The 107,583-nt window shown below is 51.0% G+C and overlaps 1 protein-coding gene across 1 annotated transcript; it reads right to left on the bottom strand.

Annotated features, from left to right (window-relative positions):
- Positions 1 to 35,091: 35,091 nt before the first annotated feature.
- Positions 35,092 to 107,314, bottom strand: LOC102576391 (serine/threonine-protein phosphatase 6 regulatory ankyrin repeat subunit B). The gene is made up of 27 exons (XM_019481813.2): positions 107,218 to 107,314; positions 95,608 to 95,706; positions 84,622 to 84,735; positions 83,859 to 83,963; positions 82,783 to 82,881; positions 79,492 to 79,593; positions 78,558 to 78,659; positions 77,307 to 77,405; positions 76,433 to 76,633; positions 74,437 to 74,538; positions 74,245 to 74,343; positions 69,784 to 69,912; positions 68,854 to 68,982; positions 66,670 to 66,786; positions 64,966 to 65,064; positions 64,118 to 64,318; positions 61,690 to 61,788; positions 58,317 to 58,523; positions 56,324 to 56,425; positions 55,261 to 55,359; positions 53,557 to 53,703; positions 51,685 to 51,792; positions 51,033 to 51,230; positions 48,704 to 48,910; positions 44,961 to 46,311; positions 39,426 to 39,578; positions 35,092 to 35,374 (listed from the first exon to the last, which is right to left on the bottom strand). Exons 1-27 carry the CDS (start codon positions 107,296 to 107,298, stop codon positions 35,223 to 35,225), a joined length of 4,701 nt encoding a protein of 1,566 aa, XP_019337358.2. The 5' UTR covers positions 107,299 to 107,314; the 3' UTR covers positions 35,092 to 35,222.
- Positions 107,315 to 107,583: the final 269 nt, after the last annotated feature.

The raw sequence follows: 107,583 nt of genomic DNA, 5'->3' as shown, positions 1-107,583 counted from the left end.
TTCTTCCTTGTGAATTCCTCTGCATTGATCAATATGTTTCAAGGACTCAAGTGTATAACCACCAGGTGCTGTGAAAAACGATAGGTTCCTCCTACATCTGGACCCTGAGTCCAGGCATACACATTCACTCGGGGGTGTTGGTTGTAGCCATGTTGGTCTAAGGATGTGAAGGGTGTTTGTACCCAAAAGCTTGCAAAGAACAATTTTTTTCCAACTATTTAGTTGGTCTAATAAAAGATATCACACTTACCCGAAGAACCTTGTCTACATGTTCACTCGCACTCCTGCAAACCTGTGAAGTCCCTGGGGTTAGAGGCTGTTATAAAGGCTGCAGGGGAGCCCCCCACACCTCTCTCAATGCAGTCACTATGGCTGTGTGTGTCTCCAGACTGTCTTGCTGTTACGTGGTTCTACATAGCCAAGCAAAATAGGGTCTGGACCATCCATGCAGCCTCTATGTGTTGTCACAATGCAAAATAGCAACACCCAGAAGCAGCACCAGTTGCATGCCAGTCCCTGCTCCGGTGATACTTTCAGGGCAGGAGCTACAGTTGTAGTGGGGACCCTGAGTGTTGCACATACATGCTACCACGGGTGACTTGTGAAGTCCATGCTGAGAGCAAATCCAGCAGCAAATGTTCATAGCATCAGGCAATGCCATTTGCTGGAAGCTCTTTGAGGACGCACCAGGGTTAAGTCTCTACCTATCAATTATTTAAAACCCATCTAGGATCTGTCTATACTGAGTCTTTGGCTACTGTGGGCATGTCCTGCCCCACTGCTCTTGTTTGCAGGTACCAAACTAGGAAAGGTAGGGGTTAGGGTTAGGTGCCAGTCCAGTGTCGTAAAATCCGGAGCACGTGGCTTTCTCCCCCACCTCATTATACACGACCGTACATTGCTCGCTGCTGGGGGAAGGCAGGGGGCTTACAAAGAGAGCCCCTCTAGGAGACCGTGCCCAGTCTTTGAAGTGCGGCTAAGCCATTATGCGCTCGTTTTTGGGAGTCTTGAATGCGGAGCCCGTGAAGAAAGAAAGCGCTTTTTTTTCCAGACCTGACAAAATCCAGCCAAAGGTTGCTCCCAAACAGGAATAAAACTGTCTTTGAAATCTCAAGCTGCCATAATAGCTTTTTTGGCAGTGACTGATAAACTGGAATATTTGAGGTTTTCGTGGCCAAACACAAAGGGATGGAATTCATCACGAAAAGGTTAAAACCCGAAGGAAAGGATTAAGCTCAGCAATTTTTTTCATCTGTTCCAGGGCTGACCCCACAATGCCCCGCTCCGCGAGCTTGGACAGGATTTATAGGTTTGTAACACAAATGGAGCCTGGAACAATGGCTGGTGGGAAGGAGACGCTGAAGACAGAGCAGCAACAGCAGAAAACATTACAACAGAGTTATGCCCTATAAAAAATGTTTGGAGCCAAAGCAATAACCCGTGGCTCCTGGGCAGGGAGCCCAGCCAAGAGGTGACTCCTTGGGGTAAGCAGCCTGAAGCTGCCGTTAACCCTCCAGCTCCCCAGCGAGAATCCAGGGTCTCTTTAGGGATGTCGACAGCTTTTGAGGGCTCAAAGCCAAGTCCTGGCACATCTATGAATCTAAACCCGAAGCTATGAAAGGTCTAAGGTGCCAGGCCACTGTAGTGACGTCCACCGTCTTGAGTTTGCACTAAGTGTCCAGGCTCCTGGTACCAGCCACGGGGAAGGTGCGGCCCCGTCAGGAAGGGGTGCACAAAAAAGAGTCACCTGTGCTAACCAAGAGGGAATGCCAAGGACAGGGACACGTCTTAAACCTTGCCCTGCGTAGATCCTCACTCAGAGGTGCATTTCCCTCTGTTCGCTCATCATAGTCTTGGTCCATCTCCCTCAGTTAAGCTCCTGAGCCCTTTCTTTCAACCGCCAAGAAGGGGGTTCATTCCTTCTTTCAAGCCAAGGCCTAGACCAATGCAGAGAAGCAGCAAGAGTGAATAGGTCTAATGACCGGGGAGAAGTGGCTCCCGCTCCCTGCTCCGCTCATGACTAAGTGTATTTATCCAGCAATGGTTTAATGTAAAATCAAGGGCATAAACATTCATCAGAGTAGGGGCTGGAAGCTGGCTATCCTCCAACCCCTGCCCCAGCAAAGGGGCTCCAGGACTAAGGGAGTCGTGCTTTCTCTGACCCAATGCATCTTTAATCATTTCTCAATAAAGCTTATAGCTTGGTGGTTGGGAGGTGGGTACGTGGACGCGTAGGTTGTGGTGCGAGGTAGGCACTGGGATGCCAGCACTCCTGAGACTGCAGTGCTTCTGGGCACATCCAGAACCAGCCCTGTAGTCACCTAGGGAATTATTGCTAACAAAACTAAGGTGCCTACCTTAGTTTTGTCATTCCAACTAGCCGGGATGATGTAGTTGGGGCTGGTCCTGCTTGGAGCATGGGGTTGGACTAGATGTGACCCCCCGAGGTCCAACTCGAATTTTCTAGGAGTCTATCTGTTTTGGGACTCTGTAGGGTTGGATTAGGGGTGGGCAAAATATGGCCTGTGGCTGGAGGGATTTGTCCAGCCTGCAGTGGGTCCCTCAGTCCTGCCAGCCCATGGCATGTCCTGCCACTCCCAGGTGTGAAGAGGGGCTGGGGCGGCTCCACGGCTGGACTCCGGCCCTGGCCCCATAGGCACTGTCAGGGACCTGTGTGCACAACCCTGGCCCAGCCTGCCCCATGCCTGCTCTGGATCTGTCCCGACCAGACCTGTGCACACAGCTCTGGCCCCTGCCCACTCCACACCCATCCACCCAAGATGAGCGGTGGCGGTGGCTGGGCCGAAGCTGCTGCTGGACGCAGGGGAAAAGCAGCCACCTCCCCCTTGCTGCTGCCAGGCCCTTCTTGCTGCAGCCGCCTGGAGCCTGTGCCCAGGCTGCCCTGTGGCTCCTCACCACCACCATCACCACCCAGTGGTGGCAGTGGAGAGGAGCCACAGGGCAGCCCGGGCGTGGGCTCCAGGTGGCTGCAGCAAGAAGGGCCCAGTAGCAGTGAGGGGGAGGCAGCCGCTTTTCCTCCATGCTGAGCAGCCACCTGCCCAGCTGTCACCACTGCTGCCGGTGCTAATCATGGGCAGGCTGGTCCAGAGCAGGCCGCGGTCGGGGCTGTGCATGTGGGTCCTGGCTGCTCCAGAGCTGGGCTGCTCCAGCTGGGGTAGGCAGCTGGGAGTAGCTGGCATGCAGAAGCTGTGTTTTTCCCCCCACTCCTTGAGGTGTTTCCTCTGAGGGTGGGGAGCTGAGGTGGGGAAGCATTGGCGCGTGGGCTTCTGCATGGGGGTTCTTGTCAAGCAAAGAGCATTTTGAGGTAATGGGAAATTTGGCTGCCTTGCATGGCCAGAGCAGCGAAGGCTTGCATGGAGTGAGGGCAGAGGGCGAAAGCTGGTCATAAATCCTGCACGCTCCCTGCTCAGAGAGAGCTGTTATCCCTGCTACAGTCTCTATAACCAGCAGCAGAATGGGCGTGCAGGCTGCGCCAGTGCTGCCTGGGGGGATAACGAAGCAACCGGGGACAAATCTGAAGTCACCACGAGAGGAGAGGAGAGGAGAACAGAGCAGATCCCTCCAGGAGCCTCGGTCCATCCTCATCCAAAGCCCCTCCCAGGGAACAAATCAGCCACATCATGCGCTTGGTGAAAACCAAACCCAAGCACTGAGTTTCATGGGGGGGAGAGGGGGAAGAGTTGCACTCTCCCTTGGGATGAAGTCTGCTGGAGTGTGATGTGTATCTGGGAACATGGAAGGCATCATCTTTTGTGCCCCAATTTTCATTCACTTCTTCCAGCTGGTAACAGCAGATGTTTTCCTCTCTTGGAGGTTTGCTTTTATTGTCATCAGGCACCAAGAACCAGTGTGATGGGGGACCTAGAGGGAGACAGAGGGAGGAAAAATAATTTAGGTCTATCTAGCCGTGGAGCCATAGTACTATAGTATTTGAGCCCCATGGTGCATTTATCTCCAGCCCACTTCTGGGCGTGAGGGAAGTCCACGCTCAATGCTTTATGGATGGGGAATGGAGGTATGAAGAGGCTGAAACACAGATCTCCAAAGGGGTTTGATTTCAGGGGGAGTTTAACACCCAAGTCTTTTTGGTCCAGGTCACAGAGAGGCTGTGGGTAGTAGAGAACTGACCCCATGTCTTCCAAGTCTGAAACTGGCTCCTAAATGATGACTGGCTGTCCTGTCTATTGAACCCCTGTGTGCTTTCTTTACATTGAAAAGTAGAGAAGTGGCTTGTCTCATAGATACAATAAGAGTGTGTGGGTGTGACAGAGAGTGTGTGCACTAGGTCTTTAGCCATAGCGATCCCCAAAATATTTGGCATTCAGGGGAAAAGCAGCAACAAGTTTAAAAATGTACAAGATAGCAAGCAGATTAGTTCAGAAAGACATTTTGACACCCTCTATCTGGCCGTCCAAGGAAAATAGCAGAGCATTCCTGTCGTGCAATTACTATAGATTGCTTTAATTTCTTCATTTTCTAATCTTCTCTATTTAAAAGCGACTCCTTGACTATCGGAGTTTGGCCTATCAATCAGGCAAGCAATGGTTTGGAAATGCCCCAAGGGCTGGAAATTAAGTGTAAGGAGTTTTGGCCTTGACAAGTTGTCCAGGGACTATCCTTGGCTCCAGTTTATTCATACTTGAGGCTCATGCTATGTTTGGAGAATTTGCATGGCTTTCCCTAGTCCGCCGACAGGACCGGGACTCTGCTACTCCACCTCTTATGCAGTCAGTCCTGTATGCCGGGAGCACAGGGTGGGTGAAAACTCTGCTGAGTTTCATCTTAAACTGGCATTAGCATTGGGTATCCAGCGTGCATGGATGTCAGTGGCAATAGATGGGGCCGAGGCCATAGAAAATGGTGTCCTACCACTTCTCTCAACTCAGCGAGTGAATGCCGGCAGGCGTCTTGAATGTTTTCTCTACAGATAGCCAATGCAGTAGTTTGTTGCTGACCTTCTCCTCCTGCTTTCTGTTGTTTATAGCCAAAACAAGGAACTAATTAAGGACTGGTTCAAAGTTCACTGAAGTCCGTGGAAATCTTTCCAGGGATTTTGACGGGCTTTGGGCTTACATCTAACAATGCATCTTGACTACCTGCACATTTACTCATAGGATTGCAACATCCACACATCCTCGCATAGGTCCTGTGCTGGGTTTATGTCCAGTAGGGCCTGGGGTATCTCTGCATAGTCCTTCTTTCTCTTTTCTTTGCTTGTCTTGATAAACAGAAGCCCGAGAAAGTAGCTCACTAGCACCAATAAAAATTCTGATTTTTTGTTTTTCCCAGAAACCCATTTAGGAACTATTTCTGGGAGCTCCATGCTATAAAATCCCGTGCCCATTTTGAATGTTACTGCTGGATTTCTTCCATCTGTTCACCTCTTGCATGCCAGTGAAATTAAAAACCCAGAACCTGGTGCATAATGTTTCAGACAAGCTGGCAAACAAAATCATTGTGGTGTTCAACCCAGCCGCCTTGTTGCCTCTGAGCTGCCCTTGCTCAAAAGGAAGTCATTTCACAGTATGACATAGTGGCTAAACCCATGGTTCATTTAAGTATATGAGTAACCCATTTGAAGTCAATGGGATTTAAGTGCTATGCTGAAATGGGGCCCCAATGAAAAAGGAGGATCGAGTTGTAGCTTCCTACTAGCTTCAGCTTCAGTATCAGCCTCTTGCTCCTTCTCTTGCACAACTTTCTGCTGAGATGCGCTGTCCTTCCTTGACTCGCTCCCTCTTTCTTTGATCCGAAGTGGGAACTAGTAGTACTCACAGCCCGCTACAGTAGTGAAGCGTTGGAAAGCACAGCCCCACGCATTTCCATCAACTTAAGTTCAAGGCCTCTCCAACTTTGCACTCATAAAAAAGCTTTCTGGATGTCACTGGCTCAACCAGCTCTCAGGGCGAGATGGACAAGACACGTTGCAGCTGGAAGTGGATGTGTTGTTTGAAAGGAAAACAGTGTGCTCGTTTTATGTGGAGCAGTGCAAGTCCGTGGAGGAGTCGCCAGGGCTTGACTGGGTCAAAACATGCCCAGTGTTTCACGGCAATGTAAATCTCACCTTCCTGAGGGGCAGGGATGTGAACGCTGAGCGCAGGAATGTTGCAGTTAGAGATGTTAATATTCTGGGTCTAATCCCATGCCTGTTGAAGTCAGTGTGAATTTTGCCATTGACTGCCATTGCTGATAGATAACTCCTTTGCTGTGAATTATAATTGCGCATGGTGGTCTTGCATCTTGATGTGCATTTATAGAGGATGGAATGGCTTTTCCTTGGCCTCTTTGGATAAAATAGTTTCCTAAAACCAGAACCCAAACTGTTTCGATGACTTCTACCACATCACCATGAATAACAGACTCATGATAAGCATATTTCCTGTTCCTCATCGTCTCCCTTTATCCTGACTGCATTTGTGGCCTTTGCTTGAAAATTGGCCACTGCGGGGAAGATCTGACCAAGTCAAACCGAACGCCACAGACTTGGGGCCCTTGCACACGTGCAGGGGGGCTGCTCCGACGTGCTGTTAATTGAGTCAGTTGGAGCATGGAGACGAACGTGCTCCAGCAGCCTCCAGCGTCATGTGTCTCAGCATCCTTGTGCTGAAAAATGGTGGCGGGGTGCTTTGGACTACAGCTTGTCAACCGAGCTTTACTTCAGAGCACCCCGCTGCCATTTTTCCAGTGCGGGGATGCTGATACACGTGATGCGTGGGCACTTTTAATAGGCGGGGGTCGCTAATTAAAGTGCATCCCCACTGCTCCTGGAGCACTTTGATAAACGCTCCTTAATGAGAATCACCAGTTCCACCTGTGACGGCAGGTGCTTTTGTCTTCATCGCACCAGCAGATGCAAGGAAAGAAGCTGCACTGGATGAGGGTCCTCTGATACTCAAAATGGACAATGGGTGAAACCATCAGCCCTCTCTTTAGAGAAACCAAAGTATCTTCTGTGTAGTTCAAATGTCTCCAGGACTGTCTACATACAAAAGAGATGGTGTCAGCAGTGAGTCCCCTTGACCACAGCTGTGGGCTAGTTTAGCTGCTAGCATAGGCAGAGCCAACCTATTCTGAACCCCTGCTACAGGAAGGGTGATGTATACCACATGCATGCTTGCCCAGGGCCTGATTCCCAGTTTCAACTAAACCCACACAGGCCAGGTGTCAAAGGGCCTCTGAGTGGGTGCAATTAAAATGCATGTTTCCTTGAAGGCCTTTGCACACTGCCAAAATAGGATCTGAGACCCAGCTCACTTCTCCATTGCAGTGGACGCTGCTGGCACCTACCAGCCACCCCTGCCACGTGCTGACCAGAGTGTGCGCAGACCTGTGTGTGTCTGTGTGGCGCCGCTCTAGCATCTGAGCACATGCAGAGAGGCTCTTGGTGGCCGATGGCGTGGGAGTGTCTACCCTCCCCTCCAGACACCACAGAGGGGCTGTGAGCGTGAACACAGTCACCAATTCTCCCGGCCAAACTTTACAGAGTCAATGGGACTTGTCGCTCTTGGTGTTTCCCCACTCGTGGGCAGTGGTCACAAGGGACATTATGATCCTCCACGCTCCTTACACAGCCCAGCTGGGGCAGGGCAGGAGCAGGTCTGGAACAAGCCAGAGACAGCAGCTGTGGTAGGCAAGGGCAGTGCCCTGTGCTGACCTGCACTGAGTCACCTGGACCAAGTCCAGAGGGGCTGACGGAGACTTCGTCCCCTGTGGTAGGCAAGGGGTGGAGTGGAAAGGAGAAATGAGGGCAGAGGCATGGACAGAAAGGCGGGGGGAGAAACTCTTACCCAATTTGGGGACTTAAAAAAGTGCCCGGCTGCTGCTCCCATGGAGCACTCTGAAAGCGGGGTGTGACCGTGCCACTGCACCCTCTCTGCATCTGCCCCAGCTGCAGATAAAGGGAGTTTATCTTCAGGTCTGAAGCTTGTGTGTATGGGAGGATAGGAGGCTGGGATGCGTGACAGCTGGATAGATGGACCCATCTCTTGGCTTGCTTTCCAACATGCCAGCCATCACCTGAGCTCCCCCAAGGACACAGGGCAAGACATTTCCCTCTGTTTACGTTCCCAGTGGGAAAGAGTCGGAGAAAAAAATGCAGATGACGAGTGCAGATAAACTGAGGCCCCTCAGCCCTTTCCTGTAAATAAAAACTGCATGCGTTATTTTTACACTGATTGTTAAAGAAAGCTGGAGCTGCAGCTGCTGCGTTTTTGTGTGCCTGAGAGGGTGAGAGATTGAGAGCAGAGATGAGGAAGGGGATAAAAGTCAGGGATGGGGAGAGGAGAGACTGGCAGATGGGGAAAGCGTTCTTCTCTGTAACGCTGGACGAAGTCTCTGTCGGCCCCTCTGGACTTGGTCCAGGTGACTCAGTGCAGGTCAGCACAGGGCACTGCGCTGAATCGGCTCCAGGACAATTAGCTGCTGTTTTTCCTCCTGCCTGGGAGGGGGGTAGATTTCCATAGGGGGTGGGGGGAGGACACTCAGTGGCAGCTGGGGACAGGGCCTGGGTTATGCTGGGTGATGCGGATGTAGGGTTTTGCAAAGGGACACGTGAAAGCATTAATCTGCACGGTAGGGGTGGCTGCACCTCCACTCCCACCTTCCCACCTCTCCCCCACACTGGGGTGGGTGGACCACGCCTCCAAAGCAGTAGCCAGGGACCAGTCCCCGAATCAGGTAAGACCCTCACCACGCTCTCGGCACCCCTGCCCCTCTATGCTCAGGGGCTAGTCCCCTCTTCTCCCCTCCCTTCACTCCTTGCCCAGCCGCCTGCCGCTGCTGTCCCTGGCTTCCCCACGGGGAGCTCCAGAGCCTCTCCTGCCCCACTCAAGCCAGGCTGCTCTGGTAGCCAGGCTCAGCCAGGACAGTGGCATGGGCAGCAGTAGGCAGGGTCCTCTTCCTCTGCTCTCAGGCTGGTGAGCAACACCTGGAGGGTTTGGGCAAGGAGGAGTTACCCGTGGGGTGTCCTCAGCTGTGCGAGGCTAACCGCACAGCCCGCTGGGGCAGGGCAGGAGCAGCTCTGGAGCAAGCCAGAGACAGCAGCCGCGGCAGGCAAGGGGTGGAGTGGAAAGGAGAAAGGAGGGCAGGGGCATGGACAGAAAGGAGGGGGGAGGAACTCTTACCCAATTTGGGGACTTAAAAAAGTGCCCGGCTGCTGCTCTCATGGAGCAGTCTGAAAGCTGGGTGTGACCGTGCCACTGCACCCTCTCTGCATCTGCCCCAGCTGCAGGCAGTGGGTTGCTACGTGGCACCCACGGTCGGCTCTGAGCAGGTAAAGTACCTGCAGCATGTGCCCAGGAACGATGCTCCTGAAATGCAACCAAGGACTGATGCAGCCAGGGCTCCAGGATCCTTGGCGGGTTATGGATGTGACTAAGCCCCCATGGACCATCCCACTGAGAGCAGGGCCTTGGGGATGCAGGGGAGAGGAGCCCGCAGGGTGGAGGCAGGGCCTGCCCTTCCCAACCAGGTGCTGGAGCAGACCTCAGGGCCAGCAGCAGGTGATGGCTGATGGGGAGCCCTGCCCCTGCTGCCTGAAGGATGTTGATACGACTTCCATGAAACCATAAAGCTTGCAGAATCCCCCGCTAAGAGCTTCCTTGAGACAGCATGTGGCAGACAGCTGGCTGGAAATAGCTTGGGTTTCTTTTAAACCAAAAAATGCCATTTTTGGAGAAATTGAAATATTTCAGAGCCGCCCCCCCCAATCAAGTTTGGATGAAATGATGTTTACAAAATTAAAAAAAAAAATTAAAAATGAAACATTTGGAAAAGTTCCAGCTTTTCGTTTGGAAAAGGAATGTTTCCAAACCAAATTCATTTGATTTCAATGTAACCCTTTCTTTAGCAGGTCAGCGCTGTAATGAACTACCGAGATGTTATGACAATGCTGTGCTTCGAGCAGCTCCAAATGAACTGTCTGATATTGCCATTTATGGGGCATCTTTTCTTTTTGAGCCACTTCAGAACAGAAACACTGTCAGAATCCCAGGATTTCCTGCTAAAAAATTGGGTTCTTGCCCAGCCCTGCTCTATGCATGGCATGGCATCGCCTGGTTTGCAGCCTGCAGGGAGGCACGCACTAAAGACAGGGTGGCCACGATGGAGGAAAGCACATCAGTGTATAGCAATAGCAATGCAGCGATGGGAAAATGGCCTGGGCACAGCAAGCTTCGTGCAGTGTCCAGATCTGGGCACTGCCCCTACGAGCACAGCCTGGCATGCTGGGATTCAAGGACAGCTGCTTCCAACCCGTGCAACTGCAGCTTCCTGCCATGCACTCTCCTGGTCTCAGTATTGCCATCCGGTGCTCCTTGGACGTGGATACTTTTGCTGACAGGCCCAGGCGCTAGCTCGCCTTTGGCCGGGGCTGGAACGCTACTGACCGAGAGCTTGATTTGAGCTGCTGACAAAGCGATGGGAACACTTCAGAGCAGTGGTAAGCGGCAGGAAAGAGCCTGAGCTGAACGGGACAGAGCTCTGGCAGGGTGAGGAAGAGATGGTCAGTGCACGTGGCTGGAGCTTGGCCATTGCTGGGGCCCTGATGCACAACGCCTGCAGGGGCGGCAGGCCACAGCTTGCTGCAAAAAAGCACCACTTGCTGTTTCACTGATTTTAAACACTCGTGCCCCTTTCCCTGGGACACTTGTGTCACTGCATTCCCCTGTTCAACACCAAATACCTTTGATGTCACCCCAGACCACACAGTGGAGGGAGGCTGCAGCTCATCTGGGGATGGGAGACCTGGGTTGCATTTTTCTGCTCCACTCCTGTCCGATCCCTTGACTGCAACACGGAGCGACAGCCCTTCTGGGCCTCGCGGGGTCTTACAGGTACACATTGAGCACTGGGTCGTGCATGCTTACAGAAGCAGGTGGATCAGCATCGTCTCCCTGTTATAGATGTGTGGGGCAGCCGGCTTGCCCAAGGTGCTGAGCTGGGGTGGCAGCTCTGCCCCCTTCCCCAGGACTCTGCTGGCCGTCAGTGCTGCCCCAGCATCTGGAGACCCTGGTGTTATGTGGTGGGAATGGGAGCGAGGGGCTTATCCAGGCACCACCAGCAAAAACCCTGGGCAGCTCCTTGACAATTAGAGTTTGGCCTATCAATCAGGCAAGCAATGGACTGGAAATATCCCAAGGGCTGGAAATTAAGTGTAAGAAGTTATGGCCTTGATGAGTTGTCCTGGGACTATTCAGTTCTCTGTCAGCCAGCGGAGCCTTGTCCTGTTGCTGGAAGGAGTGCAACAGGCCCTGGGCATCAAGGGCACTCCAGAAATGCCCTCTTGCCCGGGCCGTGTTCTCAGTCTGATTACAAAACTGGCTCTGCCCTTCGCCTGACCACAATAGCGCTCACGGGAGCATCCCCACAGCAATCTCGGGTGGATGAGGGTCCTCTCTGCTGCATTTTCAGAGGATGAATGAGCTAAAAAGCAAGCTTTGTGGCATCATGGCCCTGGCCCAGCGCTGCTGATATGACGAGTCAAATTCATTATTCTTCACCCAATGCTTTAAGCGTGCATGCTGCTTTACAGACACTTGAAACGACAAGGTCACCGCTGCCCCAAAGGAAACGATTATTTCCCGGCTTGGAAGGCTCTTTGGAACGATCCACATAAAAGGAAGTCCATTAATGGATGATGGATGGGAAGTCACTGACTCCATCCAGCCATCACTCATTACCCTGAAGCATGAAGATGGATAACCCTCCAGGATGGAAAATGGACCGAGAGTCGGTTTCCACTAAAGGGAACATCTGAATCGCTTCATATGAGTCAGGTTTGGATGGATTCCCTGCCTGGCTCCCCTCCGCACAGCCCTGTAAGAAAGGATTAACCAGCTACAGGCTATTGCAGCCAGCTTTCCTGAAAAGCTCCTGGCTGCAGCAACGATGAGCTAAGGCCGTTTTAAACAGGAAGCATCCGAGGGGTGGCATTTGCCTCCCGCCTGTGTGGAATACCCACGGCACCACATAAGAAACTGCATGCGAACACGTCGAGGGGTTTGATTTAATAGATGGGGTGCCAGATACCTGAGGGAAGGGATTGAGGCCAGGACTGGCCCTGCCAAAAGCAGCCCTCCTTCCCTGAGCTTTGAATGAGCAACTCGAGTCGTTTGTCTTTGGCGGCCGTGACATCCGTGTTGAGGTATCTTCTTGCAAAATTGTAAATTAAAGGAACTGCCTATGCAAACCAGAAGCCGCGGTCTCTGCCCGGGGAAGGGAAATAACTCAGAAGACACAACGGGCACGTGAAAGCACCCCTCCAAGCACGCTGGAGCTGCATCGTAATTCAAGCCTGCATCAGAAAGACGCCAGGGTGTTTTAATGGGGCAGAAAACCCCGTACCTGAAACCCGTGGAGGTGGTATCTGACGTCCAACCTTCCTCTGATGTACCCTCCTTTTGCCTGCATCTTCCTTCCTCGTCACCTACCCGCGTGTTCAGTACAACTGAATTCTGCTACTTACCCCCGACTCCAGCCAAAGTCAGCGAGGGTTGTTTTGCATTTGACTTGAGCACAAGGAAGATCAAGGCAGAAAAATGAGGCACCGCTTAGGGATGTTCTGGAATCACTTTCATTAGAGGTTTGCAAGAAGCGGTCGGATCCGCACGGGGCAGGGATGATCTAAGAGCAGCAAGGTTTGGCATAGACTAGGAAGAGCAACAGTTGGGGCCCAGGAGCCTGCACCCCTACACACATCACTTGGAGATCACAAGAAGACCCTGTGGCCCAGGGCGGCTGGAAACTGGAGAGGACTGTGCTCAGCAGCAGGAAAATGAAGCAGAGCGCTGCAACCAGTGTGGTTGTAAAAGACGATTAAAGGGGTTGGGATAAGTTTATGGAGGGGAAAGGATGATGGAAAGGGGAGTTCTGGCTCTCTCGTTAAGGCATATCATGTGCAGTACCGTGTTTGCAGACCCCGGTTGCAGAGCAGAGTGGAGGATGCCTGGTTTCTCCCAGGCCTCTGGGCTTTGCTCAGTGCCACGTGGGGCTAGGGAGGATTTTTTCCCCTTCCTATTGCTATAGGTGACAGAGTTTTATTCACCGGTCTCTGAACCATTGGGTGTTGGTTGTCCCCAAGGTTGCGGATTTGGACTAGAAGGGTGCCAGCTTCTGCTGGGACTCAAACCTCAGAGATTCCTGTTTGGAGGGTCTTTGCCAGACAAATCACCCCATTTGGGATCAGGCAGGATTTTTGCCCCACCAGGTGTCTGGGAGTATGGGGAACTGGAGCTGCCAGCACATCTTCCAGCTCCAGGCTGGCGGAGCAGCTGTGGTATGGAGCAAGGTGAGGTGCCGGGAGCTGGCGGGGTTGCAGCTACCCTTGCAGCACCAGTGGTATCTGCCACACCAGAATCAAAAACCTCTCCACAGGCCAATCCTATTCCACCCCAATGATGTAGCTCTCCCATTTCTGCAAGGAGAAGCCCTACACAAGCCCAGAGGTTCACCCAGAGCACACAAGCCTCCGAGCCAGTACTGGATGCAGGCAGTCTGGAGACACAGGCACTGCCTTGTGCTGCATCCGTGAGCCTGAGACCCACTCGGGAGCCCCTCACGTGCTGGGACCCTCACTACGGTCCTCTCACAAGTAGCTCTGAGAAGGTGAAGGGAGCTGCTACTCCAGACAGTGCTAGGACACCCGCTCAATATGCCAAGGTGACTGTCAAGGACTCACAGGGACAGTCCTACCCTATCTGGAAGGCCCCAGCACCCACTTCACAGCACTTCTGTAGCCAGGGTGATGGATCAGCACATAGTCACACAATCATAGAAAATGAGGGTGTGAAGGAACCTTAGGAGGTCACATCTAGTCCAACCCCCTGCTCAAAGCAGGATCAGCCCCAACTACATCATCCCAGACAAAGCTTTGTTGAGTTGGGCCTTAAAAACCACCAAGGATGGAGATATCACAACCTTTCTGGGTAACCTATCCCAGTGCTTCACCACCCTCCAAGTGAGAAAGTTTGTCCTAATATCCAACCTCGGCTTTCCTTGCTGCAACTTGGGACCATTGCTCCTTGTCTTGTCATCTGCCAACACTGAGAACAGCCCAGCTCCGTCCTCTTTGGACCTCTCTGTAAGGAGGTGAAGGCTGCTATTAAATCCCTGCGTAGTCTTCTCTTTTCCAGACTAAATAAGCCCAGTTCCCTCAGCCTTATGTCCCCCAGCCCCCCAACCATTTTTGTTGCCCTCCACTGGACTCTCTCCAATTTGTCCACATCCTTTCTGTCGTGGGGAGCCCAAAACTGGACACAGGACTCCAGATGTGGCCTCATCAGTGCAGAATAGAGGGGAAGACTCACTGCCCTTGATCTGCCAGCAATGCTCCTACGAATGCAGCCCAGGATGCCATTGGCTTTCTTCACAACAAGGGCACACTGCTGGCTCATATTCATTTATTGTCCACTGCTGGTTCATGTTCATTTATTGTCCACATATTCATTTATTGTCCATTTATTGCATGCCGCAGTAGAAGAGCCGCTGGACTCAGCAGGAAGGTGCGTTTGCTCCCCTGGCTGCAGGACCGGCAGGGCAGCTATTCAAGGAGGAGGAGGCTTTGCTGAGGACAGTTGTGGCTGCTCTGGCTCCACGCTTGGCTCTCCAGCTTGGCTCACTTTCTTCCTGTCTGTTGTCACACCCCAGACAGCGTCAAAAATGCCCTGTACGTCCATGCCCATGGCTGACCCTGGCTCTCCGCCCTGGAGCTGTTCAAGAGAAGAGTCTCCCCGTGTCACCTCGGACAATGGACCGGCCTTCTCCAGGGGGTGGGTGTTGCAGGATCCTTGATTAGACGAATGCCTGGTCCTGATAGGACACCTTTGCTCCAGATGACGTACCCAGAGAGTCACAGAGGTGACCAAGAGCCCTGGGCATGAGACAGTATTGCTGACTGCAGATCCACAGGCCCTGGACACTTATCTTGCTGGGATCCTTTGACCCCAGCTGACTTCCTGCCCATGGGGCAAGGGGCTGGACTCGATGATCTTCCGAAGTCCCTTCCAGCCCTAATGTCGATGACATCCAAGCCCACTTGGGATCTCCGTGGCTAGGAGGGTGTATCAGCACAGAGCCAGGCACACACAGAGCCCATAAGTAGCTTGTCCATGTATCATTACAGGCTAAGATGCAGAGACCCCTCACAATTTGCTGCACACCAAGCAATTCAGGGCCTCAGGGTGGCTTAGAAAGGTGCTAAAGGATGTCACCTACACCAATGAGAAGTGCAGCAGGATTTGGTTCTTTGCATCTCGTGCCCACGCAGTCACATAGAGACTTACTGGTTCAACAAGACTTAATATTTCTCGTGCAAAGCCCAGGCAGGACAGAGGTTGCCTTCATCGAACCCAAAGCAGCAAGGAAAAGCCACGAGCCTACATACTTGTTTCCCTTCGGCAGGTCACCTTTAACCCTGCTGGGAAACCCCGTGGCCCGTTCTCGAGCAGTGCATGACAGACCCATACGCACCCACCCACGGCTCTGAAGGGAGACTGCAAGGGAGATGGGCAAAGCACATTCCTCATGGCCCAAGATAGCTTTTTCCCATAACTCCCAGGCAGTGGGAACAGTGCTGCTGCATCTAAAGTAAGAATAACAGGAGGGACAGGGCGGGGAGATTCAACAGGATTAGCGTATTCAGGGCCTCTTCCTTCAAACTAAATGAGGGGGGAAAGCAAAAATAAGTCCAGCTTGGTGCGCTTCCAGAGTGCTTAAATGAACCACTTTGATACTGCTTTGGTCTCATAGCGTTTGACAGGAATAAAGTGTTCGCCTGATTCCAACTTATAAATACAATTGGACCCGGCGCTTTGTTTTCATTAGCAGAGATTAGCAGGGCCTGCGGGGTTTTTTCTGTTGTTCCCAAAAGTCCAAACAGCAGATTCCTCTTGCAGTTCGGGTTGTCGGGTCCCTCCCGCCCCTGCAAAAACAATATTGATACGAAGTCTGACGCTCTGAAATCACATGGGCCAAGTCCCGGTTCACAGTTTGGAGCCCCCTCACTCGCTCCCTGCTTGTCTGTTTTCCCCGCAGGCTTAAAAGCCATGGAAAATTGCAGCTGCTTTCAACCTATAAATCTCCATCGACAATGTTAGTGTCTCTCACGAGAAAATAAGTAGAGGGATGCTCGAAGGGTGCTGTGGCGTCGAAGGTGCCACTCTTTGATGCGTTCCCAACCAAGCCCATGCGGACCGCAGGAAGAGGGGAATGTCTGTCCCCCCCGCCCAACTTTACATCTCGAAAAACAGGGCTGTGAGCCAGCATGGCTAATTTTGGGTAAAAGAGTTGCGCTGCTATTCCCCCGAGCTCAGAAATAGACTTCTCATGTAGGGCGAGGTAGAAAAGTGCCTTCAGCAGAGACGCGGGATCTAATTGAGGATGAGTGCCAGGCAAACCTCGGCCGTGTTGGTGACACAGCTGGAAGTGGATGAAGAGTCTGGAAAGCTGGCCCAATTTTATCCTGACTTATCCCCGTGGCTTCCACTTGGAAAGAAAGCCGGGAGCTTTTGTGAAATTGGCCGTGAAATTTCCACTTCAGCATTTCCCAGATGATGTCGACCTCCCGGGTGCTATTGGAAGAAGCTTCTTCTGCGTGAAGGAAGCCTGGTCAAGAGGCATGCGGTCAAATGCTATGAGACCACAGCAACATCCAAGTGGCTCCGTGACTGGCTGGGAGTGCTATGTTGGCTGGGCATGGGGCCAGCAGGACAAGCTACCCCATGCTCTCATACCACGGTGCTTGGGTCCTGCCTGCAAGGACCCCTCCCCGACCGAGAGAGGAACTGAGTCAGGGTAGTCCATGCAGAGCTTAGCCTCACGGCCGAGCCCACCTGCAAATAAACTGGGCCCTGCTCCACCAGTTAGATACTGAAGTGGGTGTAGGCCCCTAAGTGCAATCCTATTGTACATTGCTAGAGCCACCAGAAAGCCGTTAATGAGCGTGCTTTTGGAAGAAGCCATCCGTCAGCATTTAAACTAAGTCACAGAAAACAGAGGAGGAAGAAAAGGACCTTCCATCCTTCGTATTATTTGCTTTTTATCCTGGGAGCAGGATGGAATAGGAACACACTTAGGCACCTAAGTCCACTTGGTGTCTAAACGGTGAAGTAGGATCTAGAAAGCGGGGGCTACCAGGCTTATTTCACACAGGCCACTCAGTAGCCACGTGGCAACACATTGCACTCCCTTCCTCCCTTGGCTGGAGTTGAATTGGTAGCCCTGGGGCAAAAGACACAATTCTCTGTGGGACCCAGGCTCTTTTTGAAGGGTTACCTAAATTTGAAAAGAAATCCAGGTTATTTTGAATGATAAATCTGCCCCAGGTAGAAGCTGCTGCACTGTTTTCTACCGGTGAAACGCTGGTTTTCCCTATGCAGGGGACCACGAGCACTTTCTGAAGAAGTGAAGGGTGCTTTTAAGAGTCTGAAATAAATACCACATGTGAATATGTTGCTGCTAAAATGTGAAGACCAGAAAAGGCATTGGATCCTCATAGTTATCTGTATTGCACCCTCTTGGCCAATAATAGAAACATAGAAAATGCGGGCTGGAAGAGACCTCAGGAGGTCACATCTAGTCCAGCCCCCTGCTCAAAGCAGGAATGACCCCAACTAGATCATCCCAGACAAGACTTTGTCTGGCTGGGTCTTAAAAACCTTCATCTTTCAAGTCTCTTTTTGGTGACTTGGAGGATGAAGAGCATCAATGCACCATGAGAAACCTGGGCACTTAGCAGGTCCCAGAGCTAAAGGCAATGGATTGTATCTCAACATATTTCATCTATGCACCTATCTCCTCATCCTGTTCAGAAATGTTTGCTTGAAAGGGGAAGAGTATGATGTGGCTGCTTCTGCACATTCAGACCTCCCTTTCCATGAACACACAGAGTTGGGGTATGTCCAGAGGGAGGGGACAGGGATCAGGGTGACTCAGGGCATGAAATGGGTAACCCATTGCCGCATGAGAAGTCAAGTCCAAATCCTATGTCACCTCTTAGGCCTCAAAGCTCTGACAAAAGTGAAACATGTCTACTTTTCATAGAATCACAGAATCATAGAAAATGAAGGTTGGAAGAAACTCAGGAGGTCACATCTAGTCCAACCCCCTGCTCCAAGCAGGACCAGCCCCAACTACATCATCCCAGCCAAGGCTTTGTCTACCTGGATCTTAAAAACCTCCAAGGATGGTAACTCCACAAGCTCTCTGGGTCACCTGTTCCAGTGTTTTACTGCCCTCCTAGTGAGAAAGTTCTTCCTAATATCTAACCTAAATGTCCCTTCTGCCCCTTGAGCCCATTGCTCCTTGTTCTGCCAACAGTCCAACTCCATCCTTTTTGCAACCACCCTACAGGTAGTTGAAGGCTGCTATTAAATCCCCCCTCCAACTTCTCTCCCCCAGACTTTTGTAACATGCCTTGAGTTTTAGCTCAAAAAATGGTGAGGAAGAAGAGGACCCATCCACTATTTGCATTAATGAGACTTAAGCAGAGCGGAGAGGTTTGCTCTTGGACATTTGGGTACCTAATGACCACTTAAATGCTGAATCCGGCTCAGACCACCTAGCCAGAGCCCCAGAGGATATGATTGAAAGGATGTGTTTGCCCTCAGCTTAGTCCCGAAAACAGCATTGTCTATTCCCCTGCTGATACGGCCTGTTCTTTCTCTTTTTGACTTTCAGCAGAATCTGCTCGCGACTCATCACAGGTCTGACGCTGTGACAGGCCACGTGCCCTCTCCTGGCTCGAGTGGAAAATGGGGGGTGCGCAGTCCTTGCCGGGATAGGGTCCATAATTCCCCAAATGTATCCTGCTGAGCAACAAACACAGTGTTGAGTTGCACCTAATCCCGCTTCCTGCTTACACTGAATGTCACACAGACACAGACCAGAAAGGGGAAGGCGTTCAGGTCTTCAGGGTGAGACAGAGCATGAATTACTGGTGTGGCCGCCCCCGCAAATGAGACAAGTGGGATGGTCACACTGCCTTGTGGGGGTGGGGAGGGAAAGTTTTACCTGGAACAGCTGCGGGGGTGGTTTAAAGGGATTTTCTCTTTCCCTAACCGCTGCCCTCCCTTACGATCTGTCTGGAGACCTCAGCGATGGGCGTCCCGGCCAAAGGTCACATAGTGAATTTAGTGTGGGTACCGGCTCCATTGCTCACGGGGGGCTGGCTTGCTGGACGTCCATCACTGTGTTTTGGAAAGGGCGGTTTTCCTGTTTCCTCTTCCTGACTTGATGGCCAACACGACTTGTTCCCACATGTGTGTTTCTCTCCCCGCTCTGCTTTTTCATTCTGGGGAATGTAAATTGCTTTGGGCAATCTGGAAAGCGTGGCCCGCGTCGAGCAACTTCCCGGATGCGTCAGCTCAGGAGAATGATGGTTCGTACCTTGGTGAAAGTCTAACCATTGCGCTCCCACGCCCGCTCCTCTGCCTCTTCTCCGCCTCGTGGTACAGTCAGCACCTGGAGAGTTCGGGCTCTTCCCCTTGCGTGGAAGGAAGGTCTTGGGGTTACAATACAGGGCTCACAAACAGGAGATCTGTGTTGCCTTCCTAGTTCTCCAAGGCCTCCTCTCGGGGGGTGCAGGAATCATAGCCACATATGCCCCAGCTATCCCATCTGTAAAATGGGGATTGCAACCAGCTTGCAGCTGTTGTTAGCATTAATTCATTTGTGTCTATAAAGTACTCTTGAGAAGCTTTCATGCAGGGGTGCCCGATCTGCAGCATGACTGCCACAAGGGGCATGGGCAACCTCTGTGTGTGGCAGATCAGGGAGGGGGCAGGCAGCAGTGGCAGATAGGGAAGGGAGCAGAAAGCAGAGCAGCAGGTCGGAGGGGGCTCGGAGTGGCACTTGGGGAGGTTGTGGGGATAATTTACGACACGTCTGTCAAAAACGTTGGCCCTCACCGCTTTAATGGAAAGTGCTAGGGGGAAGGTATAGCCCCGGCCCTGCTCAGGGTGGTTGGAGGCTGATCCTACACTTCCTCTGCTTTCTTTGCTTCTAAATTTAAAATAAATTTTATTTTTTCCCCTGAACTTGTGTGTGTGTGTGTGTGTGTGTGTGTGCGCATGTGCATGTGTGTGGGGGGTGGGGATTCTTCCATGCACCAGGCCATCAGACTACTCCCACATCCCACGGCACATCCAGAAAGGACAGCATACGTTCACCACGGCGTTACAGCACAGGTCCTCATCTGTATGAACAACTGCAGGGGGTGAATGATCAGGACCGGGGAGAACAAGGAAGAGTGAATGGAGCCAGCACACGTTTGGAAAGAAGAGGGGGTGCCTGGCAGGCAGAGGAAGACGGGAACGTTATGTTGGACTTGTAATGGCAGGTGCTGCAAAGGAAAAGACTCACTGCTACACTGGGCTGTGGGGACAGGCCAAGGAGAAGCTGGTGGAGTCTCTCCAGAAGCAGCCACCTGCCCTGAGATGACTTGGGAAGGACGGGGCAGTAGGGAGAAGCTGGGGCTGGCCGTGAGATACAGCACTGGGGGCTCCAGGGCAAGGCAACACCGTGTCTGCCTGACAGTTCCTGACCATTGACCGGTCCTTTGAAGACTGAGGTTCTGGACCAGGGTCGGCACAGAACAGGGGCATGGATTCCCTTTTAATTAAGCAGATTCTTATTCAGAGACCCTGGGCATTTAATCACCATCATCACTGTCATGGTCATCGGCAACTACTATTGACCTAAAGTCCAGCTGTCTTTTCAAATCATGTCACTGTCCTTTGATCAAGGTGTTGGTGGTGCCACCAGGACTGGAGAAGCTGGGATCTGGGAACCCCTGTGACACAATCTCCCAGGACGAGTTAGAAAGCAGACAAACTCCAGAGACTCCCAGAGACGGGGATGGTTCATCATACTGAGAGTGGAGAGAAGCTGTCACCCACATATTGGTGGGATTACTGCCATTTGGGTGGGATTTTAATGTGCTTCATATTAGTCGCGTTCTCCCTTCCCACTGAAACCAGTTCCTATTGACCTGAATGGGAAGAGCTAATCCACAACAGGATATTTGAAAACTGCCCCAGTGGTTGGGTTAAATCACCTAGGTACACTTCCACTGAGGATAATGGTTGCCTCTCCCTAACCCTAACCCAGCTTCTTATCTTACCCTTGATGAATGCTGTCATCGGTCTGTTTGCCAGGAACAAGGGACACGAAGAAAGCTGGGTGTTAGCTAATGCTGGAAAGGAAAGACAAGGCTGAACCCTCCAGATGGCTTTCATCATACAAAGGTATCTTCTAGGGAAATAGAGAGACACACAAATGACAAGACTGGCCACGAAGCCAAGGGGGAGAAACCAAAGCTGCTTCTGCAGCACGTTATAAACTATTTACACGTGACTTTTTAGCATTGGCTTTTTGTGTCTCTTGTTGTGTGTTGTGGGAATGGGGCATTTTTGCATGCAAGAGACAGAGCATGTGTCCCTGCATGTGTAGGAGGTTGAGCGTGTTTGGAAACAGGAGTACAAAGACAGGGCCCTGGGGTGGGCGACAGCTTGTGTGCGTGTCTGGGTCTGCAACTGTGCTGGTGAGGACACGGGCGTGAGCGTGCGAAGGTATGCATTCGGCCGAACTATGGAAGGAGTGCAGGTGTGCCTGCCTGCAGTTGTGTGACCAGGCACAGCATGGACAGACTGACTCAGCTAGAGGTTTAGGCACATTAAAAGCTGCCGTTATGATTTTGCTTTTCCCAGCACAGGAAATCTCAGGAAATCAAAGGTTCCCATATATGGAAGAGCACGCGAGGAGCAGTGAATCATGGCAGTGCAGCCGGAGTCAGCTGGGTACTGGGCGCTCGTCCCAGAGACTCAGGGGCTGGGGGGGAGCTCAGCTGCTCTGAGCTCAGCACCTGGATGTCCATCCGAGAGGATCCCTGAGATGCCCATTTAGTTTCCTCTGCCCCAAAAGCAGGAGCAAAACAAACTCAATGCTTACAATGAGGGAGGGCTGTCATGCTTCAGTGGTTCTACCTGGTAGCAGTGTTGTGATCGCTGCTGTGATGACGCCGGCAGGGATAGCATCTTGGGAGCAGGTATCACTCCTCTCCATGCTCTCCCCATCCAGGGGAGAGATCAGAGGCTCCCAGGACTGCCAACTGAAGCCTGTATTTCAACAAAGAAATAGCAAAGTAATCAACCCCCATTTCTACCTGCATCCTTGGAGCCATACCTTCCCCATACCTTCCCCCTTCAGAGCAGGCATGTGCTCCCCATGACAGCAGAAGCCTTTTGTACCCAAACTTGAAGAGGGAAATAGCTGTGCAAGGTACAAGGTCGTCATACTTTATCATACATCCCTGCAACTTTGGGTGAGTTCTTTGCCCATGCAAATCTGAGGGGCACTCTTGGCTGGTACTAACTCTTATCGACCAGGTTTCCATTTCCTGGAGGGTGCTCTTCATCTGTTAAGCATTGTGGTAGTTGTGAACGACATTACACCATTAATACATATGTAAAATATAGAAGTATGCTTACTAATAACATCTTGCATCCAGATCTGCTGGCAGGAAAGCTGTCTTCCGTATAGACATGAGCAACTGTCATGAGTACAGCATCTGAGCAAGTGGCTTTTTGCAGATTATGGTGGGGGTTATAATGAGGGACTGAATAAATTGGTTTCAAAGGGCCAGATCCAAAATCTCATTGGAGGTCTCTTCTTTACAATAGCTTCAGTGGGTAGTTGGTGGGCACTTGGTGGTACCCTGTGCCCAGTGTACAGGTTAATGCTGGGGCAGTTCATATGGTGCACTATGTACCACGGTGGGTTTTGCAATGGATGCCGGCTCACTGCCAGTCCATGTCTTCTTTATCTCTGTTCTTCCTGAATGAAATCCCTTTGGTATTCCAGCCTGCCATGCCCCTGACCTCTCGCCATTCAAATCCTTTCTGATGACACACACGCTCCATGACGCACACCAGGAGTGAAGCAATGGCATTATTTATGGCCCGCTTCAAGGGAGACCTCAAGATGAACACAAGTTGCAGCAAGGGAGGTTTAGGTTGGATATCAGGAAAAACTTTCTCACTAGGAGGGTGGTGAAGCACTGGAACAAGTTACCTAGAGAGATGGTGGGATTTCCATCCTTGGAAGTTTTCAAGACCTGGGTAGACAAAGCCTTGGTAGGGATGACCAAGTGAAGGATGGTCCTGCTTTGAGCAGGAGGTTGGACTAGATGTGACCTCCTGAGGTCCTTTCGAACCCTAATTTTCAATGATGCTATGGCACAGTCATATCTAAGCAAGAAATCCTACGATCTCTTTGGGACACTTCTCTTCTCTCACCTTGCGCTCCCTTCATTGTTTGTTCTCACATGTTCCTTCTGATGTAAAACTCAATTGGGATTAAATTCTGGTTTGACACAAGTCACTGGCAAACTCCACTGATGTAGTGGATTGAGTATTTCACTCGTCTCCTTTCTTTGTACTGTAAAGCACCTAAAAAATCTTTTTAGATGCCACGAAAATTGGAATATGATCAAAGGTCTGCAATCATCAGTCATCAAACGTGGACCTGTTTGTGCTCATAGCTATAGTCCATGAGAGCCAGGAAAGCACAAGGACAATGAAGCCAATGGAAGAATGGGCTATATAGGTTTAGTAAATGGTCAGATTCTTCACAGCTTTCTCTTTTGGGGCACATATCTCTGAACATACATCACCCCTGGAAGGGAGATGCTAGATATCAATTTGAGCGTAGGGAGCATGATGAGTGGTTGCTGAGATGGTATTTATTAACCTTTCTTTCCCAAGCTCCTCTGCTCCTTTGCACAGCTGCCTGGAAAACCACACTCATCACTTTGGGGGAAAGAGACTGAGAGAGAGAAAAACAGACACCGCCAGCTCCGTTTGACAGTGATGAAATGTGTGCGAGACCATCCAGAAGCTCAAATGAGCATAGAAAGCCCTTGTCTACGCAGACTGCATTTGATGCAAGATGGGTCCAGTCCTGACTGCATGATGCTCCCCTTGAAGTCACCCGGACTCCCCAGGATAACCGCTGCACTCTCTCGCTACACTGAGGCACCAGACCTGATCTGCACCTCTGCAAAGCAGGCCTAAAACCACACCTGGTCTGACTTGGTAGCACTTTACATCTACTGGGCAAAAGCAATGCACATTGCAAGGCAGTGAGGGATCAGACCCACAGAGGGGAGCAATTCTCAGAGCAAACGTGGTCATGCTGGAATACAACATTCAGGAAGGATGCTCATGGACGATTTGGCTGCCCTACACGGACTTACAAAACCATGCTCAGCGCCACAGTAGTTAACCCATCTCCTGCACATGTGGTAGCAGCATCTCATTTCCTAGCAAAGGTGTGCCCGTGGATTGTGTATGTCAGCCACCACCTGGTTTACTGGTTAGGAGGATGGTTTGGATAGATATGATCCTGGGTCAGGCAGTGGGTTGGACTAGATGGCCTCTGGAGGTCCCTTCCCGCCTGACTTCCCTATGATCGCTATATGTGCACAAAGCTGATGGAGGGGAGCTAGACATGGGCGCGAGCCCCTTTGCAATGCACAATTCCATAGGTGCCACAAACGCTTTACAGGTACTGATTAATTAAGCCCAGGAGGGGGCATATCATCATCATCACTGATTTACAAAGCTCTTAAGGCCTACACTTGCAAACTTGGAAGCCCAGAGTTCATCCCTCTCTAGCTTATGACCACGCCAATCTGGTCAACCTCCCATGCCTGGCAGCGGTGCTGCACATGTAGCAGAAAGCCCCCTTTCTACATTTCCCTTCTGGGCATGGATATAACAGCAGCCCCTTCTTGCCTGCACACCTGCCCCCCCCCCCCCCATTTTGTGCATTTCTTTTCCTTATAAGTATTGGCAGAGACCTAGCACACTCAATGCATGGGGGTGGCAAGCCAGAAAGCTGAAGTGGCTTTCTGTAGGAGAAACCTAGACACTACATCTACATATCAATTAAGCTCGGTGTCACTAAAGAAAACAAAAGAACTAAAATATCCACTGCAAAGACTGTAAATATATCCTGGTGCTAACTCACTTACTGTCTCCTGTAGCCTTTGATCCTCACTACCTCACATTGCATTTTTTATATATTTCTCACGGTGCATTTTTATATTTCATCTGTCTCATCTTTACCATGGCATTTTGTATTTTATATTTTATACTTTTAAACCCTTAAAGAATGTTCTCCCTGTAGAATGAAGCTACACCCTGGACCATTGTTAAAACTGCATTGAAATTGTAATTGTAAAGTGATAACATTTGCTATATTGGGCTGGTCCCCCTTGAGTGCATGCGAGTGTATGGTGATCAGGAGGTAATTAAATGACAATAGCAAGCCATGCCCTCGCACGGCCGGTCCGTGCAGTGGGGAGCACAGCCTGGCCCCCTTGGCCCCCACCATTGCCTGTCCGTCTGTCTGTCCTAAGGCTCAAGGCCGTGCATGCAGTTGGCCCGGAGCATTACGGACAGACAGACGGACATGGTAAGGCTTTTATGAGATTAGAATTGGTAACTTCATATCCCGTACAATACATTACAATGTATTATGATCCTCTGAGTTGGTCCTTTGTCATGTTAATGGCTACACAAATTCACTTCCCAAACAGCCTGAAGTGTAAAGCCAGCATGGCTTAAAGCAGTGGGCTGGGGCTTTCAAGCTGTGCCGAGATCTCCTCTATTGTAAGATCAGCACCCGATTAAACCTTGTGACTGCAGCCCCTACCCCCTGGGAATACGGCTGGGATTGCATTGCCTTTTTTTCTTCGGCAGAAGCTGCCACGGAGGGACACGGCCAAGAAAAAACCCACCTGGCTCTTTCTGATTGCGATGGCTTTCAGAGCTTGCACGCTCACCATAAATGGCGACCCCAGAGCAATAGAGGAGATCTAGGCACTGCTTAAAAGCCCCCAGCTCTCAGGCTTTGGAACGATCCCTGGAGACGATGCTGAAAGCTTACTCGGCACCCACTCCTTTCAAAACAGTCCTAAGCCCCAGCCCCCTGCTTTAAGCCACGCTGGCTTCACACTTCAAGCTGTTCGGGGAGAGAATTTGTGCAGCCATTAACATTATTTAAACAGTTGAACCACAGAATTACCCAGGGCTGGGATCCAGCGGCCAGCAGCTTTTCATTCAGATCAGACAAAACTCAGCCAAAGTGTGTGCACTTCAGAGCATGCCAAGGTTACGGACGATTCAGTGAATGGAGCTGGCCCAAGAGCCAGGTTTCTGGCTAAGAGGAGATTGCATTTCTTTTCCCCTCTTACAATCTGGCTTCAGCCCAGATCCGTCCGAGCCCAACATTTCTGAAATTTTCAGCAAGCTGGAAGCTGCCTGGATGTTGTAGCTGCTCCATCAAATTGATGTTGTCAGTTTTGCAGAGATCGGCCCCAGTGAAACGGTGGATGGTATCAATTTCCTGGACTTTCCAGGGGCTCCTGGCAGCCCCCATTGAGAGGCAGACCAAAAAATGGCTTTGGACTCTGCCTCTACTCTTTTCTCTGTGAAAGCCCATCACACCAGGATGTTCAAGTGGAAGGATGTGGGCTAAAAGCACTGGCATTTCCTGATGAACCGCAGTGGACTGGCATTTTGTCAGCAAATCTCCCACCCGCTGGTCCCACAATAAGGCGAATGGTGTCTTAATATTTGTATGACCCCAGTTTCTAGAAGCACCTTCTGAAACCAGGGGGGCTCACACGCTATGCATTGCATATATCTGCAATGAGAGAGAGTGTCTGTCCTGAAAAGACTGCCGCTGATGTAGGCAGGACAGAAAATGGCAAGAGGGAGGGGATGCCAGGAGAGGAGCCAAGACACAAAAAAGAGGGAGCAGTTCCCAAGGGTCAAGGGGGATTTTCCAGGGGAGGCCAAAATGAACCCAGACCTTCCCTGAGGCTTTTGGTGTGTGCTGAAATCTGCTCCTGCGGCGCTTGCATGACAGCAATGTTAGTTGGGAGAGCCGATTCAGTCCGAGCTGCAGCTTGTTCTTTTCTGTGGTCACCTTCTTCCTCTCGATCCACCATTGAGGGCTTGGGGTGGCCCATGGCTTGTCTGGGACCTCTCCTCAAGCCCGTTCACCACAGATGACCTTGCCAGGAGTGTGAGACATAGCTTTGAGGATCACTGGGGCATGCAAACTTCTCCGCCACTACGAGGTCTTGGTCCACAGAGAGGACAATGCTGCAGCTGCACCCCTGCCCTTCAAATACAGCAGTGTGCACGCTGGAAGCTCCCTCTGCCACCACTCACAAGGTCTCCAGGGACAGCTCTGGATGGCAGTGGGGTACCCCAGCGTATACTCGCCATCACCTCCATTCCCAGGCTGTAGCATGCGGAGTAATAGCAAGTGCCCTGTGGCTTATTTTCCAGTAGCAGCTTTGAGACCAGCACAGCCCAAGCGCGGATCACCCGAAGATCTCCTGCACGTGCTCAGATGAAAGCGTATCCCCATCTCCTTGATACGAGTATTCGTTTTCTTTAAAGTGCACGGCCTCGAGAGGCTCATCCGCTGCCTTCATTAAAGAGCGCGCACACAAACCCCCAGCCCTGTGCAGCTGGGAAAAGCAACTGGGGATTGGTAGTGTTTTATATTTAGGCTAAGTGTTAAAAGCAGGCACAGAGATGCATGAGTTTGCTGTTGGCAGGGACTGGGCCATCAGCACCTTTTCCTGACTTGCCAGGGGCAGATGTGCCTTGCCAAACCAACTCAAGCTAGGGGGAAAAATAATCATTGGGGCTGGCACACAGCTCAGAGCTGCAGACAATGCAGAGGGCCAGCTGGATTAGTCATCACTGCTGGAAACAATGCCAGTGCTAATGGTTTCAGGCCATGAGCAGAGCCCTGAGCTGGGCGGGGTTTCATTAACTATTTAACGAGGTTAAATAAAAGACTGCCCAGCAAATTGTGCAGGCTTCGAGGTGCCGATGCCCTACATGTGTCTTCCAAAACAGAAGCACCCCATGCGGAGCTGCGGTTGGGCAGAGTCCAACGCAGAAGTAGGCTGCATAGGGGCTGCGGCCACTCAGCTCCTAAAGGCACGTGGTGGGTTATAACTTATAATGCTCCCCTGTACTCAGATGGGCTCTCAGGCCATGGAGGGGGTCTTGTGGGGCAGAGCAGGGCCATAAAGGGAAGAGTAGCACTCACCTCTTGGGATCTGGCAGCCTGGGTGAGCGGTTTGGGGCTAGACAGCCCCTGGAGAAGAGCCCATGGGGCTGGAGATAGAAGCGGAGACAGCTGCTTTCGGGCGATGGGGCAGGGGTGTCATCGGGCCTGGGGGCAGACTGTACTGTCCTTTGTACAGGCAAATACCTGTGTTGTCCAGGGAAGGCTGCAGCTGTGTAGCACTGATTTCTTCCCCAGCAGGGAAACAACTGGCTGCCATGCACTGGAGTCGCACTTTCCTAATCCCTGCATTCAAATAGCATCTGAAAGCAGGGCCAGGACTTGCTCCCGTTTGGGGAGTGCAGCAGCACTGGCTGAATAAATGCTAAGGAAACACTCTTGGACATTATACAGCACACAGAGGAGATGTGTCTTACCCATAGGTAGCTTTCCCAGCACGTCGTGGGTTGGGACAGGGTGCCCCTCCATTCTCACGTTGGGATGCTGCGGTCATAACCTGAGTCACAGTAATAAGCAGTGGAGAGGCAGGAGGGGAAAGGAAGTGATGAAGGACAGGTGCACTCAATGCTCAGAGGTGCAATTAAAGACATTTTTTTGCAAAAATCTAGTTGGTCTAATAAAAGATATCACCTCTACCACGAGTCCTGGTTCCTTCAGTGCTCAGAGGCAGCGATCAGAAGTCAGACCATGAGTGCAGCCTAGTCCAGCGTGGACTGTAATAGAGCACACTACCCGAGTCCTTGTGGAGCGACCTAGACCTTGGCCAAGAGGTTCTTGTTTAATTCAGGGAAGCATCATTCAGCCCAACCTGAGACCCACTCTGATTGCTGCTGGGGAGGAATGTCCTGTCCTCACGCTCTTTTTGCTAAGGCCACAAATAATCTAGACAAAACTTTGAGTACCTTTGGCTGTACCTCCTCTGCGACTGGGCTTGGGGTAGACCATGGGTGTCAAATGTAAGACCTACAGCCTGAATCCATCTGATGAAGTCCTGCCATGTGGTCCCTGGTGCTGCCCCTGGGTCTGAGCAGATCCACATGAGACACGGTGCCCTCTGGGCCAGTGGGCGCCGGATCCAGTATGCTGGGGGACAGGGGAGGGGAGGAGGTCTGTGGGCCCAATTTGGCCCTATGCCACCCATCTGGCCCCTAGGGCTGGATGAGTTTGACACCCCTGACACAGACAAAAATTTGAAAAACCTCTCTTTCGTTTTCTTTTGAAGAAACTTGGGGAGGCATTGTACAATGTAATTGCACTTTGATTACCCATTTAAAGGTAACAGACCAGCCCCAGTCAATCCATTTACTACCCTGACCCCTGTCCCAGGGACAGGGAGAGGTCTGGACTAAAATAAAGTTATGCAGGGACAATCTCAGTTCCATCAAATTAATGGTATTACACGATTGTACAGCTGCCGAGTGATGGCAACAGGATTATTACAGACACACACCTCCCAAAATATCATTTGGCAACAATGAGCCCACCTTCACAAAGAGCCAGAGTGGGGGGAATCTCAATGCTGTTTTAAGCATTATAAAAAATATATAGTTTGCTTGAACTCACTTTCTAAGGAACACTTCTGTTAGCTGAGCCTGACCCACCTTGATTTCACTGTAGGCAAAAATGCTTCTCAATGTGTGCAAGGGTAGCCAAATCTCTTCTGGTCTGGACTCACACACACTGCATGACACATCAAAGAAATGTTTATCTGCTCATCCCATTAGCAGCAATGTTGGCTTAAAATAGGATGTTAAGACTGAGGCTAGATAACATTTTTCACTAGACCAGTCTGCACAAAAAAAGCCCTCCCTTGAACAGCCGGCAGTTTTCAGAGTCCTGTTTATACAAGAGTTCAGTGCATAAAAGCTAGAGACTTAATGGGGCACAAACACTTCTCAACACCACAGCTGAAAAGGAGATTAGCTAGTCAAATGGCTGATGGGTTTCTGGTGCATCAGTTTTTCTCCTTCTTTCAACCCAAAACATTTTTGTGGGAAGAAAGTTTTTAGCACCGTGAATAAAAAAAGACATTTGAAATGGAAACATCACCTCAGTATTGTTTTATGTTGTCCTAAAATATGCTGGATGTTGGTTATTATCATGTACTACTCTTCCAAGTCAAGTTGTAGCTGAGCCAAAATAGGCCGATCCTCCATTTAATATGTATGCAAATTAAGTACATATCAGACAAGCACACAATCATAACGTGACCCTGGTCCCAACGTTTGTCTACTGCTTACAGAGGAACAAACAGCAATTATCTGCATACTCATTGAACGTATCAACCGCCTAAGTTTCTGCTGTGTAATGTAATTAGATTCCCTTTAATTGCATAATTGGTTAAACTGATTAAGAGCCATAGATTGAGGAGACAGTGTCTGGCTCCTAATCAATACACTGTCACTGTATATTGACCTGACATTGACTACATCCTGTCAATTTCGAGATCAGTGTAAGAGGCATAAGGCACCAGGAGAAAGAAGGTGGCAAGCCTTAATGAGGTGCAGATTGCTTTGTGTTTGTGGAGTTAGCGGGCATTGTTTACACCAAAATCAGGTGCATGCACAGCTTTTTCCAGTTCCCAAGCTGTGCATTTAAATACTGCTTGAATTATGATAGCACCAGGGGATACCAGGTGCGGTACAGATGCAGCAGAAGAGGCAATCGCTGACCCAGAGAACTAATAGTCTAAGTAGATATGTCAGAGGGAAGAAGAATAATTTCCCCGAGGCTAAAGATGGAGAATGTGGGGAGTGTGTATTTTACCCAGAATTGCATAGAAATGAAATCCCAGTCTGCCAGTCACTCTGTGGTTATCCTGGCTTTTCTGTCATCATTGCAGCTAGTTCACAAAGTTCCCACCCAACATCCTTTCAGGGGAATCTGCATCTCCTAAGCTCCATGGTTTGGGGGCACCTGGTCTAGTGGACAACCCAAGGACCATGGCTCCGTTTCCTGGACAATTCTGATCATTCTTGTTTCACTCAAAATTGGAATGGGAAAAGGAAAAGGAAAGCATGTCACTCTTTCCAGTCCTGGTAATCACCCACGCAGCAAAAATATACAATGTTGTCCAACTGCAGGAAGTATAGATGACCTCAGGTGGCCCCAGTATATAGAAAATGAGGGTTGAAGGGACCTCAGGAGGTCACATCTGGACCAACCCAATGCTCAAAGAGGACCAGCCCCAACTACATCATAGCAGCCAAGGCTTCGTCTACCCCAGTTTAAAAAACCTCCAAGGATGGAGATTCCACCGTCTCTCTGGATCGCTTGTTCCAGTGCTTCATCTCTCTCTTAGTGAGAGAGTTTTTCCAAATATCCAACCTAAACCTCCCTTGCTGCAACTTGAGACCATTGCTCCTTGTCCTGTCATTTGTCACCACTGAGAAAAGTCCAGCTCCAACCTCTCTGTGACCTCCCTGCAGGGAGTTGAAGGCTGCTATTCATTCACCTCCCTCAATCTTCTCTTCTCCAGACTAAATCATCCCAGTTCCCTCACCCTTTCCTCACAAGTCATGTACCCCAGCCTCCTAACCATTTTCATTACCCTCCAATGGACTCTTTCCAACTTGTCTGCATCCTTTCTATAGTGGGGGGCCCAGAACTGGACACAGTACTCCAGATGTGGCCTCACTAGTGCACAATAAAGTGGAATAATCACTTCCCTTGATCTGCTGGCAACATTCCTACCAACGCAGCCCAGGATGCCATTAGCCTTCTTGGTTACAAAGGTGCACTGCCAACTCATATCCACCTTATTGTCCCCTGTCCCCCCAGGTCCTTTTCTGCAGAGCTGCTGCGCAGCCCGTCACCCCCAGCCTGCACCAGTGCATAGGATTGCTCCATACAGCCAAGAGCATGAGTGAATCATAGCAATAGCTGTTATAGGGGGGGCATGGGATTGCTCCATACTAAGTGCAGGACTTTGCACTTGTCCTTGTTGAAGCTGATGAGATTGCTTTTGGTCCAATCCTCCAATTTGGCTCAGTTACTCTAAATCCTAGCCCTACCCTCCAGTATATTTACTACTCCCCACAGCTTTGTGTCATCTGTGAATTTTCTGAGGCTGCACTCTATCCTAATCTTCCAGATCATTAATGAAGATGTTGAACAAAACTGGCCTCAGGACCAAACCCCTGGGGCACTCCACTTGATACTGGCTGCCAGCAAGACATTGAGCCATTGATCACTACCTATTGAGCCTGACAATTCAGCCAGCTTTCTATCCACCTCACAGTCCATTCATCCAACCCGAACTTCCTCAGCTTGCTTGCAAGAATGCTGTGGGAGATGGTATCAAAAGCCTTGCTAAAGTCAAAGTTTACTACATCCACTGCTTTCCCTGCATCTGCAGAGCCAGTTATCTCATCATAGAAGGCAATCAGGTTGGTCAGGCATGACTTGCCCTTGGTGAATCCATGCTGACTGCTCCTAATCATTTTCTCCTCAGAAATGGATTAGTTGAGGACCTGCTTCATGATTTTTTCAGGGACTGAGGTGACGCTGACAAGTGTGTAGTTCCCTGGATCCCCCTTCTTCCCTTTCTTAAAGATGGGCACTTTATTTGCCCTTTTCTAATCATCCAGGACCTTCCCTGATCTGCAGTCACATCAGTCAACTCCCTCAGCACCCTTGGATGCATTGGATCCGGCCCCACGGGCTTGTACACATCCAGCTTTTCTAAAGAGTCCCTAACCTGTTCTTTCGCCACAGAGGGCTGCTCACCTCTTCCCCAAACTGTGCTGCCTGGTGCAGTAGTCTAGGAGCTGACCTTGCCTGTGACAACTGAGGTTAAAAAGGCATTAAGCACTTCAGCCTTTTCCTCATCCTCTGTCACTAGGTTGCCTCTCCCATTCAGTAAGGAACCCACACTTTCCCTGACCTTCCTCTTGTTGCTGACATACTTGTAGAAACCCTTCTTGTTATCCTTCACATCCCTTGCCAGCTGCAACTCCAATTGGGCTTTGGCCATCCTGACTTGATCCCTGCATGCCCGAGCAATGCTCTTATACTCCTCCCAAGGTGTTTGTCCAAGCTTCAACTTCTTATAAGCTTCCTTTTTGTGTTTAAGCTCACCAAAGACTTCTCTCCTGAGCTGTACAGATGCATAAGAGGCAGAAATAGACTTTTTAGCCCCGCTGCCCCAGGTGTAGGCAGATTTCCATGCGTCTGCCCATCATGAGCACAGAGGGGTAGTTAGCCATGTTATTCTGAAGTCAGGCAGAAGTTAACATAGATGGGCATCTTATAGACTAACTCATTCATGAAAGGTTATGCTCTCTGTATATCTTATTTGGTTAGTCAATAAGGTGCATACCTACGCTATCTTCCATCTGCCTCACACTTCCAATGGTTTGCATCTGAGCAAGATGTGTCCCTCTCCAGTGTTGCCTGAGACCAGGATTTCAATTCATTGGACCTCCTCCTTCAGCACAGCAGAGCTACACCTTGATATACTTTGCAGTGTGAGGCACATCCTGTCCTGACCACCCACAGGCAGGCAAATCCGCTGTGCTGGGAAAGGTTTGCTCACACAAAGCCTGCACAAACAGAAAGGCAGCAGAGCTAAGATTTATGGAAGCCCGGACTCAGCTTCCCTTATTTGCCCTTAAATAAGGCTTAGTCCTGCTGACACTGAAATCAACAGGGATTTTGCTACCGTCTTTGATAATAGCAGGATCCATCCTACAGTGCTGCGTGTGCCAGGACTGGAGGCATTATATTAAATATGTTTTGTGAAGTTGCTACAGGGGAGGCCTTTTCTCTGTTTACAACCAGGAAAACTGAATCACTGAAGCTGGGATGACTGCTCTGAGATCATGGATCATGTGTCAAGAGCCTGGACCAGAGCATGAGGTCCTGACTCTCTGTCCCTTGGCATGAACCGCTTGTCTTTACTATCCTCAGGTGTCAGCCCAGTGGTGCCAGAGGAATTTATATCCATTCTCCCAGTTGTAGCTGGTTGCATGAGTAAGATGCAGGCATTGAATGGGCTGCACAGAAGGGCAAGCTGCAGGTGGCACCTTCACAGGGATGCATAGCTTGGCCAGGGTGTGACTAGCAAGTATCTGGTTGGAAGATGTGGGTCTACTCTTCAGAGTTGCTGTTTATCCTGCTTGGGTGAGAACGTGGTGGTGAGCCCAAAGGCCCAGGGATGCCCAAGTCCCAGAGAAGCTGAGATGCAGAGGAGCAGTGCCTCAGAGGGAGCTTTCCAGTGCATCACACCTCACTCATATCTCATAGGTTTGGCAACTCCAGGAGAGAACAGGTCAGAGCCATGCCCTTGAAAAGAGCATGTTGTGCAATTAATTCTTCTAACTGGCCCATGTCTCCTGTTGGCAACAGATCCCAATAGTCCTTGAGGTCAACGAATGACTGTGCTCATCACTAGTGCCTCATCCATGAACAGGGGACCAAAGGCATGAGGTGTGGGAGGTTGAATGGGAAATCACTGTGTTCCCACCTCTGCCCACCTAGTAGTGGAAATGCACCATCTAGCCCGTTGCATTTGGGGAGGATGGCACAGTGCTTCACAGCCCTGAAGACAGCAGTGAAATTAGGACTGGTTTTCATGTAGGAACACACTGATGTCTTCTACTTGGATTTCTAGTAATTTCTATTGCTACGGTTCAGCATCTGAAGAACAGGCACATTGAAAGAGCCACAGTCACTGAGGCAACAAGACCATCAGCTAAATCTTAACCTTTGTGGGAATTTTGTCTTCTCATAGGTATGTGGCACCATAAACAACTCCGATGCATGCTGGAAGAGGGCGTCTGGCCGGCACAAATTCCCAGGGTACGGTCCAGAGCGTTGTAGTGCCTCAGCACAGACTCCAGCACAATCCACACTTCTCCATTCAGCACTTCTCAGGGCAAGGCCTGGTCCTAGTGATGAATTAGAGGATTATGCATACAAACCAACACCACACTGAGACACAGAGGAATGCAAGGAGTCATCTTTATTGTGTTCCAGTTGCACATATAACACGTTGTCTGTCTTTCAACTCCTGCTGGGCTCCAACAGCCAAGAGCATGAGCGAATCATAGCAATAGCTGTTATGGGGGGGGTTGGGTGAGGGTAGCCTAGGACTTACACAAGTGCATGGACTCCCTCTCCAATAGTGATCCATCTGGCCGCCCTTTCAAGGAGAAATAGTGGGTGGCCACGCTGTGCCAGTCAACTGCTTCCTTGATGTGCAGTGGCCCTGCCGAGAGAGGGCTGTGGATGCGATTACCTGAGAAGAGAGTGCACGCGGGTTAGCAGAGCAAGATGAGGGAGTCACCCAGCCCTACACACACCAAGGTTAGGCCCCATCTGGAGCACTGTGTGCAGTTGCGGGATCCACACTTCAGAAAGAAAATGGAGAAGATAGAGAGGATCTGGAAGCGGGCAACAAAAATAATAAAGGACTTGGATGGCAAGTCATGCCAGGAGAAAATAGACATGTAGACAAGGCAGTTAAGAGGGGATACGATGGTCTTCAAATACTTGAAGGACTGCCATAAAGAAGAGGGAGAACTCCTTTTCCCTCTTGTGGCAGGATGAGAACCAATGGCTTGAAGTTGCAGCAAAGTTGGCTTAGACTGGATATCAGGAACATCATCACTGTGAGAGCAGCGAGGTGGTGGAACGGGCTTTCTAGGGAAATTGTGGACTCTCCATCACTGGAGGTGTCTGAAAGAGGTTGGACAAGAACTGGACAGGGACAATCGAGGCATAGCCGTGCCTGGAGTGCTCTCTGAAGAGCAACAGTGAGAAGCCCAGGAGCCCTTCTCACTGTTGGAGATAATAAGGAGAGGTAATGAGAAGAGCTTCATAGCCTAAAGCAGGTGGCTAGTTGAGAAGACCAGGTTCAGCGGCTGGAAAGTGAAGCAGAGCCCCACAACCAGCTTCGTTATGAAAATAGATGAAAGGGGCTGAGATAAGTTTATAGAGGGGACACAGAACGGGGAGTTTTGGCTCTCCAGTTAGAGGGTGCAATGCTTGCTGTCTCCAGGTTGCAGGCCAGAATAGTGGATATTTAGTATTTCCCAGGCTGCTGGGCTTTGCTGGTTGCCTTGTGGGGCCGGGAAGGAATTTTTTGCCCTCCTGTTGCTGCAGAGGTTGGTGCAAAGTGGGGTGGGGTTTCACCATCCTCGGAGGCATTGGGCGATTGCTGAAGCCATGGCTGGGGATTTTGACTGGGGTGCGCCAGAGCTCCAACTGGTTCCCGGTTAGAGGGACTTGCCCCGCTGCTCAGGGTCAGGCCAATTGCCACATTTGGAGTCAGGAAGGAGTTTTACCCCCTGGCCAGAGTGGTATGGACTGTGGGGGTTTTGCCTTCCTCTGTAATGGGGGTGTGGACCTTGTCCGGGCACATTTTAACACGCCCTGCAGCATCAAGACACTGGCTGCCATTGTCTCCTTTCTTTACTGGTGGCAGATTGGGACGTTGTGCCTCCTAGTTGCACGTCGGGTTTGACTGTGTAGTTGCAGTAACAGGTCAGACAAGGACTTATATGGCTGGTTTGGATAGGGATGATCCTGCCTTGAGGAGGAGGTTGGACTAGATGACCTCCCAAGGTCCCTCTCAGCCCTACTTTTCCCTGAGTCTATGGCTGGAAAAAGATGTCTTTGGAGCAGTGGGATCAGCTGTGCTGTGACATGTCGTGGCACAGCTGATCGCACTCCAGGGATGTCTGTAGATGTGCCTGGTTGCTGCACCCTGAATTGGCACACATGGACAAGCAGGGGATAAAAACATGGGTTGCCCCCTTCGTGTCTGCATGTGTGCGGGGGGAAATCCCTTTGCTTGCAAACACACACCCAGAAGCCCCTCGATCGGGAAAGTGAGGCAGGTGCTCCCGAGGCTTGAGGGGGCTGATCCTGCCCCTGAAGCCCCTTCCCAGGGGAGGCTGGAGAGTCCGGGTAGCTTGGCTCTCTTGGAGCTCTTACACCTTAAGCAAAGAGATGTAGGCTGCAAAAAAGCAGCCCAATTTAATACAGGCTTCTGCCGCGGCCACAGATTTGAGCCTTTGTGGTGCAATACAAGATAAGGACATCTGTTTACTTTCACTTTGTGCTGCCAAAAAAATGTTTATGGGAGCACAAAGGTGGCGTCTGCTTCCATCCTCTGATCTTAAGATGCCTCCTACCAGTCGGAGCTGGAGCAGAGCGCAGGATGCTTATGTATCAGACAGCGCTTCCTTGGAGGGAGTGAGTCTGCTCAGGAGTTTGCGATTACATCGCTGTCTGGTGCTGGCGGGCTGCAACGATGATATCGGCTATTACAACCATAAAAGGTAAAGGAAATTCACGTTCAGGTCAAGGAGCTGAGGTCTGGAGCAAAGGTCTAGGGCTCAAACCTCTGTGTGCGTGCCTGCATGCGTGCGCATGTGGGCATCCTTGTCCAGTGCAGCCAGCAATTGTGATGTCTCTACATTTGGGAAACCTCAAAAACCTCAGTCCCTTAAAATATCTTTTTCTGATATTTGGAGCTGGTGAGACTAGGGGTTTGTAAATTCTCAGGCTCTCATGATTCATGAATGAAGTGCGGAGCAAATTACTAAGTAAACCAATTAAATATACTTAGAAGTGGTTTTATTTTTTGCCATGCACTGTGTATTTAACATTTGTTTTGGGTTGCTAGCATGACCATTGCATTCGATTCAGTGGAATTGTGTGGGGAAGAAAGTTTCCAAAAATGAATTGCAGGGCCCTTGACTAACTACAGAAATAGCATTGATTTGTACTGCTAGGAACTGCAGGGCTCAAAAACATTGCTCTGTTTACTATGGCTGCTGGCACGTAAGGAAGGCTTCCTGACAGCTCCGATACATAGGGCCAAATTCTGACCTCAGTTGTGCCGTGGAGATGAAGGGCCTGGGTGATGGAGCTATGCTGCCTCAGATGTGGATTCAAATCCCGGATGTGTCAGAATGAAAGTGGCTCCTGATTGATGGCTAGCAGAAGTTATATGAATTGAATCTAGTCCCATGAGAAGGAAGGAGCCTCATAGGACACCTGTGAATCAAGAAGAGATGTCTCTGACCTTCTTCTGGTCATCTACAGACCCTCCTCTTCCCTGACATGTGCACGGTGTACCTTGTTCTGTGACCACGTGGGCTCGGAGCTGTTTTGCAGAGGAGGTAGGAGCCCCTCTCATGTGCTGGCAACATTGACAAATTCATGGTGACTTTGTAGAGGTGTCTCCTTGCTCCACTGCAGCAAAGGGGTTAAAAGAGAAAGAAGCTCCCACTTCACAGAGATAGGCCCCTTCCTCCTCCAAAAATGCAGCCTGAACGTGCCATGCAATTCAGTCACGGTTGTCTGCTGTGCAGATGCTTGGCTGCCTTTCCCCAAGCTTGGGGTCAGCCTAACCTCTCCAAAGGAACCTCCACTCCAGCCGTCTCCAACAGCCCCCCGAGTGGCAAGCCAAGCTAGATAAGAGCAGACGGGGAGGAGGGAATCCTTGCGGGCAGTCGTGTTAGTGACATGTTGCGTTATGCTGAAATCAGGTTTTTTTCTCTCCAGACAAAACAAACAGCTCCAACCAGCCCCCCGTCCTTCCCTCCCTCCCTCCCACTGCTTTGAAAGCCGACTCCTAAGAGTCAGGACTGCCCAAAGATGTGCAGATGAAGGTCTCCATCCCTAATGATCCGTGCTGAGATCCGGCAGCACGCTCCGAACTTCCTTCTGCAGAGCATCTCCCGTACAGAGCATTTCCCAAAATGGACAATTCTTTCCAAGAGCGAAACAACACCGAAGGGGAATGACACTTCAGAGGAACAGATAAGGGAGGATGAGCGAGACCCCTCTAGCAGAGGTGTGAACCAGGAGAGAGGATCAATGCGATGAAGAGATCCCGGAGTACAGGCCACATCAGAGGGCAAGAGGCTAGGGAGAAGTGCTTGCTCTAGGAACGGCGTCTGACCAGGAAGACAAAGAAGTCATGTAGGATGCAAAACATCTCTCGCACCAGGAGACCGAGGTGCTCGGCAGGACAGCACCAAGATGACAGGGTGCCACCTGAGTAGGACTTTTATCTTTCCTAGGGAATATTTAGAAAAAGGACGTGGGAAAGACCCATGCAAGATGACAGAGGATTCTACCCGACCCCGTGCCCCCTATTTCATTTGATCAAGCAAAGCCCTCCTGTGGGGCTTCCTCCCTGCTCCTCACACCAACGTCCACGAACCCCATTTTCCTTTGCCCAGTCTCATCTCATTACTTGGAGATGTTTTCAAACGGAGCAAACCTATGTGCCCTTGCTCCCTTCCTGGAGGACTGTTGTGGATGGAGAATACCTTCTGGAGATACTTGCGCCGCTCTCTTGGCAGCCACCCGAGTCCAACACACAGAGGCGTGAGCCAGCATACCAATGGACCGCGTGTTGGAAGCAGCGTCCAGGTCTTCTTCTTCATTCACCAGGTCCCTCCGTTCTGTGAAGCACAGCTTACCTGGAAGAGCACAAGAGCTTTAATGTGCTGGATTATGTACAGATGTCATCACAGCTTCTGCCACTGGAGATTCACTTTCCTGCTGCCTTGTGTTCAAATGAGTCTGTGTTTGACCCACTCATGCTAGCTGGCATATGAAGTACTCATGGTTTAGACCATGAGCTCTCCCTAGACACATATCCTTAGGGAGGAACAACGCTCAAGGGCCTCAGAGGTTTGGTTATGCATTGCAAATGCTAGATGTTCTTTCAAAGTTTATGGCAGTCTTTTGAGCATGGACTTCTCCAAAGATTAAGGTGTGGAAAGAGATGGCCAGTACTAGATAAAAGTCAGAAATGCCTCAGCCATGGTGCAACTGCAGGGCAGTGGAGCAAGGCCAGGGCTGAAGTTACTTTGAGACACAATTAATTACAAGTAACCGTTATCGTATGACCCTCCCATTTGGGCTCTACGCTGAATGTGCACGCTTCCTAGAAGAGATTAGTGCAACCAAGTGCAAGTGAGGATACATGCTTCAGTGGAGCCCTTCCAAGTATGCTCAGAAAGCCAACACGGAAATGCCAAAGGAATCGAGATGTCCAAGTGCTTCCGAAGCTATTGCACAGGGTGGATTAAGACAACGCTCAGTCATTTAAATGCCTAAAATCTAAATCACCTAGACTCTGCCTTTTGGGGCTGGATCTGGACTTGGCCTATAGAATAGACTATATCAGTGGTGCTCAACCTTTTTCCCCTGGGGGCCAGGTGGGCAGTGCCTGGTCTGCCTGTGGGCTGGATCCAGCTGTGTGAAGTGGGGTGGAGGGCAGCCCAGTCCCGATCCAGCTGTGTGGGGGATAGGGGGCAGGGCCTAGCCCTGATTTAGCTCTGCAGGAGGAAGGGGGCATGGGCTGGCCCCAGTTGGCTGCTTGGGGTGAAGGGGTTGTGGCCTCAACTCACATGTGGGGGGAGAGGGCATGGTCTAGCCCCAAGTCAGTCGCATGTGGGGTGAATGGGGTCTGGCCTGGCCCCGATCTGGTAGTGCAGGGGGAAGGAGTGTGGGAATTGGGCAGTGTGGTTGGCTGGCAGCATTAATGGCCACTGCTTCCCCCTACCAAATTTCCCAACTTGTGGGGAGCTCTGTGGGCCAGATACTATGGCTCTGCAGGCCGCATTGGGCCCACAAGCCAGAGGTTGAAAACCCCTGGGCTATATGATACTTCTGATCGCTGGTGGGGCGAGTAACAGCTACAGCTGTGGTTACAAATTCATTTTACAGGATGAGTTTCAAGCATTCATTGAACATTTGTTCGCACCACCTTTCCTGCCAGCCAGCTCCCCTCTCAGAGTGCAAACACCTGGGCAGCGTGAGCACAGGAGACACAAAACTATTTTCTCATCCAAGCAGATGTGTGTAGATTTTCTTCGGCAATACTGGCACATCCTTACAAGACACCGCTCCACTGCTTGCCCTGAGCAGCAAAGCATCAGTCTGCAGTACTGAGTCATGCAGCTGGGAAGAAACCTGGAAATGAGTACAGTCTTGCTGGAAAATCACCGTTTCAAAGACCGAGACAGCCTGAAGTGACTGCGAGAGAAGCAAATGCCAGTAATTGGCTCTATGCAACCTATTTATAGTAGGTCCCACCAGCACAAAGTCTGGCTCATTCACTTCACTTCTCAGGATCAGGCCCTTAGTCTCCAGGGATAAAATTTCTCATAGAACCGTAGAAATGGGATATGGGAAAGACTAACGAGGTCGTCTCATGCCCATGCCCCAGTAAGAGCAGTGCAGGAGGGTCTCTCGCAGTTCATTCTCAAGTGCCTTGTCCAGTTGAACTTTAAATGTCTCCAGCAATAGGATTGTGACTGCAAGAAAATTCCACTGTTTCTGTCTGAAGCCTATTTTTTTTTTTAACTGTTGATGGAAGTGGCTCAGCTCAACTCTATACTGACCCCAGGGACAGGAAAAAGCAACACACTCAAATCTAGAAATCAGTTTACTGTATCCCATTGCTACCAAGCAAGAGGAAAGAGTCCTGAATTCTGCCCATAACAATATGGTTATTAGATGGGTTTAGTACAGGGCAGAATGAAATGCCTTAACTCCGCATTTCCAGGCTGCAGCCTGTTTTCATGTCTGTTAAATTCAACTTGAATTCCAAACTCCCTCGGTTTGCAATATTATGATATCCCTGTAATGCTTCTGCTACCTTTAAACTACTGACACATACTCGAGTTGGACTCCAATTCGATGTCCTATTTACCTGAGTCTGCAGTCCTGCTTCCAGAGTTACTTAGGAAATAAAGTGCTTGTGCTGACTGGCTACCCAGGTAACATTAGGCAGGCCTGGATCTCCCTCAGGTGAAAACTCTCCATGGGATGTTAGTACAGTGCAGGGACAGACAGACAAAAACTCACAGCTGCGAAGTAGTGCGGTCTGGAAATTTTCTAGTGGCACCAAGCTTCAGTGGAAAATGCTGGTTCACTGAGTGGGACATGTGTTGTTTGAAACATTTCAGGTTCAATGAACTTTTCCAGGTGGGGCTGTCCCAAAGGGGAGAAGGTTTTGTCCATATTGCATCAGTAGAAGGTCTGGAGAGGGACAGGACCGAGTATGTCCCACTGAAGGTCAAGTGGCAGATTGGGGAGCAGCACAATGGCAGGTAGTGCTGGGAGTAGAAAGCAGAGCAGCAGATTGGGAAGGTGCACAGAACAGGGAGTAGAAAGCAGAGCAGCAGATTGGGAAGGAGAAGGGGATGAAAGGAGTACTCAGGTCAGGGGTGGGGCTAATTTGTGGCATGCCTGTCAAAACGGTGGGCCTCTACTGGCCAATGCTGCATCAGCAGTGGGCTTCGGGGAAGGTGGGACTGAGCATGCCTCTCTCACCCCAATTTACTGACATGCTCCAGAGCCACCAGTTCAAACATGAGGCTGTTTCAGCCATGCCCAGTGCGTCCCCGTGTCCTGCTTTCAGGCCTCCAGGTGAGTCCAGACGAGCCTCCCGTGTGAACTGCTGGCTCTGGAGCATGTCAGTGGACAGGGCTAGGCAGGGCTTGCCCAGTCCTACCTTCCCTGGGGCCCACTGCTGATAGGCCAACCCCGAGAGCCTAGGAAATCAATGTGCCACTTTCACTGCTGCTGCTGGTGGTGAATCAACAGGAAGAACGGGAGCTTGCAGCTGCCTGAAACCTGCCCCCTCCCCTGAGATTTTGCATATATGTTTCTGTCCCATTCAGACCAAAATAAAATCACACAGACAGACAGACAGACAGACAAGGAAGCTCCTCTTTGCAGCCTGCTGCAACTGCAATGACACTTTCCTGGCTGCAGCATTCTCAGTCAAACTGGGGTGCGTGGAATATCACTTCACAACCTCACACTCTTTATTAACGTTTAGCATAAACGCCAAAGGATTTCATTGAGGCTGCTCGATCACATGTCCAAAGTATGCGAGGGCACTTTTATCTCCCTTCCCTGTGAAAAGGAAGAGGCCTGCATCTTTGCCAAACAGTAGAAAACCTTAGCTTCAAAGCTGCAACCTCCTTTCACTAGACACAGACATATCGGGTGCTTGTACACGTGACAAAATTGGCCTTTAAAGCGGCTTAACTGCCCTTTTGCACTGCTTTAATAGCATCATTGTTGACACCTTTGGCAGTGTATTTCACTTTAATTTCGTCACAATGTACGCATGTGGCGGCATATTACGCTTTAAATGACCTTGGGACGTAGCAAGGTAAAACTCATTTGATGTGCCTTAGTTTGCTATATAACAAATAGCAACGGTGCACGGGGCACTGGAAGCCCAGATGTGTTCGGGGAAGCTCAGGCTTGGCGGGCTTCCAGCGCCCCGTGCACCATCCCTGCTGCCTTCTCCTGCCTCCAGCACACCCAGCTGCCCTCCTGCTGCCTTGCTGCACCGCCCCAGGGGCCTGATCTGTTTTTTTTTCTCCTGGAGCCTTCCTGCCTTTGCCATGGCTGGGGGGTGAGCTGCCGGTGGGCCCTGAGCTGTGGGGAGGGAGGTGGGGGGGCATGGACCTTCCCTCCATGGTGGCTGTTCCCCCGGGGCAGTATGTGCCCACTAGCAGCCCACCCGGGTGGTCCTGGGGGATGCTGCCGCCGTGGAGGGAAGTACCGGTCCCCCCCCCACAGCTCAGGGCCTGCTGACAGCTCATCCCCGGCTGTGGGATAGGCAAGCAGGCTCTGGGAAAAAAAAAAGAAAAAGGATTGGGTGCCTCATTGCTTTTTTTTCCCCCTGGTGGAGCTTGCCCATGGCAGTGGGGAGTAGGGGGAGGCGGGTGACCTGATGGGGGACCGTCACTGTGACGTGATGGAAGTCCCTAAATTGAAACAGTAGGCTTTTAATCGACACAGTTAAAAACATACGGTTTCAATTTATGGAGAACGAAACCCCCGTCATGTGTACAAGCGCCCATTCTGCCCACACGTACCATACAAATCATGTCATCTCACTGATGTCCAGGGGCTTCTACCTTTATGGCTGAGATATTTAGCTGTAGGCCATCGTTGCCCACACAATCAAAACCTCTAAGATTACTTAGGAGTAATCTTCCAGCCCAGATTTGGATGCAAACAAATGGAAATTGTGTTGCTGCATTGTTTAGAATATAGTATAAAGGGTCTCATGTGTTCTGATTATATGCCTAATCCTAAACTGAGTCAGAAATACTGAGACCCAAACAACCGTCTCCGCATTGAATGCCAGCTGGTTTGTAATAGAATGGCTTGGGCACCTTTTTAAAGGAAGTGTTTTTTGTGACAAAATGATTTCGCAAGAGCGAAGCATCAATGAAAATGGGGAAGTTGCTACAAAATGTAATTTTAGGGGCAATAAAAACAAAAATTCACAGCCAAAATGTTCACTGTCAACATGTCTAGAATGCAAGATTTTGTTTTGAAGCAACTTATTTTGCACTCGTTTCTTTACTATTATAATTAATAGAAAGTTGAACTTGGAGTGGAAACTTGCCACAGACTCGCGCTAATTCTTTTAGTTTCATTTTGCAGGAAATGTTGAAATTTTCCCTCTTAAAGGGTGTGAGCCAATAACAGTTCCTGCAGAAGCCTGACTCCTGGCTTAGCTCTAGCCGGTAAGTAAGTAACACTGTCCTACCTTGTACCCCAGTGGGGCTGTCCCACTGGAAGTGAGGGCAGAAATAGGCCAAACAGGTGATACCTGATGCAGCACACAGTGCCCACCAGTGAGACAATTAAATAAAACCAAGTGCTGCCAGTTGCCACAAACCCAATGCTCCCCTTGACACTCTTAGAGCTGGAGAGGCCAGCGATTTCCTTTCTCTCCTGGACTTTTGGCACACCCTCATGGCAGCGTTGAGAAAGCATCCTGAGACACAAATCTGCACATACATTAGCAGTGGTACCTCTGCGTTTGCAAAGCTTTTTGATGTAGTAGAGAAGGTGTGTGAAGAGGTTGAAGGGGGAAGGCGTTCCTGACTTCTGAGTCATGTCCCTGATTAGCACGGCCCTCCCGAACTTCCACTCGGTGTCGGACTGAGCCTGTATCCTCTGGTACGTGTCACTCATCATTGCAATCAGCAGGTTGATCAGCACAATCAGGGTCACAATCAGGTAGACGCCAAACACGGAGCGGATGATGACGAAGGTAAAGGGTGGGGTTCTGTTGGGCGACGGCAGGGACTCGGGGTCAACAAGGCCGAACAAGGAGAAGAATAACGTGACCGTAATGTCAAGAGGGTCTTGGGTAGGGGTGCTCCCAGTCGCACTCCCGTCAGCCTTTGATTCAGGGTAGACTGGCTGGTAGACTGAAGACAGCTGCATGGTGAAAGCAATATGAAACAAGCCCAGGATGACCGCAAACCTCATGAGGTCCTTCATGAGGTTCCTGATGATGACAGCCCAAGGGCCAAAGAGGTGGTGGAAGGTGAGGAACTCCAGGAACTGCACGAAGGAGAGAGTCATGGCCGCTCCTAGGAAATTGTTCCTGGCAAAAAGGCAGTGCAAGCGATCGGTGCCGGTGAACACCAAAGCCAGCAAATGGCAGAGGGAAGCAATGGCAGAGAAGCCCAGGACAAACACTCGGATCCAAGCCAAGCCAGCCCTTTCTCCTGGGTGGGTGATCTCCGTGACGAAGGTCCCCAGCAGCCAAGCTAGGAGCATCCACTCGTTCCAGTGTGGCACCACGCGCTCTTCGCCAATGGGGCTAACGGGAGGGTACGCAATGGTGAGGACGAACAGGACAACCAGGAAGATATGAGAGGCCAAGTGGCTCATGAACTTAACAATGGGGATTGTATCGAACCTGTGCTTCAGGGGCAGGGAGAAAAACAGCCACACGGGTGGGCAAGCCAGGAAGGAAAAGAACAGGAGAGTTATCTTCCACGGGGGCCATCGCACACTGCCGTACCACACTTCTGTCAGGTAGTTTTGCACTGCTGGATGGGCTATGACGTCCTTTTGTTCACATTCAATTAGTGTGTCCAGCATGGTATTGCCCCTGTGATCCACTGTGCGGAGAAGGTAGCTGGCACTTTTCCCCCCACAGGCCAGCGTCAGCAGCTCAGCGGCCATGCTCTCCGTGTACTTGGCTGCAGCAAGCAGGTCCTTGGCCCGTTCTTTCTCTTTTAGGGCAGCCAGGTTGAAGGCCCGGGAAAGCTTGACAGCAGTGTCCAGAGGGGCAGAGGAGTGAAGGACCAGTTCCTCGGTCACCTTGTGGTTGTTCAGCTTCCCGCAGACCATGAGGTCGAAGATAAACTGGAAGAGCAAAAGCTTGAGTTAACACAGCAATAGGAGGAGGGCTGGTCTTGGGCATAAGGGCCTGGGTGGGAATCAGGATAGTGGCTCCTAAGCCCTTTGGGCCAACTGATTCTTGTCACCCTCAAAACTGACTATGGCTCCCCAACTTTCAGCTGGAAAGGGGGGAGCCCAATGCAACTTACAGAGCACTTAGCACAGCCTCCAGTGCTCTGCCAGCCACAGACTGGGAACCACCAGCTCTGGAGACCTGGGATCGATCCCCGCCTCTGCCGCAAAGGCCTGGCACGACCTTCAACAGATCATGGAAACTTTCTGCAGCTCAATTCTCCACTGCTGCTGCTCCCTTGCTGTGCAGCCTGTTCACCCAGAAGTGAAGTGGGAACACCTCCTATGCACGACCTAGCTTGACAGAGCCACCGGGCACTTCTGTGGCATGGACATCAATGTGAGCCATGCCTACTTCGTATCACACTCTTCCCCCTGCTAGGATGGGCTAGATCACATGGGGGTTGCTGTATGTGCTCCACCCTGACACAGGCTTTTATTTCAGGCTATAGTGGCTCATCCTTTAAGATGCATGGGTCACAACGTTCAATCCCTGCTGTGAGGGGCACACACAGGGGTATTACGAAATCCTAGGGTGGGAAGGGACCTTCAGGGCCATCTGGTCCAACCTCCCGCACAAATGCAGGAACGTTCCTCCTAAATCATCCTTGTCTGATGCTTATCCAGCTTCTTTTGGAAAACCTCCAATGCAGGAGATTCCACCCGTTTTCCAGGCAGGCGATTTCACTGCCTCACTGCTCTAACAGCACGGGTGATTTTTCCTGAGCTTTAATCTAAACCTACTGGGTGTATCTACACGTGTGCTTAACTGTGCAGCAGGCTAATTTGCTGAGGTGTAAAACATCACAGTCTACATGCATGATGCTATTAGATCACAGCAAACTGATTTTTGCCACCGTACTGTCAGGGACAGCACTATCTTACTGCAGCAAAAACAACTGCACCTAAATGCATGTGTAAACCCTGATCCAGGCGTACACTGTGCCCAGTCTGCCCAGGCAGCATGGGGCCAGACCCCTGCCTGCTGCCTAGCCACGGGGCTCTGCACACTAGGGCACTCTTGTGCTCAATACCACCTCCCAAAGCCCAGGGCTGACCTTCCCGCTGTGTCCCCATCCAGCCTGTGGCTGCTCCACCTTGGCTCAAACTGCTGTGGTCCTGGGCACAGCATCTGCACATGCAGCCTGGACTGCAGTAGTTTGAGCATCGACACATGCCATTAAGGCATTGTGATAACCTGGCTCAAACGGCACCGGTTTTATCATGCCACCTTAATGGAAGGTGGAGATGCCCCCACTTTGGTGCAATTAAAAACCAATGCTTTGGGCCCTGCCCTCTGCAACAAAGGAGAACAATCATTCTCCCTCTCCTTTACAGCAGCCCTTGAGATATTGGAAGACTGCTATCATGCCCCCTGCCTTAACTACTTTTTCTTAGGCTAAACATACTTAGCTCTCAGCCTTTCCCTGTAGAGTTTGTTTTCCAACCTTGTCCAGCTTCTCTAAAACCTGGGGCCCAGAACTATGCATGGGGAGCATTTCACAGTGACACACTCATAACACATCCCTGGAGTCTTGCCTACTTGGCTTGGCAACATTATTGTCACTTTATATTTGGGGAAACTGAGGCAGTGAGATTAAGACATTTCCTAAAAAGATTCCTTTGTTCTGAGATGCAATGAAAACTCAGAGACTCCCTTTGTTGTGTTGCTGCTGCCATGCCCCGGCACGTCTCAACTCTGCACTTTGTAAATAGCAATTTGGGAATACATGTGATGACTATAGAAGGATATGAATATTCATATGCTGGGACGGAGAAGGTGTTATCCTGTAAATGTGGGCTGTGTTGGCCTTAATGTTCAGTGTCTTCAAGGAGGAAGAGAAGTGCATAGAGACAGCTCAGCCTCACAAGCTGTCCTAGCACCACATGACTCTAAGCTACTGGCCCCCCCGTGACTACTACCCCAGACCCTACAGCTAGAAAGGATCTTGAGGGTCTCCTAGTTTAATCCTCTGCGCAGAGGCAGGATTTGCTATTCCCAGCCCATCCTAGACTGTCCAGCCCAGAGAACGGTCTCTTCTTGAGACCAGCCAGTCCGGTCTCTTCTTGAGACCAGCGAGGAAGGCGATTCCACTGCTTCCCTCAGCAAACATCCCATCGACAGGACAAACAACGGTCCATAAATACCTAAATTATTCGGATCCGTGGCATGGCACTGCATGGGAAGAGCACAGCATAGCAGAGCACAGTTCATGTTTAGCAAATACAGGTCAGGTGTGAACCCTGGTGCAGAGACCAACCTGGAGCTCAGCATCGCTCTTACCTTTCTGTCCTCCAGAAGCTTCAAGGTGTTGTTGCTCTTTCTCAGCAGGAAGCTCATGACATCCTGGTGGTGTTCAGCTGCTGCATACTGGACGGCTGTCTTTCCCTCTTTGGACTCGAGGGTGGGTGCGGCACCGCTCTCCACCAGAAGCTGGACGCTAGCCAAGTAACCAGACTTGGCAGCAAAATGCAGGGGGCCCCAGCCTTGCTGTGGAAATAAAGGATGTCTCATGAAAATGGTGCTTTCAGTAACAGCACGTGTCGGGAGTCCAGAGAACGGGGAGGGGATGGAGAACAGGGACTCCTGTCAGCTGCTTCCAGCCAACGTTTGTCAGTCGATAGCAACAAAGCCTGGTTGCTCTTGGGAAACAAGGGATGCAGGCTCTAGGGATACCGTGCAATGCTCCCAATGGTGTCGTGGGCAACTCATGGCACTGACCCATAAATCAAGGCTTGGCACGACACGTTGAGTGGAAGGGGCCCTTTCTTTCCCAGAGGATTCAAGCACTCAAGCAAGAAGGCATAAGGAGTATGAAGAAGGCCCTGGGTAATGTGGGGTCCCTGCAGGATACACTAGGCAATCTGGTGGTTGCACCAGAGGAGAAAGCAGACCTCTTTAACAATTTCTTTGCCTCCATTTTCTTGTGCAGGGACCGGGACGCCCCGACTGAGATTCAGGATGGACTCGGGAGAAACTCCGCCAAGCCTAGGGTCAGGGAAGACCGAGTTAGGGAACTTCTGGAGGGGCTGGATGTATTCAAATCAGCAGGTCCAGATGCTCTCCACCCCAGGGTGCTGAAGGAATTGGCAGGGGTTATCGTGGGGCCCCTGGCACGGCTTTACAAGCACTTGTGGTGCTCTGGCCAGGTGCTGGACAACTGGAAGAGGGCCAATGTGGTCCCCATCTTTAAAAAAGGGAGGTGGGAGGACCCGGGCAACTATAGGCCTGTTAGTCTTACTTCAATCCTGGGGAAGCTTTTTGAGAAGATTATCCAGGAGCACATCCGTGATGGGCCAGCAGCAGGGATGATGCTCAAGGGCAACCAGCATGGGTTCATTAGGGGCAGGTCCTGTCAGACCAACTTGATTGCCTTCTACAATCAGGTCACAAAATCATTGGATGCAGGTGTCGTGGTGGATGTAGTCTTTCTGGACTTCGGGAAGGCCTTTGACACTGTCTCCCACCCCATCCTTATTAAAAAGCTAGGCGACTGTGGCATTGATGCCCACACAGTCAGATGGGTCGCAAATTGGCTGAAGGGTCGTACTCAGAGAGTGGTGGTGGCCGGGTCATTTTCGACCTGGAGGGAAGTGGGCAGTGGGGTCCCCCAGGGCTCAGTCCTTGGGCCCGCACTGTTCAACATCTTTATTAGTGACTTGGACGAAGAGGTGAAGAGCAGCCTGTTTAAATTCGCAGACGACACCATGATTTGGGGTGAGGTGGGCACACTAGAAGGGAGGGACAGATTACAGCCAGACCTTGACAGGTTACAGGGGTGGGCAAATGAAGATAGGATGGGATTCAATACTGACAAGTGCAAGGTGCTGCACTTGGGCAGTAGGAACTAGCAGTGTACCTACAGGCTGGGGAACTCCCTTCTCGAAAGCACGGTGGCAGAAAAAGATCTTGGAGTCATTATTGATTCCAGGATGAATATGGGCTGCCAATGCGAGGTCACGGTCAGCAGGGCTAACCGTACCTTGTCGTGCATCCACAGATGCATCTTGAGCAGGTCCAAGGAGGTGATCCTCCCTCTCTACGTGACACTGGTCAGGCCACAGCTGGAGTACTGTGTCCAGTCCTGGGCACCCCACTTCAAGAGGGATGTGGACAACATTGAGAGGGACCAGATGAGGGCAACCTGCGTGATCCAGGGACAGCAGGGCAGGCCCTACGAGGAGAGGCCACGGCACCTGAACCTGTTCAGCCTTTGCAAGAGAAGGCTGAGGGGGACCTGGTGGCCGTCTATAAACTTACCAGGGGGGACCAGTGGGGTTTGGGAGAGACCTTGAGTGCCCTGAGTGCCTCCTGGAGTAACAAGGAATAACGGCCATAAGTTGCTAGAGGGTAGGTTTAGACTAGACATTAAAAGACACTACTTCACTGTCAGGGCGGCTAGGATCTGGAACCAACTTCCAAGGGAAGTGGTGCTGGCTCCTACCCTGGGGGTCTTTAAGAAGAGGCTCGATGTTTACCTGGCTGGGGTCATCTGAGCCCAGTTTTCTCTCTTGCCCAGGCAGGGGGTTGAACTAGAAGATCTACAAGGTCTCTTCCGACCCTACTTCTATGAATGTATGAATCTATGAACCCTGCACGAGCTGCTGCCTACCTTGTCCGTGACATTGATCTCCGCTCCCTGCCCCAGCAGCGCCCTCACCATCTCCACGTGACCACTGGCTGCAGCCAGGTGGATGCAGGTCCTCCCCTGCCGGTCTCGGAGATGCAGCTGGGAGGTGGATTTGCTCAGGAGAAGCCCGACGACGGCGGTATGGCCATGCTGAGCAGCCAGATGGAGAGGGGAGGAGCCCTGGAAGGCAAATGGGCATTGAACAGCCTTACCACCAGCTTCAAGGGTGGTGATGGGATGCTCTTACCCCCTGGGCCTGAATTAGGTGACCCCAAGGAATGGGGCTGGGGTCTACTGGCACATGTTGCCCACGACACCATGCCCTCATTCCCTCCCATGGTCCCCCTCCTGCCTGCATCTTAGATCCTCTCCCTCCTCTCTAATAACCCTCTGGGTCTGATGCTTCCAAAATGCCTCCCTCCTGACCGTCCCCACTGGTCCTGCCCTGCCTGCCTTTATCAGTGGGGCAGAGCCCTCCTGGAGGGATTGTCCTCTCATCCATGGACCCAGCAAGAAGCAAAGCCCCCCTTCCTCCATGAGGGACCGCAGCCTTCTGCCACACTGAGCACCCTTGGCGTAGCCCAGTCTCTGGGAGTTGAGATGGCCAAGCTGAGCCTGAAAGCTGGCCCCTTACCTGCAGGCTGGTCTGGCTGTCCACCTGCACTCCCGGGAGGTTGAGGAGCAGACGGACCAGGCTCTCGTGTCCCGACTGGGCAGCTAGATGCAGCGGAGTGAACCCTGACTGAGATAAACCACACGGGCCATGGCAGATTCTCCCCACCTCTGGGCAGATGTGCAGATCTTCTGGCCAACACAGTCCCTCCAGACTCTTCTGCAAACCACGAAGGTAACAGGATCCCAAGACCCTCCCCCCAGTTGGTAGGACTCAGTCGTATCCATTCTGCGCCTTGTGCCAGCATCCAGCCTACCGTTAGATATATATCCTCTCTCTCCTGAATAGCAAACAGCCCGGCAGCCTGAGCATGGCCTCTTCCACATGCACCACCATGCTAGTTCACTCTGACCCTGAACGGGACTTCTTTGGGGCTTTTGTGCTGGAGACCCCAAATGACCCCAATGCTCCTTATTAACAGCTCTCTTCATCACCCAAACATGCTGCCAGCATGTGTTATGGACTGCTAGGCTAGGTGCACATTGGCTGGTGAGGAAGAGACAGGAATGCATCATTAATGCAATATGCAATATGCAATATCAGGTTGCATATTGCAACATGCAACATGCATGTTGCATATTATTGCATATTATTGCATATTGATATTGCATGTTGCAATATGCAACATTGCAACATGCAGTATCAGGTCTTGCCTGTCCCCATCACTGCGGACAGCCCGTGCCGTCTGTGTGGCACGTGTGCTGAGTACGTATGTTTGGCGGTTGCAGCTGCTTCTGGGGAGTGAATAGAGCTGTGGGAGACTGTATCAATGGCCAAGTCACCTGTAAAACCCTAGAGGGGTCAGTCTGGCTCTAATCCCTGCTGAGAGTCATTTATCTCCCATTGTCTGGGTCAAAGGACTCAATGGAGCAGAGGTGGCTGCAGCACAAGGCACTACACCCTTGTCTAGGGCACGGTCCCTACGAAAATCAATGGGAACCAAGTGCTGCTATCTCCAGCTCCTTCTATCCCTGGACCATCAGGTCAGTCCTGAAGCCAGGATGCATCTGTGTGTTTTCTGTGCTTCCTCTTCCTGATGGCTGGAACAGTGGATGTTCCCCATGGAATCAGATGCACGACCTGCTGCAAAACTGAACCAAGGGCCACAGAGCCAGGGGAGGAAGAGAACGACTCTGCTTAGGAAATGCAGGGGCAAGGTCCTGCCCCCAGCTCCACAGGCCCGTGAGACAGAGGAACCCATGGGACAACATTACGGATTAGGCAACACAGCGCAGGGACGCTGCACGGGGTGTGGGTCATTGCACCCTCCACTCCAGCCCGGGGCAGACCTGCATCCATAGCCCTGTGCCCTGGGGGGTATCAAGGGGTCCAGGAGATAAGCAGATTCCCTGCCTAAACTCATCATACAGAAGGGAGAAAAGTCAAAGCTGATGAGGAAACTCCTGTTACAGGTCTGAGACTGCCTCAGAGGTCATAACTACATAAGAATATAAGAATTGCCATTCACTGGGTCAGACCAGTGGTCCTTCTTGACCTGCATCCTGTGTCACAGTGGCAGAAAGTGGATGCTAAAAGGGAGAGTGAACTGGATATCACCAGAGTTTTTATTTCACCCTCCACCACTGTTCGTCTCTTGCAACCTTCAGCAATTACGGTCTAGGAAATTATAACTGAGAGGATGTGTCCCTCACTCGGGTGGGACAGGGGAAGGGAGTTCATCCTTCTTTCTGTCACCCATGTGGTCAGGGCCAGTATACAGTAAAATCAAATGGAGCAGCATCATATATATGGTGGACATATGGTATGGGCTTAGGGAGCCCATATGCTGGCCTTCCCAGGCCTTCACCCTCCCCAGGGCTGGCTGCACATTACCTCGCTGGTGTGCTCCTTGACCGGCTCTCCTTCAGGTTTGGACTGCGGCGGCTCGCTGCACGTTGTGGCCGAAACCCCCGTGAGCATCTCTCGGACAAAGCCCAGCTGGCCATAGCGTGCTGCCACATGAAGGGCAGTAAATCCTGTCTGGGAAAGGGAAGAAAAACATCTATCGTTCAAGAGACTCCCTCTTCTCAATGAGCCAGAGCTTTCCGGTGGTGCCTGCTCAGAGCACGGCACGTTGCTGAAATGCGGCAAGGAAAGGGGGCGGTCATGGAAGAGAGGAGAGTGACGGGGATGACAATCAAGAAGGGGGAAAATGAGAAAAGCTGAGAACGAAGGAGCTTTGCGGTTACATTACGTGACGGGAAGCATCAGCTGCATTTGGCACCTGCCGTTTGCTCTGTGAAGCCCCGGGAAGAGAATAGCAATGGCTGCAGAGCAAAAGCCAGACAGGTTTATGTTAGGGCACGTCAGAGTGGGGCTCAGAAGATGGAGGGTCTCATCCCTTGTGAGACAACCCAGAGGTGACTAAAGATTGTAGGGGCTCTGTTTTGTAGGTGCTCAAACCCTCACACCGGCCTGTTGTTGAGGAAGGACTAAACTTCAGACATTTGGGCTCCTTTACGACATCTCAAATTGGGAGTCCCAGAACTAAACCCCCTCCACCCAAATTGCTCTGCGTTTTTCAAAGTATTGACCCCTCCATGCCCCAGGTCCCCAGCTGTATGATGACTATACCAATAGCATCCTGGGCTGCATTTATAGGAGTGCTGGCAGGAGATCGAGGGAAGTGATTCTCCCACTGTATTTAACCTCGGTGAGGCCACATCTGGAGACCTGGGTCCAGTTTTGGGCCCCTCACTACAGAAAGGATGTGGACACAATGCAGAGAGTGCAGCAGAGGGCAATGAAAATGGTTAGGGGTTGGGGGACATGACTTGGGAGGAGAGGCTGAGGGACCTGGGCTGATTTAGTCTGGAGAAGAGAAGACCAAGGGGGATTGAATAGCAGCCTTCACCTCCCTGCAGGGGGGCTGCAAAAAGGACGGAACTGGACTGATTTCGGAGGGGGCAGATGTCAGAACAAGGAGCTATGGGCTCAAGCTGCAGCAAGAGAGGTTTAGGTTATATATTAGGCAAATCTTTCTTATGAGGAGGGTAGAAAAGCACTGGAACAGGGTACCTAGAGAGGTTGTGGCATCTCCATCCTTGGAAGTTTTTAACATGTGGCTTGACAAAGCCTTGGCTGGGATGATGTAGTTGGGGCTGGTCCTGCTTCGAGCAGTGGATTGGACTAGATGTGACCTCCTGAGGTCCCTTCCAGCCCTCCTTTTCTATGATCCTGTGGTTCCTTGCTCTCACCTTTGCTCTGCCTTGTTTTTTAGACTCTTAGCCTCTTGGGGCAGGTGCTGTTTCTCAGTAGGTGTGCATGCAATACTTAGCACAAAGGGGAACCTAGGCTAAGCTTTACAGTAGAGCAAGCAGCTGTAGCCCTCATGCACTGCAGTGCATCTCTGCTTGGCTTTGGCTATGGCTGTACATGCAACCAGTTCATGATGTTTATCACAACCTAAGCTGCATCCCCCAAAAAAGCTTGGTTTGCGACAGTCATGCGTCAAACCTGCCTTCACGTCCTGAACTCCTGCACGGGTGCCAGTGTGCAGAAAGGTGCTGGCTGTGTGAATCAGAGGTGTCTGCTCACCTTGGTACTGGTGATCCTGAAAGAAATGCTGTCCCTTAACGCTTCCAGGACATTGATGTGCCCGTTCTTGGCTGCCAGATGGATTGCTGTCAGTCCTTCCTAATGAGAAGCAGAGAGGGAGCATCGTAAGACTTGATCCGCTGCTTATTGAAGTGCCGTCGCAGCACGAAGTGAGCAAATTCTCTCATATAGCCCTCCCAGAGCCTGTCCCATCACTGGACAGTCAGTGTGCACCGTTGGACACTCCCAGCCCTGCTGTGATGGTACAATTTAAGGGTGTCATGGGGCAGAGAAGAACACAGGACTAGAAGGGACTTTTTAGATGATCATCACATCCCATGCTCTGCTGTTAAAGGCAACCAGGTCACTTAACACTGGTCATAAACAGATCCAACTCCCTCTTAAAACCTGTCCAGTTGCTTGGTCCAGAACCATCACCTCATGCCCAGTCTAAATGCAAGCCTGGCCAGCCTGCCAGGTTCATTTTTGTGCCAACATCAGCATAAATTGCTCTTCTCCCCACCCTGGTACATTTTCCCCTGATGCACATGCAGACATGGGCAAGAATGGGCCAAAAATGGAGACCTGCATCAGCCTGGAGATTTTGGAAGCACCATGGAGGAGAAGCAGGCAAGTTCTTTACAGGTAAGTCATCTTTCATGCCTGATGACGGGGTTGTAACACCTGCAGCCCTCGACAGAACAAGCTGCCGTGTCACAGCCCTTTCATGGTGCTGAAGTTTCAGGGTCACCATCCTGAGTGATGCATTGGAGGGGGGTGAGGCTGGAAGCACCAAGACCGAGGACCGCTTTATAGCAATGATAGTCAGTCCCTCCTGGGAAGGGGTGAAGGACTCAGACCCTTGCCCTGCCTTTACACGGGTACAAATCAATACTAGAAAAAAGAGCACGAGTGTGAATACTAGGGGGGCCAGCTTCCCTGCCAAAGGGAGATGCCCTTCCAAGATGCACTGCAGCCTGGGAGGGACATTGCTTCCCCATCCCCTGCATCTTGGGCTGGGGTTTCACGGCTGAGTCTGCGTGACTTGTAGGCAGCTACGTACACCATCCTCATCCGCTGCAGAAGCACCCGTCTGTAGCAGGACCTTCACCACCTCACAGTGCCCGCCGGCGGCTGCCAGGTGCAGGGGAGTAGAGTTGTTTGTCTGCAACACAAAGACCGAGCAGGTGGGCACCTCTGCCTCAGAGCAGAGGAGAGATAGGAAGTGCATGATAGGAAAGAAGTGCCAGGGGAAGCATCCTGCATTGGACTAACACGACAGAGCATTAGCATCACAGCAGATTCCCCTCAAACGCCTCCACCCCGTGTCTGCTCAGAGCCCCTTCAGCTTTCAGCGGCTACCTACAATTTTCCTGGAAGCTGCAGGCAGAGCACCGAGGTGCAAACAGCCTGTATTGCATTTAAATGGGGAGACCAGGAGGCAATCCCAACCCTCTTTTTGTCCTGGCAAACCAGAGGCACAGAAATCAGCCAGTAGTGTCCCTTCAAGGGATGCACATGGAGCAAACACCCCTGCAGCCAAAACCCTTCAGGCCACCCTTGGAGCGCAGTGTAGATACAAGTAGTGGGACGCCGCACTGAAAAAAAGCTCAAGGCTGTCAGGGCGCTGGCAAAGAGCATACCACCGAGGGATATGTGCAAAACAGGCTTCCTCAGATGCACGAGCACATTCCTTAAACCCAAACCCAGACTGACATATTTAGGAAGACATGGGAAGGTGAGATTCAGGTCTCACATCTATGGCTCAAGCCTGCGTTGGCAAAGCACAAGCTGCGAGGTATCATGTTGTGAGCAGTTACTGGAGAGATTCCCCTCCTCTGTGTGTGTCTGTGAGGCTTTGACCGAAGGTACTTCTGCTTTCGTGTCATCATGAGAAACAGCTGAGCCTGCAGGGCGTATGCAAAGCCTTCATTTGCTTTGGCAGATGCTGGCTTCTACAAGCACCACGTGTTTCTAAGGCAGAAGAGCAGCTCTAAGGTAATGTCATTGTAAAGCTCCCATTTTCACTCAGCATGACCAGGGGGTACTTTTGCAGCTAAAGCCCTGTGGCCATGCAATAAGCATGAATCAGGCCCCAAGAATTACCCGGTTGTACCTAGCCAGGACAGAACCGCAGGTTTCAGCAGAATGGGGGAGGTGGGGTAAGACCCCTCTCCCTTTTTATAGGTCCAGCATCTGGTTCAAGATAACCCCAGAGAGCATCCAGGGTGGAAGCCTATTTTTTCTGCCACTCCAGCACTACCTCTCTACTTCCTAATCCTTCTGGACCTCCTCCAGCTTTGCAGACAGACTCTTGGATCCACTCTGTTCAACACAATCCTGCTGTAGAGATTTCATAGACATAGACACTAGGACTGGAAGGGACCTCGGGAGATCATCGAGTCCAGCCCCCTGCCCCAGGGGCAGGAAGTCAGCTCGGGTCAAAGGATCCCAGCAAGATAAGTGTCCAAACACTTCTTAAAGGAGTCTAGAGTAGGTGCCTGCACCACCTCCGGTGGCAGTCTATTCCAGGTCTTGGGGGCTCGGACAGTAAAGAAGTTTTTCCTTATGTCCAGCCTAAAACGGTCTTGGAGGAGTTTGTGACCGTTGGTCCTTGTCATCCCTTGGGGTGCTGTGCTGAACAGGAGTTCCCCCAGATCCTGATGCACACCCCTTGTGTACTTATAGGCAGCCACCAGGTCACCCCTGAGCTTGTGCTTTTCCAGGCTGAGGAGTCCCATGGCTCTCAGCCTTTCTTCATAAGGCCTGCTCTCCTGACCTCTGATCATGCGTGTGGCTCTCCTCTGGACTTGTTAAAACTTCTCTGCATCCTTCTTGAATTAGGGAGCCCAGAATTGGATGCAGTACTCCTGCTGTGGCCTCACCAAGGCCAAACACAGTGGGAGGACGACATCCTGGGATTTACTCGAGAAGCATCTATGGATGCAAGTCAGAGTTTGGTTTGCTTGACCAGCTGCGACATCGCATTGGTGACTCATGTTCATACATCGCATTGGTGGCTTGTGTTCATGAACCCAGAGGACCCAGCGACTGACCTTGTTGCGTGCAGCGGTTACCCCTGCCTTATTAAACTTCAGCAGCTCCTTGACCACAGCGATGCTGCCCTTGGAAGCGGCGATGTGGGCACAGGTAGATCCTTCCATGTTGGCTGACGTCACCAGTTCGGGCTTGTGCTTCAGAAAGAACTTCACCACTTCCGAATGGTCGTTCTCAGCAGCCAGGTGCAGCGGCGTTTGCCCTTGCTGTGGGGAAAAAAGACAAATCAGGCTCAGGACACAAGGACACTGCAACCAAGCGGCCAATAGCTTGGGGGCTCGGTTGCATTGGTTTCTCTCGCACATGCCAAGATATTCTCACTGCAAATGAGGTTTTCCCCCAGGTTCACAGTTTCAAATTTCAACATGCCGAAAACAGCTCCTTGGAAGACTGAAAGCTCAGACAGGGGTCATGTTTTGGGTAGACCCACGATAATTTTGGCCAAGTTGCTTGAAAGAAAATCAACCGCATGTCTACAAGGAGTGAATGGAAAGACTTTTAACCTCCGGCACCCGGGGCCAAGGTTCTGCTTTTTCAGTCAGCAAAGCAGGGCGGGTTGCTAATTTTTCGATTGGCAAAAAAGCATGGGTGCAAGGGAAAGGGAAAGTGTGGCAGTCTCTTGCCATGTCTATGATGTTCTCCCTTCCAGCCCCTAATGTCTATGTTTAGGCATCAGCAATAGCAAAAAACCCCCCAACCAAAACCCCTCAAAAACCCTGTTTTCTGGCTTCGGTCACTGCTCACTGGTCATGGAGATACCTGTGTGCTGGCAGCATTGAACGTCTGCTCTTGAGAAGATGGTCCTCAGGATGAGAGAGCCAGGATCTCATCTCTGGGCTCTTGAGATGACCGGCAGAGGAACTGGGCTCATGGCAGGGGGCTTCTCTAGCGGGGAATACAGGGGGTAGACAACAGCAAAGCCAGGGGCAGCAGCTGCGAATGTGGGGTGCTGAGAGACAGAGCTTCTTGGAAAGGAGAGCTTGCTGGAGTAACAGACCTCAGGATTTCTGAGCAGAGAAACTGCCTCCCATGTTCAGGGAAATAGCACTTTGGGGACATTTTTTTCAAAGTAAACTAGATTGTACCAAGAATTTATCTACCAGCCCCATCAATTTCTCATCCAAATGCTGGCTAACACCTTGGGCCAAAGGGGCAACGGATGTAATACAACCACAACCCAACATAGCATTGTGAGCCGCATTAGAAGTCTGGACCCTTTACACGGGCTTTCAAGCCAGCTTCCCAGTCTGCTGTATTTATGGGAGGCGCGTGCACACACACAGCTCGTCGGTGACTCCGGCGTAGTGAAGGACCGGCAGCTGCACTTCCAAATATAAATTAGTGCCGACTGATTTATTTGCTGACCGTCCCATCAGAAGCACCGAGGACTGAAAGAGTCCTGGAGAACTACCTGTCCTCTCCTCAGTACTGTCCCTTGGGATTATAGTCAATCCCTTTCAGATTTTATGCCATGGTGTAAAACAGAGCAGTCTCTAGCCTGTTTGAACATCAGGGAAGCGTAACTCATCCTCGTCCTCCAGCTCTATGCCAAGAGGATCTCATCGTGGGACAGCCCTTTTGCTTAAAAGACAAGTAACAATTCAACACCTCACTAACTGTGACTTACTGCTGGTGCTGTGCCTTTTTAAAGCTGTATTTTCTGCCCTGATCAGCCCTGCTTTCCAAGGACACAAAGGTAGGCTGTTTTCTAAAGCATGAGTCTTATTGTTATTTTTAACTGAGAAACTGATGGGGAGAGTGACAGGAAAATCGGCTGTGGAAACAGGCCAGAGCATGAAATATCCGGTCATAAAAGCCAGCCCAGAATGTTTGCAATAAAATATCTATACGTAGGGGGGGAAAAGCAACGTTGGACATAAAGCAGAGCTGCAAGACATGATGAGTGATATCTGGAGTGCAGGCTGGGAGATGTAAATCCTCCCATCAACACAATAACAACCCTCCGCATCTCAATCTCATCTTCCCTCCGGGAAGCCTGTACGACTGAATTCAGCCTTGCCACAGTCCTCCGAGGCATCGCTGATGCCAGTTTGCTGGAAGGGAAACTGAGGCACAGGGAAGCGAAGTGAATTGCCCATGACCAAATAGAAAATTGGTGGTGAAGCACTGGGGATAACACGTAGACCTCCCCGCACCCTGCCTAGTCCCGTGCTTTAACCATTAGACAAGGCTTCTTTTCTGCCATAATAAACGTGTCTTTGGGGAACAGCAGAGGCCTTTTTTAGCTGATGCTGTCTCCGTCTGATCTCACAACAGGCCCTCCCCGGACCTGCCTCCTCTAGGAAGAGGCCGTCACATTACTTCCCAGCTCCTGCGGGACAGAGGGTCATCATGGTATACTGCTAACAACCGAGGGCAACTCAGTGCCAGGGATGGATCCAGTTCAAGTCAGCAATAGAGGAGAGCCAGGGAAGGGAACTGGGCTGATTTCAGCCCACACACACTGAGATTAAATTGGATGGCATTATACAGCACCTTTCCAAGGGATGAGGCAGTTGTGTGGAGACAGGCCACCAGCTCTCCTAGGGCACCTAGGGCTTCAGGCAAACAGCTGCCGCTGGGTAAGCTGCGGACACAAAGCGCCTACAACAGTGTCACATGCAGGGCAGTTTTGCCTCTGATTTTTGCCTGGGGTTATTCGACAGCAGATTTGAGTTAGTGACACTGGTGCGAGCTGTGCCCTATGCATCCCCTCCTTTATATACTGCTATGAAGACCAGTTATGCCGTGTAAACACGCCATGGGTCCAACTTACAAGTTCTAACCCTAATCCTCAAGCCCTTAGCTGTACGTTTCCTCACATCACCTCCAGATGTGGTTAGTACCACGGCCTGAAGAAGGTAAGCTAGTCAGTGCTTGTAGATCCATGGAGGGGGGTTGTAGGAGGGGTGAGTGTTGTTTATTTAGAGAGGGCTGGGAAAGAGGAGTCTAAAGGTTCCCATAATCAAAGGGATTTGGAGCTGAATGGCAGTAACTGCACATTAGAAGGACAAAAGTGGTGAAGCAATATCCAACCGGCAACCAAAATAGGCCTGCAACTCTGCCCCCCTCCCCTCGCCGGCATCAGGAAAACTAGAGCTGAAATATGGGATGGGGAAGAGAAGCCTTGTGGGTAGTATTGAAGCCCTGGGTTGTTTCCAGGCATAAAAAGCCTGAAGGATACAAGGAAAAATGAAACTATTTTTCCTTTGGCAGCCTGAGCGGGACCTTCTGAACTGCAGGATGTTTTGCTCAAGAACATGCACTTGTTTCACTTGAGCTTGTGAAGCTGCCCCCAAGGGCTGCGGCATTGAGCAGCTGTTAGGGGACAGGGCTCCTCCGTGCGGGGGTCCCTGCAGATGGGGCACTTACGATGTCTGCAGCATTCACATTGGCACCCAGGCTCAGCAGGCTGGCACACACATCCAGCTGCCCGTTCAGCGCCGCCAGGTGCAGCGGGGTCTGCTTGCTCTGCACAGGAAGACAAAAAAGGTAGTTTGCCCCCCCAGCATGTGCTGCCGCTGCATGCATTTCTCCCAGGCGGGCCATGGGGCCTCAGGAAAGGACCCATGTGCATAGCAGTATGGGCAGAGACTTCTGCTGTCTGCTTCTGGCCTTGTCAGGACTATGGGTGCCTCTGCACTAGGCCCAAAGGGACTTGCTTGTCACATGTTGGCTAATGCATGGCAACCAACAGTAGATACCATCTTAGAAGAGATGTGGCTTTCACTTGTATTACACTGGGGCAAAGATCTGGAGGAAACTCAAGTTTGTCTTGATTTCCTATCAAGTGTAAAAGCCACACACTGTCCCATCTTTTCTGGGGTTACCTCATAGCCTGCAAGTTAGCAAATATTAATCAAGATGAGGCAGAGGATTTTAATGGTGCAATGCTAGCACATACTTACTTAACATGCATGAGAAAAGTCTAGTGCCTGCAAGACCTGCTATTTCAAAGATGGTCCAGCCTGGTTAGGTGAAAGCTTAGACAGTCCCTTTGACTTTAGCTTTACTAGCTGGCCCTGTATTAAAGGCAAGGGCCTTGTCCACACTGGGCTTTTCAAGTGTGCTCACTAGTAGGTCAGCATCAAGCCTCTTCTCTTAGTTTAGCTGAGGCACAAGTGACCAAGGAAACCACCAGTGGCCCTGCCACCCTCAGGAGATGTGGGTGCTTGCCTCAGAGCCTCCACATACTTCCTTGGACTGTGGATGAGGTCCTATACTGAGCACTTCCTAGAGAGACAGAACAGACCTGCCAGGCCCATGCAAGGAACGGATTAGACCTTCTTGACCCTGGTTTGCTCCAGAGGCTGACTTTGGCATAATTTAGACATCCCTCAATACCAACCTTAGTTATGGCAACTTCCCTTCAGCTTACACACCTTACACACCACAGCCAGACCTGGGATTTCCACAGCCCTGCTCGTGGAGGGCCTGAAACACTAACTCCCAAATCTCTCTTGTCCTCTGCAGCAGGGCTGACTAAGAAGTCCTCAGAAGGCAGGCGTATGCCACTGTTGCACCATGCCAGCCCCAGGACAATCCTTCCTGAGCTGGATAGGGGGGGGTTAGTGCCCCCATAAAAGGTCACCACCACTCTGGGCATTCCCAAGCATAAAGAACAATGATGGAGATCCCAGGCCATTTATCAACCCTGAGAAAAACAGGGCAGAGCTACAGCAGGATGGGCACCATTGGAGAGTGAGGAGTGTGGCAGTGGGGATGGAGACCACCCAGAGAGGTGATTCATTCCTTCCCAACAGGCATGGGCTTGTCTGCCTGCCTTTGGTAACTTCCCTGGGTCCTTGGGGAACCTTTTCTGGGATCCTTGTTAGAGCATTTCCAAACATATCCAAAGCATCTGATAAACCGTGTCCATTAGGGAGATGCATGTGGGGGGGGGGGTGTGTGGAAGAACGGAGGCACTTTTCTGGGGTCCTAACCCAATATTGACATAGCTCCATGCCTCCGTTTTGCTGAGCCTGATCACAGGAGCTATTTATGTCCCAGCTGAGTAAAGCCAGCCTTTGACAACGACGCTCATTAAAATGTAAGGCCAAGCTCTCAAGTAGAGTGGGGTCAGGAAAGGGCAGGAGGAGAGAATGTGGACTTTTGACATCTAACTTAACCTCTGGGACGCTGCCTTTTACCGGTACCCCTCCGAGATCCCGAAGGGACCGACTTTCATCTATCATGAACACCTCTCTGAAGAGATGCATATCTCTCCAGCTGGTGTCAGCCAGGAGCTCTGTTTTGGACTCCGTGTTATTTGCACTTGAGTTTCTACAACCTCAGAATACGTTTTTAAATAAACCCTCCCGGACATCTGGCAGCTTGTTTGCTTCTGTCGCTCAGAGCTTTGGCCTCAAAAGCTGCTTCCTTTTGGCCTCTTTCTCATTCTATTTTCTCATTTCTCAAAAATGAGATCAGGTAGCCAGCTAAGAGCATCACCAAGGGGGTGCCCAGCACACAGGCACCCTTGCCACAGTTGGATCGGTTGCATTTGGATACATGGGGATGTAGGACCGGAAGAGGCCTCTTAAGGCAGTGAATCAAGTCCCAGGAAAATATTTACTGTGGGATTTCCCCGAATTGCCACTTCAAACCCTCACTCTCCACTTCTAGCTATTGAGAACCCACTGAGAGCCTTTCCACCATGCCTGGATGCTGGTGTAATCCCTTCAGATCCTGAAGGCTGCTCACAGAGGGACAATTCAGCCTAAGTTGTTCTCAGCTCAAAAAGTTGTGTCCCTGTCCCTGGTGTGCACCCAGTTAATCCCCACAATCCTCCCCTCCTTACCAAGGTCATAGCATCAATGCTGGCCAGGTGAGTCTCCACGAGGAGTTTGACCAGGTGGTTGTAGCCGTTTTGAGCGCTCAGGTGAAGGGGCGTCAGGCCCAGCTTGGTCTTGGCATTCACAAAGGCCTTGTACCACAGGAGGAGGTCTGCGATCTGGTCGTGGCCATTTTCTGCTGCTAGGTGCAAGGCAGCTTTCCCCTGCTGCGAACAAAGCCACAAAAGCAGCGGCTACATCATACACTGAGCCCAAAAAACCCAAGAAGACAGGCCCACAGAGCCAAGGAGTTTATGCCTGGGCTTTTCTCTTTGGGGCTAGAGGATAATAGAAACCATCAGAAGAAACCACTGGGGAGTTTCACCTATAGTCAAAGCAGTGCATTGTAGTACAGGCTTTGTGCATGGGTATATGAGTGAGCAATGCTGCCCTGCAGTGGCTGAACCCATGGAGACCATATAGCACCTACTACTGCCATAGCGAAAAGATCAAGTGTGAGAGGCCTGTGGTCCTGGATATCAGTTCAAGCCCCCGCTGCCTGGGAATTTAGATGGTCCTTTGTGTGTTGTCTGCAGCATGTGAATTCACTGCACCTTCCCCAACCCCTCATCCCGCTCATCATCCATCCCCCGATGAGAGCCAGGGAGGTTTGTCTAACCAGATTGACTCTGAAGCTATATCTGCAAGGAGTGCGAGTCTGGAGCTGTCACCCCCTGCCACTCGCATCCTCAAACCAAGTCTGCACTTCTGTCAGCGCCGCCCTGTCCGTCAGGAGCAGAAGGCACGGGATTTTCCTTCTCCAGCCCCCTGCCCTGACAGGGCTGCAGCGGTATCAGCAAGGCATGTGCACTACCTCGTCGAACACGTCAACACGGGCATGGGTCTGCAGCAGGATCCTTGCGATGGCAGTGTGTCCTTGCTCAGCTGCCACCAGCAGCGGGGACCAGCCATTCTGGAGAAGGAAAGCAGAGAGGAGGCAGACTTCAGAGAAATACAGCCAGCACTTTCTGATCGTAATGCATGCAGTCAAAGTGGGGTTGAGGAAAGGTGTCAGATCAGAAACCCTAACAGAAACGCCGTGCATCCACCCAGAAAGCACGGCCCGGGCAGTGCCTCATCTCACAGTACCTTCACCACAATTGCTGGAGAGACCCCCTTTAACAGCAGTAGGTGTTATATTGTGGACCTCTCTTCTGATGTGGTTGCCAACTAATGCTGGTTTCCTACATATCAGGAGAAGGACCTCTGGCTTGTTTTGCGGTGGCTATCAGGTGGCAATGACTTTCAGCTATCACCTACCCTGCAGAGGTTTGGACCCATCACCAAGAGGCTCCTTAACCCTCACCATCCCTCTATACATCTGTGCCTCTAGCTGGGGTGAATCTAAGGATTACCCTCAACCACTGCAGGTGATACAAGCTGCCCTTTCCATTCTCTGTTCTCTTGCTGCTCCTCATGCATGAAGCACCGAAGGAGACACAAATGGTGGGCTCCACCGGACAGGAAAAGGAAGATCCAGCTGAGATGATGCCCACTATCTGTCTCTCCTTGTGTGCTTTCCTCTCGTTGTGGGCAGCTCACCTGAACTCTCCTTTCGAGACATTGTAGTCTGGGCCTTCCCTCCACTCAGTCCCAGCCTGGCACCTTCCACAGAGATCACTCGCCCTAGGGGAAATCCCTCAGGGGAGTTAAAGAGATAAGCCAGGCATCAGTGTGGCTACCCATGATTACAGGATGCTATTTTATAGGGGTGCATGAATCGGGCAGTACTCGATTCTGATTTGGCTCGATTCGACTTGCTGATTCGGATCACTGTCCCGATTCGATTTGGCTGAATCTGAAGATTCAATTCTGATTCAGAGAATCAGCAATTCGGCCATAGACACAGCTTTATATGTTTTTTTTACATACCCCGAGGTATGCAGAAAAAACATATAAAGCTGTGTCTACGGCCGAATCATCAAATCTCTCCGAATTGATTCGGAGAGATTAATGGGTCTCCTGATTGGATTCGGATTCAGAGATTCGGCTGCCGAATCGGGCCAAATCTCCAAATTGAATCAGTGACCAAAGCTTCGCAGAGCCCTACTATTTTATCTGTTGGCTAGGGAACAGAGCCTGTCACTGACTCAAATGGGAATGCTCCTGTTAATTTGGCAGCATCAGCGCATGCTGGCTGTTCACCATTTCCTCTGGTTATTCAAACTGAAAATTGCCCAGGATATAAAGTCTAGATCAGCAATTCCTGAAACGAGATCCATGAGGCCTGGAAAGGAGCCCCAGACCATTACTGTGTCTCTCCTTCACGCTAAGGTTTGATGGTTGGCATGCATGGATGTCTGCAAGAAGGGGCCAGGGTTGGCAGTGATCCACTGCTCCAAGATGCCTGGAGGCTACCCGTCTCGATGTTTGCACAGGCTGCTCAATGCAAAGCAGAAGTTACTCACTCATCTGCTTTCTCCTGCACTGTAAGTCTCCAAAGCATTGTTTCTGTTGAGAGACACTTCTCATGTATCCAGAGCGGCTGAGAAGGCAAAGACAAGGAGGGCAGAAATACCTTGGCTTGCTTGTTAATGGCCTGCTGCATCTGACGGGTGCTAATGTGCTTCAGCATCTCCAGCAGGACATCTGCATTGCCCACTCGGGCGCAGTAATGCAGGGGGGTCTCGAGTGACTGCAACAGAGACAGAAGCAAAGGAAATCAGGGACTTTGCTCCATGCATCCATGTGAAGATCAGACACACATTTATGCTGGGATAATAGTATTTGTGCCAGTGTGAAGAGGGAGGAGACACAATAGAAACTCCTTTGCTGGGGTAGCTTACTAGAATCTGGCAAAGGGTTTACCTTTAGAATAAAAACAGCAGTTAAAAAATACATCAGTGCAGGTGTCACGTGTCTGTATTTATTCTGGGGCAACCATTTGCTCCATGCAAACAGGATACTACCTGGTCTCCCCACCACCCAATGACTAGGCACCGTAATAGTGCCTCCTGCAGCAGCTATTCTGGGATAGCAGGTCATCTGTCTACTTGGGACACTGGGTCATTTCCATCATACTGCACAAGCAATGTGAATGAACTTGTTATGGGACCAGACCCTCAGTCTGACAAATCTGCGAGCCACCTGCTCTAGAAGGACACCTTGAACATTAATCAGTTGGTTGAAATCAATGTCTTCATCAATGACCTGGAAGATGGCACAGAAGGCACCCGCAGCAAGTCTGCAGATGACACCAACTTGGGGGGAGTAGTAGATATGCTGGAGAGTAGGGCTAGGATTCAGAGTGACCTAGATAAAGTAGAGGATTGGGCCAAAAGGCATCTCATGAGGTTCAACAAGGACAAGTATAAAGTCCTGCCCTTAGGACGGAACAATCCTGTGCACCGGGACAGGCTGGGGGCAGACTGGCTGGAAAAGGACCTGGGGGTGACGGGGGACAAGAAGCTGAACTGATCCAGCAGTGTGTCCTTGTTGCCAAGAAGGCTACCGGCATCCTGGGCTGCATCGGTAGGAGCGTTGCCAGCAGGTCAAGGGAAGTGATTTTCCCTTCTATTCAGCCCTGATGAGGCCACATCTGGAGTCCTGTGTCCAGTTTTGGGCCCCCACTACAGAAAGGATGTGGGGAAATTGGAGAGAGTTCAGAGGAGGACAATGAAAATGGTTGGGGGGCTGGGGGATGTGACTTATGAGGGGAGGCTGAGGAAACTGGCCTTATTTAGTCTGCAGAAGAGAAGACCGAGGGGAATTGAATAGCAGCCTTCACCTCCCTGCAGGGGGGCTGCAAAGAGGATGGAGCTGGGCTGTTCTCCGTGGGGGCAGATGGCAGGAAAAGGAGCAATGGGCTCACGTTGCTGCAAGGGAAGTTTAGGTTAGATATTAGGAAGAATTTTCTCACTAGGAGGGTACTAAAACACAGGAACAGGCTACTCGCAGAGATGGTGCAATCTCCATGCTTGGAGGTTTTCAAAACCTGGCTAGACAAAGCCCTGGCTGGGATGATAGAGTTGGGGCTGGTCCTGCTTGGAGCAGGGGGTTGGACTAGATGTGAGCTCCTGAGCTCCCTTCAAACCTCATTTTCTGTGATGTTATGAAATCTCAGCTGGTGAAAGTCCCATAGCTGCACAGAGGTCTAGGGAGATACACTGATTTACACCAGCTGAGACTATGACCCAAAGATCCCCTAATGCCTCCCTGAGAAAAAAGGTGTGTTTGAGCATTTCCAGTCCAATTCCTTCCTCACTGCTTTTGCAGCATGCTTTATCCCAGTTTCTTCCCTGGCTGCTGTGTTTGACCTCAGAGAAAGCTGCATGCCCATGGTGCTGTGAGTATATAACTGGCAAAGTGCTCAGGAAGAAAAGTGCTAAAAATATTCTGGGCTTTTTTTTCTTTTTTAATTATTTTCTCAGGCAGGACAGCTAAGCTAAACAACATCCCAGTGGCTTTTTGGGGTATGTTTTCAAGAGAGCTAAGCACAGAAGCTGCTTTGACAAGGCTATCAGTACGTTTGCCAGTAACTCCCTATGAGTAAATGACTTCTGCCAGGAGCATTTGGGACAAATCTAAACCAAAAAAACTGCCACTGCATGGGGCTGGGAAAACCTATGCCCTGGCTTTGCTAGCTTTGAAGTTCATACCCACAGCTCAGAACAGTCTTGCTAGGCTGTCCAAGCCTATAAAATACAGCAACATCTTACAAGCAGTGAACCTTCAATCTCCAAGGGTCCCAGGTTGGACGTACCAGCCTAGTGGTACGAGAAATGTCGGCCTTGTACTCCAGGAGCATGGCAACAATCTTGGTTTCCTCCTCCTCCAAGTGGACCATGTCCTTCTTCACAGCGGCAGCCACATGCAAGGGAGTTTCTCCTGCCTACAAAAGGGAAGGGATGAGGACCGTGGGTGCCTCTGGGCACACTCCTATGCAGACCCTTTTGGAGGCGCAGCCACTTGGAGCTAGCATACTGCTCGAGAGAAAAAAACTCTGTAAGTCAGGAAACCTAACCAACCACCTCTGAATCTCCCCCATTCACACGTAGCTCTCCTCAGCACATCGTGCCCTGCGCTCAAGGTCCCTCTGTTATCCTTACCATCAGCCAGTAATGCCCATTTCCCTGGCTGGGTCACCAGTCCTGTTGGAGAAGGTCTAGCCCTCAAAGGGAATTTGCCCTTCTGCCTCTAGCTCAGTGAACATGAGGAGTGAACAAGAGCCCAGTACATGCTCAAGGGCCTGCTCCAAAACCCCTAGAAATGAACAAGAATAATTCCGCTGACTTGCCTGGGTTTGGGGTCAAGATCATACCTTGGACCGTGAGACAAGGCCATTCAAATGCCACTGCTCTATTTAAATAGTGCTGGCTGGGTCCACTAGATTAAGGACATGGTACTCATCCAGGCTTGGTGCCCAGCATACAAATGAGGACCACGTGTTGTGCTCCTCTTCACTTCTCCGTAGGAGGAGACCGCTGCTCGGATGGTCACTCAGACTTTGCCATGGGCTGGTTACAAGCCTCAGGGGTGCATCTGTGGCTTTGTCATGAGAGAATCAATCCCCCCAATGCCACCCTTCCTCTTCCACCACACACACATGCACCTCATGGATACACATATGTGCCGGACGAGGCTGTCCTTGGGCTCATCTCAAGTGCAAGCTTTTCCCTCCTCCTCCACTCACCTCGTTTTCCATGCTGGCACAGGCAACAGCATCCGCAAGGCTCTTCTCCTTGGCCAGGTAGTTGAGGATCTCCTCTACCACCGGCAGGTGGCAATGCCGTACTGCAATGTGAAGAGGGCACTCTCCAGCCTGCCAATGGAGACGAAGGACGAGAGGCAGCCTCCTCCTGTCTAAAGCTTAAGGTTGGCATGGACTGCCTCCCACCATGACACAAAACACTTCTCTCCTTTCTACATCCTGGTCTACACTCAGCCCCAGTCCCTCCTGCCACCTGGACGTAAACCAGAGAACCAGCCTAGTGCTGATAAGGCTGAAGGTGACAGAGGGTCTAGGAAAGAGCAGCGTTCAGTGATGGAGAGGTGTGACCATTGCCACTTTGGAGAAGGATGGGCAGGAGGGACTTCCTCTAGCCTGATCAACAGGCTTGCAAGACAGGGTGAGATCTGGCATGGAAGGGAGGGCATCTCAATCTCTCAGGTCCCTTCACAGTGAAATGCCTGGGGCTAAGAAATGCCTTTGCTCAGCCTTTGCTCTTTGCTATCTTGTTCTGTTGTCTCTGAACCTAGGGTCCTAACCTAGGTGGGATTCTGGGACAGCACAACTGGGTAGCTGCCAGGTGGACTTAGGAGGTTTCAGGGTAGTTAGGCAGGAGCACTGCCTGTCCCCAGGAAGGGTGTGCAGCTGTGGAGGACACATGCAACTTCCACCTCCTTTAAAAGGGACATAAGGACATAGAAGAAGAAAAAGGGGAGGAGGGTTGCCATAGGGCAGTATGCATCACCTGGCAATACACATGGTATATCTGCAAGCTTCTACAGCCATCTAACTGAGCTAAACACCTGTAACTTTAAACATGAATGAAACAGGGTTAAAGCTGCAAAGATTTTCTGCTCTTGCATCACTGCAGGAACATGCAACGTCGCTGTTACCCCATAACAGCTTACGGTGATATTACGTGATGCTAATGTAATACTTACAACTGTAAGAGGTGTGAATGCAGGGGCTGGTTCTCAGGCTCCAGACCTACAAACTTTTACTAGAGTCTATTGAGAACCAGATGATTTGGAAGCCAAAGGGCCCAGTGATCGGGTCCACTTTTAACAGAGGAGTGATGCTCAGAGAGGCGATGGGCTGGGCTGTAACACTATCAGAGCTATCATCCCACTGAAGATAATGACAACAATCCAGGTTATTCCTTTTAAAGCGTAATCCCCTTTGGTCATCAGCTGTCACGGAAGAGAGTCAGGCACCTCAGGTAGGTATGCTACAGGAAGTCCCCAGATGGTGCCTTGCATCCTACTGAAGTGCTAAAGATCTTTGGCATTCAGAATCACTGCTTATAATTCACCCACCAGCTGGATCTTTTGATAGTGGACACACGGGGATCTGGCTTGTAAAAAAGCCTCCATGTCCAAACTCTAAGCAGGACTGGTGTCTGCCACCCCAGCCTTCCTATCTCTAAGGCTAAGTACAGATGGTCAAGCCCCCCAAAGCTGAGTTGATTCAGTCTTTGCAGGTTAGTCTAAGCAGCATAGATTGAACTCATAAGCAAGTGAACAGACATTCACTTTTGACTCTGGAAATGTAGCCATACGCCTGCAGTGGCCCAGACCAAACGCTGGGGGGCGCTAGAGCACACCTCTCTGCTCGCCTGGAGGAGACAGCAAGGCTAGCTCGCTCACCCTGCAAGGGGGTGAGTTGTGGGGGAGGTGCAAAGCATCCTGGGATGCTGGGGGACTGAATTAACTTGAATCTGGAGGGGATCTGGGAAAGAAGCTCAATAAACGGATTTAAACTGAAGCAGCGAAGTCTGATGCTACATCCATCCAGGTTTACCTTAAACCATGTTTGGCCTTTTTGAAAGTAGTTTATGTGCACTGAACTTCTGTTGTGTTACAGGTTTGAAGCAGTTTCCGATCACTTATACCAGTTCGTGTGTCCCTCGCCCCAGTCACCAAATGTAGCCAGCAAAAATGAAACAAAAACTGGGCTAAAGACCCTTTTACTTCTTTAAAATAAATCCCTCTCTCTCAGAGAAGTCCCAAATAGTCCCTCTCCCTCCTGTTTTCACTTCTTATGAACCATTAGCAAACTTCATGTTTTAACCACCTCCCCTTTTAAAGGGGTTTTTTCCCTGCCTGTCAAACCCCCGTAGTGAGTGACGGTCACAAGTTTCCAGTGAGTGAAGCCATCAAACAGTTTGGAAATCACTCCATTTTTTTTGTGGTTTGTGTCCAGCCTATTTAAATGCAATGCGTGATTAATGTTCTGGAGAAAGGAAGTCTTGATTCAAGATGGACCCTACCTCCGCTTCCTCAGTTAAGGAGCCGAGAGCTCACAAAAATATGCTCTGAAACCCCTAACAGGTTCTCCAGTAAAAACAAGGCAGACTAACTTTGACATTCCCAATATTTCTAAAGTAAAGAGCAAAACAGATATTGAACCAAGCAAGCCAAAAGCTTTCAGGCCATCTTTCTGCCCCATGAGGAAGCCAAAAGAGCTCAGGCCAAAAGAGTGAAAAGCCTTTTCAGATCCCGTTTGTCCTAAACCGGCAGTCTGGTGCACGGGTTCAGTTTTGAGCGAATGTTAAAACTTCTGTGTAGGGCAGGCTAGGATTTTTTCAACAAAAGGGTTTTTTTTAAAATCAGAAAATGCTGGTTCACTGAAACCGAACCTTTCTCCCTAAACATATGAGTTCCAATGAAATGTGGGGTTTTTTTCAGGTCCCGAATGGCATTTCTGGCCAAACCTACATAAGTAGAGCGCTCCCAGAATACTCCAGGTTAGGGCTGTCTCGTGGGAGGTGGAAGCCCTGGGTTCAAATCCCTGCTCCAAAGAATAATGACTTGGTTAAAGCAGAACAACTCCTACAAGAGGCAGGCTTAATCCAGAAGAAACCAGAGTATATTTACACTTTATAGACCACCCAAATGTTGTGAGTGTGTATGCATATATACAGTATACATACACGAGGAATCAGAACTCGTGGTAGAGGTGATATCTTTTATTAGACCAGCTAGCTTTTTGTAAAAAAACAATTCTTTCATTGCAAGCTTTTAGGTGCAAGCACCCTTCTTCAGGCCTAGGAGAAACGATTGTAAAAGTTCTCCTAGTTAGAAATGACACATATATACACACACATATACACATACATATAAATGTGTGTGTATGTATATATATATGTGTGTATGTGTGTACGTATACATATATATGTATGCATGTATGTGTGTGTGTATATGTATATGTGTGCGCATACATGCATATATATAAACCAGGGGTGGGCAAAATGCGGCCCACCAGGTCATTCTATCCAGCCCACGGGGCCCCTAAAAAATTTATAAAATTAATATTAATCTGCCCCTGGCTGCCTGTTTTGCAGCCCTCGATGGCTTGCCAAAACTCAGCAAGCAGCCCTCCGCCTGAAATAATTGCCCGCCCCTGATATAAACACATACACCACACCCACCCACCCAAACATGCTTTGGTTAGCCTATAAAGTGCAAATCTACCCTGGTTGATTCTGGATTAGGCCAGTCTCTCTCAGCGTCTCTTGTGGGAGTTACTTTGGTTTAACTTCATATTTCGCGAGACCAGGCTCACTTCAACAGATGCTGTGAAAGGACACGTCTAGAGCATCGTATAACATGGAGACAGTGCTTTGAATACAGGAGCCAGGGAGGGAGAGAGAGGCTCAAGTGTCCTGCTATGGGCCTGGATGTCTGCATCTCTCTATTGCAGGACACCCAGTAGCCTGGTGTTAGCAAGAGCACTCCTGTAGCAGAACGGGAGAGACAACACTTGAACCCAGGCTCCCCGTCTCCCAGCTACCTGCCCTAAGCACCAAGTCTCTAGCTATTCTGGGGTTCATTCTGTCTCTCTTTTTTTTTGCAAATAGCTTGGAAGGATCTTGATTTCCTCCCAGGCTGCTCCACGCTTCCTGCGTGCACAGCTTTGCATCTCAATCCTCACCTCTATTGTCCAGCCCTGCAGTCTCCCCCCAGTCAGACCCTGCTCTTAGAAACCCGTTCCAGCCAGCTGCATGATGGCTTTGAGCTGCATGGAAACATCCCCAGAGCTGGCTGAGACATGCCAAAAGCTCATTTAACACCTAAAGGCTAATTCCAGATCTCCAGAAGAGAAAGGCTTATGCATTCCTGGCTCTCTCCATCACCTGGTTATTTAGCTCAGGGTTTGTTTGACAGATCTGTTTAAACCTTGCACATGTTAACGTTAAGGAATATTTTAGCTCCGAGGCCCATCCCAAAGGGTAAGACTGAGGCTGCAGGAACTCTGGGTACTTGCTGGGATCGGGGTATAGGCAGGTCCTGGCTACTGAGAAGGGCCACGTATCAGGCTCAGTGAGTTGATCTGCTGCAGCAAACCCTGTGATCACATCACATCCTGCAGAAGGATCTGGGCATGCGTTGGAGGGGACCGGGTATGTCATTATGCATTACCTACCTTGGACGGCCAGGTGAGCTTCCCTCCTTCCTCGATCAGGGCAGTGATCATCCTCCGATTGCCATGGCGAGCAGCAACGTGCATGGCCGTCTCGCCGTTCTGCAGCCAATCAGGGGCAAGGCAATGAGTTACATCCACCCATTTCATCCCACCAGGACCCCCCCCCACCTATAAAGTGGCTCCTGGCTTTACCTCCTGCTCCACGTTGACATCGGCTCCGCTGTTCAGCAGCATCTCTGCCACTTTCTCTCCTTCCCGGATGCGGGCTGCGATGTGCAGGGGGGTCTCCTCTGCCTGCAGGAAGCACAAATACCCAGAGAAGCACAATCACCGCTGCCCCCATTAAACCCTGCTCTCCTTCATGCCTTGCGTCCTGGGCCTTTGGTCGCCCTGGCAGAAACCTGCTGTTCTGACCGGGTAGATCTCACGCCCGTGTGGCACAGGGGGAAATGACTACTGGGGAGACAATGCGATGGAGAAATCCAGCCTGGCATTTTTAATGTGCTCATTCAAGTCTCTGGTATCCATCCCTCTCTTCCAGTGGCTTTGGGAATCTCCTTGGGCTTTCCTAGATCTCAGGACATTACTTTATTCTTCTAGCCTAGCCGACTAGCCTGTACCCCATGAGAGCCAGTCCTGCTTCTGATCTGTGGGCTGCAGCTCGAAACCTCTCCCTTGGGCTCAGTCACAGAGCCGCACAATGGAAGTGCTTTGCATTTTAATCTCATTCACCAAACTGGTCCCGTCCACTGCTTGCTTTTAACCAGCCCTCATCCCGACAATGCCATTGGAGGATCCACCGGATCCTGGCATGGGACCCACTCGTGACATGGCATCTGCTCGGCAGTTTCTTTCCAACCCTCTCATCCCTCCCCGAGGCACTGGGCTGCCCCTTTGAAAGCCAATGTTATCCATGGAAACCTGGACAGGCATCAGCTTCCCATCCTATTAACTTAATGAGCTAAACCAAAGTGAATCACTACAAAGGGAGATGGCCGAGCTCTGCTAGGGTCTTCACAGGAGTGGCTCCTACAGCATAGATGGACTACATGGTCTAAGACAACGTCTCATGTCTGATTTTCAGGGTTGCATCAGGTCACTTGGGAAATATCCCCCAGCCTACAGGCCTGGACACACCAGGTTGATACCAGTGTAAGTGATCTTTAAAAGGAGTGTACAGATATTACAAACCTATGCCGCTGTAACTTAGTCATGTCAGGTGTAAAATTGGGCTGGGAAAAATCCAAGTTAAAATTCACTGGTGCAAGCAACACTATTCCAGGTGTCACCACATATTCTGGGGTGGACACTTGCTCAAGACACTCCCTGCTTCATTGCTGCTCAGTGGCAAGGGGCTGTAATAGCAGTGACAGCGGGGATACCCGCACTCCTGTCTGCCCCCAGTTCTGGTGGCCATTACATTAGTGACTAAAACAGATGCAAACTAGGCTGGTGCAAACATGCAGTGTGCCGACACCCGGACAGATTTTGCTCTTGGGGGTTTTCCCATCACTCCCTGGTCAGCCCCTTGGCATCCCTGGGCAATGCCCTTCAGTCACTGCCAAGTGCATCCTTGCTGCTGGCTCTCGCACCCCTGTGAAATGTGGCTTTGCTTGGGTACACCTTGTTTTTTCAGCATTGGGGGGTTCCAGCACAGTGGAGCTGGCTACAGAGATCCTCTTAGCTTTAGCAAATCATTGATGATCTCTCCCAGCTAGAGACGGCCCAGCATTTCCTATGGAGGCTCCTTTTGCATAGGCAGGGTTTGCAATGCCCCCTTGCACAGGAGAACGTGCTGGCCACCAGCCACCACATTCAGAGGATGTCTGAGCTGTCCTCGGAGCCGAGCAGGTTGGGGCACGTGGTGCTGCAGTGCCCTCTCGTGCACGTTTGCAGTAACACCACTGCAGCCCAGTCAGGACCAGCTACCTGCTGGGGTTTAAAACCCATCAGGCCCGGGTAAGGGAGCATGAGAGGCAGCCCTGCAATACAACACAGACTGGCATTGCAGGAGATCCTTTCCCAGCCTGTGCCCCCATTATGCCAGGCATCAAACCACCCTCAAACTAGATGCAAATAGGGATGCTCACACCACTGCTACTAAAGTGCAGGCATGCAAAGCACTGGTTGCAGAGGCTTGAAATCAGCAGTCAAGGCTGGTGAGGGAGAGTCCAAGTCTCACCCTTACCTGGCCTCCTTTGGGCTGGACCTGTGCCCCAAAGCCCAGCAGGGTCTGGACCACCAGCGGCCTGCAGTGCTGGGCAGCGATATGGAGGGCAGTGTAGTTCTCTCTGGTGCGGGCATCTACGTCTGCTCCCTTCTGCAGCAGGACCTTCACCACAGCAGCGTGCCCCATCTTGGCAGCAGTGTGCAGGCAAACCACCCCTTTCTGGAAGAGAGGCACTGGGTACCAGTATTGCCTAAGGGCACTAAACCCCTCCCAACAGGGCTGTGAGGGTGATGAGGAGCAGGGGAGCTGCTGGGGCAGGATTGCATCGCCAGGGATTGCACTGGGGAGGTCAGAGCCAGAGCCTTGACAGCTGCAAAGAGGATCAGGGTCTGGATCTGCACAGAGCTGCTCGAGTGAGCTTTGCAGGGGCTAGCTCCCAAACTAGTTGTAGCAGGGTTGCTGCCAAGCTGATCCATGCCTGGCGCTAGCTTGGGTACCTCGGCCTGGCATGCCTGAGGATGCTGCTGCTAGGTGTGGTGAGCTGATCACGGAGCCGTGATCACAGGGAAACCAGAGCTTTTACAAACGATGGGCTCCATCACAGCAGCTGTCCCTTGGTGGGTTTGTAAAGTCAGTTTACAGCTGTTGCCTGCCTAGATTACATGCACTTCTCTCTTCCCCACCACTTTTCTCTACTGGTAGAACTGAGAAAGCAGGACAAACTCTCTCATCCCCTCTGTACCAAACATAAGCAGGGTTTCAGACCAATGGTCCAAGGCTGTGTGGGAGAAAGGGTGTTTTCCACCCCAAACACATGTTCAGTAACTCGAGCTTTGCCCGGAAACTTTTGCCCTGCTCTCACAGCTCTGTCTGCCTCTCCAAGCCAGGTTACCTTGTTGGGCATGTGCAAGGGGACTCCTTTCTTCAGGAGAGCCAGGGCAGTATCCAGGTGCCCGTGCTCAGAGGCAACATGGAGGAGAGTGCTGCCATCCTGCAGGGAACAAGGGTAGCATGAGGTGGGGAGGACACAAGGATCTCTGGACTGGGAGAAGGGCTCACTGTTGAAAAACTGTGAAAAGGAACCACCTCCGCACTCCTCCTCCCATGTCTCAGCCATGGTGCACGTCCCTCCTTCCTCCATCCACCTGCCCCCTGTACCTCGGGGAATGGGCGCCTCCCTCATTGCAATGGCATTTGGGGTGCTTGTGGCTGGCCCTCCTGTTAATCCTAGTGCTAGAGCACAGATGTGACATGGGCATCTGGCAAGTTCACAGGACGTCTCTTCCCTGGAGCTGCAAGGTTTGGTCAGGGGCTGCGGAGACTGAAATTTTTGCCTCCAAAGCCAAAATCTAGTCTGGACCCTAAAGTCACACAGCAGAAATCGGGGAGAGGCCTAGACCTTTTTGGGAGAGCTCTAGGGATTGAGACATAGGGTTTTTTATATAAAGTCCTTGTGCAACTCTAAACTTTAATAACTTTGGATATACACCTGCTAGAAGCAAAATATAAATGGTGACTGAAAGCATAATTCATCAAGTATATTAGCACCATGTAAACTATGCATGGGGTAAGGATCACAAATGCAATCTATGAAATCACTCAGCAGAAACCGGAAAATGTTTTCTACGAGTTGGAAAATCAGACTGAACAATGTATCATGAAAGATGGCAGTTGTGGTGAAGTCTAGAAATTTGAGCTGTATTGTGTTAAACCTTAATGAATGATGCTTTCAATTGCCATTCAGAGTTTGCTTCTATCGTGTGTACTTTCAAAGTTATTAAAGTTTAAAGTTGCACAAGGATTTTATAAACACCCTGTCTTTTCAGTCCCGAGTTGAACCTGTCACACTTTGTGCCTGTAATGCAAACCTCTTTAATAACCAGGCCCTGCTAAGGAAGGCACTTGCATTGCCCAGAGGGGGAAAGCTGCCTAACTCCCCATCTTTTTGTGTTATATGTTAGTATTTAAGTAGACACGGCCACCAACACCATGAAACTCCAAACTCAAGTTTGTTGGGACCAGGGTACACAGCCTAGAGACAGGTCCCAATTGAGGCCAGGACCAAGTGAACACAAGTCTTGGTCTCTTCAGGCCAGGACATATGATGTAGTGGCTATGCAGAGGTGTGGACGTGGGCACCTACCTTGGCGCGAGCCAGCATGTTGGAGTGAAACTTCTCCACCAGCAGCTCCACGATGTGCGTGTGGCCTTGCTCTGCAGCAAGGTGTAGAGGGGACCTGACCATCTGCAAGCAAAGGAAGCAGCATGCTGACATTTCCTTGGGGAAAAATCCAAATACTTTTAACTGGGCAGTAGCAAAGCAACTCCTAAAGGTGTTCTCGATTCAAAGACGGCACCTCAACATTTCCCAATCCAACTATTCCAGTTCAGCATGTTGTACCACCCTGAAGCTTTAAGTCATTCAAAATTAAATTGTATTACAGAACAAGAGCATTCACTAGCGCCCATTCCCTCCTGCAATCAAGCTCCCTGGTCAGACTCCATTCCCCGTGACACATTTGCAGCCACGTGACACCCGGCTATATCTGAAGTCCTATGCCTCGCGTGGTACACTATGCCGCTTGGACAGGAATCTGTTGTCCAAGCTACAGCTACCATAAGGCAGCACATCACTGTAAGAAATGCAATATAACGTTGAAACATTTTAAGCTTTGTTCTACAAACTGAACTATTCCCTTTAGAGGTGATCTCATCAAACATAAAACCTTTTGTTGCAGAAGACAGAAACTTTTTACAACAAACTTAGCAAAATTGCGGTTGTCCCATGGAATAGGATGCAGAAACGACATTGTTTGCTGAAAAGCCAATGGGCAATTCACCACCAGCTCTAGGGAAGATTGCAAAAACCGACTCTTTTCCTCTGGGTACCAGGCAGTCAAAACTTGTGCTTATTAGGCTAGGCTTAACATGGACCACCAGCCCTCAGCTGTTCGACCCACCCGCCCATCCGTTACACCTTGCTCGGTACTGAAGTACAGACAGAAAGGATCCCACTAGCACTGTCCGAATCAGCCAGTTTCCTCTTTGCATCCCATTTTGAACACATCTAAAATCACCTTGTCTGTTATATTAGGATTGGCTTTGCAGTGATGGAAGAACTTCACCAGGGCTTCATCGCCTTCCCAAGCAGCAAGATGCAGAGGAGTCTGACCTTCTTCCTACAACAAAAAGAGCATCAGGACACTCTGATTCCTCAAACAGAAAAGCATAATGAGGTAGTCGAGCTGCTCCAAGAAGAGCCTGCAAGCTGGAGCAAGAGGATTTGGGTACCTGAGGATGTCATTTTACTGCAATGTTATTCCTCTGCCCCAGAAAACTGCTGATGTCAACTGAAGCAACATGTGACGTGTGTCTGCGCTACCCTTAGAAATAATCGGAGCTGGGCCACTGCTATGGGGTAGCACTGACCTCAGCTGTGGCCCTTGTTCCCATCGTGGCCCAGGGGTGTCCCAGCAGGGTTTGCACTGCCCCTGCATGTGCAGCCAGAGCCTGGTTTGCAGTGGATAAAGGGCCAGACCCCTCCCCATGCCCTGTGCCCCAGTCCCTTCCCAGTCCCTTCCCTGCCATGTTCCTGGGTGCATGCCTGGCCCCACTCATTGCTGGCAGCGGCTGCACACACGCCTCGGGGCGGACAGCAGGGAAGAGGCAGGGGCTTCACTGCCACTACAAGGATCAGGCCTCTTGCAACTCCCCCTCCATCTACCCCTGGCTTGCCAGTATTTTCAAAAGCCGGGTTGCTGGGGTTTTTGGCACTTGGCCTAAAAACATTCCTAAGCCCTGCCTTACACTTGGCTACTTCATCTAATTTGGGGTAAAAGAATCAGAGGTAAAATTACACCAGTGTTAGGTACAGCAAGGTAGGTGTCATGTGTCTGCAGCTTGCCTGGGGTGTCATTGCAAGGAAGGGATGACTGTCCCCCCTTCTACCTACTGGCAAGGCATGGGAACAGTAGATTAGCTCGTTACCTTGGGACAAGCTGCTCTGGGTCCTGGTGCACAAAACCAGTATAAATGTGCTGGTAGAGGAGTGTTGCATGCCCAGCCCCAGAGTGCGGTTACCGGCAGAGCTGGGGATGCTGCTGCCTGGAAAAGGCGACTTGGCTATGTCAGCTTCTAGAGATACAGCAGCTTTCTAGCACTGGGGATGTGCAGCTCTTGCCTTCACAAAGGCAGACCTGATTTCCAGCAATTCTGTGAACACATTTCCTTTGGTCACGGTCTCCTCCTCAGCCCTGGGATGGCTGAGGACCCCTGAACCAGGTAGCCCCTGCAAAAAATGGTTAGTTTTGTGCATGGACAAATATGTGAATTGCATATGTCTTTTGATCATGCTGTTTTACTGAGTCATAGCAAAGTAACTGGAGAACGCAATTATTTTAACCCTTCCTCATTGGCAGGATTATAGGCTGAAGCCTGTATTTGGACCAACAGGTTCATTTAAAGCCAGCTTCCTCACCATGGCATGGAGAGGGAAATGGGGGAAGGATTTGGACCATGAAAGACCTGTCAACACTAAGATGACAAGTGCAAGTGCTCCATCTGATGTGGCTCTGGAAGCCTAGCCAGCTCCATTTGTCTTGGCATTAGGCCTAATACACTTAAGGACCCTTTATAAATAAGCCAGGACCTTTTGGACTCACTGTTTTACAGACTTGCTCTGTTTATTTGACTGCTTGAGTTGGTCCTGACATTTTTTAATGAAAACAATCCTCTCGTCACGGACCTTTTTCTTCTGGGATCTGTGCAAAGACTCACAAAGGGGCAATTGGTTGCAGGTCGGGATGTTTCTCCTTATTTCTAGTATCTGGCCCCTTGCGCAGGGAGCCTGCCCCAACTTCTGTGGGACTGACTAACATGATGGATCCTTACATTTTTGCTCAGTGACTTCAAGGCCCCCTGCCTAGAGCTGCACTGGCAACGATCAGACCTCTTCCACAACCTGATAGCGTTAGATGACTTGCAGCTTCAGTGCAGCTCGAGAGAGATTTTATAGTGGGATAAAGATAGCCCCAACTCCTAGCTCTGCTGATATCATTTGGAGTTGGTTGCTGGCTCCGGGAGTGGTGTGAAATAGGGGCACCCCAAACTCAAACCAGGTGTCGGGGAGAACTCCAGAGGTCTGTCTACACTAAATGCTTAAATAACCCCCTGGAGAGTGCCTGATTCATGGAGGATCGAGTCCGTGACCACTGCTGCAAGGGAAATCTGAATGTCATTGGTTTGATCCATCTGTACCTGCCAAGACATAGCTGCTTAATTTTCATCAGTACCATGTAATGGGTGTACTAGCTCTGTTGTTGACAGGCCTGGACTAATGTTCCTCCATGCAGCCAAAAACAGTTAAAAACAAGCTTGAAGCAAGCTGAGTAGTCGTAAAAATACTGGGTGCGATGATAGAGCAGCTAAGGCATTTCACTAGGGAGCCAGAGGTGGGAGTACAATCCCCAGTCGACCCTAGCAGTGTGGGGGTATTGGGCCCACCAGACTGGGGAGCCAAAGGTGGCTGGACAGACCGCTGGCCATAAACCCTCTAGCAGAGCTGTTGTCTCAGGGACTGGGGTGGCCTCAGCCCTTCTAGCCTAAGGAGCCTCCTTGGTTTCAACATGGCAAATATTTACCATAATCCTTCTGATACAATTCAGATGCAGCTGGTTAGAGGATGGGTTAGAGCTGCTCCTGCCCCCCTCCAGTGATGCAGAGAGCCAGCCTCGACTAGGGACAGCAGCAGCACACAGCGTCCTCCTTCCAGCGCCTGGTTTCTTCCCATCCCTCTCCCATAAGTGTTGCCCACTGGTCAGGAGCACTGGAAAGAGAAACCCATGTACTGCTGCTGCTGCTGTCCCCAGCTCAGCCCGGCTCCCTGTACAGCTGCTCCCTACGGCACGGGGCATGAGCAGCTCTGGGGCTTCCCCTGCGCCCAGATCAGCCAGGGACAGCAGCAGTGCTGGTGGCATGGGTGTGCGTTCACCCCTGCTGAATCCACCCCGGCTACGTCCTCATCCAGGGACTGCTTACACTACTTTGGGTTCAAGCTACTTTGACCAGGAGCCTTCACAGTTTAGCTACGCAGGAAAGGAGGCCACAAAGCTAAGCAGGCAATACGCTGAATATTACAGTCAGGTTCACTATTTTAGTTTTGGTGAATGAGCAGGGGCCAAGCCCAAGACTTGGCTCCTTTTAAGCGTGATGGTAAAAACTCACTCACCAGTGTTTGTGCAAAGGAACCTGAAGGAGGCAAAGACTCAAAGAGCAGAAACACTTGTTTTTACACCTGAACAGCTACTGATGGGAGCTCATGATAACAGCCACCAACCACGTACTCCCACATCTCGAGGACCTATACTCACGTTTGGGCAGTCCACCCCAGCTCCATATTCCACTAGGATTTTTGCCATTTCCACATCTTTCTTCCTGCAGCTCACGTGCAGCGCCGTGTTGCCATATGTCTGTAACGAACAAACAAAGCTTTGCCTACTGATCAGCCCCCGGTTCTTGGAAAACTGCAACCAACCACTGCAGTATCAATCGTCCTGATGTGACATGTCCTGGCTAACGGGATACCCTTCAAGAGTTGGAGTGGCTTTTTGTATTGTTTGAAATTCTTCAGCCGTTATCTGTGGCTAATATTGCTCTTTGCACACCCCCATCACCAGTGCACCGCTCAGAAAGCTGGTCCCAGGCAGCTGCAGAGCATAGAGGACCTAGCTGACTGGGCAGTCAAAAGGTAATGGCATGGCTTTGGTTCAAACAAGGCATGGCATAAGAGCATGGGACAGCCCTGCTGAGGCTTCCCAGTCCCTGCAATCACCAGTGCCATCCACAGGTACTCCAGACTCAGAGCTACCACCCTCCCAACCCCAACTCAATTCATCCAAGTCTCTGCCTGAATCAAGGTTCAGTCCCCCCAGGATTTGAAACTGTATTCCCCACATCCTGGTGGGGCACCCAAACTGCTCCTAGTCACTCAGTCTGTTCAGTCTCCCTGCCTCCCTCCCTGATCCAGGTCCTCATAAACCTGAGCCAAAATGTTGGGTTTGCAAATCAGCAATTTCCAGTGAAAAGCTGTTCTGGCAGATACTTCCAGACCAGCTCAGCCCTGGAAAGGGAGAAGGGACTCTTCAGGCAAGAAGAGGAAACGAGGGATAAGCATAGACGGGATGCCCTGAAGGTTAAAGTTCAGAGGCCAACCCCTTGGGAATGCAAATCACTGCAGACGAGATGATCACCCAAACCCTCGCCAGCTGCAGGCTGCTGTGTGGCTGATGTGGAATGAGCTGTCATGTGGCTGGGGGCTGGTACTGCCAATTTAGGAGGACAGAGTTATATCAAGCCCTTTTCTGTGATGTGGAAGTCAGGAAACATGTTAGGCACAACTGCCCAGGCGAGGAGGAGGTGGTGGTGTAGTGGGCACATGTAACAGGACCTTTTCCTGCGCTCTCAGCTGGGCCTCAGCGTGGGCCGAAAGCAGCTCCTTGCAGACCCCTGGATTCCCGGCTTCCACCGCCAGAGAGAGAGGCAGGCAGCCGTCCTGTGAAGGGGACAGAGCGGAGCGGTGGAGGGGGTTGCTTAGAGGTGTAGTGAGCTCTTTCAGTGCCCAAGGCAGAAGTGTGCTAGAATAATGCTGAATTATGCTGACCCCAGAAGAGCAGGGTGGGCGGGATGGGGTCTTACCTGCCCTGGTTCTCTGTGGCAGCTGCCACTGCGGCAGCTCCTCTTGCAGCAGCATTGTCTTGGGTTGCTGCAGCTTGGGGACAGCCTCCCCACACACCGCCTGCAGCAGTCTCACAATGTGGGCTCCTTGGGCCATTCCTGGTACCCCATTTGTTCCCCCTCACCCCTGTACAGGGCTGTGCCTCCTGAATCCCAGGGGGGGACTCCAATATACTCACTTCACACCCCCTAAAACAGCTCCACTGCTAGATATGGGGCTCTTCTTGCCCAGCTCGGATGGCTGGTGACACAGGGCTGCACCTGCTGCGGCCAAGGCTCTGGGGAGATGAAGCTATTCTGGTTTCCCCTCTAAGCTGGCACCTGGGGTTGGTGGCCCCATCACCCCCATCATTATGCTACTGCTGGAGGTCCAGTCCGGCCCTGCAGGCTGCTGCATCAGTGCCTCATCTCCAGGCTGCGCCTGTGTGGGGAGGATCCTCTAGCCCCAACCCCACTCAGAGAGGGGCCCTGCTTACCGTGTCCGGGTTGAGCCTGGCATCTTTGTGAGAAGCCCTCAGCAGGGTCTGCACCACACCGACAGCCCCGAGGGGGCGGAGAGCCGCATAGTGAAGAGGCAGCTGCTCCTTGGGCTGCAGGGAAGGAAAGCGAGATGCCCCCTGAAACCTGCTGGGTTTTCTAGTTGCTCATTCACTTGTGAGCACCAGGCACGCGTGGGAACAAAAGTGCGAGAGAGCCCAAGGGACCTCTCTCTCCTCGTAGGATGCAGCTTCTTCTCTCACCACGAGGGCAGCTAAAGACCACAGTTCACCCTGGACACTTTGGGGCCAACAGAAGAGAGATTCACTCCCTGCCCAGGAGATAGATCCAAAGAGGAAGAATAGATCAGGGGGCTATAGTGAGCAGCTAGGGCTGGTTTCTGGGCAAGCTGCTATGAAGTCCTAGGAAGACTCATATCCCGAGGTTGTCTACACCAGGGATAGGAAATTATTTGGGCTCAAGCGCCACTTAGGGAGTTTTGTTGAGCTCTCATGGGCCAGGCCAGCACTTCCTGCTCCCCGCCAGCAGCAGCTCATCAAAACTCCCTAAGTGGCTGTGTTCATGCTGGGTTGAGCAGCTGGGATAGGGCTGCAGGCAGGTGGGGAGTGGCATCCAGGAGCAGGATAGGTAGCCAGGGCCAGGGTTGGGATCTTGGGGTGGTGACATCGTGGGGCCAGGGACTAGGGCAGAGCCGAAATCTGCTCCCCGCACACCCCTGCCTGTGGAACCGGCACCTGTTGCAGGGATGTGCGGGCAGCAGATTGTGGCTCTGCCCTGGGCCCCAGCCTCGGCCCCGGCCCTGTGCTGTCACCGCCCCATGATCCCAGCCTCATTGCCCATACCACTTATTGATACCGTTCCCTGCCTGGCCACGTGCCCTGCCCACGTGCATCCTGACCCTAATGGTAAGTGCAGAGCGGATGTGCCAGGGTGCCTGGGCAATGGGTCTGGGTCTGACAGTGGCTTGGTCTGGGGTTGACATGAGTTGAAATTTAGCTAGTGCATTGGGACAAACACTCCTGCTTTTAGTTAAACTGCAATGACTTCTTCCAGGTGCAGTGGTCAGGATCTGGGCTTTGCATCTCCTCTGCAAGCCGTAAGTACGTTGTGGAGAGACACACGCCATGGCATGCACTAGGCCTGCGCAAGTCAGCAGCTATTTGATTCGGTTTCAGATCCAGCCTCTTAGGATGCCAGCGATCCAATCCGGAGCTCCAGACCGGGTTCCTGCTTCAATCCGGCCGAAGCTTCGAACTGCTTCAGAAAGCCTAATGAAGCCAGCGTTTCGATCTAGACATGCTGCTTTGGATACCAAAGCATCCGAAGCTTCTCCGTATCTGAAGCACGGTCCAAAGCCTCACACAGCCCTAGCATGTACCAGATGGGCATAACCATTTTGCAAACTACATGCGGGGCCTCCCCTTTCCTGCTGCCAGAGTCCATTGCCACGCTGCAGAGCCTAAGCTTTCATTTAAACTTCAACCACATGTCAAGCCCTTCATGGTTTTCCTAACAGCAACTCTTCAGAGATCATGCTTGTTTAAGCACTGGATAAAGCAAGAAAATAGCGGGGAGGATGCTGGCGGTAGACCAGACACTTGGAGGTCTAGTTAAAAAATGATAAATACAAGCGCCAATCCCCTGCAAACTCAAGCTGTCTCCAACTCCCCCAACATGAACGGAAAAGGGAGAGGCATCCACTCCTCAGGTCCCCCTGCATCCTGGTGCCGAGGACCTGAACCACCTCCCACAGCATCCCAGGGGCCTTCCCCCAGCTGGAACCCACCTAACCTGTGCTTGGCAGGGCTGAGGCTGGAGGAGGCCTATGAAAACTGCTTGGCCTGACGTTATTTCCTCTGATCATTGTGTTACAGGCACAGCCTTCAAGACCACGCTCTGTGTACCGGCATTTCCCAGGGAGACATCTCTGGGGCAGACACGCAGGCTGAATGTTAGCTATGCTCTGCACCACCTGCATGCACTCCCTGGCTTAACATGACAGATGCTGCTTACAGTACAACCTCCCTTGCACTAGGTTATTTCAATCAAAATACTGGCCATGAAGTAGCTTGGAGCCTTCTACACGTGCTCATGTTCAGGGGCCAGACGTAGGTGGCTTTAACTGCATCCGAATCTCCAGGCTTTCAGGGGTCTAGCCATCGTTAATGGTCACATGTACGTCCACAGCACTCTGAAGGGATGCAAGCTGGCTCTCTTGGCAGGGGAGAGGAGCAGTAGCATGCACAGTAGTGTGCAGGAAGTGCAGGATGGGCCAGTTTTGCTTGCAGTGGGTTTCCCCCTGCAAAAAAACATCCTTGCCGACCTCAGGCCCCTGGCAGATATGCAAGTGAGGGTGCGATGAGATCTGATGCAGGATCCCCACAACTGTACTTCCTGCCATGCTACATGCCCCAAGATGTGCCCCTGTGGCTAGGATCCCAGAGCAGCCTCCGTGGTTGGGAACCCAGATCAGCTGACAGTGCTTCCAGTCACCGGAGCACACCCAGTGGCTGGGACCTCCAGCCTGGCCACACCTTCAAGTAATGGCATGATGGGAACCGGTCGCAAAGTTATGATACATTTTTTGTGGCACAACTTTGGGCTCATTCCTTGTTTTATCACATCATTGATTGCATTAGTGTGTTGCTGGTTAACAACTTAAGATGTGTTTAACTGGTTAATCACGTCCTGGTTCTCTCTAGCAGGCCTTCCCTTCACACGTCCAACTTCACCTTGGCTCTCACCTGCAGCAAATGATTTTGAATTAAAAGAAATGTGGGGGCCTGCTATTGCTCCCACTTCCCTTAGCCAGGGAATGTGATGTGGACTTGTGATGCTTTACACAAGTTAAAAGGCCTTTAGATAATTATATCTGCTATGAGTATAATTTGTCACAGTTATGCTGGTCAGGAAGGAGTTTTACCCATGGGCATTCTTGCCTTCCTCTGTAGAGGGGCTGTAGACCTCTGCCTTGTATTTCTCAAGCGTATTTTAACAACTTTTTGCAGCAGCAAGACATTGGCCACCATGCTTTAGCTGTGGCAGATTAGGGTGTTATGCCTCATGGTTGCATCAGTGTTGACTATGGAGTTTTGCTAATAGGTGATACAATGGATTTGTATAAGATGGTTTGGATAGGGATGATCCTGCCTCTGGAGGGTGGGGAAGGGTGGACTATGACTCTTGGAGATCCCTTCCACTTGTACTTTTTTTTGATCCTTTGGTGATTTCCTAAAAGCATGCTTTGATCCCTTTAGGTTCTTACCTGGATCCCTATGCAAGACCCTAAGAAATGCCCTCCTAGGTCAGCCCACAAGTCCATCTAGGCCAGTACCAGATATTTCTCAGTGGAACTGGGTGCTTGCTAAGGGGAAAGGGTATTTATGTAGGGTCTATCCAGGCTGATTCATTCCCTGCCTCTCTTCCCCTACAGTTTCCCATATTCAAAGGCCTAGGGAGTCCTCACCTGGGGGCTATACCCTTAACTCTCATGTTTAATATCCACCAATGCACCTATTCTCCCTTTTGAACATGGTTAAATTAACAGCCTCAGTCTAGTGTCATAAAAGTCACTTAGAGTTATTGCCATTCAGAAATGGGAATAACTATCCCAGTATAAGTGCATTTCTGCGATAGAAATATGTCCACACTAGCCAGGCAGATTGCCTCTCAAACCAGGCCTGGATGGCTAAAGCAGTTCCACACTCTATTGCAGACAATCCCCATGGAAATGCTCAGCTTGGTATCGAAGCACCGCTGTCTTGCAGTGAACTCCCCACACTCCTGTCACATCAGCCCTACGTAGGGTAGTGTGTGACTGCATGCGAGGGCAGCCTGACGTCAAGCAAACAAGAGAAGGCCGGCCCCGGCCCCAGCCCTCTTCCAGAACTCAGGTTGACTGTTACCAGGCCTTCCAGGTCAGGGGAAAAAGACTCCCACTACCACCACTGGTTGCCCATTCCCATTCACATCCCAGCCCTTGGAGAGTCGATTCTTTCCCTCTCACCTGTTACCACCTCAGCTGCTTGCCATGATACAGCTGTACCCAAGGCACCCACTGCCCTACCTGCTTCCCTTGCTAAGTGTTGCCTCAGGCCGGTAAACTGCATAATATCAGTGTCAATCTGAGATTAAAGAGACATGCGAGAAAGCAGCGGGGAAGGTTGTTTCACTGGGCAGCCGATGGAAAAATCCACATGAACAATAGCTCCATTGTGTGCAGTGATCTGACCCTTTGAAGTGAGCATCTTGGAGACAACGGTGCCGTTAACGAGAGAAAGGACAGTCTGTTCCCTCTTGCCCAGATCTAGAGATATGCTCAGAGGCAGAAGCCTCCTGACTGACAGGCACTGGATGGCTCAGACGCCCAGAGAGGGGTTGAGAAGACTTCTGCTTCAAACCTGCCGATTCCAGCAGAGCTGCATGGCAGGCATGTGGAATAGGCAGAAAGTCACAGTGCAGCTCCTGATAGGAAAGGAGCTGGCAGCACTAATGGGCAGCTGAAGCTGAGCACCGAAGGGCCTCATCCCTGGCAGGTGGATGGATGCACACTGGCATGGGAGAGGCTTGTCCAGCTGCTGCCACTGCCCAACTTCTATGGTCGCCAGAGCAGCATGTCGCTCTCTCACATAGACCCAGCATTTCTGTGGCTCTTGGGAAAGCACTCTCTAGGCTGGGCTGTCCTCTGACTTTCAAAGCCACACGTGAAGCAATGCAGGAGGTATTCCACACAGCTCCTTCTTCGCCTACCACCAACCACCCCCTGCAAGCCTCAAGCTTGTACGCATCTTCCCACCCCAACCACTTTGCTTGGTGGCGTGTAAGTCTCCTAGAAATAACAGCATCCCACCCACCCACAGAGCGAGAGCTTATGAGATTACACTGAGGAGCGAGAATACAGTTTTGCCCACTCTAATGGCTGCAGAGTAAGAGACAACTGAGGGTGGGAGAAATGCCCTTCTCCAAATAGTGACAACATGGGTTGTTGGTGATGGCTATAACAGGACATTTAGATTTCTTTTTAGGAATTGGCTTGTAGGTAGAGTAGATCTGCATTAGAAGAATGGTTCAGGGGAATGGCAAGGATTGATTAGTTTCTAAAAGCCTTTTTGTGAAAAAGTTTCATAGCCTTCAAGGCAGACATTGAGGTCTGAGGCCAAAGGACAAACAGGCTGGGAGATTTGAACAGTGTTCCCTGAAAACCCATAGCAAAGATATGCTTGCCACATTGGGCCCAGGTTGCAGTGCCCAGCTGCAAAGCCCCTGGGATTTCTGGTTTTGGTGGATGGACCAAATTAGGAGGCCGGACATGCCCGAATTAAGACACTGGTAAATGACCAAATTAAGACGTATGCATACGATGAGTTTGTTGGAACAAAGGAATATGCTGACAGAACAAATGTGGACAGTATGAAGACCACAGGGAAACCAATCAATGGTGTCCAGAAACGAAGAGTCATCAGGGGAGAAAGAATACAAAAGGAGGGATTTCAGAATAGCAAAAGGTCCCTGAAGGGGGATCCCCATACCACCATGGGCAGAGGGCACACCACCAGCCCGTCTCACCCATCCCACTGGGGGGAGAGGGGGCCCTTGGCCTTCAATCTCCAAGTCTGCTGGCATTCAAGAAACAACCACAGGGTGAAGCTCATGTACTGGGCAGATGCACCTTTCTTTCATGAACTCTGGAACTGGTAGATAAATAGAATTCATTATTTTGTTTCCCTTGCTTGCATTACTCTTATCTGCCATCACTGTGTATCAATAAAATTTGCCTATTATCAAATTGAAGAAGTTGTGGTTGGTTTGAAGGTTTGTATCCTCCCAGAACAAGGTATCTGGGTCATAAATCCAGTGCCAACAGTTCGCTGGCTGCTTTTCTAACCCAACCTAATTAGAGGAATAAAGCAGCTCAGCCTCCTTGGCCTATTTCTTGTCTGCTGACAAGCTGCAAGGGTGGATAATAGGTGGACTAAGAAATCCAAGGAGAGCAGGGAATGGGACTTACTGCTGTCATTGGTTTCATGCGGGAGGTGCTCAGATGTTATGGGGAGGGACATCACTAGGCACCTTTAGATAGACAGACCAGACTCTAACTTCGATTTACATGAGACAAGTGGCAGCTGGTCACAGCAGTGGGTCCCTATTCGTTTGGTGCTGGGTCTAGGGCTGTGGATGCTGTGGGATTTTTACTGAATGAGGTGGTCCTAGCACAACAGAAGAAGGCAAGCCCAGGCTGAAGCTTGTCATACCCTTCCTTATTTATACTCTTTCCCTTACAAGTTCAGGTCAGGAATTTCTGGAGAAAGACGCAGAGACCTCAGTCACATTTCTCCCTTCCACTGCCCATCCAAAAGATTGCACCTTCCCCAGCACAGCCGGCCCCAGTGCCAGGATGCGGTGTGCACTATGGGGGGTTGAAAGGTGCCTTCTGAATCACCAGCACCACTTCTTGCAGTGCACAAGTAGTCCTTCAGGGTCCCCTGCCCCCATACTGACCAGGGCCAAACCTGCTTTGCTTCTGAGCCAGAATCAACTAATGGTGACTCACCCACGGGCATACATTTATTGAGACTTCTTTTACAAGCCCTTCACAAGGATGAATATGGGTTACAACTCATAGGCAGCGATAGACTAAGACAAGCTGCCCTTGTCTTTCTGGGCTGGCAATAAGTAGCTCAGAACCTGTCCACCCCTGGGATGGGAGTCTCTCCAGCTGCACCTCTGAAGAGGGGCAAAGGTATTGTCTGTTCCCCATCACCAGCTGCTGCCTGGCTCCGCTCCAAGCCCGGTAGGAGGATGTGGGATCAGGGCAAGAGCAGCTTTCACTTAGGGAACCAAACGAGTTTCCTCAGGAATGCAGCCAAAGGGGCCAGCTCTGCCATCTGGGCAACACGCAGCACGCTGCAGCCAATGCTGTGTTCCTCCCTCTGTCTGCCACAGATGCACATGTCGAGACATTTCCAGCCAATGGCCAGCACAGAGCAAGACTGAGCAATGAAGAGATGCTATTTAAACTCCTTCTGACAAATGTAGGGTGTTTCTCTCTTTTCAGATTCAAGGCCCACCCCTTGTACTTGTGCTTGAGGCTGACGGGAATGACGCTATGGGGACTTTCTCTTCTCTGGCTGGGTTGCGGTCTAGTTGACACGCAATGCAAGGAAGAGGGTCAGAGGCTGTGTGGCATGTGCTGGCTGGCAAAGGAGCTCTGCCCCAGGGCTTCAGGGGGGACAGCAGACCCAGATGCTGCCCTTCTGACCACAGACAGGGGACCCAGCTGGGCATGTAAGCCAACACATGCCCCTTTCCCCCTCGTGCACCCATGCTCTCCTTGTTCAGTTTTGACTTACAAATAGATGTTCTTTAGGCAGTGCGTAGATGAAGAAGAGATGCTGTGTTTAGACAAAGAATTATCCTGTTAAATGATATCCAGTCCACACCAGAACAGGGTTTGAGACTACCCAAATACCTGTTCATCTGCCTCAGCCTTAGCCTAGAGGTAGTCATCTTTGCCCATAGCCTTTCTACTGACCTTATAGCAAACTAGTCTCCTCCTGACATAGTCACAGAGGGCCCATTACCGGAGGGTCTAAACACAATGTTTGTAAAAGACAAGGTGGAAGGAGAATGAAAAATGCATCCCGATTTGTACGTGACTGCTGGGGATGGACAAGATGCTGGTTGGAAAACGGATTTTTTTCTACCACAAGAGAATTCTGAAAATTAAAAAAAAAAAATGGTCAGAAAATAATCACCTGGAATCAGAGTGAAAGGTGAATTTTTGACTATTTCAGCACAACAGAAATCTGCGAAACAAATTCAGTTTGGGAACAGAACAATCAATTCAACCAAAGCAAACACAACTTGCATTTCAATAAAGCTGAAAAATAATATTAAATATTGTAGGCTATTAATTATTGTAAAATAAGTCAAGTTGAAGTGTTTGGCTGTGCGAAAAGGAAACAAAACATAATGAGTTTTCCAGGGAAAATTGCACCAGAATTGATGCATTCCACAAAAGCACCCCCCACCTTTTTTTTTGTGGGGGGCAATGCTGCATTTTGAACAGAAAACGACTTCACTGAAAATGTTTCAGCCAGTTTGAGAAAAAACATCAGGAGGTTTAAGGATTTGTCTGTACATGTTCATCCCACCTATCTCTCTTCAAAAAAGACAATAGCAGTACTAGTGATCTGGGATCCCTCTACAATAACGGACCTAGGCACAAAGCCGACACGGAAGGAAGAGCATCTGCAATTGTTCACTAGAGCAAACAAGAACTTCCCGTGTCACAGAGAAGACCGAAAGAGCTGCCTTTCAACCCACTGTTCATACCACAGAGATGAGAAGAGGTAGGACAGGCTTGCAGAAGAGGATTGGAAAGTACCTCGAGACTCATCTGGTCCAAACCCCCTGCATCACTGCAAGAAATAACGATCCGTATCAAATGCGTTTCCCCTCTATTTGCATCACTGCAAGAAATAATGATCCCTATCAAGTGCTTATCCAGCCTCCAGCCATTTTTCCTCTGCTCAATGGCAGCCTTTCAAATATTTGAAACCTGCTATTGTGTCCCCACTGGATCCTCCTTTCTCTAAGCTAACCTTAGCTCTCTCAGCCTTTCTTGTATGGCTTGCCTTCTAACACCTTTATCATTTGTGTCACTCACCTTTGGACCCTTTCCAGCTGCCCTACACCTTTCGAAAACATGGAGCCCAGAACTGCACACACTACTCTAGGTGAGGCCTAACCAGTGCCAAGTTGAGTGGTACCATCACCTCCCATGTCTTACACCCGAGACTCCTGCTGATGCAGCTCTAAGTCACACGGAGGACTCAAGTTGAGTCTGCGACCTGCCCACACCCCTGAATCCTCCTCTGCAACATGACCAGCCAGCCAGTTATCCCCATTCTGCATTTTGTGCATTTGGTCATTCACCCCCCCAGATAGCACCGTCTACATGAGTGTGTTCAACGTTATTCTCGTTGCCAGCAGACTCATCTGTCTAGAGCAGAGGTGCTCAACCTGAGGCCCATGGGTCAGGTGTGGCCCATGGAGCCATGGCATTTAGCCTGCAAGACATTGCATGGGTCTGGAAATTTAGCAGTGGGAGAACAATGGCAATGCTGCCGTGCTGCCCTGCTGCCAAACTCCCAAGCCTCCTGCATGTCTGGTTTGGGGCCAGGCCACGGCTCCTTGCGTCCCTGCATGGCTGGTTCAGAGCTACGCCATGTCCCCTTTCCTTATCCAGCTGGACTGGGGCTCTCACTCTCCTCCACGTAGCTGGATGGGGTCCCTTTCCACTCACCCTGGTTACCGGATCAGGACCACTGGTCAGATCTGGCCCATGAATGGACCAGCCACTGCCTATCCAGCTTCCAGGCAAAAAGGCTGAGCACCAGTGGGCTAGAGAAGGAAACTACAAAATGAGGAAAACGGCGCTGAAATTCATGGCCTGACAGGACAAGAAGTCAATGATCCCGGCTGGAAGAAGCTCACTGAATGAGGTTTCCACCTTACATATAATGAGGCAGATGTTGGCCGTCTTAGGTGGCCTCCACTGGATTTTCATAAGAAAGGAAGTTGACACCGTGGCAGAAGTAGGCACAAAGGCAAAAACCACTTTGTTCCTCCATCTGCCTGCCACAGATGCACATGTCGAAACATTTCCAGCCAATGGCCAGCACAGGGCAAGACTGAGCAATGAACTCCTCTCTACAGCTGGACATGGACTTGCTGGTCATTAAAAGAAATGAAGACCCTTCTGTCTCTTTAGGCCTGGAACAGGTGCTAGAGAGAGGCTCGGGGTCCCGGGCCTGCTGGCTCTGGCTTTGTGCATGTGTTATGAAAAGTCCTCACATTCCCCTAACTGAAGGAGGTGTACAACGCCTCAGGGGAAACCGTGAGCAGGCTGCTTGCAGCTATAGTCAATCCAAAGGCTTACAATGGGGCAACAGGCAGCCAGGGCAGAGGATGGGTGGGGATGCTCCTGCCTTCCCAGGTCCCGATTGGCATTGTTCGGCATGTTCTCCCCATGCAACGTTGATTCCCTACTGTGAGAAAGATCCCCAGTCCCACATCCTGCAGGCAGGCTCCATGAAATCCCAATCCTGTCTGCGGGATCCCGGCATGCATGCTCCATGCTTCCTGAAGCCCTCCTCCAGCCCAGGCATTCATTTCTCAGGCAAACTGTACCCCCATCCTTGATGTGTGCTCCGGGGGCTCGCCCAGAGCTGCACCAAAAGCGAGGCTTTCAGGTCTGCCGCCAAACCAAAATGAAGAGAATTGGGACAACCTGCCTCCCGCTCCCTTCTCAACCCTTCCCATTGACCGGTATTTCAGAAGGAATGAAACAACCCCTTTCCACTTGGGACAAAGCACTTCTCCTTCAATTTACTATAAAATGCTTAGATATTCCTTAGAGCAGGGGTGGGAGAACTCAGGTTCCCTCTCTCCCAAGTGAGGGTCCTGACTGCCATACTCTTTCTCACAGAGAAACCTCTCAAAGCTTGAATCCCCAGTGAGGAAGTTCCCTACCGTGAGCTCTACTCGGCTGTGAGAAGGGAAGTAATGGGAGCTGCTTGGTTTGCGAGGTTTGATACTGGGTTGGAGAGAGCCCCATAGAGAAGAAGCCTGAGCTGTGTGGTGCAGAGAAGGAGGGCGTCTGCATTTACTGCATAGGACAAGTCGTGTCACCACTCTGGGATGTGCCGTGGGTGATGGTCTGGAAGCCCCACTATTTCAAAACCTAAACAGCGAACAGGACAGCAGGTCCTTTCCAAGCCCCGCTTGCCCCTGGTGTTTTTTGTTTGGCAAATATCCCATTTTGAATGACCGGCGGCAGTGGCGAGAGGCTCCCTCAAGAGCAGCAGTGCTGGGAATGATCACTCTGGTGAAGAAAGAGGTGGGGGAACCAAAGGGCCAAAGCGGCACATCCCTCATCACATCAGCTTGGGTGCACGTACCCCTCCCGGGAGGTTGGGATCTGCTTTCCTAGCCAACAGCAGCCGGATGATCTCCTCCTTGGAGTGGGCAGCGGCCACGTGCAAAGCGTTTCGGCCATTCTGGAAGGCAGCAGAGAAAGAGCAATTAGTGACGCTCCTCAGGGCAGTTCCCCAGCCCAAAATAGTGCCTAAATAGTGTGCCCCGCGGGGATGGCTTCTCCCAAACATCAGTTCAGAGCGGCTGGGACATGGTGGCCTGAAAGAAGAGGTTTACCCTCTGAAAGGTTCAAGATCTTCCCCATCTAAAGCTTCCCCCATCCTGCCCTGCAACATACCTCAACCCAAGCCTGGAGGGACCATCTCGAGCCCTTTTTATACCAGTTATCACAGTGAAATCACAGCCCTTTACTTTATCTCTAAGCATGGAAGGGGAATTAGGCTCCGCGCCTGTTCATTACTTACCATACTAACGAAGCAGGCGGTTGGGGAGCAGGTGCATCGAGGACACCCATCCATAGGGCGTGGAACAGGGGCCAATGTCATCTTGTGTTGTTGGATGGAAACTGCCCCAGGTCACTGCTGACCTAGGGACAGCTCCTGGCCATCCGGGGGCAATAGGCTGACATGTTCCTGCAAACTAGGTCCTGTTTACAAGAAGCAAGGTGCAGTGGCCGCTGAATCTCAGCCCCCCCTTGACTAGACAGGAATTGGAAACTCAGAAACGTCCGGCCAAGGAACATGTCATAGTGATTTCACCAAGCATCTTAGTGGTTAACAAGGATAGCGACATTTCGGAGCTATCAGAAGTGATAAAACCCAGTGGATTGTGACCAGCAGACTTCTTACCACCGAAGGCCCAGAGCATCATGAAAAAAAGAAAAGCAGAAAACCCCCCAAAGTTAACAGCATGTGGGTGAAGCCAACATATGGTCTCTACTCCTAACCCAGAGATTTGTTAGTTGAGCCAACTGTGTGGAAAGCATCAGCTGGCTATTGCTACTAAAAATAAATCACAAGTTAATGGCCAAATAGTTCTTCAGTTAAGAGGAACAAATCTCTCTGATGAAAAGAGATATCAGAGAACTAAGGGGTGAGACAGAAAACATGTCTGGGAATAGTTCAGCATGACATTATTATTTTGCTTTCAGTATAGTATGGTACTTATAGCATAGCATAGCATAGTATAGTACAGTATAGTAGAATAGAATAGAAATATTTTGCTTGTTTTACAGCACTTTTAATGCAAGGGTCTTGAAACCTCTTGAATTTAGCGCAGGGTATAAGCATGTGCTGAAGTCCCATCGAAGGGGGTGGAATCAGGACCTGAGCCCTGTCAGCTCCCGCCCCGTTGCCTAGACAAAGGAAATGGACTTGAAACAGCTTTTGTAATGGATGAGCTTAATTAAACACCCTCCGACACTTCATTCCCAATCCAGTAATGAAGCATAAAGGAATCATCAGGCAACTACTTCTGACACGTAATGTAACCTTTCCAGCCTCTCTCACAACAGAATCGCCAAAGCAAAACATTCAAAACAGATAATCAGGTTGAGACCACTTATATTTAAGATCCTCAGACAAAGCCTGTGCAACAGCCTTGGGGAGGAAGCTGTCTTCTGTACTCAGGGCAGAGTGCAGTTGAAAATTGGCCTATAAACCCTCCTTCTCCGGGCTTGCTTCTCCACTTCTGCTCCCTGCTTCCCTGGGCCACATGCGGTCTGCGCCCTGCTCCATTGCAATGGTTGGATTTTGCTGTATTCTCTTTACTGATAAATGACCAAAAAAAATAAAATAAAAAATGGTGCCCTCTCATGCAATTGTCAGAAGGTGGCTTTATTTCGGACAAGAGCTGATACGTTAAATTGTTTTCAGCTGACTCGCACCAGGCAGACTAACTGTGAAACTTGGAGTACCAAACTGTGAGCATTGTACTCCACAGAAAAATGAGCCATATGTTTCTAAACAGAGACACTAAAAAGATGGTGAAGTCATGGAAAGGCTGATCCTAAAGCTGAAAACTCAACCTTCCCATGTGAGGGGTGTTGATTGAATTCCTGATCGGAGACCAGATTGTGAATGGCATCGGGAACAGCCAACTCGGATTAGTGGAAGACGCAGAATTAACCCCGGAGCAATTATTAGCTGCCCAATAAAGTCACTCAGTCCAGACAGATGTTTCTGGAGGACGAGGTGGGGATTTGGACTCTCTGTCACACGGCTGCTATCAAAAGACAAGAAGACGTGAGAGCTGAGGCAGAAGGCAGGATTCATACTTAGTCCTATTAAATCAGCCCGGACTGTCACCTGCTGACATTTTGTTCAACAGAAAATTGACAGCAAGAACGCCTGCCCTGCTGGAAACTATTATCAGTCCCTGGGGCCTGCAGGAGGAGAGAGAGGCAGGCGAGACAAAAAAGGGCAGTCGAATTTGGAAGGGCATGTGTCTGTCAGGGGAAGTGATGGTTGTTCACAGCACTGGGGTCACACCAGATTGCTCTTCAGTCATTTGAGGTTGCACCCTAGAGAGACGCTGAGTACAGAAGAATAGATGACAAGCTCTCCAAAAGCCAGGGAGAGGAGAGAAAGAGCAGCATGGTGTCACTCATCTTGTCCGGGCAGGTCTCCAACCAGCAGCACGGCACCTGGTTGAGACAGCCAAGCCCCAGGATACGAAACGACCAGAACGTGTGGATTGCTGATGCCCACAGGTCGCAGCAAGAGAGTTGGGCACCTCCAGGACCAGGTGAACGTTGCCGGTCAGCGTTGACGTGTAGGCTGATGGATCGCGGGGCTGGGAGGTCAGCCAGTCTAGCCCCCAACAGATGCAAACATTGCTGATCCTAAACCATCCCAGACAGATGGGCATCTAGCCTCTTAAACCTCTCCAAGGAAGGCGTTTCCACAACTTCCCCGGGCGGCTCGTTCTGCTGTCCTACCATCCTTTCACTTAGGAAGTTTTCCCCGTCCGGAGATTTCTGCAGCAGACAATCCAAATGGCCACATACACGTGCGTGCTGCTGTCTTAGTTGCAAGTCTACTTATGTTTAGAGGATTACATCACCTAATATAGTTGATGGATTCCACATTGCAGTTGTCCCGAACGAGTTTCCCAGAAGCCTCGGCGGCATAAAAGAACTAAAGGGCTGATGAATTTCTGAATCTGCCGTGCAGAACGTACTAAGGCGGACAAGACTCTTTGGGTGAATCTGATATTTTTTATTAGACCAACTTAAATAGTTGGAAATCTTTTTTTCCAGCTATTTCAGTTGGTCTAATAAAAGATATCAGATTCACCCAAAAAGCCTTGTCTGCCTATGTTCTTAGACTAACGCGGCTACAACCTCCACCCCTGGAACATACTAAGTGTATTAGAGCAGGGAAAGGTCAGTCGTTTATGAACCAGTAGGTACCATCCGCCTGGGAGGACGAATTAAGAGTCCAGGTGCAGAGGGAAAAGTCCTAGGGACCTGATTTTTCCCCAGAACATTACCTCTGGTGTAGTTACACCTCCCGAGGACCCGGGGGAAAAGAGCTGGTTTGGGTGCATTCGCTGGGGTCCCAGGATATAGATGTTTCTCAAATGTTGCCCTCTTCCTCTGACGAGCTGATCGAGACCCTCGAACACTCACATTGCAAACAGGATGTGTAAAATAAGCCCACTGGCAATCCCTTGTGTGGTGCAAACCCAGAGGGGCCAGAGAAAAGAAAGCTTATAGGCTTGTACATTTTCCTTTCCTTTCTTTTCAGTGCTGCTGTGTTGGTCGTGTGTTAGCAAAGTCCTCTTCTATTTGGGCCATGTGAAGAGATGTGTGAGCCACTTAAGAAATGGAGCGGTAAAAGGGTTGAATTCAGCAGGCAGGACTCAGTTGGTTCACGGGCCATGAACCCATATGTATTACCTCTGGTGGGCAGCTATGCCTGTGGCTGTTAGGTTGCTCACAGGTATTTATAACTAGGAGGTTACAGGCTGTGTTAGAGAAGGCTAAAAGAGCTTGCCTCGTTTAGCCTAGCCAAGCAAAGGCAGAGAGGGGCTATAATTGCTCTTTATAAATGCAGAGGGATAAGCAGCCAGAAGGGTGCAGGACTGCCTGAGCTAAAGAACAATGCTGGCACAAGAACAAGTGAATAGAGGCTGGTCATGAATAAGCGTAGGTTGAAAATTAGGAGGTGTCTAGCCAATGAGGGCCTGGAGCAGCCTCCCAAAGGGAGAGGCAGGGCAAGAACGGCAGCCAGTTTTAAGATGGAGTTTAATTAGTTTTTGAAAGTTTATGTGAGACAGTTGCCTGCAACAGCAGGGACTGGAGACCCCCTGCTATTCCCACGTCCCTAGTTATGGGTTATAGTAATTCTGTTTTTTTAAATGCAATTGTTGTCATGTCTTGTCTCAAAAGGAAAGACGTGCACTTGGGGATTGTGCCCTTCAGGGCTGAGCTTCCCAGGCTCTGAACCCAGAAAGCGCTGACTCTAGCACACAGAAGCAGCCAGAGAATACAGCAAACCTCTTGCACACGTCTGAAGCACTGACTGTCCCAGACACATCCTGTTCACCTGCTCCCCCAGGCATGCTCCAAGTCCAGAGAAATGGCAGTCCCTAGGGTCTGCTCTCAAATGCACCAGAAACCGAGATCCTGAGAACGGCATTTCCTGGGCTACTTTCAGCTGGGGTTGGGCCATCAAGTGAAAGTGAGGACAAGAAGATGACCCTTGATGCCATGGAGGAAGAAGAGCCAGTGGAGGGAGGCAAAGGCAGAGGTGAGCCGGGAAGTGATTTCCAAAGCAGTAAGAGGGCAGAGAACCAGGGTGCAGGGCAATACGACAGACAGGGTGTGACAGTGAAGGTCTAGGCAATAGCTGTAGCTGTGTAAGCAGAAAAGGCAGGCTCTGACAGACCTCATGCAGGGTAAAGCCGTAGGATAAGAGTCAACAGCATGCCCTTGCTGCCAAGGAGGCTAATGGCATCCTGGGCTGCACTGGTAGGAGCACTGCCAGCAGATCGAGGGCAGCAATTTTTCCTCTCCATGCTGTACTGGGGAGGCCACATCTGGAGTCCCATGCCCAGTTGTGGACCCCCCACTACAGAAAGGATGTGGATAAGTTGGAGACAGTCCAGAGGTGGGCAGCGAAAATGGTTGGGGGCTGAGGTTAGATACCAGGGAAAACTTTCTTATGAGGAGGGTAGTAAAGCACTGGACTGGGTTACTAGAAAAGTGATGGACTCTCCATCCTTGAAAGTTTTTAAGGCCCAGCTCAGCATAGCCTTAGCTGGGATGATGTAGTTGGGGCTGGTCCAGCTTTGAGCAGGGGGTTGGACTAGATGTGACCTCCCGAGGTCCCTTCACCCCCTTCTTGTCTGTGATTCTATGATATGGGCATGGCTTGGTTGTGAGGACTGAGGGAGAGCATCAGCGATGCTGAGATTACAGATAGCGGTGTCCACAGTCACTGAGAAAGGCAGGAGGAGGCAGCGCTCCTGCCCTGGATGGACCCCAAGGTGAAGCTGCTGCAGGGGATTAACACCATGCATCCCTGCAGCCTGCCTGTCCTATAGGAACGGGCTGACAGCACTTCCCCACCCTGTGCAAACCCCGAGAAAAATGTCCCATTAACGCAGCACATAAGGCTCAACTGCAAGATTGACTGTTGCTGCACAAGCAGCTGCTCCCAGACCTGTCCTGGGCCTTGTAGTTCCTCCTGGAAGAGAAGACCCCTCTAATACATCTTCATGACAGGCGACAACGCTATTCTGTTACAGCAATAAGCCTGTCATTATGCATGAAGGACTCTTGCCGGAGCAGCTTTGAATAATCGTTCAAGCTGTTACTGAGAAACTTCAGCTGTGAGGGGATTCGTCTAGCAGCTTTGTGCTCAACCGGCCGTGAAGTTATTACGCAGCGAGCATGCTTGGGCAATGCTCGCCTTTACGCTGAAACTTGGTGCCGGAGCCAGGTAAGCGAAGCACGACAAAGTCATTCTTCTGACATGCGCAGCATCTCTTGGCCTGCCCCGAGGTCGGCCTCGAGAGAAAGGGATCATGCGTGGTTCTTGGGCATTTGTAATTCTGAATTATTTACTAAATGCAATTAGTTCATAGGTCTCTGCTGGCAGATCGCTCCTCTCGGCTTCCCCTCCCACCCTGTGACGGGCGTAGCTCTGTGCAAACTTGCACCCGCTTCAGCTTCTGATCTTGGTTTATCATAGAGAAGTCTCACATCAGATGAGATTCCAGATCAAAATCAAGGATGCGCGTGAAAGCAACCAGGTGAGAGAGATCTCTTCCCATCAGCTTAGATGCTCCCTGAGATCAAACACTCATCTGGCTCTTTATGTATTTCACTTGAATTGATGTAAACCATCTGTTTACATTGATGTAAACGGCGAGTGGGTAAGGTAACTAGTAGGGTAAAAGTGTTAGACTTTAGGAAAGCTGATCTCAATGCACTCAGGCGATTAGTCAAGGACGCACTGCAGAGTAGGAGTTTTGATGGGATGGGTGCCCAAGAAGGGTGGCTGTGCCTAAAGGAAACGATCCTTTGGGCACAAAGCAAGACGATCCCCGAGCGAGGCAAAAGAGGGAAAGGGGCCAGGAGGCTTCCATGGCTGACCAGAGAAATCCAGGGCAGCCTAAGGGCCAAAAGGGGAGCACATAAAAAGTGGAAACAGGGTGAGATCACTAAAGATGAATATACCTCCTCTGCTCGTGCTTGTAGGGAGGCAGTTAGACCGGCCAAAGCTACCATGGAGCTGAGGATGGCAACCCAAGTAAAGGACAACAAGAAATTGTTTTTTAGATATATTGGGAGTAAAAGGAAGGCCCAGGGAGGAATAGGACCCCTGCTAAATGGGCAGAAACAATTGGTGACAGACAGGGGGGACAAGGCTGAACTCCTCAACGAGTTCTTTGCCTCAGTGTTCCTAAGCGAGGGGCGCGACAAGTCTCTCACTGGGGTTGTAGAGAGGCAGCAGCAAGGCGCCAGACTGCCATGCGTAGACCCTGAGATGGAGCAGAGTCACTTGGAAGAACTGGATGCCTTTAAGTCGGCAGGCCCGGATGGGCTCCATCCGAGGGTGCTGAAGGCACTGGCCGACATCATTGCAGAGCCACTGGCGGGAATATTCGAATGCTCGTGGCGCACGGGCCAAGTCCCAGAGGACTGGAAAAGGGCCAACGTGGTCCCCATTTTCAAAAAGGGGAGGAAGGAGGACCCGGGCAACTATAGGCCAGTCAGTCTCACCTCCATCCTTGGTAAAGTATTTGAAAAAATTATCAAGGCTCACATTTGTGAGAGCCCGGCAGGGCAAATTATGCTGAGGGGAAACCAGCATGGGTTTGTGGCGGGCAGATCATGCCTGACCAACCTAGTCTCTTTCTATGACCAGGTTACGAAACGCCTGGACACAGGAGGAGGGGTGGATGTCGTATACTTGGACTTCAGGAAGGCCTTCGATACGGTATCCCACCCCATACTGATGAACAAGTTAAGAGGCTGTGATGTGGATGACTACACAGTCCGGTGGGTGGCGAATTGGCTAGAGGGTCACACCCAAAGAGTCGTGGTGGATGGGTCGGTTTCGACCTGGAAGGGTGTGGGCAGTGGGGTCCCGCAGGGCTCGGTCCTTGGACCGATACTCTTTAATGTCTTCATCAGCGACTTGGATGAGGGAGTGAAATGTACTCTGTCCAAGTTTGCAGATGACACAAAGCTATGGGGAGAAGTGGACACGCCGGAGGGCAGGGAACAGCTGCAGGCAGACCTGGACAGGTTGGACAAGTGGGCAGAAAACAACAGGATGCAGTTCAACAAGGAGAAATGCAAAGTGCTGCACCTAGGGAGGAAAAATGTCCAGCACACCTACAGCCTAGGGAATGACCTGCTGGGTGGCACGGAGGTGGAAAGGGATCTTGGAGTCCTAGTGGACTCCAAGATGAACATGAGCCGGCAGTGTGACGAAGCCATCAGAAAAGCCAATGGCACTTTATCGTGCATCAGCAGATGCATGACGAATAGGTCCAGGGAGGTGATACTTCCCCTCTATAGGGCGTTGGTCAGACCGCAGTTGGAGTACTGCGTGCAATTCTGGGCGCCGCACTTCAAGAAGGATGCGGATAACCTGGAGAGGGTCCAGAGAAGGGCAACTCGTATGGTCAAGGGCCTGCAGACCAAGCCCTACGAGGAGAGACTAGAGAAACTGGACCTTTTCAGCCTCCGCAAGAGAAGGTTGAGAGGCGACCTTGTGGCTGCCTATAAGTTCATCACGGGGGCACAGAAGGGAATTGGTGAGGATTTATTCACCAAGGCGCCCCCGGGGGTTACAAGAAACAATGGCCACAAGCTAGCAGAGAGCAGATTTAGACTGGACATTAGGAAGAACTTCTTCACAGTTCGAGTGGCCAAGGTCTGGAACGGGCTCCCAAGGGAGGTGGTGCTCTCCCCTACCCTGGGGGTCTTCAAGAGGAGGTTAGACGAGTATCTAGCTGGGGTCATCTAGACCCAGCACTCTTTCTTGCCTATGCAGGGGGTCGGACTCGATGATCTATTGAGGTCCCTTCCGACCCTAACATCTATGAATCTATGAATCTATGAATCTGGGCCGACAGGGAGAGTTTCAGCTAGTCATCGGAGCGCACATGGGAAGATCCTTGCTTTAAACCAGACCCCAACAGTAAAGGAAACAACCAGAAAGCATGGCCGGCAGATGCGGGGATGATCTGAGGCTACTCCTACTGCCGTTTCTGATGGGTGTCCTCGGGGTGGAGGCTGATTTGGCTCCATGGCGTGAGTGCTGGATTGCAAAGCCAGGAAGCCTTGGCTTTTAGTCCTCATTCGGAAACTGCGAGCCAGCTTCTGATTGACTTTGCGCTGATAGCACGTATACAAAGCAGGTGAAGCTATGTGAGCACCTGCTGCGACTTGCAAGAGCCATTTACTATTGCAGCAGGGCGGTCGCAGGCAGCGAAGACATGCCGAGGGAGGGGCTGTGCGGAGCTGCGCGTAGCATTTGCTCTCAGACAGCCTGCGTGCTCTGCTTTCCAAATCCTCTCTCCCAGGGGGGCCGGGGAGGGCTTTGGTTTTGGCTGGGCCTCTGAGCCCTGGAGCAATCCTTACTCAAAATTAATTAGCTCGTTCCCCTTTCCAGTTAGAACGAAAGGAGCTGCCGCATGAATGAAACCTCCCTCCCGGAGGTCAGCGGAGACATTCATCGAAGGCTTTGTTTTTGGTGCTGGGAACGCTGGTCTTCCTGGAGCCAGGGGCATTCATTCTGGACGGCCAGCGGCCCCCGCGCGAGTCACCCAGCGAGCTGGCAGGCGCGCTCAGGACTCTGCTTGCATGGAAAGGGCCCCAGCTTGTTCTGCATTTGACAGGTGGGAAGTAAGCACTCAGCCTCCTGCACGCAGGGTCTGAACATCCTCCGCCTCGCCCCGCCATGGCTCTTGCAGAAAAGAGCGCTGTGCCCTGGGAACACCGGGCCGTGGGGATCCCTGCCAGAGCAGCAGGGGTGGGGGCAGCCTCAGGGAAGAAGCTGGTGACCGAGCAGGGGCTCCAGCAAGCCACCTGCACTCTTGGTGCCCCTCTGAGTGGCACTGGGAGCTCCCTCAATCTGCATTCCCAGCCTGGCTCTGGGAAGGCAAAAGCAAGGGATTAGCTCCCCCCTCACCCCAGCATGAGTTCACTCCTTGGCAAGGTCTTTCAAGCCCTGGGTGGAGGCAGGGTGGTAGGAATGGTGAGCCCGATTCGGGGCCTGGGCCTGGGAAGCTGGCTGGTTTGCTGCAGATGGCATGAAAAGACAACAGCCGTGTTCCCAAGTCCAGCATGAAACTGAGTTAGTGGAAAGCCTGCACCGATCACAGCCTTGGGGCCAGACCTGCAAAGGTGTTTGCACGCCTAGAGATGCAGAGAGTTGCCTCGCGGGGTTCCCAAAAGAGCACAGGCACAGGCTGGCATTCGGGAGGTGCCGCTCAGCTACCAGCTCTGCCCTGCACTCCTTGCGTGCAACGCACGGGGCTTTGGAAAATCCCCCTAGGCACCACCCTGCATCCTTACACCCCTGGTCCCTCTGGCTCTGCGCCCACCATCCTTCCCAACCCCTGCGCCCCTTCCCTTGGGCCACGTGCTCTGCAGTGCTATTGCAAACAAGCGCTCTGGGAAAGTAAGTTTATCAGGCTCGTGCCCTCCATCCCCTCCCCATTGCTTGTGGGTAGCTGTATCTTAATGCAACAGAAAGCACCGGCCTGTGCACTGGGCCAGGTAGCCACCAAGACTCTTTAAACAATAGGCGCTGGCAGTGCAAACTGTTTTGCCACTTCTCTGCTGCTCCAGGATTGTTCCAGCACAGGTATCCTCACTGCTCCCATCAGCTAGACCCAATGATCTGTGTCACGGGACTGCCCATAGGAAGCAGGTCACACGCAGGATATCTACACGGCATCACCTAACCCTGCGCAGAGATGCCCTGAGCTGGCTGTGCAGGCAATAGCCTGAGAGAAGGAGCCACCGTGGTGCCCCAAGCAGCAGGAGAGCTGCATTAGCACAGCACTGTGCCTGGATGAGCACAGCACCATGCTCAGAGGGCACGGTGGGTGCCAACATCCACTGACATCAAGTCATGGAGACTCAGCACCTGAAGTCTTCTATGAACCCGGCCCTTGCACTCTCTGTGCCTTGGTTTCCCCCTCCAAAAGGGGGGTATTTATGCTTTTTGCCTGCTTTCTGTAGCTCTGCAGCTCCTGAGGCTGTCTGAGCAGAGCGCAGTACTCTCACCTCCACCGTGCTTCGGCGTAACAAAGGATGAACACTGAAGTAGCAGCACCGGCCGGGCCCTCTCTTTGTGGTCAGGCACCCGCAACCCCATGCTTCAGGCAGGGGTTTTCATCGAGTCATGGAAATGAAGGGACCTCAAAAGATCATCAAGTCCAACCCCCCTGCCCTGGGCAGGAATACTGCTGAGATCAAATGAGGTGTCTGTCCAGTCTCCTCTTGAAGACTTGCAAGGTTGGGACTGCACTACCTCCTTGGGAAATCTATTCCCGATTCCGGTCACCCTTACCATGGAGAAGTTCTTCCTTACATCCAACCCAAAACCATCCTCTAACAGTTTAGGGCCATTGCTCCTTGTTCTCCTCTGGGGTGCCCTAGTGAACAGTTTTTCTCCCAGCTCCTGATATTCACCCCTTACACACTTATGCACAGCCACCAAGTCCCCCCTCCGTCGTCTCTTCCCCAGGCTGACCAGTGCCAGGTCTCTTAGTCTTTCCTCATGAGGTTTGTCCTCCAGGCCCTTAATCATTCTCATGGCCCTTTTCTGGACCTGGCCCTCCAGGTCTTTTTTGAAGTGTGGTGCCCAGAAGTGGACACAGGACTGCAGCTGGGTCTCACCAACGCCAAGCAGAGAGGAAGCATCACTTCCTTAGCCCTGCTTGTGACCCACTAGCTAATGCATCCCAGTGTGCTATTAGCTCTGCTGACTACAGCGTCGCACTGGCAGCTCATGTTCATTTTGTGATCGACCATAACCCCAAAGTCCCTTTCAGCCATCGCGCTCACCAGGACATCTCCTCCTAGCCTAGCCTGCCTCTCCTTCTTCTGTGCCTGCCCATCCCGGCACTGCTGAGCCAGCCCTTGTGTGGTTTCTTACCTTGGTTTGCTCAGACGGGTTTACACCTAGCTCCAGCAGCCTCTCCACAATGGCCAGTCTGTTCTCTCTCACTGCGACCATGAGCGGGGTCAGGCCTGACTCCTGCAGGGACAAGACAGGCATCATTGACTGCGTGTTCAGAGATTTGAGGTTGCTCTGTTCATGCCCCAGTGGTGTCATGAGCTGGCATTGCTCAGGTGGTGACAAAAGACCCCTTCTGCCAAGCAGCCACCACCATAGGAAGTCCCAGGTAGCTGGGATGCCGAGCTCCATCACACCTGCTATATCCAGGCAGCGTGTTCCCACCCAGCATCAGGGAGGCTGCACAAGTCCAAGTGAGAAGCCACGTGACGGTGCAAGCCAACT

This window comes from Alligator mississippiensis, chromosome 3 (assembly GCF_030867095.1).
Source record: "Alligator mississippiensis isolate rAllMis1 chromosome 3, rAllMis1, whole genome shotgun sequence".
Lineage (NCBI taxonomy): Eukaryota > Metazoa > Chordata > Crocodylia > Alligatoridae > Alligator > Alligator mississippiensis.
This window is presented reverse-complemented; position numbering and strand designations above follow the sequence as displayed.

Bases quoted from the DNA above. Each gene is read 5' to 3' on its own strand.
- LOC102576391 (XM_019481813.2), bottom strand. From the start codon at position 107,298: ATGGTCGCAGTGAGAGAGAACAGACTGGCCATTGTGGAGAGGCTGCTG. The intron at 74,344-74,436 runs GTAAAGCCAGGA...GATTGGCTGCAG, and splicing joins ATGTCAACGTGGAGCAGGAG to AACGGCGAGACGGCCATGCA. The intron at 58,524-61,689 runs GTAAGTGCCCCA...TTTTCCCCACAG, and splicing joins ATGTGAATGCTGCAGACATC to CAAGGGCAAACGCCGCTGCA.